The sequence below is a fragment of the Tachypleus tridentatus genome, chromosome 13 (genome assembly GCF_004210375.1).
Source record: "Tachypleus tridentatus isolate NWPU-2018 chromosome 13, ASM421037v1, whole genome shotgun sequence".
Classification (NCBI taxonomy): Eukaryota; Metazoa; Arthropoda; class Merostomata; order Xiphosura; family Limulidae; genus Tachypleus; species Tachypleus tridentatus.
This window is the reverse complement of record NC_134837.1, coordinates 208,726,464-208,863,023: the sequence shown is the minus strand read 5'-3', so window position 1 is coordinate 208,863,023 and position 136,560 is coordinate 208,726,464. Positions and strand designations below refer to the sequence as shown.

General features: G+C 34.6%; 4 protein-coding genes and 8 non-coding genes across 12 annotated transcripts; 3 read left to right on the top strand and 9 right to left on the bottom strand.

Annotated features, from left to right (window-relative positions):
- Positions 1-19,205: 19,205 nt before the first annotated feature.
- On the bottom strand, positions 19,206-21,371 carry AIMP1 (aaRS-interacting multifunctional protein 1). Its single transcript, XM_076477098.1, has one exon. It carries the CDS (start codon positions 21,179-21,181, stop codon positions 20,252-20,254), a length of 930 nt encoding a protein of 309 aa, XP_076333213.1. The 5' UTR covers positions 21,182-21,371; the 3' UTR covers positions 19,206-20,251.
- Positions 21,372-22,896: 1,525 nt separating this feature from the next.
- Positions 22,897-23,037, bottom strand: LOC143241147 (U4 spliceosomal RNA). Its single transcript, XR_013022211.1, has one exon. It is a non-coding gene; the product is annotated as a U4 spliceosomal RNA (small nuclear RNA).
- Positions 23,038-30,246: 7,209 nt separating this feature from the next.
- Positions 30,247-30,387, bottom strand: LOC143241146 (U4 spliceosomal RNA). Its single transcript, XR_013022210.1, has one exon. It is a non-coding gene; the product is annotated as a U4 spliceosomal RNA (small nuclear RNA).
- Positions 30,388-37,603: 7,216 nt separating this feature from the next.
- On the bottom strand, positions 37,604-37,744 carry LOC143241145 (U4 spliceosomal RNA). Its single transcript, XR_013022209.1, has one exon. It is a non-coding gene; the product is annotated as a U4 spliceosomal RNA (small nuclear RNA).
- Positions 37,745-44,972: 7,228 nt separating this feature from the next.
- LOC143241144 (U4 spliceosomal RNA) lies at positions 44,973-45,113 on the bottom strand. The gene has a single exon (XR_013022208.1). It is a non-coding gene; the product is annotated as a U4 spliceosomal RNA (small nuclear RNA).
- Positions 45,114-50,211: 5,098 nt separating this feature from the next.
- Positions 50,212-50,353, bottom strand: LOC143241158 (U4 spliceosomal RNA). Its single transcript, XR_013022222.1, has one exon. It is a non-coding gene; the product is annotated as a U4 spliceosomal RNA (small nuclear RNA).
- Positions 50,354-55,450: 5,097 nt separating this feature from the next.
- LOC143241143 (U4 spliceosomal RNA) lies at positions 55,451-55,591 on the bottom strand. Its single transcript, XR_013022207.1, has one exon. It is a non-coding gene; the product is annotated as a U4 spliceosomal RNA (small nuclear RNA).
- Positions 55,592-60,686: 5,095 nt separating this feature from the next.
- LOC143241141 (U4 spliceosomal RNA) lies at positions 60,687-60,827 on the bottom strand. Its single transcript, XR_013022206.1, has one exon. It is a non-coding gene; the product is annotated as a U4 spliceosomal RNA (small nuclear RNA).
- Positions 60,828-63,020: 2,193 nt separating this feature from the next.
- On the top strand, positions 63,021-64,058 carry LOC143238072 (large ribosomal subunit protein mL39-like). Its single transcript, XM_076478000.1, has 2 exons — positions 63,021-63,789; positions 63,930-64,058. The coding sequence occupies exons 1-2, from the start codon at positions 63,661-63,663 to the stop codon at positions 64,041-64,043; spliced, it is 243 nt and encodes an 80-aa protein (XP_076334115.1). The 5' UTR covers positions 63,021-63,660; the 3' UTR covers positions 64,044-64,058.
- A 1,864-nt stretch (positions 64,059-65,922) lies between these two features.
- Positions 65,923-68,928, top strand: LOC143238070 (large ribosomal subunit protein mL39-like). Its single transcript, XM_076477999.1, has 5 exons — positions 65,923-66,076; positions 66,414-66,561; positions 66,844-66,915; positions 67,622-67,669; positions 68,751-68,928. Exons 1-5 carry the CDS (start codon positions 65,988-65,990, stop codon positions 68,817-68,819), a joined length of 426 nt encoding a protein of 141 aa, XP_076334114.1. The 5' UTR covers positions 65,923-65,987; the 3' UTR covers positions 68,820-68,928.
- A 2,916-nt stretch (positions 68,929-71,844) lies between these two features.
- On the bottom strand, positions 71,845-128,420 carry LOC143236447 (cyclic nucleotide-gated channel beta-3-like). The gene is made up of 18 exons (XM_076474705.1): positions 127,894-128,420; positions 119,255-119,322; positions 107,549-107,693; positions 97,201-97,319; positions 95,486-95,665; positions 91,425-91,633; positions 90,560-90,610; positions 88,257-88,343; positions 87,084-87,148; positions 86,764-86,886; positions 85,840-85,981; positions 85,161-85,320; positions 84,245-84,342; positions 81,713-81,796; positions 78,867-78,985; positions 74,856-75,002; positions 74,581-74,710; positions 71,845-72,546 (listed from the first exon to the last, which is right to left on the bottom strand). The coding sequence occupies exons 1-18, from the start codon at positions 127,971-127,973 to the stop codon at positions 71,845-71,847; spliced, it is 2,709 nt and encodes a 902-aa protein (XP_076330820.1). The 5' UTR covers positions 127,974-128,420.
- Positions 99,528-99,668, top strand: LOC143241157 (U4 spliceosomal RNA). The gene has a single exon (XR_013022221.1). It is a non-coding gene; the product is annotated as a U4 spliceosomal RNA (small nuclear RNA).
- Positions 128,421-136,560: the final 8,140 nt, after the last annotated feature.

The following is a 136,560-nucleotide window of genomic DNA, read 5'->3' as shown; positions in this document are numbered from 1 at the left end:
AAGGTTATTCAGTAATAGAAATAGAAAAACCCACTACTATAGGTGAATAATATATGTATGTAGTGGTAACAGGCACCGACGAAAACCTTACATGTAAGCCTTTTAAGCCTGTATAAACAAAATTCAGTTTTCAGTGATGTCGAGAAAACCCACTTGTAGAGAAATATATATGCAAAAACGGCTCGTTTGGGTTGAGAAAATATTTTACATAGAAGAGCGAACAACGTTTCGACCTTCTTCGGTCATCGTCAGGTTCACAAAGAAAGAGGTAACTGACCGGGAGCTGACCACATGTTTGAAAGGGGTTGTGTAACTGAGTGTCGGAATGTAGAGGGCGGTGTTAGATGTTTGAATATATAATTTTATTTATTTTATTATATTAATACAGGTATAAAGGTGTTCCTTTGTATTGGTTTATTTTGGGCTTGAGTTGTTGTATAAGTAAGGCTTCTTTAATTTTGCGTTTGTTTATATACACAACATAACCATAGAAAACACTCAAATACTAAATAAAGAAACAAACATAAACAAACGCAAAATTAAAGATGCCTTACTTATACAACAACTCAAGCCCAAAATAAACCAATACAAAGGAACACCTTTATATCTATATTAAAAATAATATAATAAATAATTATAATAAAATAAATAATATAAAATTATACATTCAATCATCTAACACCGCCCTCTACATTCCGACACTCAGTTACACAACCCCTTTCAAACATGTGGTCAGCTTCCGGTCAGTTACCTCTTTCTTTGTGAACCTGACGATGACCGAAGAAGGTCGAAACGTTGTTCGCTCTTCTATGTAAAATATTTTTTCAACCCAAACGAGCCGTTTTTGCATATAAAATTCAGTTTTTATTGGTAATTTTTACACTAAACACAGTTTTTGTTGTTTTTTTTAATGAAGAGTAACAAATCGAAACGGTAGACGCTTTCTGGGATTTCTAGATAACACAAATGCTGTACCATTGAACAATGCTATGCCATAAACAAACGTCTTATGCTTGTAATAATAGTGATATATAGAATCTTTGTTTATGTTCATGTAACACGAACCAAAAAATTTATTAACTTTGAAGCTGTATATAACACAGATAGTGATCATTTTCGTGTATGGTGTGTTTTCAATCTCACTCTCACATACGAATAAATCCAAGTTGAAAAACTAAATTACTGTAAAGCAAACTAGAATGGATACAAATAATTACTAGACGAAAGTTTACTAAAACAGACACTTCGTAATACCGTGAATACATCAGAAGTAAAGACATTGAGGGCTTCGTCAAAGCAACACAACACGCTAAACCAAAATAATGCAAGTTGCGTGCTTTCTCGATATCAAGGAAGCACTCGACACTATGTAGCACAAAGGTAAAAGGTTCCGCATGTCACAAACTGAAAGGCCACACAGCATTATTCGCTGGCCATCTAACACTCTGGAGGACAGAAAATGTAATATTAATGATAGCGGAACCTTCTCGTACACATTTACTCCTAAAGCATGCGTCCCTCAAGGAGGGGTAGTTAACCCTAACCTATTCATCATGTATGGTAGCAACATGCTCCTGAAGGATCCGAATCGTGGATAATCTTTATAATTTGGCAATGATGATGTAGTCTGGTTCCACACAACCGTCAAGACCAACAACGAATCTACAAACACAAATAAACACTTATGTAGAATAGTGCTAATAATACGGCATCAAAAGAACTGTACCAGATCTAAATACCGGTAAAGATTGCCATGGAAGCTGATTGTAAGCAAGATAGAAGAGAAAGTAATTTGGCCAAAGTAACAAAACACTTTTATGTGTTATGAAATGTTTGTTTTACAAGAAGCGGAATGATGAAAGAAAAGGCAGGTGCAGGTGATTTGAACCACGTGTCAGCATATGAGTTATCAAGCGATACACGAAAATGAAATTCTTAAATATTTTCTCTTTGATTATTTACACAGTATCTCATCTTTAATAAGCTTTTCAACTGCATTCATTTTAACTTGTGTGTTTGTTGGTCTGTTATATTTTATCAGTACGAAGACAGGAAAGTTATGAATACTTGGCTGGATAAATCTGTCAACGTCATGACCTAGGGAGGTCAGTCCATATCAACCGTCTCTTCTACATATATATATATATGAAGATAGGAATGTCACGTGTACGAGTTCTGGCTAATTACATTCTTCATTGCCGCTTTTATTGGCAAGTTTAGTATTAAATAATGATCTGGCATGGTCTGTAGTTAGGGTGTTCGATTCGCAATCTGCGGGTTCGAATCCCTGTCTCACCAAACATGCTTGCCCTTTCAGTCGAGAGAGCGTTATATTGTGATGGTCAATCCAACTATTCGTCAGTAAAAGAGTAACTCAAGAGTTGGCGGTGGATTCTGTTGACTGGCTGCTTTTCCTCTAGTCTACCGTTACTAAATTAGGGACGGCTAGAGCAGATAGCCCTCGTGCAGCTTTGCGCGAAATTCAAAACAAACCAAGTATCAAACAGACGTAGATAGGGAATTGTAAAAGAAGGTATACATGATAGCTGTAGAGAACCGGAAGTAGCAACGGAAATCCGTAAATGTAAGCCTAACGTCACTATTGACAAAGACGAAGTTCTTGTTGTAGGTTATGCTTCAGTTACGTATCCTTACAGAAGGGCCTGATGTGGCCTAACATCATCACGATTCATCCACCTGGCAAAAACCTAAAAACAATGTCTTTCTTATCAGGGGTATACACTAAACCATTACATTAGAGCAGGTACATGTTGAACTCAAACAAAATGGAATTTCTCTCATTAAAATTGAAATAATTATTTCCGTTGGAACACAAACAAACACAGTAAACGTACGCGCCAACAAAACCCAGGATAATACGCTGATATCAGTCGATGAATTTAAAACACCTGCAGTAATCGTAAACTGGTGTTCCAGTTGCTGACATTACGGGCACGTAGCAGCTACTTGGAAATTTATCCCAGCGTGCGTGAGTTGTAGTGAAAACCATCACATTAAAAATGTGAAAAAAAGGTCAGTGAAATACCCCTATGTTGTATATGCCAGTAAACGGATTTGTGAAACTGCAAAACTTGTCCTAAATATCAAAACGTGAAACTAAGAACGTATAATATACTCGTGCATTGCGACATTCAACCTATTCGAACAAAATTACCAACTTAAAAACAAAACGAAATACAGTTTAAAAAAAACAACCAAAAGAAAACACTATTATTACCAACACCACTAGTGACCAACATTCACAACCTGAACCACACAGGCCACTCAAGTAAACACGGTACATTCACCAAATGAAAAACAAATAAAGAAACACAAAAAACAATCACACATTGTTGGTGTGAACGTGCTGTACAGACAACCATGAGAAAAACCTACACACTGGACCGCCGTTCCTAATTTAGCAGTGTAAGACTAGAGGGAAGACAGCTAGTCGTCACCAACTCTTGGGCTACTCTTTTACCAACGAATAGTGGGATTGACGGTCACATTATAACACCCCCACGACTGAAAGTGCGAGCACGTTTGGCGCGACGAGGATGCGAACCCGCGACCCTCGGATTAGGAGTTACACGCCTTAATCACCTGACCATGCCGGGCCCACTGGCTTGTAAACCAAAAAATATAACTTTAAATACACCTATCTCAGAAGCAGCCAAAACCACTTTCACAAAATGTGTCTATGATTATCAAAGTCCACTGAACCAAATGAATGGCATCGCATTATTATTATTACAAATAGCCAAGAAACACTTTATGCTAACAATTCCACACTAATACGAAAACTTATAAATCATCCAACTAAAGTTTAGACTGTGTATTTATAGGCTTTTTTATGTCAAATGCACGCTTAATGTGATAATCTGGTAAAAAGTCTATTAAAATTCCCAGTGAACTATAGATGAAGGGAAAATGTAAAGGCGACAGCACTAAATGTTTTTGCTACATTCATGAACTTTGACTCTCATAAGGGAAGTGTAATCAGTGCTAAAAATATCATTTGACAGTACTGTAATAAACAGTAAATGAGTGAGGAAGAGGTCTAAATAGCCCCTGACCCTTCCAGGCGCAGAACAGATTGACGTAGATACGAGTAGCACTTTAAACTCATGAAATACATGACATCTAAACAATACAAAACATCTAAACAATACATGACATCTAAACAATACAACACATCGAAACAATATATGACATGTAAACAATACATGACATCTAAACAATACATTACATCTAAACAATACAAGACATCTAAACAAAACATGACATCTAAACAATACATTACATCTAAACAATACATGACATCTAAACAATACGACATCTAAACAATACAAGACATCTAAACAATACATGACATCTAAACAATACAATACGTCTAAACGTTTTGGCAGTTATAGCTTTCTGACGTTTAGCCGCATCACACCAAAACATGCTCGCCCTCTCAGCCGTGGGGGCATTATAATGTTTTAGTCAATCCTACAATTTGTTGGTAAAAGAGTAGCCCAAGAGTAAGTGGTGGGTAGTGATGACTAGCTGCCTTCCCTGCAGTCTTAGATTGTTAAATTAGAGACGGCTAGAGCAGATAGCTCTTGTGTAGCTTTGCGCGAAATTCAAAACAAACAACCAAACCAATATCGCATATATTTCTACACACAGTATAACACCAGTTACATTGGAAACTAAACATCTGTATTACGGACTTACAAAAAATGTTAAGAGAATATTAATATCTTTTGTAATTTAGGGCTAAACGATAGCATGCCGACAAGTTGTTATCTGTCAAAATACGTAAATCTGTTGTTGTTTTTAACCTTATGCAAATAAAGTTATTGTACACATGAAAAGCTTATGATGGCATTTCTGTCTTTATGTAAGGTGTGCTCAAGTGCTGTTAGTCAAATGTATTTATGAAAGCATATTTTGTTAAATGGCTAAAATGACAAAATGGTGTAACCTGGCACGGCCAGGTGGTGAGGGCACTCGACTCATAATCTTAGGGTCGCGGGTTCGAATCCCCGTCATACTAAACATGCATGTCATTTCAGCCGTGGGAGCGTTATAATGTTACGGCCAATTCCACTATTTGTTGGTAAAAGGGTAGTCCAAGAGTTGGCGGTGGGTGGTGATGACTAGCTGCCTTCCCTCTAGTCTTACATTGCTAAATTAGGTACGGCTTGCGCAGATAGCATTCGTGTAGCTTAGCGCGAAATTCAAACAAACAACAAAATAATAAGTAAATTTAAAGTTTATTTGAAGAAAAACAAACAAACCACAAACTGCAACCACTATAAAAAGCACACTATTCAACCTTCGGCCATGGTTCTGCTATCAGTAAATAAAGACAGTGGGAATCTCATACACTCAAATTAATTATAATTTGCAGTGTTTTTTACTTGCTTTTGTAAATTTTCATATGGAAATTACACATATGTGTGTCATTTAATATACAGTGGTCTCTCGTAGAACGTCATATTATATATACCAAATTAAACAGATGACGCACTGTATATACGTTTTAAATGCATTTGAGTCGTTTAAGATACGAGAATCAAGTATCTTAAAATGCTTCTTAGTAACACTGGTAGAGAACACATGTTTCTTGTACTCTAATGCCTGGTGTTAACAGAACACATGTTTCTTATACTCTAATGCCTGGTGTTAACAGAACACATGTTTCTTGTACTCTAATGCCTGGTGTTAACAGAACACATGTTTCTTGTACTCTAATGCCTGGTGTTAACAGAACACATGTTTTTTGTACTCTAATGCCTGGTGTTAACAGAACACATGTTTCTTATACTCTAATGCCTGGTGTTAACAGAACACATGTTTCTTATACTCTAATGCCTGGTGTTAACAGAACACATGTTTCTTGTACTCTAATGCCTGGTGTTAACAGAACACATGTTTCTTGTACTCTAATGCCTGGTGTTAACAGAACACATGTTTCTTGTACTCTAATGCCTGGTGTTAACAGAACACATGTTTCTTATACTCTAATGCCTGGTGTTAACAGAACACATGTTTCTTGTACTCTAATGCCTGGTGTTAACAGAACACATGTTTCTTGTACTCTAATGCCTGGTGTTAACAGAACACATGTTTCTTATACTCTAATGCCTGGTGTTAACAGAACACATGTTTCTTATACTCTAATGCCTGGTGTTAACATATTTATTTGCAATTTGGCATTTAAAAGGTAACGTGGCTTTTTTCCTCAAAAACATTGAGTTGAATTTGATGTAATTAACCATGGTCAAAACCACAGTAATATGATATGAAATGTTGAACAGGAACCGAAGATTTTTGAAAGCGATAAGTTCTGTTTATCTCGCAGTAGAAACTGAGTTGCAGTATGTGTGTGTGTTTTCTTATAGCAAAGCCACATCGGGATATCTGCTCAGTCCACCGAGTTCCAGTAAGGTATATTTAAATATTCACAGAACAACGTTAACAACATGTATATATAGGAACCTAAACATTTAGTTCATTCAAATATTTAGAATAAAACGTAACAGGAAAAAAAAGTACATGTTGCACTATGTAAGTCTTTATTTTTAATTATTTGTTGTGGAAATTGTTTAATTTTATATCTTGAAAATTGAAATAATGTATTAATCATTGAAGTCATGATACACAAATTCACTTTAAGACTTCCACCTGTAAAGAGGAACACTTGGTTTGTGAATTTGAGATTTCGTGTAAAGCTACACGAGGGCTATCTGCGCTGGCTGTCCATAATTTTGTGGTGATAGACTTACGGGCAGGCAACTAGTCATCGCCACCTACCGCCAGCTCTAGTATTACTTTTTGACCAACAAATATTAGTATTGGCTGTCAAATTATAATGTCCCCACAGCTGAAAGTGTGAGCATGTTCGGCGATCGGGATTCAGTCCTCCAATCAGCAGATTGCGAATCGAGCACCCGAACCACCAGACCATACCAGGTCTGAAACTTAGAGTAATTGGACACGAGACCACATTTCTCTTGAACATTCGAAATACGTGAATCGTAAGTACGGATAACGTGATCGCACTTTATATAACTCATAAGTTAAGAGTATTACTGGAGAAAAAAATTAAAAACCCAGAATAATTATAAAATAGTCATTAAAAATATCATTGTTAGTTCTGGGTTTTCGTTTTGTTAAGTTGATCACAGTTATGCGTTACATTTATTTACAGTTATGATGGTATTTCAGTTACACGTTATTTTCTATACAATAGCTTAATTCTGGCCCCACTTAAGATAATCACAACTGGTTGTTCTTCTTTTTTCCCTTTCTTAAAAAGTTTCTCGATGTGGTTTTTCCTATAAGACAATGCGCAGTCTCTCTCTTCTTTAAAACTGCACTGGACTGGCCAGGCGATTAGGGTGCTTGATGTGTAATCCGAGGGTTGCGTGTTCGAACCCTTCAGCCGTGGAGGCGTAAAACGTATCGCCCAAGAGTGGTTGGTGATAGTTTTCACTGTTACATTAGGGACGACTAGCGCAAATAACTTTGGTGTAATTTTGCGCGAAATTCAAAACAAACAAACAAACAAGAAAAAAGGACAAATAAGAAGAGGTCAAATGAACACCTGACTCTTTAATGTCTTCAACAACCAAATCCCGACGCCGAGAGAGAGAAAAAAAGCACTCTGGACATTATCATGAGAGGACGCTGAGCTACATGTTTTATAGTGTACCAGTTTGTTAGTTTATTTTTGAATTTCGCGCAAAGCTACTCGAGGGCTATCTGCGCTAGCCGTCCCTAATTTAACAATGTAAGACTAGAGGAAAGGCAGCTAGTCGTCACCACCCACCGCCAACTTTTGGGACTCTTTTACCAACGAATAGTGGGATTAACCGTCACATTATAAAGTTCTCACGGCTGAAAGAGCAAGCATGTTTGATGCGACGGGGATTCGAACTCGCGAATTAAGAGTCGAATGTCTTAGCTACGCGGCCACGCCTGGCCTAGTGTACCAGTTATTGTTGTTTGTAATTAAGCTCAAAAATACACAAAGGGATGCTTGTGCTCTGCCCACCACAAGTATCGAAACCCAGTTTTCAGCGTTGTAAGTTCGCAGCTGTTATTAACGCTGTGCCACTGGGGAAAATAGTGTATTAGATAAATGTTAATCTCTAAATAACAACAACAAAAAGACAATCAGTGGGAAATAAGAAGCAGAAATTTTTTATTACATCAAAGACAGGAACTCATAAACATTTTTGTTAACGTTTGTTTGTTTTTTGAATTTCGCACAAAGCTACTCGAGGGCTATCTGTGCTAGCCGTCCCTAATTTAGTAGTGTAAGATTAGAGGGAAGGGAGGTAGTCATCACCACCCACCGCCAACTCTTGGGCTACTCTTTTACCAACGAATAGTGGGATTGACCGTCACATTATAACGCCCACACGGCTGAAAGGGCGAGCATGTTTGGCGCGATGGGGATGCGAACTCGCGACCCTCAGATTACGAGTCGCACGCCTTAACACGTTTGGCCATTTTTTGTTAACCCTGATAGTTACGAACTTTGTAGTGTTTAACAAGGCAACCTTCTCGTCCTGTACCTGTCGAGTGGCGCCCTCTAAACTAAGTATTATTTAAAAGTATTTCATTACCAGAGAATTAGGTCAAAAATAACAAAAATATTTTCTTCCTCTCTATTTATCGGTTTCAATTTATTTTGTTACAAGTCTGACCTACCCCTTTGAAAAAAAGGAATATGATTTTTTTCTGGTGTTATTAATCAAACATTAAATAATGATTTGATAATTTGACATACGTAGAAAATGTTGTGCTTGTATTGCATTTATGACAAAGTTATTAAGACTACTTCTAGCTGCCCCTAACTTTGAATTACTGAAGCTAAGAAGGAAGCCCGTCAATAGCACCATACTACTACTACTACTACTACCCACTTCAAGGGACTGGATGTTATTTACGCTGCACATCAGTGCAAGGAATATCAAGTGGTATCAACCAAAATCAAACCTATCTTTCCATTTCTGAAATATGCAGTTCTATAATACATCAAGGTCAGCTCACGCCCATAAAAGGGTTTCAAAAAATAATTCACGTAAAGTTGATTCTTCATAGTGGGAACAACATAAAATTGATGATTTTGTATGATTCTATCGGTTTTCACATGTAACTTAATAAACACAGAGAAATATTAGCAAGGTTATTACAGAGTTTGATATGGAGGTGAAAAAAATGGCACCAAACTGTTATTAGGACAGTGATTTTGATATAATGTGTTCAGTATCCGGTTTGGGCATTTTTTATATGCAACTTTCTTTTGTTTGTTTAAAATTAAGCACAAATCTACACAATGGGCTATCTGTGCCCAGCTCACCGCGAGTATCGAAATCCGGTTTTTAGCGTTGTAAGTCCGAAGACATGCGGATGTGTCACTGCAGCTTTCTTAACTAACCCTGTTTCATGTGGATATTTTTCAAGACTTGATACGCATGAGGAGAAGAGAGAAATACGAGAGTAGGAAAACGTAAAAATCAAATATCGACGAAACTGAACATAACTTTATTATGAAAATTTAGTTTTGGTCAATTAATTAAAAGGTACCCAGTCCTCCTTGATGACGTCACGATTATAGCGAATTGGGTAGATTTTGACGTAGGCTTACTTGTGTACGGTTTATATACTTACGTTGCCATTTCATTTCTTAAGTATTATGGTCGTTTATGTAAATTACTTCAGACTACTGTATTATCATACAGTGATATGAAAGTTACCTAACGAAGCTAGTGTTATCTAGTGGCCGTAAAACACAATTCATTTTTATTTTAAGCTTTATGAAATTATAATCACAAGTAAAATTCAGTCGAATTAAGATTTTCAGTTAAAAGTCTATTTACCAAGATAAACATTTAAGCTGCCACTTTAACGTATGCTCAGAGAAAGCTGTATTTTCTCGTTGATTGATAAAAAGTCTAGTGAGCAATGTGTGGTATTTTTGGCAGAATTAAAACCACTCGTCTTGATTGTCAGAATGATTTTCTAAAAACATCAGACGACGTTTCACATCAGCATATTCACTCAGTCTTCATAGAAAAGCAAAGTTTGGAATGCCCTTTCAATCAATGAGTTTTCAATAACACGATGAACCAAACTGTTGATAACTTAGAAAGTATGTAGTACCACTCTTTTTCAGTCTGGTGAGCAGAGTATAAATAGTTTTTTGCATAGCTTTGCGCTTAACTTCAAGCAAACAAACTCTTTTCAATCATCAGGTGTTTGACCTATTAATCAATCTAGTTTTTAATAGTCAAGCAACAACCATATAGTGTAGCGCATGTACAGTATTTCATGATACAATTCAAGGCTCAGATGGCAAGGGTCACAACATCCATTCAATCGGTAGTCTTTCACCTATCAGGCTGTTCTATTTTTTAATAACCAGATGGAAAGCCCACAATGTGTACATCACCAGATAGCCTGAAAAGTCACTTTCTTTCAGTAATCAAGTACTTAGCTTCATGATCATCTCAGTTTTTATTAATAAACACTAAATCCCATGCATATCAATCAGGAAGCCAATGTTGGAATTTAGTCTGCCAGTCAACACTAGTAATCACTTCCATTTCTAGCAACTCCTCATATGATTTCTTTAAGACTTCCAGATAAATATTTGTAGTTTCCTCTCCCTCGTTAGACAGTTTTGGATAACTAGAGCTTGTATCCTCATCTTGACTAGTTTCTTCTTCTTTAGATTCCTTGCCAAGCCAGTACATCACAGGCTTATCTGTGGCACACTTATCGACGTCCATCACACATCTTCTCATTCCTCACATCCATTATAGTTCATTCTTGTTGGAGCATCCAGTATGGACCAATTCAATTGAACTCAAGCTACTTTTATGCAGATGCACAGGCCACAACCACACCCACTCGCCACATTGGAGCATTTTTTCTTTCAGTGTTCAATTTTAACAATTATTTGGTTAATATGTGCCTTCAATCGTTGATCTCAGTCATTCTTCATATGTTCTTGTGATGGAAAACAATACATCACGACCACAGGGAATAATACTTCCCATCTGAATACGAACAAGTTCAGTGTACATTCACTCAGTCTATGTTCTGTTACTCTATGTACTATCATCACATATAAAAAGTGTTAATTCTTGTCAGTTCCGTCAGACTTAACAACTTTTGAAAGCAACTATTTAGTAGTTTGTATTACCCAATCTGTGGATCGACCAAACTGGATGTAATAAGCTGGACAATGAATCTTTATCACATTTAACATTTTACTCAACTCCCCAAATATCTGATCCACATCGATTTTTTCTGATGTCTCAAGTTATGCTTTCCACTCCTCAGCTAATACATCCATAACAGTTTCTTCTAACGTATCAACCAATGGCTAAATCTGGCAAATTCATAAAATACTCAATGGAAACGAGTACATATTTATAACCTATATCAGTCTATGAAAATGAACAAATGATATATAGGTAAATCTTCTGTTGCAATTTATATTGTCTTGCAATTTTTCCTCTGGGCAGTGCATACTCTATAATGCTTTCACAAAGACCAGAAGAGTCAATGTCAAATATTAACACCAGTGTGTGTTAACCTTTGTGTCCTTCAGTCTTTGTGTTGTGAAAACTGAAGTATTTTATTCCATAGAGGTCTGGGTACCATTAGTTGTAGCCCTGTCAGAATTCCTCAACGGTACAGCACATCTTGTACGTTTAAGTACTCAGACAGATGTCACAGGCCATGTGAATCCATGCTGTGCTCTTCTACTACCAGTGCCAATCAGGTTTAACCGCACTTGACCACAAGGAATACCCACACTTGTTCAGGATTCTTCAGTTGCTTGTCCCAGAACTCCTAAATCATTAATACTTCATTCATCCCCCCATACAGTACAACACTTTATGGTTTGAATTTACTGTGGCTGAAATTACCATGGTTTCAACTTCCATATGGTGTCCATAGTTTGGGACATTCCATGAATGGAAACAATTTCACCTTGTAGGAAGATAGTCTATCTGCCTTTTTTGTGTTGTGGGCCAGGTTAATGAACTATGACAAAGTCATATTTTTGTAACATCGTTACTCAATGAGCTATCGCCCCAAATTTGTAAAGTTTACTGACAACTTCAAAGTAAAGCATGCTCAATTCAAATAGTGAAATTCTTACCAGACAAGTAGTGATGATGGTGTTTCATTAAGACAGTCATAATAAGCAACTCGTTTTTATTTTCACATACTCTGCACTTAACAACATAAATATACAATTAACAAATGTGTATTTCACGTAGTACTTTGTCCTGCAACCAGTATACACTGCTCCGAATATGTTGACATTGGTGAGAAGATAAACTCATAGTCTTTGTCTGAAAAGGACAACACTGAAGCATCCACCAAAGCAATCTTTAGGGCTTGGAATCCTTAGTAATATTCCTTCCACCCAATGTGTACTTCTGCTTTCATGAGAATTGATAATGGTGCTGTTATCTTCGAGAAGTTGGCCATAGTTCATTAATAATATTATTCAATATCAAGGAAGTTGCAAACTTCTCACTCCAGCACTCCCATTACATCCTGTAGTTATCTCGGCTTGGAATATCGAGACTCCTTCTCTTTCCATAATGTGACTCATTATATATTTAAAAACGGCTGGTATGGGTAGAGAAAGACCAACACCAACATTATTTTTAAAGTACAATGTGATAACTACCACGACTTCTATATTGGAGAAACAAGTAGAAAAATGGAAACCAAATTCAAAGAATACAAAAAGTCACCTTCATACGTTTTCGAAAACTGAAAATCAAATAAACACAACATGACCATAGAAAACACTCAAATACTAAATAAAGAAACAAACGCAAAATTAAAAAAGCCTTACTTATACAACAACTCAAGCCCAAAATAAACCAATACAAAGGAACACCTTTATACCTATATTAATAAATATAATCCAACATTTAAACACGCCCTCTACATTCTTACACTCAATTACACAACCGCCTTCAAACATGTGGCCAGCTACCGGTCAATAACCCTCCCTTTCTTTGTGAACCTGACGATGACAGAAGAAGGTCGAAACATTGTTCGCTCCTCAACTAGTGCTTTCTCTGTCCATACCACCCGTTTTAAAATATATAATTATCTCTACAAGTGAGTTTTCTCGTCAGCACTGATTATAATGTGATTCAGTATTTTCACTTCCATTCACATATTAAAATGAGCAAACTTTTTCTGGTATCAGTTTCACACCTGGCTTTTGTATGTAGTGGATTATAATCTCTAGGTTCTCATACATTGACTAAATAGTGCAGCTAAACATCAGAAAATTCTCAACACAGATCAGGCATCTTTTTTAATGCAGTCCATTGAATGTAAGCTCTACCAGTTACTCGAAAGTAGTTGGTGAACCAGGCAGACAAATGGCATTACACAAAATTCTTATAAACACTACTTATGTTAAAAGCAGTTTTATTGTCTAGCTTTATTTGCTACTGCCTAGACTCTAGACAATACTGTATGTCATAGCATACAATCTTTCTTGTGCTCCAAGGAAGCCAATACAACATTTGCTTCATTGGGCATGCATTGTCTATGTTTATATGATACTGAGTCACTAATCTTCGACTCTTACAGTCATCTGGTCCCACAAATATACTGGCATATTCACTCAAGAAGTCAATGAGCTGCTTTCGCTGATTAGGTCTAGATTGTTAGTATGATCATCAACCAACACCTACATTTTGATTATAACTATTACAACATCCAGCCTGAGAGCCAAATGACCATATTTAAAAAACAACAGCTGGACTCCATCCATTGTTTGGTTGATCACTGCCCAAGTTAATGTTACCTACTCTTTGTTTGGGGGTGTAGAGGTCACGAAGCAGTATTTTTCATGCACAACACCAACACGTTTGTACAGATTATATCATGGAACATCACCTGTATACATGAAGGTATTTTAATGCCCTTCACTAAAGTATTTCACTGTTCTTTGGCTTGATCTAGATAGTACTGAATGACTTTCTCAAAGAATATTAGCTCACTTATTCTACAGGCAAAACGGACGGACAAATTTTGCAGTACATTCATCATATAAATGCAGATTCCTGATCCGAGATTGGATACAACTATCTTTGTTTTGTGGCTAACACTTTCTAGGCTGGGCTGGAGACTCACTTCTCCATTATCTTCTAATATATTGCTGTCTGTTCTCATTTTGAGGGCTTGAAAGATTGCAAGGTCCATCAGGATCCTTGCTGTTATTGTGTCTACTAGGAAATCAATGTGTTATCTTCGTACCCTTATCATCATACACCAAACCTCAAAAGGGCTAAGCTGACAGTTATACTCTTTGGTACAAGCTGTTCACTGTGCTCTCCTAAGCCAGAGGCCAAATCTGACTTGGGTTTCATCAGCAATTTGGAGCATTTAACAAAACTAGTAGTTTTTATCATTGATGAAGCTATTGTGCTCTGACTGCTGATGACAAAAGGTATTTTTTAAATAAGGATTTCTTCATGTGGTTGTCAATCTCACATGGCTCCAATTTATTACTTCAAACCTCAGTTATCTCTACTTCCTTTCCAATAACATTCTCAGGCGTAGAGTCTGCTTGAATGGTCTGGGTGCACCAGACACGCGCATATTTCCCTGAGTCAATAGTTAGTTGCATGCTGTATGATATCATGCACCTTTGCAGCACCAGTGAGGTCCTCTGCTCTAGACTCATCATACCTCTTTCTATCCTGGCCCGGCATGGCCAAGTGTGTTAAGACGTGCGACTCGTAATCTGAGGGTCGCGGGTTCGCATCCCGGTCGCGCCAAACATGCTCGCCCCTTTTAGCTGTGGGGGCGTTATAATGTGATGGTCAATCCCACTATTCGTTGGTAAAAGAGAAGCCCAAGAGTTGGCGGTGGGTGGTGATGACCAGCTGCCTTCCCTCTAGTCTTACACTGCTAAATTAGGGACGGCTAGCACAGATAGCCCTCGAGTAGCTTTGTGCGAAATTCCAAAACAAACAAACAAACTTTCTATCCAATAGTAAACTATCTTTTTTGGTCATGAGTGAACCTAAGGCCAGAAAATTGCATTTTTCTCTTAATAAGCATTTTCTTCAAACTTAACAAATTCAAAAATATAAAGCAATAATTAATATGCTATGATGGAATAGTACCGAAATTTCTCTTTCTTATCCACTTTTTGTATGTTCTAGTAAAAACTGATTTATCAACAAGTATAAGAAAGAAGGATATGCTAATAACTGCAGTCTCGTTCAGGAAACAAAGAGAATGATTCGGAATCCAACACACTTTCCTAATACATGTAAAGTAACGAGATTGGGCAAAGTTGGTAAAAATAAATGCTATCTCTATTATTTCACAAACATAAAGAAAATGCACCATGTGTACCCATGAAAAGACAGTACTTTCTATTAGGTTGTGCTTATTCCTACATATTTCTATCTCTCTCAGGAATTATCTCTATAAAAGTAAATACGATGATCTAGATACAAGGCTTTACCTGAGGATCTCATAGTAGAAACGAACTAAGAATGCGTAACTGAATTCAACAGGTAAACTAGATTTTTTTTCTGTAAACAACATAATTTCATAACCTCAGTTTTGTCATAGCATTGATCAACTGTTGCGTTTAGACAACGTCAACTCAGCCAGCAAAAGATATTATAGCGCTTATCCTTTCAATCCTTATTCTAAAAGTTACTGCAATATCCTTTTTGGCAGAATAGACATAATATACTACAGAAAACAAAGCAAGTAGAGTAAATCAAATTCAACTACTTTCTGTATCACGTGTTTAGGCTAAAACTGCATATAAACTGAATAAACGATTTTTCAAACATTCCTACAAAAAGTATTTATAAAACATATTATATGCTTGCACATACACTTCACCAGTTTCCTCCACCCCCAAAAAAGGAAAATTTATCTGGAACGTGAGCTCGTTATTAAAATGAATTCAGCCAAGTGATCTAACAAGTATACAGAAAACCTCTGAATTTGTACACACAAAAAAAAGCCTTTTGGCTTATTTCAACGACAAAGACAACAAAACAGGATAGGAAAAGGCAACAGTATTCCTATTTTAACCATTTACTTTGTCAAAATTATTTTTCTGGATTCCTACAGAGCTGTGAAAAAAAGAAAGAAAGGAATTTCCCGCGCTTTTCTTTGATTTTTTTCACCTTTGCCAATATTATTTTTTCCTAAAAACTTTCTAAAGCAAAGCTGACATTATTCTAAATATATTTTATTGAATTTGTAAGTTCAATACATGATTTCTCATCTATTAGGCTAAAAGCTAGTTTTGTATCCCAGTGGTCACAAGAAATACGTAAAATCAAAAAAATACTTAAGTTAGATTTTCGATGTTAGAGTACAAAATTTAGATACCAAGTGTCGCTTAAAAAATAAAACTGATATTGTTGAAGAATACATTTCGTGTTTAGAATGAAATAGGAAAAAGTGTTTATTTCGTGAAATTTCGCACAAAGATACTTGACAGCTATTTACGCTAGCTTTTCTAAATTTCAAGAACTAAACTAGAAGGAAAAGTTAGCTGGTGAACACCACACACCTTTAATTATTTAGCTTTTCCTTATAAACGAACAGTTGAATTGTTCATCACATTATAGCGCCTATGCGGCTGAAAGGGCATGGTCGCCGAGGGGATTCGAGTGCCCTAATCACAGGGGCCGATGAAAATTATTTTCAGTCATGTTGCCACTTCCAGTGGTAAGTCTGCGGATTTACAACGCTAGAAAACAGGTTTCGATACCCATGGTAGCCAGTGCACAGATAGCCCATTGTGTATCCATGTGCTTAACTTCAAATAAAAATACTGTAGCACTGGATTTATTCACACTGATCACCAGTACTTGATTATTCGTGACAATCAGATGTATTTAATAGAGATGCCAGCTATAAAATCACCAACAAATGAAGGAAGTAAAAATAATAATAATAATAAACGCAAAATATAGATGTAGTGTCAGTTATCATTCTGATGAATTGGTACAACACTATACAGCGTAGGTGTAGCATAGAGAACTTATAATTACTTCTTTATTTGGTCACCATATTTACAGGTGGTAAAAACGGTGCATAGTACAAAAAAATTCGATTTGTTGAAATATTGAAACTAAATTTATTCACGTAAGCACAACATTAGCAACTATATTTATGTACAGTTTAGTTACTATTTAGTAATTATTAATTCATATCCAAAAAAGCTACATATATGAAACACATCCTAACTACATATTTCTTGTCTGGTTCACCAAGGCTAGTCAAATTACTGCATTGCACACGCTGCACGAACGAACTGTCCATGAGATTTGACAACAGGAAAGTATTCTAACAGTTACCACATCTGGCCCAGGCCTGAAGAGTAGGGTTACTAATATTAATAATTTGAATAAATGGTTTATTTAAAATATAAATTTTGTTTTTAACATACTGTTAGTATAATATAGGTCTTTAATTTGTAACTCATCGTGCTGTAAAAGACAAGCTTTGATAACTGTAGTAATATATTTACTTGTGACAACTGTGTAGATGTATCTAAAGGCCTGCATCATGACACAATCAAACAACAATCATATAGTGTTAACCATAGAACATATTTGTGGTTGTTACAAGAGAATTCCTATCTCAGTTTGTAGATAGAACACATTGTAAGAAATTTTAATAAACCATTTCTTACCTGATTACGTACTTGATGCAGTAAAAGTGGTAGGTGTGATGTGATAAACAAAATGTACTGTTTGTAGTTTCTATTGCTTTGTTTGTTTGTTTAATTTCATTCAAAGCTAAACGAGGGCTATCTGCTCTAGCCGTGGAAGATTAGAGGTAAGGTAGGTAGTCAGCACCACGAACTCTTGGGCTACTCTTTTATCAATGAACAGTAGGATTGACATTCACATTATAATGATCCCACAGCTGAAAGGGTGAGTGTTTGGTGTGACAGAGTTTTGAAGCCGCGGCCCTTAGATTACCAGTCGAGCACCCTAACCACCTGATCATTTCTACTGCACCAAACAAAAGAAAATACAGAAATCCATTTTAATTAAAATAAAAATATTTACTGCTGTTTGAATATATGTTGGAATATTCTAGATATTTCCAAGTATATAGATTTTCTACTTTATCTTTCCTGATAATTTATGTGCAAATACAGTTCAAATAATGTAAACATACAAGAATACTGATTAAACCAAGGAATCACTGAATGTATTTTTTATCACCAAATTTCTTGGACATAATTTTTAAGTTTTTTTTTTATATGTTCACCATGTAGTATTGTATAACTCTTTCTAGTTGTCCTTCATTAACAAAAATACTTTAACAGATTTTATGTTGCTAATTACTTCAGGTGTACTTTTGAAAATTATAAATATTTGCTTTATCATATAAAAGTTATAAGGTCATTACTATAATGCACTATCTTTACACAACAGTGTCACACTTTTGGATAATTTTATACAAAAACACACACACACACAAACTGTGTGTAAGGAAGATACTGAAAACCTGGTTCTTATCATAATTGATTACTGATCATATTGTATGTTTTGTGCACACATTTCTAAATATATCTGATCACCACACAAGAAATTAAATACATATTTGTTAAATACCAGTATTCAGGCAAGTAGTTTTAAATTAATACTGTAAATCTTTTAAAGGATTTGTATCTTGTATTTATGGGAAAGCTACTAAGGATATTTACTACCATCCTTAATCAGTAGTTCATTAACAAAAATAATTCAACAGATTTTATGTTGCTAATTACTTCAGGTGTACTTTTGAAAATTATAAATATTTGCTTTATCATACAAAAATTATAAGGTCATTACTATACTGCACTATCTTTACACAACAGTGTCACACTTTTGGATAATTATATGCAAAAACACACTCAAAAATATATGTGTGTGCATATAAAGAACATACTAAAAATTTGGTTCTTATTATAAATGATTACTGATCATATCTTAGGTTGTGTGCACATGTTGTTAAATATATCTGATCAATAAACCATGTTGCACAAATTGGAAAATACTTCTGATTAATGTCTACTTAAGACAAGGTATTGTCAAAGGCCACAGAGATGACTCTTTACATCTTGCATCTGTCTCACAGTGAAATAATTATACTGAAATCAGTAATAATTATCAATACCACTTTTAATTGATTAAAAGATGTGATGTATACATTGATTTCACTTTTGCATTTATTCAAACTTTCTTAATGGTGGATTTTGTGTTACATTATAAATAATTGTTACATTTTCTTTTTGTGTTACATTATAAATATATTGTTACATTTTCTTTATTGTATAACAATTTTATCAAATCTTTACAAAACTTATCTAAACAAGTTATTGGTCAGCTTTGTGGCAGTAATAATGTGAACTAATTTTTTCATAATTTGTGATAAATGTGACTTCAACAAGCAACACATAACTGTATATTAGCTAGTTTATGACTTAATCTGACAGTAGCATTTGAAACCTCAGGAAGTTCTATGATTCCTCTTGTCATTTATTTTTACATTATAAACATGTTAATAAATTATTTTATAGCCAGCCAAGAAGTGTAATAACCATTTCAGTTATAAATACAAACATTGTACAATTATATGTATCAAAGAATTAAATATTAGTTTCATATCAATCTTCTATTTTCTGTTATTAATTTTTTAGTGAGAAAAAAATAAAATTAGGAATGGAAAACATTTTTCAAAATTCCATCTTATTCAATAGTTTTTGTGAGGTTGCTAAAATGAAATAATTTATCGTGGAAATGTATGAAGTGAAATTTTCAAAAAGAATTTTTACACTTTTATGAATCTAAATTTTCCAAAGTAAAGTTCACTTTATGGTTAGTATTACCTTTAGAAGAGCAAGTTTTTATTTCAAAAAACTTTGTATGTATTTTTTAAAGACTTCTAGGTAGAAGAAACACATGCAATTACACCATTATGTCAAACTATTTAAGTACACTTTAAAATAGCTTGCATACTATATATTAAACAAATTATTCATCAAAAGATACTATGATTAGTAGAATTAAGAACAAAACACATTTCAGACTCTTGTCATACAAATGACAAAAAAATACTGTAAAAGTATGTGCAAATGGTTTATTTACTTTATAGTAGTATTATAAATCAGCTCCAAATTTCCAAGCACTTGCTTTGGTACTTTTCATGTTTACTTGATCTGAACATTACACAAAGATGGTGCTGTGACAATGCCTTTTCCTTCAACCTTCCAAGGAATACCTTTATAAGTGGCTATTTTATCATCATTTGTTTTCAGATCAGGAGCCACTTGCTCAAATATTTTCTTTTTTGGATTAAGCTGGGAATCAGGTTGTCCAGAAAAGCCTTCACAGAATACACGATCACCAGGTTTGCATCCAGATGGAGGATCTAATATCTCAACTTTCTCAGGGGTGCTAGCACACATGACCATAGCCTCTGATATTACACCACGCATCTTGGCTGGCTTCAGGTTACACATTAAAACTGCCATTCTGTCTTGCATTTCTTCTATTGGAACAAATTTGACCAATCCAGAAACAACTGTTCGTGGTTTACCATCTCCTACATCTACTTTTACCACATACAGACCATCTGCATCAGGATGTCTTTCTGCTGAAATAATGTGTCCAACACGAAAGTCTAAACGACTGACATCAACAGGTTTTATGTCCTCTTGGTTTCCCTGCTGTTCAACCTTTTTGCTTTTTCCCTTGGACTCTATATTTTTCTTTACTTCTTTGAAATATCCTGGTTCTTGCTTAAGCTCAACCATCTTTTCTGGCTCCAACTGCACAGATTTTTCACCTGGCATTGCTACATCGTGAATAACCTGATCCGATGATACTATTGTTGATGATGGAACGCGAATCTGCTTCACACCATTTTTAATTTCAGCTTGAATAAGCTTTTCTTTCCACATTTCAACCTCTCTCTTCAATTGTTCATTCTCGAGTTTCAACCGAGATGTTATTTTTTCAGCATATTCACTTCCGAGCGTTTGCCTTATTTCCTTAATCTGTGTTCTCACAAATGTAATAAATTCTTCTGCTTGGGTCGCCCGTATGGCAAGGCGTTGAACTACACTTTCGGTTATCATGTTTACAAGTTTTATTACGAGAAACTTATTTGTTAATATTAACAATATATATATCGATGTATATTTAGTCGTTAAAAAGCTAAAAATACGGAAATTCAATGTCAACAATTTTTATAATCAAACCTTTACCACGTCTAACTATCCAACGACCACTCCACGAAAATTCCAGATAGAGAGTTATAAGCGCCATCTAGCAAAAATCAAAGTCAACCTATATTATCATTTAAAACATTAAAAAAATAGAAAAGCGCCATACTTAAATTATAAATAACAATTTATTTTTTATATAGAAGCTCTTTATTTTACCTAGGCAAAAAAAGAGATAGATATTAGGCATTTTAAAACAGAAACAGCTCTCTTGTTACTTTAAACTACCGTTGGAAAATCTAAACGCCACAAGAGAGAACTAGAATTTGGCCAATGTGAAAATAAGCACATAGTGACCATATTTGCGACAAATGTGTACCCACAGGTACATGTTTAGTGGCTTTAGTTGTTTGTATACCTTTCGACAGAGGTCTGCGGTTATTCCATTAAACTATTTCTTTATCAGAACAATTTATATTTCTTCCTCTCACACTTCAGAAGCAATATTAGTAAAAAAATCAAATAAAAATGTGGCGACGCTCACTGTAATGTATAAGTGCAATAGATATGAAATCTCATGTACATTATTTATTGACAAAATTATGCAAAATAAAATAAATAATAAAGTTTAAAAAATACACTTCAACTACTAGAAATTAATTACTTTTCTTGAAGAACTCTTTTATGTTTGTTCGTAAGATGTAATGCACAAAGCTACACAATGGGCTGCAACAGCAAAAGAAACCTTGTTTATATCGTCGTAAGTTCCCAACCAAACTACTGTGTCATTGGCAGAAGATACAAGTCACATGGGAAAAACTGTAAATGTTGAAATAGTATAGTGGAACAACAGAAATTTATCATGCATAAAGACAAAAATGATTCAAAACTAAATAAATTACCTTTCTTCACAATTACCTCTCTCACGTTGGATTAGTACTTCTTCTGACTTTTTCTTTCCTCTTTGAAGGCAGAAATATTTTACTAGCAAGGTTTTATAGGTAAAGTTATTTCCATACAAATATCAATGGGATAGTAAGAATATTTGTTTGTGTATACAATTTTCTAGTATCGCAACATGCGCTAATCGCTGTAGCACGTTAAAAGTTTACAGTAGAACTCTAATTTTCTGCACAGCATAAGTGATAGATTGTTCAGTTAAGATAAACATAAGTACCGTAAATTTCTTCTCAGCTCACACTTCATTCACTCTATAATGACGTCAGTAGTTTTGAATTTGCTCTGTTAAAGATTTTTCACTCGTTTCATACTAGTTCAAGCATCTACGAGAGACAGTTGCATTGTTATTTTTACGTTTTTCATTGCAAACGGCGAATATAACTTTTACTAATGCACTACGAGCATTCTATTTATGAAATAATCCTTTGAAAATCGTAGGCGATTTACAGACATTCGAAGTACTGTCCAGTTACAAGTTCTAAAACTGAAGCGTATATTTTGTTCTCTAACTGCTACTGGAACATTTACCCCTTTTCTATTATTTCAATAATGAACTTTTTAAAGTGGTCGAGTATAATGATCAATCTCCGTCTTCCGCTCTCATTGATGCGACTAGTACGAGTAATAGTAGAACGTTACACACTTTCTATTCTTATTTCACTTCGTAGCCTCAAACGAGGCCTGCAAAAATTGCCATAGCCGACGATATTTCACGTCGTCTTAGCGGGGTATTGGGAAAAGTTTTCAACTAGCAATAGTCGCGCCTCGGATTAACCTCACTGGCTACGACATCGCCTCTGCGCAAAGCTAATGCCAACTAAACTAAACTAACGTGGCAGGGGTTCAGTTTAGAGAGAGAGAAATCCGAAGAGTTCTCTCTCCAACTGGGGTGTTCAGGAACTTTGTAGTTCCTCTTCGTCCCCTTTCGTGGATTGTTATTAGGATTAAGTGGTGGTTTTTTTTTATTATTATTATTTTAATAAATTAATTATCGTTATTATTCTTGACTTTTTGGGTGGGGAATGTCTCACTAAATGGTCTTTTGGGTGGAGGCAAAGGCAGCAGTGGAAAGAAAGGCCGGGACCTGTCTCGAAAAGAAAAAGTTGGGTAGATGTGAACATGAATGTAATTCACTCAAGTTCAGATCAAATCAAACGGCCCGATTCTGGGTCTGGAAAAAAGGTTGCCTGGGCTGGGATCTAGAAATCCAATGCCTGAAGATTTTGATGTGGGGGGAAACGGGAGTACCCCGAGAAAACCCACTTTCACACGACAGGCGCCGAAAGTTTTGCCTGTCGTGTGCCCTGTACCTGAAAAAAAAAAAAGAAAGGAATTCATGTTAATAACATAGTTTTTATGTATTTAGACTCTTTGTTGAGTGGATTGTGATTCTTGAAATATGTTGTATGGTGATATGTATTTTGTTGGTGCACTTGATAATTTGTGTAGTGATGCCGTTAGTTTGTTTCTGTTTTCTGCTTTTCGATAATATTTCAGAGAAAGTTCTGTTATTCTATCTCTTATAGTTGGTAAATTACTAATTTGATGTAGATAATTTGTTGGTGTAAAGATGGTAAACTGAATGCGGATTTTAATATTTTGTTTTGTTGCACTTGGATTTTTTTGGAGTGTGTTGTTTGACATGTTGTATGTTACTTGACATCCGTACTCTATTAGTGGACGGATGTAAGCCTTATATATTTGTATAATGGTGTTCGGTGCGCATTTTGATTGTTTACCAGTTATAGTCTTTAGATATGAAATCCTTTTCTGATTGATGAGTGTATATTGTTTATGTGTTTTTTCATGTTAGTTTTGTGTCGAAAGTGACGCCAAGGAATGTGATGTTTTTGCTCATGTTAATGGTTGTGTTTCCAAGTGATAGTTTTATTTTTTCTAGATTTTTTCTTTGCTTCTTTAGTTTTCTATAGAAGGTGATTGCTTGTGTTTTTGTCGGATTTAACACGACCCTCCACTTGTTACTCCATGTTGAGACGTTGTTTAGTGATTCTTGTACGCGAGACATGGCCATTACTGGGTTTCTGGAGGTGCTCCAGATTGCGATGTAATCTGCGTATTGTGAATTGTGTGTGTATGTTAGATTTGGAAAAGGTATGTCACTGACGAAAATTATGTAAAGAAGTGGAGAGAGGACTGATCCTTGGGGCACTCCTGCCGTTATATTAAATAACTTGGATATGGTTTTATTGACTTTTACTTGTGCTGTTCTATTGGTTAAAAAATTTGAAATCCATTTGACTATCGTAGGATTTATTTGTAGGTGGTTTAGTTTGTATATGATGGCATTGTGCCAAACGCTGTCGAATGCTTTTTTGACATCTAGGAATACCCCGATGGTTACTTGATTGTTGTTGTAAGCTTTGTATATTGATTCGGTGAGTCGTGTGAGGTGATCTGTTGTTTGTCTATTTTTTCTGGAGGCATTTTGAGATTCTGGAAGGATGTTGTTTGATTCGCAAAAATGGAGGAGACGGTTGGAGATAATTCTCTCCATCAGTTTGCCAAGGCAGCTTAACAGACTGATGGGGCGGAAATTATCTGGATTTGTTCTGTTAGTTTGTTTCTTGGGGATCGTTGTTATGATGGCTTTTTTCCACGTGTCAGGGTAATACCCGGTCGCTAGTGAAATGTTCATGATGTTTGTGAGGTGTTGTAGTAGGAGAGTGGAACTTTTTTTGAGAATAATATTTGGTATTTCGTCATGTCCGGGATAAGTGTTCTTCAAGTTTTTGATATTAATCTTTAGTTCGGTTATGGTTATTTTTCTATTGATTGAATTTGAGTATGCTTCTAGTGTATCTGCGGGAAATCCTGGTCAGAATGAAGCTTGGTTTGCATTTATGTAGTTGATGACATGGTGTTGAGTGTCGAAATCTACTGAGTTTAAATCGCTAAAACCGATGCCAAATTAGCTTCACACTTTATATATAGTAAGACATCACGGTATACCACGTTGGTTTATGAATTAGTTTTTCTTAAATACGTTTACATTCTTTCTAGTGAATGAAACAGCATTCAAGTTGTTTGATTCAAATTTATTTATCTTCTAACACTTTTAAAGTGCTCTTGTACTTGCTTTCTGGTAAACTTCCTCTCACGCCTCTTTATACACTTTTGATGTTTTCATCATATAAAAAACTTTTGTGAGGATTTGTGCTTGGAAAACAAACCTGCCACCTATTGGCTCTATTGAGCATACGATCATGAGCCTAACAATTCTAATATTTTCTCTACCGTTTACTCCTTTTGGATAGATTAATAACTAGATAGATCAGGTCGTTTTCACCCTTTCTGTCGTAATAATGAAAAACGAAAACAGGGATCTCTTTCTCTCTCTCAATGTATATCGTTGTTTGGGTATATATGTGTGTATGCCCAGGAAGGATCAGGTGCACTTGACCTCTTCCTCCTTCCTTTTCCTTGTTGGTGTGAACTGCTTAGTATGTTAATAATTGTTACATGAGGGCCAGAGTAACCCACATTTACTCGGGCCCATTTCAGGGCAATGTCCATCTATTTTGCACCATCAGTTCCTTCACTAATGTCTAGCTCATAGGTGGCCTGTTTTATTTTGGTACTTAATTATTATTATTCTATATATATATTGTATTTTTATTTGTTTATTTCTTTTCTTTATTTTTTCAATTATTTTATTTTAATGATCTAATATATAAATTAATCGGGAAGAGGCGTTTAGGATTATCTTCCTCATACATGCAGTACCTGTCGAGTTCGCATAATAGTTCATTTTTGTTCTCCAATTTTTATCAAAATATGTTATTGTACTATGTAGGAAGCTATCTGCTATTGTTTGTGTGATTGAATATTTATGCATAAACTTTGAAGAGGTGGTTTTAGGTACTCTTTATGCTGTCGTAACTAGTGTATTTTGTAATTTTTCAATTGTTCTTTGCTTACGTTAATCCATGCTGGAGCTACATAGTCTGTTACATGTCTTATGTATGTTTTGTATATTTTGAGGATGTTTTCAGGTGTTTCTCCACTGTATTTATCAGTTAAACTTCTAGCATAGTTCGTTCTTCGCCAGATTTTAGTTTGTATATTATTTACATGGTTTGTCCATGTACGTTTAGAATCATACGTTAATCCTAGAAACTTTGGTGACGTAGAAATCTGGAGAAGTGCTCCATTAATGTAAATCTGTGGTTGTGCTTTCTGATGTTTCGTTCACTTTGAAAATATCACTTTGTTCAGTGTTTGCCGTGTTTATTTTGATCCTCTATTTTTGGCTGTATTCACATGTTCTGTTTAGGTGCGCTTGTATGTTTGTGGCTCTTATTGCTGGTGTGGGGGGCACTTTTCCAAAGTGCTACATCATCAGCGAACTGTGACGAGCATCCATGATTTGGATCTTTAAGTGGCATATTATTCACATGCATGATGAAGAGAATAGTACTAACCATCCCTCCTATAGGAACGCCACGCCGGCTTCTGGAGTGAAGAACTCCGAGAAAATTCCCTCTACATTGTCTGTTTCCCAAAACGTTGGAGAGCCGGCGAATAATTCCACGCGATAGTCCCATTTCATTCATACGGAACCGGAGACCATTGTGCCATACAGTGTCGAATGCCTTCTCGATGTCGAGGAAGCAAGCGACAATGCATTCTTTTGTTGTTGTTTTTTTTTAAATTAAAGCTATTTGTTATTGTTCCAGTTAACCTAACTAAATGATCTGTCGTTTGTCCAAATTTTCTCGATCCGTTTTGTTCCTCAGGTAATTTTGATGCTATCTCCAAAAATGTGGAGAGTCTATTACTTATTATTCGTTCAAGAATTTTGCCTACACAGCTGCTCAGGCTGATTGGTCGATAACTGTTTGGCTTATTGGCTGGATTAGCTTCTTACTATATTAGCTTGCTTCCAAGAAACTGGGACGTAGCCAGAGTAAAATGACAAATTAAAGAATGCTAATAGATGGTCAAATAATTTCGGAGTGCCTTTTTGATGAGAATTGTACGTATGCCGACATTTTCTGGTGATTTGTTTTTGAGTTCTTAACTGCTTGTTTGAGTTCTGTTGGTGTGATTTCTTTTGTTAAGTAGTAGATTATTTTAGCCTTTTGTGTTGTTGTTGTTAATATTGACTGGGAAATATAGTTTGTATAGTTCTTTGTTACACGATTGTTTAGAGCATTGTAAAATATTTGTTCATGTCTGAGTCGATATGTGTTTTGAAGGTGTTTTGCAGTTGTTGTCTGAAGGCTTCTGCTTTTTCTTTGTCGGTGTGCGCTGAGGCGTTATTATGTTCTAGTGTTGGGCACTTTCTTGTTGTGGCTTCGTTGGTGAGTCTTTTTTAGATGCGACGAAAACTTTCTAGGGTCTTGTTTTTCATTTAGTTGAGAGCAGAAGTTATCCCATTTTTCCTGTTTTCACAATTTAATTTCTGTTCTGATTTTATTTCTGACACTGTTTGTTTGTGTTTTTATTTCTTTACCTCTTGTTGCCATGAACTGTCTTGTTAATTGTCTTCGTTGTTTTATCAGTGTTATTTGTTGCACGTTTGGTTTCCATAAGTTATTTACAGTTTTATGTTGTTGCTTTGGTACAGTGTTCGTTGCTTGCTTTTAGTAAACACTTCGTGATTATTAGACTATAAGTATCAATTTCTGTTTTGTTGTTGGCTGTATGCTTAACATTATCCGGTAATATGTTGCCTAATTCTTTTGATATTCTTGTCAATTGGCTTTTCGTAGTCAAATTTGTCTTGTTATATCTTTATGGGGGACGAGATCGAAGACACACCATATTGGTAGATGATCACCGCCACCATCTTTTTCCACATTAAAATTTAATAACTTTTGTCTGATATTAAAGGAGGTGAGGCAGATGTGTAAGTTTTCACTTGCATTTGTAGCATACGTTGTATGCGTAGGTGTACTGTCGTTTATTAGGGCTATGTTATTTTCATCGATGAATTGTAATAGGTGTCTTCCATTTGTGTTGGTGAATTTCATCCAAAGTTCTTATTGTTTACCATTCAGATCACCTATTACAATTGTATTTTGTTTGTGGGAAAAGATGTTGTGGAACAGGTTTATGTCAATGCATTTGGTTGGCGAACAATAAATACTTGCTACTGTTATAATTGAATGGTTATCTAGCAGGTTATCAGCAGTTATATTTTCATCATTATTGCTGTTCATTTTAATTTCAATTACTGAAAGAATGTTTTATGTAATAACATAATTCCTCTGTTGGTATCTTGGTTGATTGTTTTATCTTTTCTAATTGCTGTATAATTCCATATTTTAAATCTATTGTTAGGCTAAATGAGGGTTTCACTTAGAATAATAATATCAGGGCTAGTATCTTTTATTACGTCTTCGATCTCGTGTTTTTTGGAAGCAAGTGCACCTTGGATGCTGATGCCTAAAAATCAGAAATAAGATCGAGCACACATTGATTTCAAGGACAACGGGACTTGGCGGCACACCTCTCGTGTGAACTGAGTAAAATTACGTTAATATAACCCCAGTACTGTTGTGTTCATTTCAGAAGATTGTGAACATGATAAGAGTAGACAAGATTGGATATACAGGTACATCATATGAAAAAAAAAAAGTCGATTTCTTTTCGCCGTTAGATGTATTTTTGAACTCTTGTTATTGGTTAAAGAAGATAAATTATACAAGTTTCGGACTTTTAGTATAGCTTTACGCTTGTTAAATTTCTAGCGAAAGCAGAAAGACTATGGATTTTTTCTTGTGTAAATGGTCACAACTGCTTGGCGTGGGTTTTAATAAAGTAAATTTAGCTACAACTAATGCCACATGACAAGTTTACAAGTTCATAGCTACACAATGGGTTAATCAGGCGTTGTCGACTGTAAAGAACGGACCAGTATCGTCGTCAACTTTTGTGGGGGTGGACAGATTGATTACTTTCGCCGTTACTTTGTGCACACCATACAAACAATAGAACACTTAGTGAAACACCTGTCGTTTTTGCAAAGATTACACCAATATTTCCCAGTAAAGCAAAACACAACGCACACACATAAAAATCGGAATGCAATCATGTAGAAAAGAAAACATGAGAAAGTCATCTGGTATCGTCCGGGCATTCGTAGAGTAGACTTCTTACCTGTTATTGTAAGGTCTCTGTAACCACACTTTTAATATTAATACAATAATCCCGACTGTACAGGTCACCACTCGCCCACTATATTCACTCGACATTGCTGCAGAAAACCAACCTATCCGTTGATATGGAAACAAAACATAATGTTCGTTTGTATTAGATTTGCACACGTGATAATAATATGCAAAATCAGTAGAGAAATTATAAAAACATTATTTCAGTTGAAACGATGATCAAAACTCCGAATACACTGAACGCTTCAATCAAGTATATCTAACCTATTTCCCACATAATTTATAGATAAACAGAATATTTGTTTGTGTATACAATTTTCTAGTATCGCAACATGCGCTAATCGCTGTAGCACGTTAAAAGTTTACAGTAGAACTCTAATTTTCTGCACAGCATAAGTGATAGATTGTTCAGTTAAGATAAACATAAGTACCGTAAATTTCTTCTCAGCTCACACTTCATTCACTCTATAATGACGTCAGTAGTTTTGAATTTGCTCTGTTAAAGATTTTTCACTCGTTTCATACTAGTTCAAGCATCTACGAGAGACAGTTGCATTGTTATTTTTACGTTTTTCGTTGCAAACGGCGAATATAACTTTTACTAATGCACTACGAGCATTCTATTTATGAAATAATCCTTTGAAAATCGTAGGCGATTTACAGACATTCGAAGTACTGTCCAGTTACAAGTTCTAAAACTGAAGCGTATATTTTGTTCTCTAACTGCTACTGGAACATTTACCCCTTTTCTATTATTTCAATAATGAACTTTTTAAAGTGGTCGAGTATAATGATCAATCTCCGTCTTCCGCTCTCATTGATGCGACTAGTACGAGTAATAGTAGAACGTTACACACTTTCTATTCTTATTTCACTTCGTAGCCTCAAACGAGGCCTGCAAAAATTGCCATAGCCGACGATATTTCACGTCGTCTTAGCGGGGTATTGGGAAAAGTTTTCAACTAGCAATAGTCGCGCCTCGGATTAACCTCACTGGCTACGACATCGCCTCTGCGCAAAGCTAATGCCAACTAAACTAAACTAACGTGGCAGGGGTTCAGTTTAGAGAGAGAGAAATCCGAAGAGTTCTCTCTCCAACTGGGGTGTTCAGGAACTTTGTAGTTCCTCTTCGTCCCCTTTCGTGGATTGTTATTAGGATTAAGTGGTGGTTTTTTTTTATTATTATTATTTTAATAAATTAATTATCGTTATTATTCTTGACTTTTTGGGTGGGGAATGTCTCACTAAATGGTCTTTTGGGTGGAGGCAAAGGCAGCAGTGGAAAGAAAGGCCGGGACCTGTCTCGAAAAGAAAAAGTTGGGTAGATGTGAACATGAATGTAATTCACTCAAGTTCAGATCAAATCAAACGGCCCGATTCTGGGTCTGGAAAAAAAGGTTGCCTGGGCTGGGATCTAGAAATCCAATGCCTGAAGATTTTGATGTGGGGGGAAACGGGAGTACCCCGAGAAAACCCACTTTCACACGACAGGCGCCGAAAGTTTTGCCTGTCGTGTGCCCTGTACCTGAAAAAAAAAAAAAAGGAATTCATGTTAATAACATAGTTTTTATGTATTTAGACTCTTTGTTGAGTGGATTGTGATTCTTGAAATATGTTGTATGGTGATATGTATTTTGTTGGTGCACTTGATAATTTGTGTAGTGATGCCGTTAGTTTGTTTCTGTTTTCTGCTTTTCGATAATATTTCAGAGAAAGTTCTGTTATTCTATCTCTTATAGTTGGTAAATTACTAATTTGATGTAGATAATTTGTTGGTGTAAAAGATGGTAAACTGAATGCGGATTTTAATATTTTGTTTTGTTGCACTTGGATTTTTTGGAGTGTGTTGTTTGACATGTTGTATGTTACTTGACATCCGTACTCTATTAGTGGACGGATGTAAGCCTTGTATATTTGTATAATGGTGTTCGGTGCGCATTTTGATTGTTTACCAGTTATAGTCTTTAGATATGAAATCCTTTTTCTGATTGATGAGTGTATATTGTTTATGTGTTTTTTTCATGTTAGTTTTGTGTCGAAAGTGACGCCAAGGAATGTGATGTTTTGCTCATGTTAATGGTTGTGTTTCCAAGTGATAGTTTTATTTTTCTAGATTTTTCTTTGCTTCTTTAGTTTTCTATAGAAGGTGATTGCTTGTGTTTTTGTCGGATTTAACACGACCCTCCACTTGTTACTCCATGTTGAGACGTTGTTTAGTGATTCTTGTACGCGAGACATGGCCATTACTGGGTTTCTGGAGGTGCTCCAGATTGCGATGTAATCTGCGTATTGTGAATTGTGTGTGTATGTTAGATTTGGAAAAGGTATGTCACTGACGAAAATTATGTAAAGAAGTGGAGAGAGGACTGATCCTTGGGGCACTCCTGCCGTTATATTAAATAACTTGGATATGGTTTTATTGACTTTTACTTGTGCTGTTCTATTGGTTAAAAAATTTGAAATCCATTTGACTATCGTAGGATTTATTTGTAGGTGGTTTAGTTTGTATATGATGGCATTGTGCCAAACGCTGTCGAATGCTTTTTTGACATCTAGGAATACCCCGATGGTTACTTGATTGTTGTTGTAAGCTTTGTATATTGATTCGGTGAGTCGTGTGAGGTGATCTGTTGTTTGTCTATTTTTCTGGAGGCATTTTGAGATTCTGGAAGGATGTTGTTTGATTCGCAAAATGGAGGAGACGGTTGAGATAATTCTCTCCATCAGTTTGCCAAGGCAGCTTAACAGACTGATGGGGCGGAAATTATCTGGATTTGTTCTGTTAGTTTGTTTCTTGGGGATCGTTGTTATGATGGCTTTTTTCCACGTGTCAGGGTAATACCCGGTCGCTAGTGAAATGTTCATGATGTTTGTGAGGTGTTGTAGTAGGAGAGTGGAACTTTTTTTGAGAATAATATTTGGTATTTCGTCATGTCCGGGATAAGTGTTCTTCAAGTTTTTGATATTAATCTTTAGTTCGGTTATGGTTATTTTTCTATTGATTGAATTTGAGTATGCTTCTAGTGTATCTGCGGGAAATCCTGGTCAGAATGAAGCTTGGTTTGCATTTATGTAGTTGATGACATGGTGTTGGTGTTGAGTGTCGAAATCTACTGAGTTTAAATCGCTAAAACCAATGCCAAATTAGCTTCACACTTTATATATAGTAAGACATCAAGGTATACCACGTTGGTTTATGAATTAGTTTTTCTTAAATACGTTTACATTCTTTCTAGTGAATGAAACAGCATTCAAGTTGTTTGATTCAAATTTATTTATCTTCTAACACTTTTAAAGTGCTCTTGTACTTGCTTTCTGGTAAACTTCCTCTCACGCCTCTTTATACACTTTTGATGTTTTCATCATATAAAAAACTTTTGTGAGGATTTGTGCTTGGAAAACAAACCTGCCACCTATTGGCTCTATTGAGCATACGATCATGAGCCTAACAATTCTAATATTTTCTCTACCGTTTACTCCTTTTGGATAGATTAATAACTAGATAGATCAGGTCGTTTTCACCCTTTCTGTCGTAATAATGAAAAAACGAAAACAGGGATCTCTTTCTCTCTCTCAATGTATATCGTTGTTTGGGTATATATGTGTGTATGCCCAGGAAGGATCAGGTGCACTTGACCTCTTCCTCCTTCCTTTTCCTTGTTGGTGTGAACTGCTTAGTATGTTAATAATTGTTACATGAGGGCCAGAGTAACCCACATTTACTCGGGCCCATTTCAGGGCAATGTCCATCTATTTTGCACCATCAGTTCCTTCACTAATGTCTAGCTCATAGGTGGCCTGTTTTTATTTTGGTACTTAATTATTATTATTCTATATATATATTGTATTTTTATTTGTTTATTTCTTTTCTTTATTTTTTCAATTATTTTATTTTAATGATCTAATATATAAATTAATCGGGAAGAGGCGTTTAGGATTATCTTCCTCATACATGCAGTACCTGTCGAGTTCGCATAATAGTTCATTTTTGTTCTCCAATTTTTATCAAAATATGTTATTGTACTATGTAGGAAGCTATCTGCTATTGTTTGTGTGATTGAATATTTATGCATAAACTTTGAAGAGGTGGTTTTAGGTACTCTTTATGCTGTCGTAACTAGTGTATTTTGTAATTTTTCAATTGTTCTTTGCTTACGTTAATCCATGCTGGAGCTACATAGTCTGTTACATGTCTTATGTATGTTTTGTATATTTTGAGGATGTTTTCAGGTGTTTCTCCACTGTATTTATCAGTTAAACTTCTAGCATAGTTCGTTCTTCGCCAGATTTTAGTTTGTATATTATTTACATGGTTTGTCCATGTACGTTTAGAATCATACGTTAATCCTAGAAACTTTGGTGACGTAGAAATCTGGAGAAGTGCTCCATTAATGTAAATCTGTGGTTGTGCTTTCTGATGTTTCGTTCACTTTGAAAATATCACTTTGTTCAGTGTTTGCCGTGTTTATTTTGATCCTCTATTTTTGGCTGTATTCACATGTTCTGTTTAGGTGCGCTTGTATGTTTGTGGCTCTTATTGCTGGTGTGGGGGGGCACTTTTCCAAAGTGCTACATCATCAGCGAACTGTGACGAGCATCCATGATTTGGATCTTTAAGTGGCATATTATTCACATGCATGATGAAGAGAATAGTACTAACCATCCCTCCTATAGGGACGCCACGCCGGCTTCTGGAGTGAAGAACTCCGAGAAAATTCCCTCTACATTGTCTGTTTCCCAAAACGTTGGAGAGCCGGCGAATAATTCCACGCGATAGTCCCATTTCATTCATACGGAACCGGAGACCATTGTGCCATACAGTGTCGAATGCCTTCTCGATGTCGAGGAAGCAAGCGACAATGCATTCTTTTGTTGTTGTTTTTTTTTTAAATTAAAGCTATTTGTTATTGTTCCAGTTAACCTAACTAAATGATCTGTCGTTTGTCCAAATTTTCTCGATCCGTTTTGTTCCTCAGGTAATTTTGATGCTATCTCCAAAAATGTGGAGAGTCTATTACTTATTATTCGTTCAAGAATTTTGCCTACACAGCTGCTCAGGCTGATTGGTCGATAACTGTTTGGCTTATTGGCTGGATTAGCTTCTTACTATATTAGCTTGCTTCCAAGAAACTGGGACGTAGCCAGAGTAAAATGACAAATTAAAGAATGCTAATAGATGGTCAAATAATTTCAGAGTGCCTTTTTTGATGAGAATTGTACGTATGCCGACATTTTCTGGTGATTTGTTTTTGAGTTCTTAACTGCTTGTTTGAGTTCTGTTGGTGTGATTTCTTTGTTAAGTAGTAGATTATTTTAGCCTTTTGTGTTGTTGTTGTTAATATTGACTGGGAAATATGGTTTGTATAGTTCTTTGTTACACGATTGTTTAGAGCATTGTAAAATATTTGTTCATGTCTGAGTCGATATGTGTTTTGAAGGTGTTTTGCAGTTGTTGTCTGAAGGCTTCTGCTTTTTCTTTGTCGGTGTGCGCTGAGGCGTTATTATGTTCTAGTGTTGGGCACTTTCTTGTTGTGGCTTCGTTGGTGAGTCTTTTTTAGATGCGACGAAAACTTTCTAGGGTCTTGTTTTTCATTTAGTTGAGAGCAGAAGTTATCCCATTTTTCCTGTTTTCACAATTTAATTTCTGTTCTGATTTTATTTCTGACACTGTTTGTTTGTGTTTTATTTCTTTACCTCTTGTTGCCATGAACTGTCTTGTTAATTGTCTTCGTTGTTTTATCAGTGTTATTTGTTGCACGTTTGGTTTCCATAAGTTATTTACAGTTTTATGTTGTTGCTTTGGTACAGTGTTCGTTGCTTGCTTTTAGTAAACACTTCGTGATTATTAGACTATAAGTATCAATTTCTGTTTTGTTGTTGGCTGTATGCTTAACATTATCCGGTAATATGTTGCCTAATTCTTTTTGATATTCTTGTCAATTGGCTTTTTCGTAGTCAAATTTGTCTTGTTATATCTTTATGGGGGACGAGATCGAAGACACACCATATTGGTAGATGATCACCGCCACCATCTTTTTCCACATTAAAATTTAATAACTTTTGTCTGATATTAAAGGAGGTGAGGCAGATGTGTAAGTTTTCACTTGCATTTGTAGCATACGTTGTATGCGTAGGTGTACTGTCGTTTATTAGGGCTATGTTATTTTCATCGATGAATTGTAATAGGTGTCTTCCATTTGTGTTGGTGAATTTCATCCAAAGTTCTTATTGTTTACCATTCAGATCACCTATTACAATTGTATTTTGTTTGTGGGAAAAGATGTTGTGGAACAGGTTTATGTCAATGCATTTGGTTGGCGAACAATAAATACTTGCTACTGTTATAATTGAATGGTTATCTAGCAGGTTATCAGCAGTTATATTTTCATCATTATTGCTGTTCATTTTAATTTCAATTACTGAAAGAATGTTTTTATGTAATAACATAATTCCTCTGTTGGTATCTTGGTTGATTGTTTTATCTTTTCTAATTGCTGTATAATTCCATATTTTAAATCTATTGTTAGGCTAAATGAGGGTTTCACTTAGAATAATAATATCAGGGCTAGTATCTTTTATTACGTCTTCGATCTCGTGTTTTTTGGAAGCAAGTGCACCTTGGATGCTGATGCCTAAAAATCAGAAATAAGATCGAGCACACATTGATTTCAAGGACAACGGGACTTGGCGGCACACCTCTCGTGTGAACTGAGTAAAATTACGTTAATATAACCCCAGTACTGTTGTGTTCATTTCAGAAGATTGTGAACATGATAAGAGTAGACAAGATTGGATATACAGGTACATCATATGAAAAAAAAAAGTCGATTTCTTTTCGCCGTTAGATGTATTTTTTGAACTCTTGTTATTGGTTAAAGAAGATAAATTATACAAGTTTCGGACTTTTAGTATAGCTTTACGCTTGTTAAATTTCTAGCGAAAGCAGAAAGACTATGGATTTTTTCTTGTGTAAATGGTCACAACTGCTTGGCGTGGGTTTTAATAAAGTAAATTTAGCTACAACTAATGCCACATGACAAGTTTACAAGTTCATAGCTACACAATGGGTTAATCAGGCGTTGTCGACTGTAAAGAACGGACCAGTATCGTCGTCAACTTTTGTGGGGGTGGACAGATTGATTACTTTCGCCGTTACTTTGTGCACACCATACAAACAATAGAACACTTAGTGAAACACCTGTCGTTTTTTGCAAAGATTACACCAATATTTCCCAGTAAAGCAAAACACAACGCACACACATAAAAATCGGAATGCAATCATGTAGAAAAGAAAACATGAGAAAGTCATCTGGTATCGTCCGGGCATTCGTAGAGTAGACTTCTTACCTGTTATTGTAAGGTCTCTGTAACCACACTTTTAATATTAATACAATAATCCCGACTGTACAGGTCACCACTCGCCCACTATATTCACTCGACATTGCTGCAGAAAACCAACCTATCCGTTGATATGGAAACAAAACATAATGTTCGTTTGTATTAGATTTGCACACGTGATAATAATATGCAAAATCAGTAGAGAAATTATAAAAACATTATTTCAGTTGAAACGATGATCAAAACTCCGAATACACTGAACGCTTCAATCAAGTATATCTAACCTATTTCCCACATAATTTATAGATAAACAGAATATTTGTTTGTGTATACAATTTTCTAGTATCGCAACATGCGCTAATCGCTGTAGCACGTTAAAAGTTTACAGTAGAACTCTAATTTTCTGCACAGCATAAGTGATAGATTGTTCAGTTAAGATAAACATAAGTACCGTAAATTTCTTCTCAGCTCACACTTCATTCACTCTATAATGACGTCAGTAGTTTTGAATTTGCTCTGTTAAAGATTTTTCACTCGTTTCATACTAGTTCAAGCATCTACGAGAGACAGTTGCATTGTTATTTTTACGTTTTCGTTGCAAACGGCGAATATAACTTTTACTAATGCACTACGAGCATTCTATTTATGAAATAATCCTTTGAAAATCGTAGGCGATTTACAGACATTCGAAGTACTGTCCAGTTACAAGTTCTAAAACTGAAGCGTATATTTTGTTCTCTAACTGCTACTGGAACATTTACCCCTTTTCTATTATTTCAATAATGAACTTTTTAAAGTGGTCGAGTATAATGATCAATCTCCGTCTTCCGCTCTCATTGATGCGACTAGTACGAGTAATAGTAGAACGTTACACACTTTCTATTCTTATTTCACTTCGTAGCCTCAAACGAGGCCTGCAAAAATTGCCATAGCCGACGATATTTCACGTCGTCTTAGCGGGGTATTGGGAAAAGTTTTCAACTAGCAATAGTCGCGCCTCGGATTAACCTCACTGGCTACGACATCGCCTCTGCGCAAAGCTAATGCCAACTAAACTAAACTAACGTGGCAGGGTTCAGTTTAGAGAGAGAGAAACTGAAGAGTTCTCTCTCCAACTGGGGTGTTCAGGAACTTTGTAGTTCCTCTTCGTCCCCTTTCGTGGATTGTTATTAGGATTAAGTGGTGGTTTTTTTTTTATTATTATTATTTTAATAAATTAATTATCGTTATTATTCTTGACTTTTTGGGTGGGGAATGTCTCACTAAATGGTCTTTTGGGTGGAGGCAAAGGCAGCAGTGGAAAGAAAGGCCGGGACCTGTCCCGAAAGGAAAAAGTTGGGTAGATGTGAACATGAATGTAATTCACTCAAGTTCAGATCAAATCAAACGGCCCGATTCTGGGTCTGGAAAAAAGGTTGCCTGGGCTGGGATCTAGAAATCCAATGCCTGAAGATTTTGATGTGGGGGGAAACGGGAGTACCCCTGAGAAAACCCACTTTCACACGACAGGCGCCGAAAGTTTTGCCTGTCGTGTGCCCTGTACCTGAAAAAAAAAAAAAAAAAAAAAAAAGGAATTCATGTTAATAACATAGTTTTTATGTATTTAGACTCTTTGTTGAGTGGATTGTGATTCTTGAAATATGTTGTATGGTGATATGTATTTTGTTGGTGCACTTGATAATTTGTGTAGTGATGCCGTTAGTTTGTTTCTGTTTTCTGCTTTTCGATAATATTTCAGAGAAAGTTCTGTTATTCTATCTCTTATAGTTGGTAAATTACTAATTTGATGTAGATAATTTGTTGGTGTAAAAGATGGTAAACTGAATGCGGATTTTAATATTTTGTTTTGTTGCACTTGGATTTTTTGGAGTGTGTTGTTTGACATGTTGTATGTTACTTGACATCCGTACTCTATTAGTGGACGGATGTAAGCCTTGTATATTTGTATAATGGTGTTCGGTGCGCATTTTGATTGTTTACCAGTTATAGTCTTTAGATATGAAATCCTTTTTCTGATTGATGAGTGTATATTGTTTATGTGTTTTTTTCATGTTAGTTTTGTGTCGAAAGTGACGCCAAGGAATGTGATGTTTTTGCTCATGTTAATGGTTGTGTTTCCAAGTGATAGTTTTATTTTTTCTAGATTTTTTCTTTGCTTCTTTAGTTTTCTATAGAAGGTGATTGCTTGTGGTTTTTGTCGGATTTAACACGACCCTCCACTTGTTACTCCATGTTGAGACGTTGTTTAGTGATTCTTGTACGCGAGACATGGCCATTACTGGGTTTCTGGAGGTGCTCCAGATTGCGATGTAATCTGCGTATTGTGAATTGTGTGTGTATGTTAGATTTGGAAAAGGTATGTCACTGACGAAAATTATGTAAAGAAGTGGAGAGAGGACTGATCCTTGGGGCACTCCTGCCGTTATATTAAATAACTTGGATATGGTTTTATTGACTTTTACTTGTGCTGTTCTATTGGTTAAAAAATTTGAAATCCATTTGACTATCGTAGGATTTATTTGTAGGTGGTTTAGTTTGTATATGATGGCATTGTGCCAAACGCTGTCGAATGCTTTTTTGACATCTAGGAATACCCCGATGGTTACTTGATTGTTGTTGTAAGCTTTGTATATTGATTCGGTGAGTCGTGTGAGGTGATCTGTTGTTTGTCTATTTTTTCTGGAGGCATTTTGAGATTCTGGAAGGATGTTGTTTGATTCGCAAAAATGGAGGAGACGGTTGGAGATAATTCTCTCCATCAGTTTGCCAAGGCAGCTTAACAGACTGATGGGGCGGAAATTATCTGGATTTGTTCTGTTAGTTTGTTTCTTGGGGATCGTTGTTATGATGGCTTTTTTTTCCACGTGTCAGGGTAATACCCGGTCGCTAGTGAAATGTTCATGATGTTTGTGAGGTGTTGTAGTAGGAGAGTGGAACTTTTTTTGAGAATAATATTTGGTATTTCGTCATGTCCGGGATAAGTGTTCTTCAAGTTTTTGATATTAATCTTTAGTTCGGTTATGGTTATTTTTCTATTGATTGAATTTGAGTATGCTTCTAGTGTATCTGCGGGAAATCCTGGTCAGAATGAAGCTTGGTTTGCATTTATGTAGTTGATGACATGGTGTTGGTGTTGAGTGTCGAAATCTACTGAGTTTAAATCGCTAAAACCAATGCCAAATTAGCTTCACACTTTATATATAGTAAGACATCAAGGTATACCACGTTGGTTTATGAATTAGTTTTTCTTAAATACGTTTACATTCTTTCTAGTGAATGAAACAGCATTCAAGTTGTTTGATTCAAATTTATTTATCTTCTAACACTTTTAAAGTGCTTTTGTACTTGCTTTCTGGTAAACTTCCTCTCACGCCTCTTTATACACTTTTGATGTTTTCATCATATAAAAAACTTTTTGTGAGGATTTGTGCTTGGAAAACAAACCTGCCACCTATTGGCTCTATTGAGCATACGATCATGAGCCTAACAATTCTAATATTTTCTCTACCGTTTACTCCTTTTGGATAGATTAATAACTAGATAGATCAGGTCGTTTTCACCCTTTCTGTCGTAATAATGAAAAAACGAAAACAGGGATCTCTTTCTCTCTCTCAATGTATATCGTTGTTTGGGTATATATGTGTGTATGCCCAGGAAGGATCAGGTGCACTTGACCTCTTCCTCCTTCCTTTTCCTTGTTGGTGTGAACTGCTTAGTATGTTAATAATTGTTACATGAGGGCCAGAGTAACCCACATTTACTCGGGCCCATTTCAGGGCAATGTCCATCTATTTTGCACCATCAGTTCCTTCACTAATGTCTAGCTCATAGGTGGCCTGTTTTTATTTTGGTACTTAATTATTATTATTCTATATATATATTGTATTTTTATTTGTTTATTTCTTTTCTTTATTTTTTCAATTATTTTATTTTAATGATCTAATATATAAATTAATCGGGAAGAGGCGTTTAGGATTATCTTCCTCATACATGCAGTACCTGTCGAGTTCGCATAATAGTTCATTTTTGTTCTCCAATTTTATCAAAATATGTTATTGTACTATGTAGGAAGCTATCTGCTATTGTTTGTGTGATTGAATATTTATGCATAAACTTTGAAGAGGTGGTTTTAGGTACTCTTTATGCTGTCGTAACTAGTGTATTTTGTAATTTTTCAATTGTTCTTTGCTTACGTTAATCCATGCTGGAGCTACATAGTCTGTTACATGTCTTATGTATGTTTTGTATATTTTGAGGATGTTTTCAGGTGTTTCTCCACTGTATTTACCAGTTAAACTTCTAGCATAGTTCGTTCTTCGCCAGATTTTAGTTTGTATATTATTTACATGGTTTGTCCATGTACGTTTAGAATCATACGTTAATCCTAGAAACTTTGGTGACGTAGAAATCTGGAGAAGTGCTCCATTAATGTAAATCTGTGGTTGTGCTTTCTGATGTTTCGTTCACTTTGAAAATATCACTTTGTTCAGTGTTTGCCGTGTTTATTTTGATCCTCTATTTTTGGCTGTATTCACATGTTCTGTTTAGGTGCGCTTGTATGTTTGTGGCTCTTATTGCTGGTGTGGGGCACTTTTCCAAAGTGCTACATCATCAGCGAACTGTGACGAGCATCCATGATTTGGATCTTTAAGTGGCATATTATTCACATGCATGATGAAGAGAATAGTACTAACCATCCCTCCTATAGGAACGCCACGCCGGCTTCTGGAGTGAAGAACTCGAGAAAATTCCCTCTACATTGTCTGTTTCCCAAAACGTTGGAGAGCCGGCGAATAATTCCACGCGATAGTCCCATTTCATTCATACGGAACCGGAGACCATTGTGCCATACAGTGTCGAATGCCTTCTCGATGTCGAGGAAGCAAGCGACAATGCATTCTTTTGTTGTTGTTTTTTTTTTAAATTAAAGCTATTTGTTATTGTTCCAGTTAACCTAACTAAATGATCTGTCGTTTGTCCAAATTTTCTCGATCCGTTTTGTTCCTCAGGTAATTTTGATGCTATCTCCAAAATGTGGAGAGTCTATTACTTATTATTCGTTCAAGAATTTTGCCTACACAGCTGCTCAGGCTGATTGGTCGATAACTGTTTGGCTTATTGGCTGGATTAGCTTCTTACTATATTAGCTTGCTTCCAAGAAACTGGGACGTAGCCAGAGTAAAATGACAAATTAAAGAATGCTAATAGATGGTCAAATAATTTCGGAGTGCCTTTTTTGATGAGAATTGTACGTATGCCGACATTTTCTGGTGATTTGTTTTTTGAGTTCTTAACTGCTTGTTTGAGTTCTGTTGGTGTGATTTCTTTTGTTAAGTAGTAGATTATTTTAGCCTTTTGTGTTGTTGTTGTTAATATTGACTGGGAAATATAGTTTGTATAGTTCTTTGTTACACGATTGTTTAGAGCATTGTAAAATATTTGTTCATGTCTGAGTCGATATGTGTTTTGAAGGTGTTTTGCAGTTGTTGTCTGAAGGCTTCTGCTTTTCTTTGTCGGTGTGCGCTGAGGCGTTATTATGTTCTAGTGTTGGGCACTTTCTTGTTGTGGCTTCGTTGGTGAGTCTTTTTAGATGCGACGAAAACTTTCTAGGGTCTTGTTTTTTCATTTAGTTGAGAGCAGAAGTTATCCCATTTTTCCTGTTTTCACAATTTAATTTCTGTTCTGATTTTATTTCTGACACTGTTTGTTTGTGTTTTTATTTCTTTACCTCTTGTTGCCATGAACTGTCTTGTTAATTGTCTTCGTTGTTTTATCAGTGTTATTTGTTGCACGTTTGGTTTCCATAAGTTATTTACAGTTTTATGTTGTTGCTTTGGTACAGTGTTCGTTGCTTGCTTTTAGTAAACACTTCGTGATTATTAGACTATAAGTATCAATTTCTGTTTTGTTGTTGGCTGTATGCTTAACATTATCCGGTAATATGTTGCCTAATTCTTTTTGATATTCTTGTCAATTGGCTTTTTCGTAGTCAAATTTGTCTTGTTATATCTTTATGGGGGACGAGATCGAAGACACACCATATTGGTAGATGATCACCGCCACCATCTTTTTCCACATTAAAATTTAATAACTTTTGTCTGATATTAAAGGAGGTGAGGCAGATGTGTAAGTTTTCACTTGCATTTGTAGCATACGTTGTATGCGTAGGTGTACTGTCGTTTATTAGGGCTATGTTATTTTCATCGATGAATTGTAATAGGTGTCTTCCATTTGTGTTGGTGAATTTCATCCAAAGTTCTTATTGTTTACCATTCAGATCACCTATTACAATTGTATTTTGTTTGTGGGAAAAGATGTTGTGGAACAGGTTTATGTCAATGCATTTGGTTGGCGAACAATAAATACTTGCTACTGTTATAATTGAATGGTTATCTAGCAGGTTATCAGCAGTTATATTTTCATCATTATTGCTGTTCATTTTAATTTCAATTACTGAAAGAATGTTTTTATGTAATAACATAATTCCTCTGTTGGTATCTTGGTTGATTGTTTTATCTTTTCTAATTGCTGTATAATTCCATATTTTAAATCTATTGTTAGGCTAAATGAGGGTTTCACTTAGAATAATAATATCAGGGCTAGTATCTTTTATTACGTCTTCGATCTCGTGTTTTTTGGAAGCAAGTGCACCTTGGATGCTGATGCCTAAAAATCAGAAATAAGATCGAGCACACATTGATTTCAAGGACAACGGGACTTGGCGGCACACCTCTCGTGTGAACTGAGTAAAATTACGTTAATATAACCCCAGTACTGTTGTGTTCATTTCAGAAGATTGTGAACATGATAAGAGTAGACAAGATTGGATATACAGGTACATCATATGAAAAAAAAAAGTCGATTCCTTTTCGCCGTTAGATGTATTTTTGAACTCTTGTTATCGGTTAAAGAAGATAAATTATACAAGTTTCGGACTTTTAGTATAGCTTTACGCTTGTTAAATTTCTAGCGAAAGCAGAAAGACTATGGATTTTTTCTTGTGTAAATGGTCACAACTGCTTGGCGTGGGTTTTAATAAAGTAAATTTAGCTACAACTAATGCCACATGACAAGTTTACAAGTTCATAGCTACACAATGGGTTAATCAGGCGTTGTCGACTGTAAAGAACGGACCAGTATCGTCGTCAACTTTTGTGGGGGTGGACAGATTGATTACTTTCGCCGTTACTTTGTGCACACCATACAAACAATAGAACACTTAGTGAAACACCTGTCGTTTTGCAAAGATTACACCAATATTTCCCAGTAAAGCAAAACACAACGCACACACATAAAAATCGGAATGCAATCATGTAGAAAAGAAAACATGAGAAAGTCATCTGGTATCGTCCGGGCATTCGTAGAGTAGACTTCTTACCTGTTATTGTAAGGTCTCTGTAACCACACTTTTAATATTAATACAATAATCCCGACTGTACAGGTCACCACTCGCCCACTATATTCACTCGACATTGCTGCAGAAAACCAACCTATCCGTTGATATGGAAACAAAACATAATGTTCGTTTGTATTAGATTTGCACACGTGATAATAATATGCAAAATCAGTAGAGAAATTATAAAAACATTATTTCAGTTGAAACGATGATCAAAACTCCGAATACACTGAACGCTTCAATCAAGTATATCTAACCTATTTCCCACATAATTTATAGATAAACAGAATATTTGTTTGTGTATACAATTTTCTAGTATCGCAACATGCGCTAATCGCTGTAGCACGTTAAAAGTTTACAGTAGAACTCTAATTTTCTGCACAGCATAAGTGATAGATTGTTCAGTTAAGATAAACATAAGTACCGTAAATTTCTTCTCAGCTCACACTTCATTCACTCTATAATGACGTCAGTAGTTTTGAATTTGCTCTGTTAAAGATTTTTCACTCGTTTCATACTAGTTCAAGCATCTACGAGAGACAGTTGCATTGTTATTTTACGTTTTTCGTTGCAAACGGCGAATATAACTTTTACTAATGCACTACGAGCATTCTATTTATGAAATAATCCTTTGAAAATCGTAGGCGATTTACAGACATTCGAAGTACTGTCCAGTTACAAGTTCTAAAACTGAAGCGTATATTTTGTTCTCTAACTGCTACTGGAACATTTACCCCTTTTCTATTATTTCAATAATGAACTTTTTAAAGTGGTCGAGTATAATGATCAATCTCCGTCTTCCGCTCTCATTGATGCGACTAGTACGAGTAATAGTAGAACGTTACACACTTTCTATTCTTATTTCACTTCGTAGCCTCAAACGAGGCCTGCAAAAATTGCCATAGCCGACGATATTTCACGTCGTCTTAGCGGGGTATTGGGAAAAGTTTTCAACTAGCAATAGTCGCGCCTCGGATTAACCTCACTGGCTACGACATCGCCTCTGCGCAAAGCTAATGCCAAATTAGCTTCACACTTTATATATAGTAAGACATCACGGTATACCACGTTGGTTTATGAATTAGTTTTTCTTAAATACGTTTACATTCTTTCTAGCGAATGAAACAGCATTCAAGTTGTTTGATTCAAATTTATTTATCTTCTAACACTTTTAAAGTGCTTTTGTACTTGCTTTCTGGTAAACTTCCTCTCACGCCTCTTTATACACTTTTGATGTTTTCATCATATAAAAAACTTTGTGAGGATTTGTGCTTGGAAAACAAACCTGCCACCTATTGGCTCTATTGAGCATACGATCATGAGCCTAACAATTCTAATATTTTCTCTACCGTTTACTCCTTTTGGATAGATTAATAACTAGATAGATCAGGTCGTTTTCACCCTTTCTGTCGTAATAATGAAAAACGAAAACAGGGATCTCTTTCTCTCTCTCAATGTATATCGTTGTTTGGGTATATATGTGTGTATGCCCAGGAAGGATCAGGTGCACTTGACCTCTTCCTCCTTCCTTTTCCTTGTTGGTGTGAACGGCTTAGTATGTTAATAATTGTTACATGAGGGCCAGAGTAACCCACATTTACTCGGGCCCATTTCAGGGCAATGTCCATCTATTTTGCACCATCAGTTCCTTCACTAATGTCTAGCTCATAGGTGGCCTGTTTTTATTTTGGTACTTAATTATTATTATTCTATATATATATTGTATTTTTATTTGTTTATTTCTTTTCTTTATTTTTTCAATTATTTTATTTTAATGATCTAATATATAAATTAATCGGGAAGAGGCGTTTAGGATTATCTTCCTCATACATGCAGTACCTGTCGAGTTCGCATAATAGTTCATTTTTGTTCTCCAATTTTTATCAAAATATGTTATTGTACTATGTAGGAAGCTATCTGCTATTGTTTGTGTGATTGAATATTTATGCATAAACTTTGAAGAGGTGGTTTTAGGTACTCTTTATGCTGTCGTAACTAGTGTATTTTGTAATTTTTCAATTGTTCTTTGCTTACGTTAATCCATGCTGGAGCTACATAGTCTGTTACATGTCTTATGTATGTTTTGTATATTTTGAGGATGTTTTCAGGTGTTTCTCCACTGTATTTACCAGTTAAACTTCTAGCATAGTTCGTTCTTCGCCAGATTTTAGTTTGTATATTATTTACATGGTTTGTCCATGTACGTTTAGAATCATACGTTAATCCTAGAAACTTTGGTGACGTAGAAATCTGGAGAAGTGCTCCATTAATGTAAATCTGTGGTTGTGCTTTCTGATGTTTCGTTCACTTTGAAAATATCACTTTGTTCAGTGTTTGCCGTGTTTATTTTGATCCTCTATTTTTGGCTGTATTCACATGTTCTGTTTAGGTGCGCTTGTATGTTTGTGGCTCTTATTGCTGGTGTGGGGGGCACTTTTCCAAAGTGCTACATCATCAGCGAACTGTGACGAGCATCCATGATTTGGATCTTTAAGTGGCATATTATTCACATGCATGATGAAGAGAATAGTACTAACCATCCCTCCTATAGGGACGCCACGCCGGCTTCTGGAGTGAAGAACTCCGAGAAAATTCCCTCTACATTGTCTGTTTCCCAAAACGTTGGAGAGCCGGCGAATAATTCCACGCGATAGTCCCATTTCATTCATACGGAACCGGAGACCATTGTGCCATACAGTGTCGAATGCCTTCTCGATGTCGAGGAAGCAAGCGACAATGCATTCTTTTTGTTGTTGTTTTTTTTTTAATTAAAGCTATTTGTTATTGTTCCAGTTAACCTAACTAAATGATCTGTCGTTTGTCCAAATTTTCTCGATCCGTTTTGTTCCTCAGGTAATTTTGATGCTATCTCCAAAATGTGGAGAGTCTATTACTTATTATTCGTTCAAGAATTTTGCCTACACAGCTGCTCAGGCTGATTGGTCGATAACTGTTTGGCTTATTGGCTGGATTAGCTTCTTACTATATTAGCTTGCTTCCAAGAAACTGGGACGTAGCCAGAGTAAAATGACAAATTAAAGAATGCTAATAGATGGTCAAATAATTTCGGAGTGCCTTTTGATGAGAATTGTACGTATGCCGACATTTTCTGGTGATTTGTTTTTGAGTTCTTAACTGCTTGTTTGAGTTCTGTTGGTGTGATTTCTTTTGTTAAGTAGTAGATTATTTTAGCCTTTTGTGTTGTTGTTGTTAATATTGACTGGGAAATATAGTTTGTATAGTTCTTTGTTACACGATTGTTTAGAGCATTGTAAAATATTTGTTCATGTCTGAGTCGATATGTGTTTTGAAGGTGTTTTGCAGTTGTTGTCTGAAGGCTTCTGCTTTTTCTTTGTCGGTGTGCGCTGAGGCGTTATTATGTTCTAGTGTTGGGCACTTTCTTGTTGTGGCTTCGTTGGTGAGTCTTTTAGATGCGACGAAAACTTTCTAGGGTCTTGTTTTTCATTTAGTTGAGAGCAGAAGTTATCCCATTTTTCCTGTTTTCACAATTTAATTTCTGTTCTGATTTTATTTCTGACACTGTTTGTTTGTGTTTTTATTTCTTTACCTCTTGTTGCCATGAACTGTCTTGTTAATTGTCTTCGTTGTTTTATCAGTGTTATTTGTTGCACGTTTGGTTTCCATAAGTTATTTACAGTTTTATGTTGTTGCTTTGGTACAGTGTTCGTTGCTTGCTTTTAGTAAACACTTCGTGATTATTAGACTATAAGTATCAATTTCTGTTTTGTTGTTGGCTGTATGCTTAACATTATCCGGTAATATGTTGCCTAATTCTTTTTTGATATTCTTGTCAATTGGCTTTTTCGTAGTCAAATTTGTCTTGTTATATCTTTATGGGGGACGAGATCGAAGACACACCATATTGGTAGATGATCACCGCCACCATCTTTTTTCCACATTAAAATTTAATAACTTTTGTCTGATATTAAAGGAGGTGAGGCAGATGTGTAAGTTTTCACTTGCATTTGTAGCATACGTTGTATGCGTAGGTGTACTGTCGTTTATTAGGGCTATGTTATTTTCATCGATGAATTGTAATAGGTGTCTTCCATTTGTGTTGGTGAATTTCATCCAAAGTTCTTATTGTTTACCATTCAGATCACCTATTACAATTGTATTTTGTTTGTGGGAAAAGATGTTGTGGAACAGGTTTATGTCAATGCATTTGGTTGGCGAACAATAAATACTTGCTACTGTTATAATTGAATGGTTATCTAGCAGGTTATCAGCAGTTATATTTTCATCATTATTGCTGTTCATTTTAATTTCAATTACTGAAAGAATGTTTTTATGTAATAACATAATTCCTCTGTTGGTATCTTGGTTGATTGTTTTATCTTTTCTAATTGCTGTATAATTCCATATTTTAAATCTATTGTTAGGCTAAATGAGGGTTTCACTTAGAATAATAATATCAGGGCTAGTATCTTTTATTACGTCTTCGATCTCGTGTTTTTTGGAAGCAAGTGCACCTTGGATGCTGATGCCTAAAAATCAGAAATAAGATCGAGCACACATTGATTTCAAGGACAACGGGACTTGGCGGCACACCTCTCGTGTGAACTGAGTAAAATTACGTTAATATAACCCCAGTACTGTTGTGTTCATTTCAGAAGATTGTGAACATGATAAGAGTAGACAAGATTGGATATACAGGTACATCATATGAAAAAAAAAAGTCGATTCCTTTTCGCCGTTAGATGTATTTTTGAACTCTTGTTATCGGTTAAAGAAGATAAATTATACAAGTTTCGGACTTTTAGTATAGCTTTACGCTTGTTAAATTTCTAGCGAAAGCAGAAAGACTATGGATTTTTTCTTGTGTAAATGGTCACAACTGCTTGGCGTGGGTTTTAATAAAGTAAATTTAGCTACAACTAATGCCACATGACAAGTTTACAAGTTCATAGCTACACAATGGGTTAATCAGGCGTTGTCGACTGTAAAGAACGGACCAGTATCGTCGTCAACTTTTGTGGGGGTGGACAGATTGATTACTTTCGCCGTTACTTTGTGCACACCATACAAACAATAGAACACTTAGTGAAACACCTGTCGTTTTGCAAAGATTACACCAATATTTCCCAGTAAAGCAAAACACAACGCACACACATAAAATCGGAATGCAATCATGTAGAAAAGAAAACATGAGAAAGTCATCTGGTATCGTCCGGGCATTCGTAGAGTAGACTTCTTACCTGTTATTGTAAGGTCTCTGTAACCACACTTTTAATATTAATACAATAATCCCGACTGTACAGGTCACCACTCGCCCACTATATTCACTCGACATTGCTGCAGAAAACCAACCTATCCGTTGATATGGAAACAAAACATAATGTTCGTTTGTATTAGATTTGCACACGTGATAATAATATGCAAAATCAGTAGAGAAATTATAAAAACATTATTTCAGTTGAAACGATGATCAAAACTCCGAATACACTGAACGCTTCAATCAAGTATATCTAACCTATTTCCCACATAATTTATAGATAAACAGAATATTTGTTTGTGTATACAATTTTCTAGTATCGCAACATGCGCTAATCGCTGTAGCACGTTAAAAGTTTACAGTAGAACTCTAATTTTCTGCACAGCATAAGTGATAGATTGTTCAGTTAAGATAAACATAAGTACCGTAAATTTCTTCTCAGCTCACACTTCATTCACTCTATAATGACGTCAGTAGTTTTGAATTTGCTCTGTTAAAGATTTTTCACTCGTTTCATACTAGTTCAAGCATCTACGAGAGACAGTTGCATTGTTATTTTTACGTTTTTTCGTTGCAAACGGCGAATATAACTTTTACTAATGCACTACGAGCATTCTATTTATGAAATAATCCTTTGAAAATCGTAGGCGATTTACAGACATTCGAAGTACTGTCCAGTTACAAGTTCTAAAACTGAAGCGTATATTTTGTTCTCTAACTGCTACTGGAACATTTACCCCTTTTCTATTATTTCAATAATGAACTTTTTAAAGTGGTCGAGTATAATGATCAATCTCCGTCTTCCGCTCTCATTGATGCGACTAGTACGAGTAATAGTAGAACGTTACACACTTTCTATTCTTATTTCACTTCGTAGCCTCAAACGAGGCCTGCAAAAAATTGCCATAGCCGACGATATTTCACGTCGTCTTAGCGGGGTATTGGGAAAAGTTTTCAACTAGCAATAGTCGCGCCTCGGATTAACCTCACTGGCTACGACATCGCCTCTGCGCAAAGCTAATGCCAAATTAGCTTCACACTTTATATATAGTAAGACATCACGGTATACCACGTTGGTTTATGAATTAGTTTTTCTTAAATACGTTTACATTCTTTCTAGCGAATGAAACAGCATTCAAGTTGTTTGATTCAAATTTATTTATCTTCTAACACTTTTAAAGTGCTTTTGTACTTGCTTTCTGGTAAACTTCCTCTCACGCCTCTTTATACACTTTTGATGTTTTCATCATATAAAAAACTTTGTGAGGATTTGTGCTTGGAAAACAAACCTGCCACCTATTGGCTCTATTGAGCATACGATCATGAGCCTAACAATTCTAATATTTTCTCTACCGTTTACTCCTTTTGGATAGATTAATAACTAGATAGATCAGGTCGTTTTCACCCTTTCTGTCGTAATAATGAAAAACGAAAACAGGGATCTCTTTCTCTCTCTCAATGTATATCGTTGTTTGGGTATATATGTGTGTATGCCCAGGAAGGATCAGGTGCACTTGACCTCTTCCTCCTTCCTTTTCCTTGTTGGTGTGAACGGCTTAGTATGTTAATAATTGTTACATGAGGGCCAGAGTAACCCACATTTACTCGGGCCCATTTCAGGGCAATGTCCATCTATTTTGCACCATCAGTTCCTTCACTAATGTCTAGCTCATAGGTGGCCTGTTTTTATTTTGGTACTTAATTATTATTATTCTATATATATATTGTATTTTTATTTGTTTATTTCTTTTCTTTATTTTTTCAATTATTTTATTTTAATGATCTAATATATAAATTAATCGGGAAGAGGCGTTTAGGATTATCTTCCTCATACATGCAGTACCTGTCGAGTTCGCATAATAGTTCATTTTTGTTCTCCAATTTTATCAAAATATGTTATTGTACTATGTAGGAAGCTATCTGCTATTGTTTGTGTGATTGAATATTTATGCATAAACTTTGAAGAGGTGGTTTTAGGTACTCTTTATGCTGTCGTAACTAGTGTATTTTGTAATTTTTCAATTGTTCTTTGCTTACGTTAATCCATGCTGGAGCTACATAGTCTGTTACATGTCTTATGTATGTTTTGTATATTTTGAGGATGTTTTCAGGTGTTTCTCCACTGTATTTACCAGTTAAACTTCTAGCATAGTTCGTTCTTCGCCAGATTTTAGTTTGTATATTATTTACATGGTTTGTCCATGTACGTTTAGAATCATACGTTAATCCTAGAAACTTTGGTGACGTAGAAATCTGGAGAAGTGCTCCATTAATGTAAATCTGTGGTTGTGCTTTCTGATGTTTCGTTCACTTTGAAAATATCACTTTGTTCAGTGTTTGCCGTGTTTATTTTGATCCTCTATTTTTGGCTGTATTCACATGTTCTGTTTAGGTGCGCTTGTATGTTTGTGGCTCTTATTGCTGGTGTGGGGGCACTTTTCCAAAGTGCTACATCATCAGCGAACTGTGACGAGCATCCATGATTTGGATCTTTAAGTGGCATATTATTCACATGCATGATGAAGAGAATAGTACTAACCATCCCTCCTATAGGGACGCCACGCCGGCTTCTGGAGTGAAGAACTCCGAGAAAATTCCCTCTACATTGTCTGTTTCCCAAAACGTTGGAGAGCCGGCGAATAATTCCACGCGATAGTCCCATTTCATTCATACGGAACCGGAGACCATTGTGCCATACAGTGTCGAATGCCTTCTCGATGTCGAGGAAGCAAGCGACAATGCATTCTTTTGTTGTTGTTTTTTTTTTAATTAAAGCTATTTGTTATTGTTCCAGTTAACCTAACTAAATGATCTGTCGTTTGTCCAAATTTTCTCGATCCGTTTTGTTCCTCAGGTAATTTTGATGCTATCTCCAAAATGTGGAGAGTCTATTACTTATTATTCGTTCAAGAATTTTGCCTACACAGCTGCTCAGGCTGATTGGTCGATAACTGTTTGGCTTATTGGCTGGATTAGCTTCTTACTATATTAGCTTGCTTCCAAGAAACTGGGACGTAGCCAGAGTAAAATGACAAATTAAAGAATGCTAATAGATGGTCAAATAATTTCGGAGTGCCTTTTGATGAGAATTGTACGTATGCCGACATTTTCTGGTGATTTGTTTTTGAGTTCTTAACTGCTTGTTTGAGTTCTGTTGGTGTGATTTCTTTTGTTAAGTAGTAGATTATTTTAGCCTTTTGTGTTGTTGTTGTTAATATTGACTGGGAAATATAGTTTGTATAGTTCTTTGTTACACGATTGTTTAGAGCATTGTAAAAATATTTGTTCATGTCTGAGTCGATATGTGTTTTGAAGGTGTTTTGCAGTTGTTGTCTGAAGGCTTCTGCTTTTTCTTTGTCGGTGTGCGCTGAGGCGTTATTATGTTCTAGTGTTGGGCACTTTCTTGTTGTGGCTTCGTTGGTGAGTCTTTTTAGATGCGACGAAAACTTTCTAGGGTCTTGTTTTTTCATTTAGTTGAGAGCAGAAGTTATCCCATTTTTCCTGTTTTCACAATTTAATTTCTGTTCTGATTTTATTTCTGACACTGTTTGTTTGTGTTTTTATTTCTTTACCTCTTGTTGCCATGAACTGTCTTGTTAATTGTCTTCGTTGTTTTATCAGTGTTATTTGTTGCACGTTTGGTTTCCATAAGTTATTTACAGTTTTATGTTGTTGCTTTGGTACAGTGTTCGTTGCTTGCTTTTAGTAAACACTTCGTGATTATTAGACTATAAGTATCAATTTCTGTTTTGTTGTTGGCTGTATGCTTAACATTATCCGGTAATATGTTGCCTAATTCTTTTTGATATTCTTGTCAATTGGCTTTTTCGTAGTCAAATTTGTCTTGTTATATCTTTATGGGGGACGAGATCGAAGACACACCATATTGGTAGATGATCACCGCCACCATCTTTTTCCACATTAAAATTTAATAACTTTTGTCTGATATTAAAGGAGGTGAGGCAGATGTGTAAGTTTTCACTTGCATTTGTAGCATACGTTGTATGCGTAGGTGTACTGTCGTTTATTAGGGCTATGTTATTTTCATCGATGAATTGTAATAGGTGTCTTCCATTTGTGTTGGTGAATTTCATCCAAAGTTCTTATTGTTTACCATTCAGATCACCTATTACAATTGTATTTTGTTTGTGGGAAAAGATGTTGTGGAACAGGTTTATGTCAATGCATTTGGTTGGCGAACAATAAATACTTGCTACTGTTATAATTGAATGGTTATCTAGCAGGTTATCAGCAGTTATATTTTCATCATTATTGCTGTTCATTTTAATTTCAATTACTGAAAGAATGTTTTTATGTAATAACATAATTCCTCTGTTGGTATCTTGGTTGATTGTTTTATCTTTTCTAATTGCTGTATAATTCCATATTTTAAATCTATTGTTAGGCTAAATGAGGGTTTCACTTAGAATAATAATATCAGGGCTAGTATCTTTTATTACGTCTTCGATCTCGTGTTTTTTTGGAAGCAAGTGCACCTTGGATGCTGATGCCTAAAATCAGAAATAAGATCGAGCACACATTGATTTCAAGGACAACGGGACTTGGCGGCACACCTCTCGTGTGAACTGAGTAAAATTACGTTAATATAACCCCAGTACTGTTGTGTTCATTTCAGAAGATTGTGAACATGATAAGAGTAGACAAGATTGGATATACAGGTACATCATATGAAAAAAAAAAGTCGATTCCTTTTCGCCGTTAGATGTATTTTTGAACTCTTGTTATCGGTTAAAGAAGATAAATTATACAAGTTTCGGACTTTTAGTATAGCTTTACGCTTGTTAAATTTCTAGCGAAAGCAGAAAGACTATGGATTTTTTCTTGTGTAAATGGTCACAACTGCTTGGCGTGGGTTTTAATAAAGTAAATTTAGCTACAACTAATGCCACATGACAAGTTTACAAGTTCATAGCTACACAATGGGTTAATCAGGCGTTGTCGACTGTAAAGAACGGACCAGTATCGTCGTCAACTTTTGTGGGGGGTGGACAGATTGATTACTTTCGCCGTTACTTTGTGCACACCATACAAACAATAGAACACTTAGTGAAACACCTGTCGTTTTTGCAAAGATTACACCAATATTTCCCAGTAAAGCAAAACACAACGCACACACATAAAAATCGGAATGCAATCATGTAGAAAAGAAAACATGAGAAAGTCATCTGGTATCGTCCGGGCATTCGTAGAGTAGACTTCTTACCTGTTATTGTAAGGTCTCTGTAACCACACTTTTAATATTAATACAATAATCCCGACTGTACAGGTCACCACTCGCCCACTATATTCACTCGACATTGCTGCAGAAAACCAACCTATCCGTTGATATGGAAACAAAACATAATGTTCGTTTGTATTAGATTTGCACACGTGATAATAATATGCAAAATCAGTAGAGAAATTATAAAAACATTATTTCAGTTGAAACGATGATCAAAACTCCGAATACACTGAACGCTTCAATCAAGTATATCTAACCTATTTCCCACATAATTTATAGATAAACAGAATATTTGTTTGTGTATACAATTTTCTAGTATCGCAACATGCGCTAATCGCTGTAGCACGTTAAAAGTTTACAGTAGAACTCTAATTTTCTGCACAGCATAAGTGATAGATTGTTCAGTTAAGATAAACATAAGTACCGTAAATTTCTTCTCAGCTCACACTTCATTCACTCTATAATGACGTCAGTAGTTTTGAATTTGCTCTGTTAAAGATTTTTCACTCGTTTCATACTAGTTCAAGCATCTACGAGAGACAGTTGCATTGTTATTTTTACGTTTTCGTTGCAAACGGCGAATATAACTTTTACTAATGCACTACGAGCATTCTATTTATGAAATAATCCTTTGAAAATCGTAGGCGATTTACAGACATTCGAAGTACTGTCCAGTTACAAGTTCTAAAACTGAAGCGTATATTTTGTTCTCTAACTGCTACTGGAACATTTACCCCTTTTCTATTATTTCAATAATGAACTTTTTAAAGTGGTCGAGTATAATGATCAATCTCCGTCTTCCGCTCTCATTGATGCGACTAGTACGAGTAATAGTAGAACGTTACACACTTTCTATTCTTATTTCACTTCGTAGCCTCAAACGAGGCCTGCAAAAATTGCCATAGCCGACGATATTTCACGTCGTCTTAGCGGGGTATTGGGAAAAGTTTTCAACTAGCAATAGTCGCGCCTCGGATTAACCTCACTGGCTACGACATCGCCTCTGCGCAAAGCTAATGCCAAATTAGCTTCACACTTTATATATAGTAAGACATCACGGTATACCACGTTGGTTTATGAATTAGTTTTTCTTAAATACGTTTACATTCTTTCTAGCGAATGAAACAGCATTCAAGTTGTTTGATTCAAATTTATTTATCTTCTAACACTTTTAAAGTGCTTTTGTACTTGCTTTCTGGTAAACTTCCTCTCACGCCTCTTTATACACTTTTGATGTTTTCATCATATAAAAAACTTTGTGAGGATTTGTGCTTGGAAAACAAACCTGCCACCTATTGGCTCTATTGAGCATACGATCATGAGCCTAACAATTCTAATATTTTCTCTACCGTTTACTCCTTTTGGATAGATTAATAACTAGATAGATCAGGTCGTTTTCACCCTTTCTGTCGTAATAATGAAAACGAAAACAGGGATCTCTTTCTCTCTCTCAATGTATATCGTTGTTTGGGTATATATGTGTATGCCCAGGAAGGATCAGGTGCACTTGACCTCTTCCTCCTTCCTTTTCCTTGTTGGTGTGAACGGCTTAGTATGTTAATAATTGTTACATGAGGGCCAGAGTAACCCACATTTACTCGGGCCCATTTCAGGGCAATGTCCATCTATTTTGCACCATCAGTTCCTTCACTAATGTCTAGCTCATAGGTGGCCTGTTTTTATTTTGGTACTTAATTATTATTATTCTATATATATATTGTATTTTTATTTGTTTATTTCTTTTCTTTATTTTTTCAATTATTTTATTTTAATGATCTAATATATAAATTAATCGGGAAGAGGCGTTTAGGATTATCTTCCTCATACATGCAGTACCTGTCGAGTTCGCATAATAGTTCATTTTGTTCTCCAATTTTATCAAAATATGTTATTGTACTATGTAGGAAGCTATCTGCTATTGTTTGTGTGATTGAATATTTATGCATAAACTTTGAAGAGGTGGTTTTAGGTACTCTTTATGCTGTCGTAACTAGTGTATTTTGTAATTTTTCAATTGTTCTTTGCTTACGTTAATCCATGCTGGAGCTACATAGTCTGTTACATGTCTTATGTATGTTTTGTATATTTTGAGGATGTTTTCAGGTGTTTCTCCACTGTATTTACCAGTTAAACTTCTAGCATAGTTCGTTCTTCGCCAGATTTTAGTTTGTATATTATTTACATGGTTTGTCCATGTACGTTTAGAATCATACGTTAATCCTAGAAACTTTGGTGACGTAGAAATCTGGAGAAGTGCTCCATTAATGTAAATCTGTGGTTGTGCTTTCTGATGTTTCGTTCACTTTGAAAATATCACTTTGTTCAGTGTTTGCCGTGTTTATTTTGATCCTCTATTTTTGGCTGTATTCACATGTTCTGTTTAGGTGCGCTTGTATGTTTGTGGCTCTTATTGCTGGTGTGGGGGCACTTTTCCAAAGTGCTACATCATCAGCGAACTGTGACGAGCATCCATGATTTGGATCTTTAAGTGGCATATTATTCACATGCATGATGAAGAGAATAGTACTAACCATCCCTCCTATAGGGACGCCACGCCGGCTTCTGGAGTGAAGAACTCCGAGAAAATTCCCTCTACATTGTCTGTTTCCCAAAACGTTGGAGAGCCGGCGAATAATTCCACGCGATAGTCCCATTTCATTCATACGGAACCGGAGACCATTGTGCCATACAGTGTCGAATGCCTTCTCGATGTCGAGGAAGCAAGCGACAATGCATTCTTTTGTTGTTGTTTTTTTTTTAATTAAAGCTATTTGTTATTGTTCCAGTTAACCTAACTAAATGATCTGTCGTTTGTCCAAATTTTCTCGATCCGTTTTGTTCCTCAGGTAATTTTGATGCTATCTCCAAAAATGTGGAGAGTCTATTACTTATTATTCGTTCAAGAATTTTGCCTACACAGCTGCTCAGGCTGATTGGTCGATAACTGTTTGGCTTATTGGCTGGATTAGCTTCTTACTATATTAGCTTGCTTCCAAGAAACTGGGACGTAGCCAGAGTAAAATGACAAATTAAAGAATGCTAATAGATGGTCAAATAATTTCGGAGTGCCTTTTGATGAGAATTGTACGTATGCCGACATTTTCTGGTGATTTGTTTTTGAGTTCTTAACTGCTTGTTTGAGTTCTGTTGGTGTGATTTCTTTGTTAAGTAGTAGATTATTTTAGCCTTTTGTGTTGTTGTTGTTAATATTGACTGGGAAATATAGTTTGTATAGTTCTTTGTTACACGATTGTTTAGAGCATTGTAAAATATTTGTTCATGTCTGAGTCGATATGTGTTTTGAAGGTGTTTTGCAGTTGTTGTCTGAAGGCTTCTGCTTTTTCTTTGTCGGTGTGCGCTGAGGCGTTATTATGTTCTAGTGTTGGGTACTTTCTTGTTGTGGCTTCGTTGGTGAGTCTTTTAGATGCGACGAAAACTTTCTAGGGTCTTGTTTTTCATTTAGTTGAGAGCAGAAGTTATCCCATTTTTCCTGTTTTCACAATTTAATTTCTGTTCTGATTTTATTTCTGACACTGTTTGTTTGTGTTTTTATTTCTTTACCTCTTGTTGCCATGAACTGTCTTGTTAATTGTCTTCGTTGTTTTATCAGTGTTATTTGTTGCACGTTTGGTTTCCATAAGTTATTTACAGTTTTATGTTGTTGCTTTGGTACAGTGTTCGTTGCTTGCTTTTAGTAAACACTTCGTGATTATTAGACTATAAGTATCAATTTCTGTTTTGTTGTTGGCTGTATGCTTAACATTATCCGGTAATATGTTGCCTAATTCTTTTTTGATATTCTTGTCAATTGGCTTTTTCGTAGTCAAATTTGTCTTGTTATATCTTTATGGGGGACGAGATCGAAGACACACCATATTGGTAGATGATCACCGCCACCATCTTTTTTCCACATTAAAATTTAATAACTTTTGTCTGATATTAAAGGAGGTGAGGCAGATGTGTAAGTTTTCACTTGCATTTGTAGCATACGTTGTATGCGTAGGTGTACTGTCGTTTATTAGGGCTATGTTATTTTCATCGATGAATTGTAATAGGTGTCTTCCATTTGTGTTGGTGAATTTCATCCAAAGTTCTTATTGTTTACCATTCAGATCACCTATTACAATTGTATTTTGTTTGTGGGAAAAGATGTTGTGGAACAGGTTTATGTCAATGCATTTGGTTGGCGAACAATAAATACTTGCTACTGTTATAATTGAATGGTTATCTAGCAGGTTATCAGCAGTTATATTTTCATCATTATTGCTGTTCATTTTAATTTCAATTACTGAAAGAATGTTTTTATGTAATAACATAATTCCTCTGTTGGTATCTTGGTTGATTGTTTTATCTTTTCTAATTGCTGTATAATTCCATATTTTAAATCTATTGTTAGGCTAAATGAGGGTTTCACTTAGAATAATAATATCAGGGCTAGTATCTTTTATTACGTCTTCGATCTCGTGTTTTTTTGGAAGCAAGTGCACCTTGGATGCTGATGCCTAAAATCAGAAATAAGATCGAGCACACATTGATTTCAAGGACAACGGGACTTGGCGGCACACCTCTCGTGTGAACTGAGTAAAATTACGTTAATATAACCCCAGTACTGTTGTGTTCATTTCAGAAGATTGTGAACATGATAAGAGTAGACAAGATTGGATATACAGGTACATCATATGAAAAAAAAAAAGTCGATTCCTTTTCGCCGTTAGATGTATTTTTGAACTCTTGTTATCGGTTAAAGAAGATAAATTATACAAGTTTCGGACTTTTAGTATAGCTTTACGCTTGTTAAATTTCTAGCGAAAGCAGAAAGACTATGGATTTTTTTCTTGTGTAAATGGTCACAACTGCTTGGCGTGGGTTTTAATAAAGTAAATTTAGCTACAACTAATGCCACATGACAAGTTTACAAGTTCATAGCTACACAATGGGTTAATCAGGCGTTGTCGACTGTAAAGAACGGACCAGTATCGTCGTCAACTTTTGTGGGGGTGGACAGATTGATTACTTTCGCCGTTACTTTGTGCACACCATACAAACAATAGAACACTTAGTGAAACACCTGTCGTTTTGCAAAGATTACACCAATATTTCCCAGTAAAGCAAAACACAACGCACACACATAAAAAATCGGAATGCAATCATGTAGAAAAGAAAACATGAGAAAGTCATCTGGTATCGTCCGGGCATTCGTAGAGTAGACTTCTTACCTGTTATTGTAAGGTCTCTGTAACCACACTTTTAATATTAATACAATAATCCCGACTGTACAGGTCACCACTCGCCCACTATATTCACTCGACATTGCTGCAGAAAACCAACCTATCCGTTGATATGGAAACAAAACATAATGTTCGTTTGTATTAGATTTGCACACGTGATAATAATATGCAAAATCAGTAGAGAAATTATAAAAACATTATTTCAGTTGAAACGATGATCAAAACTCCGAATACACTGAACGCTTCAATCAAGTATATCTAACCTATTTCCCACATAATTTATAGATAAACAGAATATTTGTTTGTGTATACAATTTTCTAGTATCGCAACATGCGCTAATCGCTGTAGCACGTTAAAAGTTTACAGTAGAACTCTAATTTTCTGCACAGCATAAGTGATAGATTGTTCAGTTAAGATAAACATAAGTACCGTAAATTTCTTCTCAGCTCACACTTCATTCACTCTATAATGACGTCAGTAGTTTTGAATTTGCTCTGTTAAAGATTTTTCACTCGTTTCATACTAGTTCAAGCATCTACGAGAGACAGTTGCATTGTTATTTTTACGTTTTTTCGTTGCAAACGGCGAATATAACTTTTACTAATGCACTACGAGCATTCTATTTATGAAATAATCCTTTGAAAATCGTAGGCGATTTACAGACATTCGAAGTACTGTCCAGTTACAAGTTCTAAAACTGAAGCGTATATTTTGTTCTCTAACTGCTACTGGAACATTTACCCCTTTTCTATTATTTCAATAATGAACTTTTTAAAGTGGTCGAGTATAATGATCAATCTCCGTCTTCCGCTCTCATTGATGCGACTAGTACGAGTAATAGTAGAACGTTACACACTTTCTATTCTTATTTCACTTCGTAGCCTCAAACGAGGCCTGCAAAAATTGCCATAGCCGACGATATTTCACGTCGTCTTAGCGGGGTATTGGGAAAAGTTTTCAACTAGCAATAGTCGCGCCTCGGATTAACCTCACTGGCTACGACATCGCCTCTGCGCAAAGCTAATGCCAAATTAGCTTCACACTTTATATATAGTAAGACATCACGGTATACCACGTTGGTTTATGAATTAGTTTTTCTTAAATACGTTTACATTCTTTCTAGCGAATGAAACAGCATTCAAGTTGTTTGATTCAAATTTATTTATCTTCTAACACTTTTAAAGTGCTTTTGTACTTGCTTTCTGGTAAACTTCCTCTCACGCCTCTTTATACACTTTTGATGTTTTCATCATATAAAAAACTTTTGTGAGGATTTGTGCTTGGAAAACAAACCTGCCACCTATTGGCTCTATTGAGCATACGATCATGAGCCTAACAATTCTAATATTTTCTCTACCGTTTACTCCTTTTGGATAGATTAATAACTAGATAGATCAGGTCGTTTTCACCCTTGCTGTCGTAATAATGAAAAACGAAAACAGGGATCTCTTTCTCTCTCTCAATGTATATCGTTGTTTGGGTATATATGTGTGTATGCCCAGGAAGGATCAGGTGCACTTGACCTCTTCCTCCTTCCTTTTCCTTGTTGGTGTGAACGGCTTAGTATGTTAATAATTGTTACATGAGGGCCAGAGTAACCCACATTTACTCGGGCCCATTTCAGGGCAATGTCCATCTATTTTGCACCATCAGTTCCTTCACTAATGTCTAGCTCATAGGTGGCCTGTTTTTATTTTGGTACTTAATTATTATTATTCTATATATATATATTGTATTTTTATTTGTTTATTTCTTTTCTTTATTTTTTCAATTATTTTATTTTAATGATCTAATATATAAATTAATCGGGAAGAGGCGTTTAGGATTATCTTCCTCATACATGCAGTACCTGTCGAGTTCGCATAATAGTTCATTTTTGTTCTCCAATTTTTATCAAAATATGTTATTGTACTATGTAGGAAGCTATCTGCTATTGTTTGTGTGATTGAATATTTATGCATAAACTTTGAAGAGGTGGTTTTAGGTACTCTTTATGCTGTCGTAACTAGTGTATTTTGTAATTTTTCAATTGTTCTTTGCTTACGTTAATCCATGCTGGAGCTACATAGTCTGTTACATGTCTTATGTATGTTTTGTATATTTTGAGGATGTTTTCAGGTGTTTCTCCACTGTATTTACCAGTTAACCTTCTAGCATAGTTCGTTCTTCGCCAGATTTTAGTTTGTATATTATTTACATGGTTTGTCCATGTACGTTTAGAATCATACGTTAATCCTAGAAACTTTGGTGACGTAGAAATCTGGAGAAGTGCTCCATTAATGTAAATCTGTGGTTGTGCTTTCTGATGTTTCGTTCACTTTGAAAATATCACTTTGTTCAGTGTTTGCCGTGTTTATTTTGATCCTCTATTTTTGGCTGTATTCACATGTTCTGTTTAGGTGCGCTTGTATGTTTTGTTTTAGGAAGCCACTGTTTATATAGATGCAGTATTTAATATATTTGGATTTTTAGAAAACACTTGTAAAGATGTCACATAAAAGGGTTGATAAGAAATAATGGCTTCTATAAGAGTGTTGTTTGAGTTCTGTTCTGTGATTTCTTTGTTAAGTAGCAGAGGGTTTTAGTTTGGTTGTTTAGTTAAACTGACTAATCAGTGTATGTCTTTGTTAACGATTGTTTAGAGCATGTAAAAAATTTGTTCATGTTGAGAAATATTGTTTAAGGTGCAGTTGTTGTCAACCTTCTTTTTCGTCGGTCAAGGCGTTAATGTTCTTTTGGTCACTGTTTGCTGGGTGAGTCAGATGCGACGAATTTAGAGGGCTTGTTTAAATGTAAAAGAAGTTATCCCAACCCTGATTTTACAATTTAAACTGGATTTTATTTCTGAACTGTTTGCTGTTTTTTACTTTTCCTTGGCCATGAAGTACTTAATCCTAATGTTATAGTCTTGGGTTTTGATGGCAGTGAGTTCATTGATTTTAAAAATGTGTTTTTACATGGTGAGTTGAATAAATGATATTTGATTGTTTTTTATAGTAAATGGAAAGTTATACATGTGAGATATCACAGTTTTAATGATCAACATTGGTTAGAATAATCTTAACAGTGTATGATAAAAGGAGAAGATAAATGCTCAGGTTGTTCCAAGTAGTGTGTTGTTGCTAGTGTACTATTGGATTTTACATTTTATTGACAAGAATATTGAACAGTCTAAAGAGGTTATAATTTTATTGTGTAGGTCACTGGTTAGATCACATTTGGAATATTGTTTTCAGTCTTGGGCTTCTTACCTTGGGAAAGATATCTGAATTATTGGAAGAGATTCAGAGAAGGATTACTAGGATGATTCCTGGGATGGAAAGAATGTAAAATGAGGACAGGTTCAAGTCTCTGAATTTGTTTTCTCTTGAAAAAATAAGAGTCAGAGGAAATTTGATGTGTTTAGGTTGATTAATATTTATTATTTTTCATATTTAATGGTGAGAACAGAATGAATAAGTGACTCAAATGTTTTGGGAGGGTAGGAGTCATCTTCAGCTAAGACCGTTTTATTATTCTTCTAATAGGTTAGATGACCTTTGAAATGGGTTGCCTTTAGAAATGGTGAAAACAGTAAATTTAAAGAAAGTATTGATAAATGTTTGAATGGTAAGGGCTGACTTTGAGATGCAATTTTTTAAACTAATAGTTAGTGAATGGGGAGGCCTAAGTGAACCAACAGGCTTAAGTGAACCAACAGGCACTTTGTTGTTCTCCAATGTTATTTTAAAATATGCAGCAGATTCATTTCACTTTACTGAAAACATTTTTCTCATGCAAATGTGTTTTTCAAAATATTTCTATTGTAGTTTTTGGCATCATTGAAATCCATTGCTCCTTGTAGATATCAGTGAAATGCTGACTCAACAATCTGTGCTGGCAGAGGTGAATGGAAAGCTATGGGACATGCACAGACCTTTAGAGGAAAATTGCACTCTTCGTTTTTTACATTTCAAAACTGAAGATCCTTTTCAAGTGAATAAGGTACCATTAAGAAATAAGTCAGTCAGTTCCATAATTTTTTCTTCTGGTAACCAACAAATCTATAGGTAATTTCTTTAGTTTCAAGCCCTGTATTGAACAGTATTAGGTTATAATTTTTTTACAATTTCTTTTTCATTTAGGCATTTTGGAGAAGCTGTAGTTTTTTACTTGGACTTGTGTTGGAAAAAGCACTTAGAGATGACTTTTATGTTGAACTTCACAGTTGGCCAAAACCTAATGGTAAAGTTCATTAATTTTGTTATGGATAAAAGTGAAAAATGGTCTTAATTAAAATATCTATCATGGCTAGTGGTGTTTAAGTTATTCACAAATACATATTTTTAAGTTTTGTGAGTTATCTATCACATTACATGTCCAGGATAATTCTTTATTCATGAGTGAGTAAAATTATTTCTCTTGCAAGTAAAATCCACTTTTGTAGTACTTTAAAGGCTGCTTAGCATACATTATGCTTCGGGTCATATATTATATACTGTTGATATAGATTAATTCCAGATTTTATTTTTTTACTTGAATCTGTTTATGAAGTATTTGTCATTCATTTTGCTGACAGGAACATAATCTGTAAGTGAAATCAAGTGTATAACCATATGACTATTTTTCAGTGTGATGTGTAAATCTCATTAGACTAAAATCTTCTTGCAATTTGTCAGTAATCTGAAAATGACAAAAATAAAATAATTAATTTTGTTTGATAGTGACTAAAACCTTATAATATTTTAGTTTTCTTTTTAAAGTTTAAGGTGGAACCCCATTTTTTTAAATTTAACTGAATTTATTATTTACATTTTGGTAACCAAAGTTATAAATTATATACATTAAAGCTAAAAATTAAAAATCAAAGCTATTATGATTATTTTTTGAAAGTTTACTAACAGCATTTTGCAGCAAACATCATGAGTCCAGTAGTTGTGAAAAGAACTCATATTTGGACCCAGGATTGTTTTTATATATATATATATATACATTTCACAGAGAGAATAGTTTTATAAAAATAGAAGGAATTATATTACTGATAGTTGATTCTGAAAATGACACAAGTAAACATGTAATAGGTTTTAAAACTTTCAATAAAAGTAGGTAGTGTTTATTGAAGAGTTACTTTCATGAAGGCCTGGCATGGCCAGGTGGTTGAGGCACTCAACTCATAATCCAAGGGTTCGGGGTTCAACTCTCTGTCACACCAAACATGCTCCCCTTTCAGTCATGGTGGTGTTATAATGTGATGGTTAATCTCACTATTCCTTTAAAAGAATAGCCCAAGAGTTGGCAGTGGTGTTGATGACCAGCTGTCTCTCCCTCTAGTCTTACACTGCTAAATTAGGGATCTGCTAAGCAGATAGCCCTCATGTAGCTTTGCACGAAATTCAAAAAACAAACAAACAATCTTCATGAAATATTTTATACAGTTTTAAGCTTTATATGAAAAACCATCAGTTTTGACCAACAAAAAAATTTGAACAATTTCTTCTTTCTTTTTTTTCTGCAGTGACGTTCGGTAGTTTTGTCTCGATGTAGACTTGAAGCTTAGCAACTGGGTTCGAAGCAGGTCAGATAACACATTGTTTTGTATCATTAAAACTTGTGCAACAAATAGTTGGTAAGGCTAAATAATAACAGCAAGAAAATAGAACAGTTTCATAAACAAGTTGAATACTTTAAACCTTACTTTATTTATAAAAAATTAAATATTTTAAAATGCAGAAAAAATGTGTGTGTGTGTGTAGGTATATACATACACAAGGTAATTTTGTTAAATGTTTTCATATAATTTGTCAAAGAACTACAGGGTGTTCGCAAAGTCACTGTGCACTTATATATTTATTAACAGACAAAACTGCACAGTGACTTTCTGAACACCCTGTATAATACAGTAATGTATTTTGTGTCTTCCTTTAAGAAAATAGAATGTAAAAGTTACTAAAGTACTAAGTTATCTAAAACCAAATATATTGATTCTTATATAATGAATATGTAATTTCTGGCTGAACTAGCAAAGTATTAAATATGAGTATATTAATTAAAGGACTAATAGTAGCAGTGAGGGGGATAAATCTTTTAGGTTGTGTGTGTGTGTGTGAATCATTTAAAAGTTTTGCACCTTGTTGCACAGTGTCTATTTATTGCAGTTGTTTTTGTTTGGTATTTCCCAGGATGAGCTAAACACATTGTCTTTGATGATAAGGAAACTGAGAGCAGAAAACCTCAAATTTGAATGGCTTAAAGTAGACCAGTCAGTGGCCTTGAAGATGTTTGAAGACAACAGGTTTGTAATGACATTTTTTTGTGTTGTTGATTTACACAGTAAACCTTCAACATAGAGGTTGAAGTGTCATTCCCAAATGGCTGGGTATGTTTGAGACTTCTTTGCATGTAAAGTTTACTGTAGCTTTAAATATTGAATGTAACCACTGGCAATAATTAGTGAAAGAAACATGTCGAATGGATAAATTTTTATATAACTTAACCATTAACATTTATTTATATTTAAAACCGTTCTTTTATTGGAATGACTGATTACTAAGCTCAGGTGATTATTTTATGTTGTAGTACCTATTAAAAATATTCTATTATAAATTTTTTGATGTTTGATATAACTTTAGGTATAAAACTGAACAGATTCCAACAATAGCTTCACGTTCATCTGTAAATAACTCTGTGACAGTGTATCGAGTACAAGACCACATTGATATTAGTGGGGGTCCTATGATTTCAAATACTAGTCAACTTGGGAAAATTCAAGTAACAGCTGTAAGTCCATAAGTTTTCCAATCCTTTTACAAAATCTCAAAAATTATAATATTTAGTTTTAATAAATTTAAATTTAATAAATTCTAGAATAAAAAAGAACTCAAACTTCATCATAAATAACAAATTTCTTGAAGAAAACAAATTAAGTTAGTTTTGTTTCACCCTGTAATTGCAAATTGTAAGTGATTAAGAGTTCTATATATTGTGTCAGAACTGTGATGAAAATATTAGCTGTCTTCATTTCCACTTTGATAAGGATCTTCTTTCTTTATCTAACTTTAGGCTCATCCTTTAGCAACAGAAGAAGGTATTTTGTATAGATTTCAGGGGGTGGCCTTGCCGTCACAGTTACCAGTAAGTTTTGTTTCTGCCCTACCATTTATTTATTTTTTGGAAGGAGGAGGAAGGGGAAAGTGTGGTGAAGACTTAGTTTTGTAAAATAGATGCTTTTATTTTTCCTTCAATAACTAATTTGCTTTGGTTTTCACTCTTTACAGAGTACATTACTGTATGTGTTTAGAATATACTGAATAATGCCTACTGCTGTATAATGAACTACCAATTATTTGCAAATATAGAGTTGTGTAAATTATTAAGGCTTATAAACATCTGAAACTTAGTTCATTAAAAATTACGATTAGAGATTATCGGTTTCTGTAAGCGGTAAAAACAGCCACAGCAGGAAAATTGTATTCTGTTATGTGCAAAGCATAAGTGGTAGAAGAGAAGGATGCAGGCAGATGACATAGAAGTGTGTATTGTTTACAAATTCAAGGCTGTTTTATAATCCAAGTATTTATATAGGCTATCACATATAATAACTTCACTTTAGATTTTTTCGGTTGTTGTCTGGGAAGTTTTGAAAGAGAAAATAAAGGGAAAGTAAATCTACTGAACCTGTTATTGGTATATTTACTAATGAAGGTAATTGTTTAGAATAATTTCATTTACATATAACTTACAATGCTTATATATTACTTTATCTATGAGGTAATTTTGTTGGAAAAAGAATACAATGTAACAAATACTATACCTTAATGTTTATTTTGTTGTTTTGCAGTTGAACTCTTTTGTATTTGACTTATTAGCTGACAGAGCAAGAAAACTGGTAAGCCTAAGATTTATTTCTAAATGAGTAACACAAGATAAGAACCAAAAAGTATCTCAAATTGTAGGTGTAGTCCTAGATATTGTCGTAATGGAGGTTTGTGACCCATTACTGCAAAAGAGAAAAAATTAAATGTTGTGCACTTTTGAGCCATCAGTTTGTTGCAAAAATGATATTTAAATTCCATTACACAAATAAAGTATTCCACGAGTTGTTGTTGTTGACTAGCAGCCTTTCCTCTGATTTATCTTTTCATAATTAAGTAGTTTTGAATGAAATGCAGCAAAGAATAACAGGTAAAACATTACCTTTAATATTCTCTTTAAAAGATGAAGTTATTTTGTGTTATTTATATATCGATAAATATTTCTTGTAATGAAACTATTTCAGTGGCTGTAGTTCTTTTATAATGGAGATTCACAAAACATTTCAAGTGGCATTAGTATCTTTATTGCAACATTACTTTAACATACAGAATCATAGGCCTAAACTGTCACCTGTTATATTTCCAGGTAACTAATTTAACAGGAAGTAAACAACCCTCATGTATTAAAGCTGGTGTATGAGAATTTTTTATTTCAAAGTAAGACAAAAATTCTAATGCAGACACAAATCTACAAGTCCACTTCAGTTAGGCCTAACAGTAGTTAAGCCTTTATTCAATGAACTACTCTGTACCTTGTGTATGCTTTCTACTGTAGTTCAGTTAGAGCTAAAGTAGAATCTTATTTGGTGTTTGATTGGTACTTTTTATTACAAATATTCACAAAAACATTACATAGTGCTTTTACCCATCTAGCCATGCAGTTGTTGGTTTTTAACTTTGCAACTCCAAATTCAGGGTTATATTAAAACAATAATTTCTTAGTTTCAAAATTGAATACAAATGTAGAAAACAATTTAACATTTATTTACCAGAAGCTGCTATTATAGACATTATTGATTTTGGTTACTTGTTTTTTTTTAAAGCTTTCTCTTGTCAAATAGTATGTAATATCCTTAAATTAGCTGACAGTTTATGTGCGGTTCTCAAGTTTAATGTAATATCTTTGTTTTACCACATGAAAAAATTCTGTAATAGAATACTTCATGGTTGCTTGGTGAACCAGTCGTGTTGGAGCAAGAAGTTAGGAAGAAGCAGCAAGAGTAAAGTGAATTAAGATATTTCGTTGTACAGTTAAAATTATCTCTCAGTAGTGTACAGTAACTTTGAAAAGTAAATGTAATAAATGAAATAAAAAATTTATTGTAATAATCTATTTCTTCCCTTTACTCAGCACTATATTAGGACTAATGTTTTTCAGAATGTGTTAATTTTTCACATTTTTAAACTTGTTCAAAACACCTCTGCATACATAGCTACTTTTTAGTTTTTCTTTTTATTGCAACAATTATGACACTAACCTCCATGCTGTAGTATTCAGTAGCCTTACTGTTTTATGTTATTTTCATTGAATTTCTTAGGTCCATAAAATATCAGATGTTGAATTTATTTCTCACAAGGTTAAATACCACAGTAGAATATACAGCAGACTACAAGTTTTGTTATAAATTTAACACAGTAGCTAGAAATTCATGATTTGATAATAAAATACCCACACATTTTCAGTTTTAACTTCCCAATTCTGTCACAAGATTTAAATTTTTCTGGCGTTTTTGCATAATCATGAACTTACAAAGAAAAATGTATATTTACTCTAAAACATGATAAAAGTGTTAAACATCTGGAGTGATCAAAGTATGTTTGAAAAAGTAACAACGAGGAGGGACCACAGATATCAAAACAGGAGTTTGCAATGGCCAGATTTACAACAAAACCAGACATGTGAGACTGTAGCCTGGTATTTCAAACAGATAAACAGATGTTTACAAAACTAATACTTAAACAGTATTGTAAAGATCAATACACTTTACTCGCTGCCTAACTGTTTGGTCCTTAAAATTGCAACCCACATACCATGTTTGCAAATGATAAAACTCGTAAGACATAATTGAAAATATTTCATATCGATTATAAAACATTTATCTATACCCACGTTGAGTAACTATTTTTTTTTAATAGGTTCGATGACAAGGTAAAGAGTAAATTTTCTTTTCTCAAAGATTTAAAAAAACAAATTATTACACAGTTAAGGATAATATTGAATTTGCTTTATTTCTGAAAGATTTTACATTTGACAGTTTTTTTTCTGGAAGTTTTGACATCACATTTCACTTAACAAAACGTGTGACCTTGTTTATAAAAGCGAACAAGTAAATATGTCACATGTTACTTTTCTACCACAGAGTTAAGTTTGTTTAATAATCAGATTAATGGAACTATGATAAAATCTAGTTTCCAGTTTGGCTAAATTAAGAGAACTATCTAGCTTTATACAAACCTCCAATTTATGAGATATGTTGACAATATCTTCCTAATCTTTAAAAAGCAGTTTCACATTGTCATTTTTGGATTATCTTAATCAGCAATGGGATGTATTAAATATATATATATGCTCTCAATGTTACATTTTTCAAAATGTTGAAACTGTGTAACTACAATAAAAAAGCAAAGTTCTTCATACTAGTACCAGTCCAGCAAATCAAACACCAATAAGTTCAATGTCTTTCATATATATTACACTTCTTCACACAAGCTGAACATGAACTAGTATGCCATTAGTAATCAGAAATTTAATAAAAATTATCTTTTCAGTTTAGAACAGCAACATTTCTCATTATCACATTTGTGTTTTCCAACTAATGTTCCATTTATTTCCATAAATCACAACTGGATAGTACTGTGTCTGAATTGTTACATTACTCACTTATGATTCATTTAGTGCATTCTAGTTAGTGCTATTCTTAAAAGTAACTAATAACAATATTTAACACATCAGAGCAAATCTCATGGTATTTTTTAGATAAAAATAACATGCTAACAGCCAGTTAGCAGTGCTTAATTTTTTGACATTATTCATTAAAAATATTTTGTAGTTAACTGAGTGTAGAACATATTAATGCACTTAAGACAGTAATTTATTCTTAGTTCTAGATTACCAAATAAACACAGTCCTTATTGTAAATATGAACGTAGACCACACTTACTGTTGGAAAATGTTGTTTATGAAATTTTAACATCTCCATCTCTACATACCTAAAAACAAGTTGATTTATGGTAGATCAGATCATACAGAACTACCATTATTACTGGTATTTGGTAATAATAGCAGGAGTTACCTATATGAACAGACCATATTCTTTCAATGCGCTTTTTTCGCTACATGTTGAAAAGCATTTATCTATTTAAACTGCATACAGTGTTTTAACTACCACAGAGGAATATGGAGATGCATAGGATAGTTAACTAGACCACAATAATTTGGTAGTTATTTTAATAGAAGTTTAGGAGCCTGTAGTTTTCAGCTAAGTGAGCCTGTAATCAAACTGTTCTTTCCTTTTTTGTTTTATTCTATTATTTACAGTTTATAGATTCATATATATATATATATATAGGGTTATTTTTACTCAATGTTAACTCTTTATATGCTAATGCAGTTGAGTGTAAATAATCAGACTTTTGGAGGGGGGGGGGATGATGCCCTTACCGTAACACTTTACTTTTTTTTCAAATTGAGATTTCTACTTAAATGGTAACAGCCGGCTATAGTTAAGTTTTGAACTTTCAACATAGTTTTTGTAAATTACCTAACAATATTTCATGTACAAGGGCTTTTGTGCACATCCTGAGAAATTGTGACCTTCCATACTTCTGATAAGATCATTTTAATAATAGAATCTATTGACTAGCACAAATATCTAACAAACAAATACAATTTTACCTTTCCTGAACTTTGACACAGCTTAACACTCAGTTTCGTCACTTGAAAAACTTGAACTCTGACTCAAAGAAATATCCAGTGGAATAAAACCTAGATTATTATAGCTTAGAAAGCTGTTTGTACTTAAGCTACTTGGAGAAAAACAAAAATCATCCTCTTGTACGTTGTACTGCTCAGAAACTGATGTGGCATTAGAACTGCTACATCTGTTATTAGGTGGTTCATCTACTGGTGTGACTGAGGATGTTATAAAGTTACCATGGGAACACACCTCTTCCCTCACCAATTTTTCTTCAGTCTTCAGATGTGAGTTTGCCTCCAACCGACCTGTTGGTATGTGAGGAAGTTCATTGTTTAAATCAGAACCGTAGGTGATTCTCCCATTGTAAGCAATTCATCCAATAAGACAACTGATGATTTTATTAGATTTTCATGGAAACACAGTCTTTCACACATCACTCTCTCTTCAGTGTCTAAGTTTTTCATCACTTGTGATGGAGAAGGTGATTTGTGAGGAAGTGTTGGTATCACTTCCTTAGTTGCTTCAGTTTCTAAGTGTTTCATCACTTGTGATGGAGAAGGTGATTTGTGAGGAAGTGTTGGTACCACTTCCTTAGTTGCTTCAGTTTCTAAGTGTTTCATCACTTGTGATGGAGTAGGTGATTTGTGAGGAAGTGTTGGTACCACTTCCTTAGTTGCTTCAGTTTCTAAGTGTTTCATCACTTGTGATGGAGTAGGTGATTTGTGAGGAAGTGTTGGTACTACTTCCTTAGTTGCTTCAGTTGCACTATTTTCTGATGTCTTGTTCAGAAAGTTCTCAGAAGATACTTTATCTTCTTTTTGATATAATAATGGCTTTTCAAAGTAAAGAAATTCATTCTGTTTTGTGTTCAAGGATGAATAACAAACTCCTTCCACGACAGCTCCACTCACGCTGCTTGCCCGAAGCCGGGGAGAGGGGACTAAATTATTTTGACTTCTTTCTCCAGTTAGTACTGGGGCAGAAGACCCTTTCTTTCTGAACAGCTGAGCACACATGGAATCTGGGGGAACCACCTGGATAGATGCACAACAGGAATTGACATAAGTAAGCAAGCAATACGTACTCTGAGACCAATGTATTATTCAGAAGACACATCGCAGAGTACGTGGTTACTAAACCCAGATAAACAACTTTTTAATAATAATAAAAATAATTAAGAGCAAAATACAAATTTCAATTGCTACCAACTCTTTCTGCAAATATTGTCAACAAATTATAAATAATATAAATTTATTTCTAAAATGATCATGTTTAGATCGATTTAGAATTTTTCTTCTGAATATTATTAGCTTTAACTCACCTGATATCCATAGACTGCTTATTAAAATGTGATTATATCAGTACACACTAGAATATAAAAACTGTATCCTCACTTATTCATAAGACATTACAAATTGTTCCTTATTATCTTTGAAACTTATCAGTATCTCTTAAAGTTAAGTTACAAGCAACCATGGTAAAAGATTTTACAAATCAAATTGTTACTCTTTATTATTATGTTTTGAGAAAGTATGGAAAAATGGTTTAATAGGATCTTTCTTGCTTCAGTTTATCATAACATTCAAAAAGCTAGATTTTAATGTATCATCTGTGGATGAGCTCATCAAAGTTTATTTGAAAACCACAATGAATCGGTAATGAAAAGTAGGAGTCAGTAATTGTACTGATATTAAGTACAAGCACAATGAAAACAGCATATGAGAAATTACTTTTGTATTTCACTCATTCTTGTGATGGTCAATTTATATTTCACTCATTCTTGTGATGGTCATTTTTTTATTTTTTTTCCACTGGAGAGAAAAACTACAACATTAGAAAGGTGAAGGACTTACAATAAGTTCAGAATACAATCATTCTCATATCAAAACTCAGCAAGTCCTTTTCTGTGATTTATGTCTTACGTGGAAATATTTCTCCTCATTCTGTTAAGACTGTGTGCGAATCTTTGGACTACAAATGGTGCCTCTGTCACACCAATGAAATCTTGTACATCATATGACCTGTTTCTGTGGTATCAAAACCACAATTTATAAAGTTTGACTTTTGGTCATACTCGATTTCAAGTGACAGTGAAGAGAGGTAAAATGCTGTAACACCTGGAGTAAGTTATTGATTATGTTTTCTTTTTGTGTCTTCCAATAAAAATTTCTGATAAGACTAAAAATATAAGACTGAGAAACTTTCCAAAAATAACTTCTGTAGCTAAGATTCCTCGGTTCTTGTTTTGTTATAGAAAAGAAAAAGAAAAAAATGCTATTTACAGCCTTCAGTTACTTTTAATTAAAGAAGGTTTATCCGATATAAACGAACTCCCACCTTTAAATAATAACGCAATTTCTACAGTTAGTCTGTTCTGAACACTTGGACAACATTGTTTTATTATCGTATTCTTTATTTTTTAATTCACTTTATTCTTTTATTCTGTATTTTAATTAATTTCATAAAATGTTTAAATTTATAAATTGTTGTACGTAATAATTTATCATGTTTAATATATCTTATTCAAGATGGAATATGAAATGATTAAATGTTTATTGCTGTACACATCTCAATTGTTTGTTGTTGCTGCTATCATTCTGTTGTTCATCTTTAAACTTCAACTCCTGTTGAATGAAGCTGTTGGTAAACGAGTAATGTTTTGGGTTACCCTGTACTTGTAATTCATTAATTTAAAGCCCACCAGAATTCATCATTATCTAAAGCAGTTCAGTATTTTTGGTGTTTATGAGAGTAATTTTTCTGTTTCATAATTTTATATTTCAACAATTAAAATCGACTGTTGTTCACCATAAACAGGTATTTGTTTTACATATTGTGTTTTTGTTTCATTTAAAGTAGATGTGAAACATAAAAGGACTTTCATTTTAGAACCAATGTAAAAATAGATGAACATATGATACAAGCCTGGAGTGGGATGAAATATGGTATAAACTTAGTCTTCTGTATTGAACATTTGTTATTGTATACAGCAATTTGTGTTGTTTGCTCTCTACTATTAAGACCTGTAATATAAAGAGATAACTAAGTCGAGGTATTGGATGTTTTACCTCTAGAACAGTTTTCAAGAGACGAGGTGTGGGTGTGAGAGAGGAATCCCTGATAATTGTTTCTGCTTCTATCTTCTTCCTGCTGCCACTAGCTGATTTCTCTCTGTCTTCATTCTGTTTAATTAATGTCCTGTAAGAAAACTTTTGAATGAATTACTTCACACTTTATAATAGCCATAGATATAATATGGTTTATGTTATTAACAAATGTTAAAATATTTTTTAACAATATAACACTATAAGCTTTATAAATAAAAATATATATTAGTTCTTACTGGGCTTTCTTCTTCAATATAGCTTGGGCATCTGGATAGTGTTCTAAAGCATCCCACAAATCTGCCTTTCCCAGAACAAACAAATTGGAAAAACCCTTAGAGAGCACATCTGCTGTTCTCCGATTACATCCTGGAATACCTAAAAGGCTACAACACAGTAGAATGATTAAATGTATATAAATGCATGGTTAATTAACTTTTGGAGTCACTTATTTCTACAATTTACAAGTAAAGAAAAAGCTTTTCAAAAAAAGGAGGTAAATCTAGGGTTGACTAATATCACATTAAAAACTATGCAAACAAGACGATAGGGATATTACATGTACATTATCTCTGCATAATAATACCAGCAGGAAGTAACATATAGCAATAAATATTTATAATCAGCCACAGCCGGGTTTATCCTATTTCTCTCTGTTAATGCAACTACATTGAGTGCCTGCGCTGTTATATAGTAATGATGTAAATGCCATCTTTGCTATCTTGATATTAGTCATTTCTACATTCACTTCCTGTTGTGAAAAGCTTTTCTTTACTTATTTGCTTGTTCTTAATACAGTATTTTAACAAACATACAAATACTATGTTTATAACCAAGTTCTAAATACAATGAGGTTTCAACTGTAATATTTATTGTTCATCTATTATCAGCTGGTAATTCCTGTTTTGTCAGGACATAAGCTCTTTAAAGAAATGCCAAATAATTATCTAAGAAAGCCATTTTCAAGGGGTGATGATAACATCGTTTATACTAGAAATATGATTTTTTAAAAAAGATTACAACTAGTGAATAGTACTTATAAAAGCATATACTTTACTTGAAACTAAGTCACTTTAGTGAAACTAGTTAACATCACTGTTTTGGTCACTCAGTTATCATGTAATATAAAAGAAGAACAATAAATTAAAATTATTTACTATAATATTGAAACACATCACCAGAACTTGTGACTCAGTCATTACAAAGGTATCGTTATAAAGGTAACACTGTATAGTATTGTAAAGTTCAATGACCTGTTGAGAATATATTTAAAAATCACTTTCTTGAACAATCCAAACCATCCCTACACAGGCAGTTTGCCACCTGCTTGATAATGGCTATCAAAGTTAATATCATTCACAAATTTATAACATCATTGATTAAGCCAGAAATGTTTTATAAGTACTTGAGAAAGACCCATTACTTGTATAAAATAGATAATAAATATGTTTCACAACAAAGACCCATTGCTTAAGTGTATATGAAGAATAATTAATGTTTACACTTCAGGCTGAAATTTTTCCCAGATGAAACAATAGCTTCATCAGAACTAAAATTATCCTGATGATAAATTGGAACAAAAGAATGGTCTTTATAAAGCTACATCAATAGAGGGTATAGAACATTGGCATCTCCAGCAAAGAAGCATATCACAATATATACACATTCAATAAACTTTTATAGTTTATGAATGGATTATTTTCTATCAATGCTAGCAAGGGAGTAATTATTGTAAGATATACACACAGGCTGTTAATAAGTAATTATTGTAAGATATACACACAGGCTGTTAATAAGTAATTATTGTAAGATATACACACAGGTTGTTAATAAGTAAATCAGTGGTGGTGCCAGGATATTTTCGTTGGGAAGGGGCTGAGGTCAACTGTGGAGGGGCTTCCCAAAATGCCATCAATATGAAGTATAGATGGTAAACTATGATAATGTAAATACCAAAGCACATTTCAGAAAGGTGTGCTATTTTGAACTGCAATTAGCTGGTTCAACTGGTGGACCTCCACTGCGAGGTCATCCTCTGCTACACCATAGTTTGCTGCTATTCCTAAGAGTGCTTGCTTGTCCAGAAATGTGGAGTGTTTGGGGTTCAATGCAATTGCACCCATCAGAACACTGCAGGCAACAGAGGAGAATCTTCTATTCAGCTCGTTGAGCATCCTGTCTATGATGGCATAGAAGGTGTGTCTTCTGGTATCTGGTGTTGATTCATTTCTTTGGCCAGTATTAGATGTGATTATGAATTTGTCCAGGTGTCTGGGGGCAGATCGCTGTCCACTTTGATGCACCGTCTCAGTCGCGTATTCCCACTTTCTTACATATATCCTCAGCAGACTCTTCCAAGTCTTTCCATGCTGCTTCAGTTCTCATTTCTGAGAGACCAGAGATGACAGCCCAATGACAATTTCAAAATTCATTCTAGAATTGTTTAGAAATATTATTTGGTCAGTTAACATGTTAGGTTATTATCTGATCATAAGTATAACATTAATTGGATTGTAAGTCATAATTTTAAGTGTATGCCACAATCATCAGTACAATTGTGGATGGCTGATACATAATGCAAAATGATCTCACAGAGGACACGACACTGGCTAAATGCTTCATAGTTTTGACCTATACACAATACACTTATACATGCATGCTATGTTTTACTTTTCAATAAAAGATAAATGAAATTAATGGGTAAATACCTGTGAAACCTTTGGTTTATCAAGTAAAATCCATGATGATCTGTTGTAACTTGAAATCAACGTGGTTGTCTAATCTTCGTCAAAGTTCAAGATAGAATGGCAATACAACGCCACGAGTTTCTGTGCTTTCAGTGCGTTGTTATGGGACATATGACACATACTTCCGTCTTAATGAAGATGTTGAGTTCTACAGATCTATGTCTCTTTGATGTTAATTGTTAAGTAACAACAACAATTGTGTTTTCCATATTTTATGAATATATGTAGGTAACGATATTTGGAGGCTAAGGGGGGACTGGCTCATTTTTTGGGGGGCTCAAGCCCCCCAAGCCTCCCCTTGGCATCACCACTGAAGTAAATAGATCTCAATTTTAAAAGAACACCATTTTTCGAATAAGCAAGTGTGAAAGAAAGGGCATATGATTACTAGTATCATAATAGTAGGTATACCTATTGCAATATTTAAAGTAGGAATACAGTTACATTGTACTTACAAGATCTTAAATCTGGGCACGTGTGATTGTCCTATTCTGTGTGAAGAACTTGGATGAGGGTATCTCTGGAAATTAGTTGTTTCAGATGCTTTTGGAGGAAACAATGAAGATTGGACCAAATATGTTCAGTCAGTTTCATATCTTGTGACAGGCCTAGCTCTGGGACACTGGTAATATTCCACATTCACACCATCCAGCAACTTACACTAGAACAGAAATGTTTGTGTTCTAGTATTGTTTACAGATAGTTCAGTGAAAGTTCTTGGGAGCACAGTTGCTAAACCAACTACATACACCTACTGTTGTGCAAATTTTGGTTATTTAGAAAAACATTTCTGTCCAAAATTAGGTATGTGTGATAACACATGAGATTTCACTGCTGTGGACATAAGTGTTGCCCAGAGTGGCATTTGTTTATCCAATTTTTCACTGTAGTCCCTGCTACAAAGATAACTTCTGATAGTACTGAAATACACTTGCACCTGTCCTGCAACAGTACTGGGTGTTTGATGTGGATTGTTCTTCACACAGTACAAAGAATCTGTTCTCTTGGTTTTTATGCCCATGTAGTTGAGAAACTCTTATTAACCCAGTGTGATTGGTACAACGTTATTATCCCATTCACTGTGGTCAAGAACCCCAATGGTACAGAAGCAACTCTACATGTTTACAATGCTAAATACCAACAGCAGATAGCTCAGTGTGGCTTTGATCCAAACACAAACAAACTTTAGACAATGGTATTGGCAAGTGACCTGTAATTCCTTGCCAACTTCGTCTTCCTAGCATCCAGTTATGAAACCTCACGGAAATATGGTTAATTCCTTGGATCCTTTTATTTTAGTGTATATTCTGTTGTTTTAACCAAGCAATATCTGTATTTTTTTATGTTAATCTCTACGTAACATTATGGAAATAGTAAGTTTTCATTTTCAAGGGTATTTATTTAATTATAGCCATGCTGCATATATTAGCTTAAAATCGATTAATACTACTTAGTGTTCTTAACTAGGCATAAGAATTAATAAACATAGTTTTAGACTCTTGCCTGATTTCACCGAAAACGCTGCCCTCCGATAAAGTAGCCAAGACTACATCTCCTTTCTCTCCTCCCATCACCTGTACCAGCCCCTTGTTCACAATGTACATTTCTTTTCCTAATTCTCCCTGATAAACAACATATTTATACACGATTATTTTGTACCATCCAAACAATACAGAAAAATGTATTTTGTAACACAACAATCAACTTTAAAATGAAAAAAATGTGAAAAATGATTTTCTTTACTTATTGGTATACTTATATTGTATGGTACAAAGATTCTTGGTATACTAGTGATACAAAAACGTATATCACAAATGTAAGTAACATAATTCTTGCAAATAAAAGGTGATTTTTGTGAAAAGAATAAAAATAGTTCTTTTCATCTTACAGTTTCCTGTTTCCTTGGAATTATCCTCTAGAACTTCCAAAATGAATATCAGATTCTTTTTAGAAGGACTTTTATCTGTTACTTTTTCTACACTAACACCAACTGCAGTGAATTTATCAGTTGTGCAGTAAAAGATGAGAAATCTGAAGTGATTTGAATATAAACATTATTCTTTAAATTGATAATTTGTTGCCAGATTTTCAATTTAAATATTTTTATTATTTCAACTGAATCTCTTTTGTTTTAATTTTACTGTTGGACTTTGTTTCATGGAAGTTGTTTACTACTCTGCAAAATGCAATAACTTGCAGCAAGGGAAATTTCAAGTTTAGATAACAATAAAAGTTGTTGCATTACGAGTTTACTGAAATATGTGAATAGTAGTGTACTTCAATAAAATTTCAATTGTAACTCTGTAACAGGTCACGCAATTTGCACTTTGACAAACCAGTACCACGAAGCATACCATTGATACAAATTTAAATTTGTTGACTGTTTAATATAATGGTTTACATAACAAACAAGATTCCAATACTTTTTCTTTCCAAGCACACCTTCATACTGTTTCACTTTTATAGTACAAGACTGATATCTATAACAGTATAGTTCCATATAACTCTTCACTTTCTATTATATCAGTTATCATCACATCTATGTATTTGAATTCTCTAACAGCCATACTCATATAAACTGGGTGTCCATTCTATACCAGCCATTCTCATTACCACAGAAATTCTTAGAAGTTCTCATTTCCACAGGGACTCTTAGTAATTCTATGTCATCTGTTCTAATTACTACAGCCACTCTTAGTAATTCTATGTCACCTGTTTTCATTACCAGAGGGACTCTTAGTAACTTCTATGTCATCTTTTCTCATTACCACAGGGACTCTTAGTAGTTCTATGTCATCTGTTCTTATTACTACAGGGACTCTTAGTAGTTCTATGTGACCTGTTCTAATTACTAAAGGAAGTTAGTTCTATGTCACCTTTTCTCTTTACTGCAGGGAGTTAGTTCTATGTCACCTGTTTTCATTACTAAAGGGAGTTAGTTCTATGTCACCTGTTCTCATTACTACAGGAGTTAGTTCTATGTCACCTGTTTTCATTACTACAGGGAGTTAGTTCTATGTCACCTGTTCTCATTTCCACAGGGACTCTTAGTAATTCTATGTCATCTGTTCTAATTACTACAGGGACTCTTAGTAGTTCTAAGTCACTTGTTCTGATTACGACAAGGACTCTTAGTAGTTCTAAGTCACTTGTTCTGATTACGACAAGGACTCTTACTAGTTCTATGTCATCTGTTCTACATTACTAACAGGGAGTTAGTTCTATGTCACCTGTTCTCATTACCACAGGGACTCTTAGTAGTTCTATGTCATCTGTTCTTCTTACTACAGGGACTCTTAGTTGTTCTATGTCATCTTTTCTCATTATTATAGGGAGTTAATTCTGTGTCACCTGTTTTCATTACTATAGGGACTCTTAGTAGTTCTATGTCATCTCTTCTTATTACTACAGGGACTCTTAGTAGTTCTATGTCATCTCTTCTCATTACTACAAGGACTCTTAGTAGTTCTATGTCATCTCTTCTCATTACTACAGGGACTCTTAGTAGTTCTATGTCATCTCTTCTCATTACTACAGGGACTCTTAGTAGTTCTATATCATCTCTTCTCATTGCTACAGGGACTCTTAGTAGTTCTGTGTCATCTGTTCTTCTTACTACAGGGACTCTTAGTTGTTCTATGTCATCTTTTCTCATTATTACAGGGAGTTAATTCTATGTCACCTGTTTTCATTACTAAAGGGTCACCTGTTAGTTTCCTATGTCACCTATTCTCATTACTAAATGGAGTTAGTTCTTGGTCACCTGTTCTCATTACTACAGGGAGTTAGTTTGATATCATGTTTTCATTACTACAACTAATTATTTGCATGTCATCTGTTCTCATTAGTTGTGTGTTATTGTCTGCTATGTGTGAGTTAACCTGCAAATGTGCTTCTGTGACATTATTTAACCAATGTTATCTTTTGTAATCTTTCTGTGGTATTTTGGTGTTTAATGGCACCAAGAAACATCATCTAGGATTACATACATTCTGATATATTTGCACATGCAGATGTATATATGAAACAATATCAGTAAATATATACTGACAATAATAAATATACCTTTGTAGAATGATTACCAAAGTTAATAAACAAATCTTGAATTAATAAAATTATCTACGGACATTACAGAAGGAATATTAAACTGTGAATATTTTAAAACTTCTAATAATTGTATTTTCTGAATGATATGTTGTGATAATTTTAGACCTCTTTTGTGAGATAAAATTTACCCAATAAGTGAAAAAAGAAAACTGGTATTTGGCTATTTTCACAATTTGTGTGAAGTACATAAAATCACTATTTATGCAGGAAGTTAACTATGAAGTCACAGCATAATTTCTCACCTTTCTACAAATGTTGTCTCCTGGAAGAAATAAAACTGGTTGTAATTTCAAAACTAGGTCTCTCAAAAGAGCTTTATCACAGTCCTGTCGGAAAACAACTTACAAAAATCAAAAACAAAACTACAGAAATGTACTATAGTTCAACATGTTTAAAGTTCCTACTGTGAGTAACTTTAGGACTAACATGAATGACACAAGCAAATCATCAATGAATTGTTTTAAATAAGGATAAGTTTCACAAAACATCATTTGTAAATGTTTTTATTTAACAGAGGTACTGAAATTAGTTCTTATAATTAATTGTAACAGCTACCAATGAAAAATGTAACTTCTTGTTTGGTCATTTTTAAACAGAAAATTACAATTTTTACTCAACTTAAGCTCAATATGCATAATATTTCTTGTATTAATGTCAGTCAGATTTCTTAAATATGAAGTTTATCCTACCTTTATTAACAAAGAAAATGTTTCTTTGATTATATGGTTTGTTTCACGACATGCAACATTACATTAAAATACTTCCATAAAGCTTCAAGCAAATCAAACAGTCTTCAAGTTGTTAATTAAGATAACATTATTCCACTTTTAACTCTGTACATGTAGAAAATCTCAGGTTTTAATCATGATTAAAGGAACTTATAGCTTTCGTTCCTCAAAGTTACTTCTCATGAAGGGCGATCAACCTTTGTTCCCAGACTTTTTCCTGATGAAGGAACATCCTCCTTCCTCAATAGAGCTTATTTATGAAGAAGGAAAATCAACCTTCAAAAAGCATCGAAGACTTTCTTAATTGTGGTTTAATTACATGCTTTACAAGGCATAGACTTTACAAATATATTACAGTATAATTATACAGAAAAAATGCAATATAATATTTGTCAAGTAAAAACCTTTAGAAATAACTTAGAATCTCCTTTTTTTATTTTTAGTTGGTCACAGAGGGAGCCATTCAAATGGGTAAAGATAAATTAATTGTAATTATACAGTTCAACATTGAAAAACTTTAAAATATCCATCTCAAAAAAATTCCTAAAACCAACAACAAAATAAATAAGTAAATAATATATTTATTTATTTTTTTACAATATTGAAATATAATTGGAAATATGGGAAAAAAGGGTATAAAAGGTAAAAAATATGGGAATGTGTGAAAAGAGTCCAATTACCTATGGATAGTTTATACAGTGATTGAATATCATCCAATTAATCAAACAATGCCACACCAGTTTAAAGCGTACAATAGTACAGTCAGTAATAGTATGCTCAGTAGTAACATTTATGACCTGAGATTGAAATATCACTTGAAAGAAAAGAATGTAGAAATTTAATGTTTCTGCTGATCAAGGTATATTCCATATAAAACATTGTAGCAAGAATGCCATATTTCAGTAACTGTATGCAAAACTCTAAAGAGCACAGAATGAAACAATCAAGGTAGAAAACCAAGATTCCAAATGTAATGGTAAATATTTCATGGCATGTTTGGTAAAAATCTTGCCAACAATGATGCAGTAAATACTGGTGTGAATATAACCTCCAGAACAGTTAGGCACTCATTAGCACAAAGTAGTCCCTGTAGACGTGTAGCTTCTCAAAAACTGCTGTTGTCGAAATAACAAAGCACAAATGTTGAAATGGGCCATATGCCTGGAGGTGGGTGTTCCTTATGGATGAATCCAAGGTTGAATTGTCAACGAACAATGACTATTCTGCCTCAGCCAAACAGGTGAACCGTAATGTAGTCCACATAAACCATCTAAAGTGAAGCTTGATGAGGTGCTGGTACAAGTTAGGGACTTGATCAACAATATTGGTGATCTATACTAAATTGATAACACCCTGACAGCTGGTAAGTATAGGCAGGTTCTTATCTGTCATAATTGCAAAACACCCACAACTATGGCTTAGCCTGCACAATCCTCCAATGTGAACATTCTTAAGGATGCAGAAGTTTCTATACAGAAACTGAGAAAGTCAAAAGGTGTTTAAACAACTTGAATAAATTGTGTAGGACAAAATATAGGGCTTTTAGTACAATGTTTCATGAACTGTATGAGACCATGAAAAAAAATGTTTAATACTAAGTAAAGAAAAGGTCTTTTTTTCATTAAAATTGCTTTTGTATTTTCTGTGATAAAGTCTTGTACCATTAATTAATTCATAATCTAGTTGCTATTACTTGTTTGTGATTCCTGTGTGTGGTTCCATAATTACTTCCAACACACACACAGAAATTTAATACATTTTAAGTATATCATGTGTGAAAAATACAGCTTTGAAGCACTGAAGAGCAAATGGTTTGAATAACCCACATGGACTCCTTCATATCTGATTTCTATAATGCTGTGCACCTCTATTTGACATGGGCTCCCGTACACTTCAGAGTTTGTGTGGGCACACCAGTAAATTGAAGATTAACCCCAGGTGGTGTTTGTGTGATGTAAAACTGTATATAAAAAAACATATAATATTTCCTCAAAACATTTGAGGAAGAAAAATAGTGGTTTTGTTAAAAAACATTAACTTGCTTACCTTAAAAAGTTGAACCTTAACTAAAGTATTGTAATGGACATTGATAGCCACATCTGTTTTCATCTTCATGGGTAAAGAATCCAAAATTTTGCTTTCATCTGAAATGGACAAAAGTTCATGCAATTCTTAATATGTACACAAACATGCACACACAAGCATACTTGCCCCAATAATTTGCATACATGCCTTTCTTTACATATGCCCCCCGCTAGTACAGCGGTATGTCTCCGGATTTACAACGCTAAAATCAGGGGTTCGATTCTCCTTCGGTAGGCTGAGCAGATAGCCCTTTGTGGCTTTGCTATAAGAAAAACACACACACATTCTTTACATAGATAAAATTATAAAATAATTGAACTCGTAACGTTTATTGCAGAGATAAAAAAAAACAGTGTCATTTTCATGTTCAAAATCGGGCTTGATGACCAGTTTGTTTCTGATGAGAGAAATAGTTTTTATGACCTTAAACAGCAAAAATATTAATACTTGGTGCCTGAAAAGATATTACAAATATTTTAGTTTTTAATAATGTTAAATTTCTCTTCAGCAAATATCTATATTAATAAAGTATCAAAACCATAATTTATATTAATTTTATACAGTTGGAAGAAATATCAAATCAGCAAAAGTATTCTTGGAAAACCTATTTTAAATATTTATGCAATTTAAATATCTTGGAATAAAGATAGTGATAAATTAAATTATATAGCTCACATTTAGGATTTATACTTCTACAAGTTAAAAGAAGAAACACAAATATTAAAGCAAAATCCATTTTCCTAATGATTAACCACCAAAACTTCAGAATTTTAAAACCATGAAAAATATTTAGGGTGGGAAATAAGAGATGAATTAATAAAGAGTTAAAACTATTACACCAATATTATATGGCAAAAGATGTTACACAGTAGCTTACGCAATGTTTTCTGTTGTTCCCATGTGTGATTTAACCACAGTCTAACCCTGTACTGAAGGTTCTCAGGTAGGTTTAAGTGTCTCATGTATCGAACCATTTGATCCATCACCTGATGATACTGAGTGGTGTTCTGTGTGGCTGTGGCAACAATATCCCGAATCTGGAACCATACAAAAATACTTCCTGGATTTTACATACACAAAAACTTCCCTAAAAAGATTTAGTCAAATACATGAAACTTATTTAAAAACTAGAAGTCCAAGTCCATTGTTCTGACTAGACAGTTTCAAACTTTTTTCACACACTCCTTAAAATACCTTAAACTTAAAACATTTTCACAATTTCTCTTCTAATAATGTCTGAAATTAACAATATTTTCCACACACCCCTCACAATATTGTGTCAAATAAACAATATTCTTCTCAGCTTTTTTATTCAATTAGCAAAATTATTTGAATGCAGAAGATCATGTTAACATGTTATGAATTTGTATTGGACCAACTGAAACCATTCTTTTCCTAGAAACTGTGTCCAATCTACTAAGAATAACACATCTGAAATTGGTCTGTCTATATAAATAAGTGAAACAAAAAATTTCCCTGCCTGACTCAATAGAAATATATTTTTGTCAGTGACTGGACACTAAACTTTAAAAATACTATAAAGTATAAAAATTTACCTGACCAATCAAGAAAGCAAATATAAAAACACCAGTAAGCCAACTGACTGTCATAAAGATGTATTCATATTCATTTTTAGGTTTTGGATTTTTTCCAATAGATGTCGCTGTTTTGGTAGCAAAATACATGCAACGGATATACCTGGAAACATGAAGTTATATTTTTGCAGTAGTTGATAATATCCTAATTAGTTCAATACATTCTAAGGCTTTTTTTTTTCTTTAATGGTACCACAATAACTGTAACATATATAGTTTGATAATTAATAAATACAAGATTCCCAGACTTTTTATGTCAGTGCAACTTTTTTTTTCCTGAAAAGTTGGAATATATCTGTAAAACACTGAACACCAAAAATGTACAGCATTAGTGAGTTCCCCTGGAAAGTCTTATTCCATGTCCCTTAGTGGAACATGTTATTATTTGTTATGATGGGCCTATCAACTTAGGCCTCATGCAATTACATTCTTTGAATTTCTCTAATGCTGCAATAAATTTACAGAATAGAAAAACCCAAATAAAGTACTAGTACTCCAGAACAGAACAGAATAAAAAGTCTTTCACTCTTATAATTGCAGTTCTAAAACATGTTTATTTATTCTACATTTTTTATAAATTCTTTTCTCATATATTTTCTTTCCTCAAATATTCTCTCAACTTGAAGTACTGTAAAACTTGAAAGTTGTAATGGTAAATGAAAGCAGCATGCTTACGTCCATTTTATAAATATTTTATCTTCTTCTCGTAAATTATTCAGTAATTCATCATCACCTTACGCTCTACAAAATTATCATTCTTATATAATTTTAAAGTAAAAAAGAAAAAAAACAAAAATCATGCATTAGACTATTCTCAAACCATTTAAATATCATAATGTTTAATTTTAAGAAGTTAGTTCTATCAACATGCTGTTGGTTACGTACGCATTTCCTTCCCCTTGAAACACCCAATCATTGGAACCAATTCCCTCCCACACAGACATGGCATAATAACCACAGGCATTCAGGTGAATGAGGTACATCATGTAGATTAATGTTCGTAAGATTCTGGAACAAAGACAAGCAAAAGTTTTAGTAATTGTTTTTTATATATATAGTAATAACTAAACAACACAAAATACTTCATGCAAACATTTGTATAACATACTGAAATAATCTTTAAATATTACAGCAGTTACTTCTGCTTCATTAGAAAGTAAAGGTTAAAAGGTTATTATGGAATACCAAAATGATTATCTATCTACCTGACAACATAGGGAGATTTAGCCATTGCATCCATTCTGTTGAAAAATTCCCAGAAAGTCTGAACCTGTATGAATTCATGAAAACAAAATATTGGCATACTTCTACATCTTTAGTTTTCAGCCAGTGGCCGATTTTTTTTTACTAAGGTATCTTCCTATTTTTTAGAATACGTATTGATTATAGTCTCTTCAAATATTTCTCAAATTTCTGGCATGCTCACTTGTGCATGTTTTATTTGTTGAATTTTCTACAAAGCTAGTCAGTGGCTATCTGCACTAGCTCTCCTTACTTTTGAAATGACAACCAAGACAGAATGCATCTAATCAACACCATTAATTCTTGAATTAATCTTTGCTAAACAGTTGTAGGATTTATCCTCATATTTAATGCCCTTAGAAATGAAAGGGCAAACACGTTTTGTGATCAGTTTTTAACTTAATTATTTATGTTCTTTAGAAATTGTCAGATACATTATCCATTACTTTCTCTTGTATCATAACTGTTTCAGTGCTGCAAATGCAAGTTTCTGATGTATCATTATGTATGAAGCAGAAATACTTCCAGTTACTCTTTACATAAGAATGAAAACTGAAGAAAAATAAAAATATAAAAATATTCTGTATTGTTAAGAAAAAGCTATCTATAGTACAGATTATATACACAAATCATGTATTACTTGTCGTTTGAGGCACTTAATGGGTAACCAACAGATCTTCTAAATCTGTAAAGCCTTCTGGTTAAAAGAAAAGGTTAAATGAATTTCCAACTATTTTAACCAATCAAAAATAATAAAGATTCTACTTTAATAAGATTTCTAATCAACCAGTTTAGGAGATTATTTAAATATAGAGACACTTGTAACAAATTTAGAACTTACAAAGAGGAACATAATCAGTGATGTTGAGAAAACCCACTTGTGGAGAATAATATATATGTAAAGAGGAACATGATGCAAATCAGAATTTTAGTCACAAACAGATTAATAAATATTTATGAAAAGATAATATTTTAACAAAGAAAAGGTGAATTAAAAATTTTATGTATATTGTAAAACCAACCATGTCAAAAAATTGTACCATTTAATATAAATATTAAAATTTGAAGACATGTATATACAAATAGCACAATTATATTTTTAATCTTATATTTAAAACTGTTAATTTTTATGTCACCTTCAACATTCTGGGAAATCGAAACAAAGCATTAAAACCATATACAAAATACAGCAAATCCAAGGGAAAAAGAGACAGCAGGTCCATCTGGAATAGAGAAATGATAATAGTCATTGTTATATATCATGCACTTCTTAAAGTTCTTCACTAATAATGCCAATAAACACAACTCAGATACCCAGCTTATACACTCCTTGAAGTTGTTCACTAATTATGTCAATAAACACAATTCAATTACCCATGTTACACACATCTCAAAGTTGTTCACTAATTATGCCAGTAAACACAATTCAATTACCCATCTCATACACGTCTTAAATTTTTTCACTTATTATGTTAATAAACATAATTAAGTAGCTAATACAATTTTCAATATTAAAAGTAACTTAAGGTTTACTAAACAATCTATAATAAAATTATGTTAGCCTGTGATAAGTTTATGCAATTGTAAAAAGGAACTTCCACACATAAAGTTAATACAAGTTTTCTATGTTATCTCTAACTCTCATTTTAGTTTAAAAGATAAGCACAATTATTAATTTAATCATAGTTATAAGTACAAATTCTCAGATTCAGTGAATTATGAAAACATCTATCAGATATCAATACTACATACCACACTTGGACATTGTTATGCAAAAGTGACTTAGCCCACAAAATCCCAAAAACAATTGAATACTTTATGGAGTAAATAAATGCTAGTCTTTCTTGTGAGGAATGATCTAAACCCAATCTCTTTAGACTGTTGCTAGAGATTGGAAAAGTTCTACCCTACACTCATATTATCATATTATACAAAACAGATCTTTGCATTTTAGATCATTTTTTGGAGAATAATTTTGAAAATGATAATAGTAATGTGTTGAATGTCCTGTAATTATGTCTGCCTCATCTTATTTGTTCACTTTTTTACTCTCAGTGTTCGAAAAAGCACTTTTTATCAACAATTATTACTATACTTTGGAATGTCCTTAATCCTAGCATGACATACTACTGATTTGGGTCTACCAACCAATACTTATCAGTGACTGATAAAAATCCCATGACACATTCCAGTTACCTGTAAGGTCGTAAATTACTATAAAAAAATAAAAAATAGGTTTGCCTTCTGCACAATAAATAGCACTTCACATTGTAAATGTTCAACATTATTTTTCACACATTCATGAGATAGAGAGTATGAATACAGGTGTCACTTCCAACAACTAGTACATACATTACCATAACTTGTATAGATATGAACCTTCAAGATAAGAACATTATTGATGATGCAGATGGCTTTGATGAAGAGCTGAATTTCTTTACTGAGAAGGACTAATCTTATTTCATTTACTACAAGCACTACAACAAAAAACACTAATGATTAGAATGAAAATATTCATTTCTGCAGTTAGTTTTTGTGAATAAATCTTCAAGAATGTATCAAAATTACAAGTTATTTATCATTATGCTCCTTGACATCTTTTAAAAAATAGCAGTAATGGGAAATTTATATTAAGGAAATTTGACCTAAGCCACCAATTGTCTTTTTTGAATAATAATGAATAGTTTGCTATTATGAAAGTTTTATATCCTAATAACAATAGTGACTTACATGGTTAAAGTTAGAATGTACATCTGGTACTCATAACCAATGTTTTAAAAGAAAGCAAAATGTTTTGGTGATTTGCTGAAATCTTTGATTTGTGGGTTAAGTCAGTTTTGCATAACAGTATTTATTTATAAGTTACTCAGATGTAAACAGTTTCTCCTGCCTATGTTAAGATCTTAACAATATCTTCAAAGAAATAACCCTTTGTTGAACTGTCAGAAAATGAAAATTAAAGTTCAGATAAAGTTTCTTCTTCTTACACTTAACTGACACATCAGTTGTTTTGCCTTCAAAATATTATGTACATACATAACTTACACTACTAAATTCACCCTTAGTTTTAAATCTACAAAGACCACACTCTATAAACAAGTTTTTTCTTAAATGCTGGTTATTTCTTTTATGAAAGTTCTACCTGCTGCAATTTTTTTACAGGCTCATAATTGGTCATTTTATCAAGATTTAGATAATTTACATAAAAATATGTAACATTTAAACAGAAGTGAAAACAAAAACAAAAGTAACTAAATAAATGGGTCAACAGAAGTTCTTCAGTCATAACACAATTAACTACTTATAAAACAAACTTACTGATTAAAAATCTAGTGATTTTTTGCTTTTTTACAATGAAAAAATAAAGAAGGCAACAACAAGTAGAAAAAATAATATGTTCGCAATAAAAAATGTTGATTTCATAACATCAAACACTCACCTTAAACATCGTTTTCTTAAAATAATTCTTTCGTGTAGCTGCTAAATCTTCCTACAAATAATAAATTAAACAAAATATCCAGTTAAGCCATCACATTCTAATTACTTTGAATTTTGAAATGGCAGAAGCATTCATACGTTTTAAATTTGAACTGAGGAATAAAAATATTCTAAACTGATAATTCAAACATATTTCATGTGAATTTATGCTCCTAAAAATCAAATTTCAAAATAACTGATTCTAGCTAACTTATTTATTATCTATTCTCTCTTTCAAGATATCTTCTTCATTACTCAGAGATACAACTGTGAAACGTAAATGGTTTAAACTTGCTTATCATCTGATAGTCTTATGTGCTTTCTAGACAGGAAAGTCAATTTTATCAACAGGATACATCAAAACAACACCTTTAAAACTGTCCATTGGTCCAAATTATTCTAATGAATACCAGTAATAAAAAAAAATAGGTTAGTAAGTTGGCTTTCAGTCCATATTCCTTCCCGAGTGTATGTATAAGACTAATGTATAAATGCCTTGTAACTTTTCATTATGAAATGAAGCAACTTATTAAGAACATGATATGTGAAACGTAAAATGATCTTACAAAATAAAATTTACTGCTGGACAAATTTATTGTTTTTAGTCAAATTCAAGTTACACAGACTTATCGACATAAATTTCTGTACAACCATCATTATATCTTGATTTTTCTAAATATATCTTTCTGGTTTTTTTTCATTGCTCAGATGTTAGATTATTACACTAAACTTTAATGTACGAGTTGCTACAGTAAGAACAATTTTCTTTATTTAAGCACTGCATATGAATGTATCAGATACTTTGTAAAAGACAAGTTAATACGCACCACCCAGAATCCCTCATGAAGATATCTCACACGAACTTTAAACACCACCATATCTATTATGTAGATAACATCACAGAAGTAGTCAAAACTCAAAAGATATGGGAGACTTTCTGGTGTTTGATATTGAAACACAGCTCGTAAGAAAATGGACCAAGTGTTGTACACAAAACATAAGGTGACAATCAATAACCAAGAGATGTAAATCTTACCTATAAAAAGTAGACATAAAAGCAGTTATGTTTCATTCACAATGTGAAGTAAAAAGACTATTTACAGTTTACAGACAACAAGAGACCATCTGACCCTTCAAAGCTACCATTTACACTTATTCTTGAGAAAAATAACAGTAATTTAAACCCATCTTTAATCGAAGGAAATAATTTCTTGAAGTACAGTCTTTTGAAAACTTAAAAAAACAATTTGATAAAATATTTATGAAGTTTTGTTAGTTTACATAATGATACATAAACTGATGTGTAGCATTCAGAATTTACTCAATTTGAAAGATAAAATTGCTAAGATAGTACCTCAATATAGATGCCTTAGATGTAATTGTAGATATGTAGGTTCTATTATTAAAACTTCAGAACAAGTTTGATAAAGCAGTTCTATTATCGATATTTTCAAAATCTCAGTTTCTGTAATTTAATGTTACATCATTGTCATTCATTTCACCTTGAGCCCTGAACTTATACAATTTATTCCTATTACTCCTCAAATTAGGATCCTAGTATCTGAGCTAATTATCAAACATACAATGTTTACTTTTAAGTCTGATGGAATTCTCATTAAAAAAACTTAAAAAACAAACATATAATATGTTCTAATTCCAAATTCATCCTTACCCTAGCTATTCTACCAATCCATTTATTAACAACTTTCAAAGCTCTCTCATCACTAAACATGTTTAGATTGAATAACTTTTAGTGAACATATTTAGAGCCTCCCAAAACATCCTACTACCTAACCTGCTTAAGTGGAACCCATTTCTAATGCATAATTCTCTCTTACCCTAAAAGCTATCCCACAGGTCCAACTAAGGCCACCTGTTGTTCTAAGCAGACTCTTTTATTTAAACCTTTATTCCTGCCACATAGTTCAGGGATCAAAATATTGCATTCCTGTATTTCTAAGGAATTTCATCTTTATAGTTGGCTTTCCCGATCAAAAATATATGGTCTATCCATATTCTTCCAGTTATGACTAATGAAAGTCAACATATTATGTAAATTAAATTAAAAAAAAGAAAAATGTACAAATAAATGAAACATTAAATATGGGAATGTAATCTTCCCAATAGTTTTCCCTCTAGTGAATGTAATTTTATTTCATTATTTCTATCCCTATAATATATTACTACACAGAGCTTAAGGAAACATTCACAAATCATTATGCATCAAAACAGGATGTTAGTTAGAGAAGTGGAAGACATAAAATAAGGAAGACCAGTTAATTAATTAATTCAAAGTATATAAATGTATATGAACAGAACAGACCACAATACGAGAACTGATAAATGTAAGAATAAAGAATGTTAAAGACCTGCCAACAGAGGTGATCTAGAACTTAGCAAAGGCTTATGAATAGAGCTGGAAGTCAGGAGTCATCCCAGAAGTCTGGACAGATGCTTTCATAAGTGCTGTGCCAAAGCCAGGAAAAGACTACAAAAGCCTCAAGGAATATCATATCATTGTGGTACGGAACTTTATTGGAAAGATCCCTGAGAGAGTTATTGCTTGCTATATCCCCAAACAGGTGCTCAGGAAACACCTGCTTCCTGATGGTCTTGAAGGATACAGACCTCAACGTGAAACTTGAATCAATGCTGCCAGCTTCATAGCAGAAATGTGATTTGGTTTTGAATGGAAGGAGAACACTCCAGCAGTTGCCCTTGATCTTGAAGATGCCTACAATAGGGTGCAACTTCCTCTCCTCACTGACAAGATGTTGCACTTGGGACTCCCAACTTTGTGGATTATTTAACCCATATAGGGTTATGCCAGCCCTCAGCTGGCACTGTGTCATAATGAAACTTGCTGAATGGAGGTCAGACTGGTCAACCATAAGCACTGGCCTCCCACAGGGTTCACCTCTGTCACCTGTCCTTTTTAACATTTACATCCTTGATCTAGCAAGGCTGGATAGACCTAACATCAGAATCAAACCTTTGCTGATGACATCTTGGTTCATACCAGTGGGACATCTACAGAAATTATCACAAGTAGGATTGAACCCAGGCCGGGCCACATAAGAGACTGGTGTAAAGATAATGGCATGTTAATTAATCCACAGAAGGACAAAACACCGTTTCTTACTCTCAACACATCAGATATTCCCATTCCAACTTTCGGAGGCACATAAATTACACAGGAGGGCTCATTGTGCTATCTAGACATTGTGTTTGACAGGCAACTGAACTTCTCCAAACATGTGGATGAGCTCATTGTCAGGGCCACAAAAGAAATGAATGCCATTCGTGCTGCAGCAGGCAGGCATGCTAGGAATATCACTTGAACATGCCCTTGTGCTTTCAGTGGTTGATTATGCACTGTCCCTGGCACAGCTCAGCAACAACAAACTTGGAAAGATGGAAAGGCTGCAGAACGCATGTCTCAGGATCATCACAGGTTGCACCAAACAACTCCAGTGCCAGTACTCCATCATCTCACTGGATTCCCAAGTACCAAGGACAGGCAAACATCACAAAGAGCCATACTGTTTGCCAAGGCTTAACAAAGTCCAAGGCATGGACTTCACATCCTTACAAGGAAGTACTCTTTCACTGCTGAACCATCCAACCAACAAAGATGTTCTCTATGCTACACAAGACTTGAAGTGGCACATCGGTCTCATCTAAAGAGAACATCATGGCTTGAAGTAGCTGCACTGGCTTGCAAGAAGATCTACAATTCATATTTCCTCCCAACCTACCTCCATGGCTTTGGTCTGCGAAGAAGAATGGCTGTGCCAACCTGCTGTGATTGTCAAGTTCAACAGAGATTATAGAGAGTTGCCTCAAAGTGCACCAGAAGCGGCATGTCAGGTGATGTTCCAGGAACTTGGCCAAAAGGTAAATCTCATCATTGCAACAGATGGCTCGTTCACACCAGAGATCATGAGAGCAGATTGGGGAGTTGCTGCATTTCTGGATGGCACACCCATAACTGAGAAGTCAGGAGCATGCATCCTGTACACAAGTAACGCCAGGATTGAGGCTGTCAAGCAAGCTCTTGGATGGCTTGTCTGAGAATCCCCTGATGTCACCACAGTTGTGTCTGCGACTCATGGCAGTGTTGCAGAAAATCAGAGTAGCTGACTACCTGATGGGTGGAGAGAAGCTGCACCTTATCTCCATGATAAATCTCCCACCTTTTGTATGTCCCAGGCCACGCTGGTGTAAAGTACAATGAGAAGACTGACCAACTTAAAGCAACAGAACCAACAGACCAGATATCACTCTTTCCTCGAGATATTTAATACTCTTGTGCCAGCAATCAACACGCCAGAGCATCAGAGTGTCTTTCGTACACTCAGAAGAGGGATATTGAATTCTCAGCCTCAAGGCCCCTTTTGGTATCTCTCGTGACACTCACAACAAAGGCTCGGACAGATGTCACAGAAATCAGCTAATTACCAGCAACATTAGCAGAAGTACACTCGACCTCCTATTAACCGGAAGGGTCAAGGCAGAGAGGATTTGTGACCAGCTGGACTCATCCTCCGGAATGCTCACTTGCCAACCCAAGCCCAAACAATGGATAGATAAGTTAAACAAGGAGTAATACAGATAAATAAATTACGAATAAAATTATTTGTTATTTAGGCAAATAACAGATAAATAAATAGTAGTTTAATCACAAAATCTGCATGATTAGAAAGACTAAACAACAAATAATAAAATATCGTTGAAAAATATTCTGATGAAACTGGAAGCAACCCTATGTACAAAGGATGACCAACTTTTACACGTGATATATTACAGTGTATTAATTTAAATAGGAGTCTCTGTAACATTTTTTTCTCTCTTAACAACACTGAAGTTTCAATAATCTTTATCTTACTTTGTGGATCCAAAACTCGTGGAAATGAAAAAATAAATTGCTTAAACATTCTGCAACACCAGATTCCTTTGTCTTCTTCCATCCAATCGTTAGCAGCAGATGGATCGTCATCTTGAATTAAAGATGCTAAACGTGGTCGATCGTGCTGTTTTTCATTTTCCACCTCATTAAGAGAAAGTGCTGTTCACAAAAGGCGAATAAACTTATGAAATTGTAAGTATCTTAATATATCATTAGTTGGAGTTGTACTTTAATATATTCATAGTATCCTCTTTTTATACATTGGCAAAATAGCGAGAGAACAGTTATTCATATGGCCACGATGAAAATTCTTACCTATATTTTATCTGTATATTCTAAAATATGTGTTATTCAGGGAAAGAAGTATCAAAATCACAAGGATTTAAACCCTCTTTTCAACACTTGAACAGCTAGTTAATGTCATGTCCAAAAAACTCCATTGTAAAAAATATACATGGAATATCCAAACATGTATTATTGTTATTACTGCTTTACACAAACTTTATTTCATGGAAATCACAAGAACTTAGTGACATTCGATATACTTTTTTGCTTATGTAGAAGTTCCACAAGTAAATCTAAAAGATATCACAAATGATTTACATATATTTAATTTCTGTGGTGCATATTTGTGCATAAGAGACATTTTAATAATAGAAATAAACAACCCCGTAACATCAATTTGTTGTTTATTTCATTGGACATTCTAGGTTTCACTTTACACCTTCCTCAGATACGTCCGCTAAAACACAAATCGTAAAATTTGGTATTATAAGGTAACTTATTTCTAGTATCACTAGCGACTTAACAATACAAACCAGTAATGGTATAAAGGATTTTTAATCATTTTTTTACTTCTTCATAGATCTTAGTTTGTTATCCTACTCGTTATACTTATAGGTGCCGAAATAAAAAAAAAAAAAAACAATAACTATATCCACACGTGCAAATTTATCACTATACAAGTTCACATGATCATAATAGTTGTACCTTATTACGTAATCATGTTTGAAAAAAATGTACAAGTAAATTCATATGCACGGCTCATTCACTTTTCAAACATAAAAATAAAATAAGTTACGTTTCATTGAGATGTAGGCCTAAGACAATAACACTGCAAGTAAATTATTTTGTTTCACTAGTAAAGGACACTTACGTGCGTCTGTATAATCACTAAGAACAAGTTTATCATATCCTCCACTCGGTTTCTATCGTTTACCACAATCATTGCAAATCGCACATCGATGATATAAACTGTACACGATTTCGTGACATTTGTAAACTATGTAGGACCCTTTACATAGTAGAGTGAAACTTTTCTCAAAAAGTTAATGTTATTTACCTTTAACTTCTGGAGAATATGTTAATATCGATAATATTGAGAAAACCTTTTTGCTGCTCACTGTCCATTCACTTATGATTGCACTTTGCTGAGTTACTTACAGTATTCATTATTTAATATTAGTGTAAAACAACACATCATAATATGGTATAATCAGGTTGAATGATGATTAAGATAATTGTTTATCATGTCTTCGAACGAAAACATATTAAACTCAGATTGAAAATTAAAAACTAATAAACAACTTTCAAAAAATTAAAAGTTATAATTTTATTAGTAACTCAACTAAATAGTTTTTCTTGTGTTACACACTCAAGTTAAATTTATATTTGATTTAATTTCTGATACTTACTTGGGGATGGTGTGGGTGTTTGAACAATTTTTTCCTTTACTCGGCGAGCTCTATCGGCGAATGCCTGCACCAACCGCTGGATGGCGTGATACACATTAGAAGCTTTCCCTGATTCAGACCTGAAACGAAGCCATTATGAAACGATTACCTTAACCATAAAAAAAAATAGATCTCCTCAATCGCCATGCAATGAGATGTCACATACACTAGAAAAGGAGCGTTTTCTATAATGATTTAATACTGCAACATAAAAACACATATCTAGCAATATTTGAATATGATTTTTATGCCTCAAGCTAACCTTTCTTTCAACCCAAAATATGTCTTTGTTATTATAATTTTGATGTAGACAGTATGATTCCGAACTTTCTGACAAAGCGATACAAATAATACAAGAACTATATGCACTTAGCTGTCCTTGATTTCGAAGTGATAGACTAGATTAGAGGGAAGGCAGTTAGCTAACAATACTCTTCGCTAACTATTGTCTAATCGTAAAGTGCTAAAAAAATTAAAATATTCTCAGTTATATCGGTATAAAATTTACCGAGATGAACCACAGTTAGATAATTGTGAAGCGAGGCAGAGATACTTCTAAAAACATCGATAATGTTAAATAATACAGCTCAATAAACAGTCATTACTTCCTTCGCGAGTAGGGCGATAAAACACCGAAATTTCTTAGTGCCCCGGTAGCCCTCTTTCTTGTATTTACATCCATTGATACACAATGACAATATGGAAATGTGAAAACAAAAATGGCATATGAACTGAAAAAGGCTATTTGTATTTATGTATAAAATATTTCTATGTGCCTATTGGTGGCTCTGCGATATTAAGGGGACTTTGTCGGCATATAATGCAAGTATTCAGGGTTGAATCTATACTGGGGGCACAGCGCAGAGAAATCATAGATTAGTTCGGCGCTTAAAAGTTTAAACCACAATATATATGACTACCGTGACAACAGCTAATTCATGTTTGACGACATTTCGAATTACTTTAGAGATTTTAAGGTACCTGAGAAATATTTGTAAATTTTCACTTGTAGATAACTAGATCAAAGCATGCATAGCTGAACATAAGTTAGACAGCTGTGGATCTTTACTTGATGTAAGTTTAAAGCTTTTGCTCTCGATGAATATGTGAAATTTCGGAAAAGTAAGATTCTGTAAAAGTCTGAAAATTGTATAATGCTTTCAACAGATAGCATGAGATAAAAATATATTTAATAACGAAACTTAGTCAAAATTCTTGTTTTACGTATCTGTATATCCAAATGTTTTTGCTCTGGAGACAAATTAGATGGTCATCTACTAGTGGCTAGCACACTTGACTCTCTGGATCAAACCCCATCATTGAAAGAACTTGTCCTTTCAGCCGCGAGGGCATGATAATGTTATGGTCAACTCCACTATTCGTTGGTAAAATAATAATTCAAACGTGGCAGCATTTACAAACTACATTCCATCTAGCTTATCAATTCAAAATTGGGGATGACTGTAGCAGACAACCTCCCCACACTCAGTACCCTCATGCAAAATACAACAAGCAAAAACATTTTCCTCGTGTAGCTTTGCGCGAAATTAAAAAAACAAAACAAGTTCCTATTAGCGATGCACTGCCAAATCCTGTATTATTTATCTCCACTATATGCCATCTTTTAACACTATTTTTAATTGTAAAGACAACTGGACAAAAATAAATAAATGACTTATTATCTAGCCAAAGATTGCAACGGAAATAGTACAAGCTTTGTTGGTGTAGGTTAAGATTACTCTTGAACATCGAATGTTTTGACTTGTTTATATATAAGCGCAAGCGCATTGCTGTCATGACTGTAATTTGGTAACAGAGCTTTTCCTCACTTCAAACACTCTTAATCAAGGCTGTAAATGTTTTTATTATTTTATCATTACGATTTTGTTCAAGTTGCATCATTGAAATAATATTTAGTTCAAATACACATATCTATCGGCCGCTTTGGACATTAAAATAAACAAATAAAAAAATATATATATATATACAACAAATATAATGTCAAAAGTGGCCGATAGAGGGACGGTGCGTTGTCTCAAGTACATTAATCGCTACATACTACATCATATTTGAAACATACACAAAGTTTTACAATATTTTCGAAATGTCAAGAGAAAGAATAACATGAGTTAAAACTATTATGCAACAAATATACCGCAATCAAGTGTGCATAGGCGCTTAGAAAATCAAAGATATATATTTAATATTTTCAAGAAAAATATGAAACACACCAATGCAGTAGTCTTAAATGTTCTACTACATATAGACTCTGGCGAGCTTCTACCGTCAGCTTTGCGCAGAGGCGATGTCGTAGCCAATGAGGTTAATCCGAGGCGCGACTATTGCTAGTTGAAAACTTTTCCCAATACCCCGCTAAGACGACGTGAAATATCGTCGGCTATGGCAATTTTTGCAGGCCTCGTTTGAGGCTACGTAATAAAACAAGAATAGATAATTTTTTAAATACATATATTTAATTTATGTAGGGGAAGGAAAATAACATTACAATTATATTTCACTTGCGTACTTGACTAATTCCTGTATAATTTGTCACGCAACAGCCTTAACCCTAGTACACACACTCAAAAAAATTACGTTGCCCACACTAGGGGTCATTTTTGACCCCCACGAAAAATATTAAAAAAAATTTATTTTCATATAAGCAAAGTATAAATTTGGACAAAATATTTATTCTATACAATTTATGCATACACTCTGGGTAACTTTATGGTCATTGCAAACCATTTTACTACATTTGATACACTTTGAAGAAGTTTTTTTCCTTGAATCACGTGCGCATATTTGACACCATTTTCTAACGTTCTCTTCAGCAACTTTTTGGAGGGATCACTTCATTTGTATCTTCTTCAGGCAGTAATTCATCAGTAAGCAACTTCAGAAATTCACGTCTTGCTCTTTTTTGGTACTTTGATGTGAATTCTGGATGGCGCTGGCGATAGAGAAGGTAAGCATTGTATGCGGCAGCATCAAGAATGTTATAAAATAGTGCCATTAGCCACCTTCTGGTCTTTCTTTTTGTGGAAAAGAATCTAACTATTCGGTCTAGTGTATCGACTCCTCCTTTGGTGGAGTTATAGTATGATATTATTTCAGGTTTTCCTGATTCATCATCCATTGAGGGCTCTCTATGCAACGTAGATAAGAATATTCTAGAATGCTCGAGAACATTTATAGAGTGTTCTAGAACACAAAATTTCATATCAATATATTATTTGATTGTTTACCAGAAATGTAATTGAGTTTTTTAAACGGGGGTCAAAAATGACCCCCAATGTGGAAAACGTGAATTTCGACATTAGACAAGGGGTGTAATACCCCATTTGCATAAAATACATGTTAAACGTATTAGTATAGTATGTTATTAGTATAGATTAAATTAGGTACATTTTTAGGCCCGAAAGTCACACCTTTGATATTTCTATAACAACTTAAACACAAGTGGGCTCATTTTTGACCCCCACCGTGTGTATGAGGGTTAAAAACATGTATATTTTCCCCAGAACCTTTTATGGGCTGTACGTGGTAAAACTTTTAATTAGTGATAAATGTCATTAGTAATGGACAATGTTCCAAAATCCTTTGAGATGCAATTTTTTTTAAATCAAGTCTACAATAAAAAAATATGGACTGTTTACAAATAATCAAAGCAGGCGAGCTTTCACGAAATCCTAAGAACGAAGCATTAGCGAAATGTGGTTGAGTTTATTGACCTAGAATTAGCCCACATACTTAACCATCTTTAGCTACAATTTTGTTAAGTAACAAAGTTAAACCCTTGTGTCTTACAACTTTTTTGGCCGGACATATTAAAACTTTTTTTAATTCAACTTTAGTTCTTATACTTATATCTCACATGATTATGACAGGTAAAACGTCATGAACATGGTTAAATAGGTGGAGGGTATTATTTAGTGACAGGTGGTGACGTTTTTTGTTGGTCACCTTATTATTCTTTGAAATGGAAAGCCAACAGTTATATTTTACTTCAATAGTGAAAATTATGACATTTGGAATTAAGAACGCTTTTCTCCATGTTTCGTATACTAAAGAGTGTTATCAACGTGTTTTAACCAGGTTTCTTGATGTGTGATTTACTTCCTAATAGATCTGCTAGAACAGACATGTACAAGTCACTAACCATAGGGGAATAGGAATCCCATCGTTATTACATTACTTTGCTTATAGAATTGGCCTTTGTAGGTAATATAAATGTTGCTTATGCAATATTCTGTTAGGTTGATAAAATCGACTGTTCTAGTTTCCTTAAACACAGAAGAGCCAGTTAAACGAAGGATAGAGAAAATTAATGTCGATAACCATCTAGTTTTAATTGGACGTTTTTACTTTATTCTAAATTCCAGAGAGTTTTTGAGAAACCGTTGTTTGTTTGACGAGGAGAATTTCATCTCTTAATTGAGAACTTAAAATATTAAAATACATTTAAGCCAAGATTAATGAGTTAGTGGGCGGTCCCTCATCTCAGACGCCATCGATGGTAGCTGCAAATATATTATATAGCCGATAGGTGGCACGGTAAGCGTGATTTACAGCATGTTGATTTTGACATACTTGGTATTAATTATACTTAAACATACACAAATATAAAACGAAGTTTACAGGAGAGGTGGAAGTCAAATTAAAACTACCATACAATAAATATACCGCAATACATCTATATTAAGTATGATGAAATATCTAAAAGTATTTTAAACATATTGTTGATCAAATAAATATATGACACAACAAAACGAGAATTTAAAATCCACTGTGTGTGAGTTTGCGGATTGTGTACTTCACGTGGATGGACAGATGGTAGTGACGAGAAATGATTCTACTTCCTTTTTTATCACTTTTGAACTTCAGCGGCGACGTAGACAGACGGGTACTTCAGCTCCAACTCGCTTGGCTTTTTATTTCCAGATCAGCCGTTTATAAGTGTTAAATGCTCAGCCATATATATGTCTATTATACATCATGTTCAATTTAGCTCGTAATTTCCACAGACAAGACTATATTATTTTCCAATCCTCGAGTGGGGCGAAGAAATAGTGCTCAATCTTCGAGCACTCCTAATGGTTAATTATTTGTAAGGTAATTAATTTTAACTGAAATACCAGCCAGTAGTTTAAGTAGCTTTAGTCAAAACCATAATAGATTATCTCGTTCTAGCCATAGAACCAGTAAGACTTATACTATTAGGCTTCTCTAGTAAGCCTTCCACCACCAGTTGTCATTCGACTTTTCTCCACAGGAAACTGCTGACACTTTATCCGTACGTATAAACCCCCAACTTAAAGTTATCCCTGGAAATCTAACCTGTCCGTTACTTGCCAGCCCTAGCCTAGTTACGGTATTTTTAAGGAACGTCTATCAATCGCTCTCGACTGACAAAATTCTCCTAATCGTAAAACTAACTACCCATTCTAAGGTTCATGCCACCCACCGTAAAACATCCAAAAAGTCAGGACTCCCATCTCATTTCGTCAAAATCGTAACAACTTCCCAACAGACTGCAGAATACATCTTTACACATGGCTGCTTTTTCGACTACTGTCATTTTAAAGCAGAACACCTAACTGCAACGAACTCAGACTCCCTCCCCACCACCTCCACACCTCTCTCAACCAACACCCACCACCAACAAACCGAAACAGCATAAATCACCAACTGAAACTTCAGGATAATTCAACACAAACATCAACACCAAGAAGAAATAAATCAACTCAAACCCTGCCGCCACCAGATAACCAAATCCGAACAGTTATTACCGTCAACAAATCTCTAAGCTACAACCTTTCCCGTCTCACAAAGCCAGACCCTTATATTGATATATATTATATTTACATGTACGACCAAACAGACTAGTCTCACCTACAGCCCTTCCTCATTTATTGCTCACCTGCCAGTCATCCAAAAGATCCAAACCAGAACAGACACCTTTATAGGTAACATCCGCCAACTGAAGAAGTCCACCTCACACTAAGTAATCTACAGCTTCACCTATCACTCCTTATATCTTCACATTACCGGGCACTTGTAATGGATTAGTGCCTTACCAGTGAAAGTGGGTTTCTTCGGGGTACTTTAATTTCTCCCTATAATAAACTGGTAAAAATGTAACATCAAATTATATCTGAGTGAAATTCATTTTTGTAATTTTTTGTTATATTTTTAATATTCATAATCAGAAGCCTTCTCACCTCAAAACAACATTAGAACACACACACACAAAGTTCATGAACTATAAGTGTGACCTTATCGTTTGGTTTCCTAGTAACGCACGAGTACATAAACAGATTCGAAAATAGTAGATGATTTTTAATGATTAAAATAGAATCTTTTCGTATAGTAAAAAGACATTTTAATAAGTTTGCAAACAACCTGATACCTGAAGGAGAGAGACGAATGTTCTGTCGAAATATATACAGTATATTTGCCCACAAAATAAATAACCTTATTTATGCTTATAAATCGATGTTTACCAAAAGTTATGATTACACTAGCATAATATACATCCATATTCAAAAACAATTCCAGTTACGAAGCCGTCGCCTTGTGATGGTTGGCGAGTCCTTTAAAAAATTTACTATTTACAGACATTTGTAAATCTTACACATTCCTAATACTAACTGAGCTATAAGGGGCCTCGAAAACAGAACAGTCTATTATATTTTATTAAACGATACAGAAAAATATCCGCAAGTGAAATCTATACCACAATTTTTATAAATAAATTTGTACGTTATAGGTATTTAAATAATGTATTTTCAAAGCGACGCGATGCTATATAAATTATCCACGCTTTATTATATCGTTGTAAAGACACAACGCCACAGACGCCCGAACACAGAACTTAAAACTCTCCACCAATAAATAACTATTCTTGTTACAGAGTTACGCCCTCTCGTAGGCCAAGTGATGAAAAATAAAAAATAAATAACAAAAGACAGAAGAGATGGGTAAATTTGTGAAGGATGTCTCGGTGACGTTCCTTCTCTTGGATGGTTTGGTTTAGCCATACGGTAGCAATGGTATCTGTCATGGTTGAGACATCTCTTGTGTTAGCCGAATGGTCTGAGTGTTATGGTCAGTGGCTGGAGCTAGACTCCGAGTTTGAGCCGACTGGTGAACGAATGAGTGGGTAACGCGTGAGGGCCTGAGTCTAGGGACGATCGTTTCAGGAAGCGGCTGCTGGTGATTGGTACTGAGAATAGGGTAGCAGAGTACCCCATGTTTTCAATGTGATTTTTCTGTTCTGAAGCGAAATAAATGTTCGGAGAAACTAAATCACAGCGTGATTTGAGACTCGCTACGAAATTTTTACAATCATCAATAACTGACACGTCTTCCCTGTTATTCTTGATTTGATTCGGTGGGTTGCATGGTGTTTTACACTGTTCGATTAATATTTTGATGTCTCATGTGTTTGTAGGGGGGTCAACCCCTCTTAAAACATAGTGAACAGGTAGCACGGGTCCGTAGGTACTTCGTGAAACCAATCTGGTAGAGGATCACACGTATTTTGAGGTGGTATTAAACAAGGGTTGAAGGAAAAATATACCTCATCTTAAGTCTTCTAGCCTTGGCGAGATCGATTTTCTACCAGGATTTCTATCGGCCGATGAAATCGATGACCTCGCATATACGTACATACTATGTATACATAGTATACATACGTGATAGTGTTTCACTAGTTCCGGGAAAGAGAGAACAGTTAACCAAGTCGAGTTGGTTTTCTAGGACCAGAAGAAAATATTTTTTAGTCACTATTACAGACTCCGAATTTTAAGTAAACCATGGTGGTATTACTTTTTCTTCAAATATATTAAAAGACGTTCTAATTAAGTGACCGTTCTTAACGACAGAATTATTGTAGTATGTACAGTGCATACAATTATTAACTTGCCTTTCTCATAATTATAAGAATCGATTCACATGTGTAGATTTACGAATATCTAGTAACGCAAATCACACCTGCGTTATCGGGTCTGTTTAATATTTACAGTTACGATCGATGAGGCCTAAGAAGAGAGACTGTTATAGTCCACTGGCAATTTCAATCCAGCTTCTTAGTATTTTAAATTTTAAATTAATCCAGTCTTAAATAAGTGTTATATTGTTTGTTAATGAACTGTAAACTGTTGTTCGCTACTGTTTCTTCATAAACCGTGACTTAAAAATCACCTTTGATTTCACTGCTTCTTTTGTGTACAGGGTCGTTTCAACTATTCGATAAAAGTCAATTCGGTCTCCACGGCACTTATTTTTATGGCAAGTTATTTATTTTTGCGGTAACATTCTACATGATTCTTTCGCTAATAGGCGTACTGTTTTTATTAATTTATTTATTAATATTTGAATAAAACTACGACGCATAGACTTAAGCAAGACTAAACACTCAGTGATCTAAAAGGACACACCAAACTTTAAGTTGTGGGGACGTTACGCCTATGACAGAAAGTTCCGTTAACTAAGTAAAGAGTTTGAGTGCTAAAACGTTTTTGATTTGATTCTAACTTTGATATTTTTGTCTTTACAAATACACCGTATGTTTATTTTATCGTTATAGAATAATAACAGATGGTAATCCTGCAACTTAGCTTTTTTGTTTTCTGAGTTCCAAAGCCTAACAATGGAACTGTTTTTACAGCGAACTATTCAAACATTCGAAATAAAATGTGTTTTGTTTTAAAATTATCACGAAAAATTACAAAAAGGATTATCTAAGCATAGCTAACCCTAATTTTGAACTGACAGACTAGAAGTAAGGCAGCTACTCAACAGCACCTGCCGCTAACATTTGTCTTACTGACCAGTAGGATTCGACTGGCACTCTTCTAAAGCCGACGGATACAGGTTTTGATACACGTAGTGGAGAGAGCACAGATAGCCTATAGGTTTGTGCTTAACTTTAAATAACCGTTATACTTATTGCTGTTTTAATATATATATAGGGAGAGAGTATACCGTTTCTTTTACTCTATGTACATTATGTCTAAAGTACTGTTATGTTAAAATTGTAAACCAAATAAGTACCAAACTAAATTTTTATCATTTCACAAACTAGTACTTTAACAAATAAAAACTTTGTTTGAGAGTTTTAACTAGAGACAATTTTCAGCCCGAATAACAAGCACTTCTGGTTCCGGTTCAAACATCCAAATCAAAATAATTTAAAACACCGAAGTAAGAATTTTAAAGGAAATTAAACCAGTTGAGATTAAAACCGAAAAGCTACATACGAACCAAACTTAGCGGTTTTGATCACGCTATTAATGTGTTAAGGTTTCTTTAAATCAAACATGAAACCACGAAGTTTGTTCTCCAATACTGTTTCCATATTTTAACCTGACAAGTTAACTGTACACTTACCATGTTTCCGTATTTTAACCTAACGAGTTCACTGTACACTTACCACGTTTCCATATTTTAACCTAACGAGTCCACTGTACACTTACCACGTTTCCATATTTTAACCTGACGAGTTCACTGTACACTTATCACGTTTCCGTGTTTTAACCTGACGAGTTCACTCTACACTTACCACGTTTCCGTATTTTAACCTGACGAGTTCACACTACACTTACCACGTTTCCGCATTTTAACCTGACGAGTTCACTCTACACTTACCACGTTTCCGTATTTTAACCTGACGAGTTTCCGTATTTTAACCACTCTACACTTACCACGTTTCCGTATTTTAACCTGACGAGTTCACTCTACACTTACCACGTTTCCGTATTTTAACCTGACGAGTTCACTCTACACTTACCACGTTTCCGTATTTTAACCTGACGAGTTCACTCTACACTTACCACGTTTCCGTATTTTAACCTGACGAGTTCACTCTACACTTACCACGTTTCCGTATTTTAACCTGACGAGTTCACTGTACACTTACCACGTTTCCATATTTTAACCTGACGAGTTCACTGTACACTTACCACGTTTCCGTATTTTAACCTAACAAGTTCACTCTACACTTACCACGTTTCCATATTTTAACCTGACGAGTTCACTGTACACTTACCACGTTTCCATATTTTAACCTGACGAGTTCACTCTACACTTACCACGTTTCCATATTTTAACCTGACGAGTTCACTGCACACTAACCACGTTTCCGTATTTTAACCTGACGAGTTCACTGTACACTTACTACGTTTCCATATTTTAACCTGACGAGTTCACTGTACACTAACGACGTTTCCATATTTTAACCTGACGAGTTCACTGTACACTTACGACGTTTCTATATCTTTACCTCACAAGTTCCCTCTACACTTACCATGATCCTTCTTCTCTAGGTAAGGATTTTTTCCAATGGGTAGGATTTTGCGCCGTAACTGACGTCTCTACTGTGATGGTAGGAACGACTTCCGTACGGTGCGACTGTACTGAGGTATTTCTATCCACCACAGACATGGGTAGTTCTAAAAAAATAACATTTTCAAACCTTAGCATAATAATAACAGCCTAAAATGTGTTTTCATTATTCAACAGACCCAGTATGGCCAAGCGTGATAAGGCGTGCGACTCGTAATCTGAGGGTCGCGGGTTCGCATCCTTGTCGCGCCAAACATGCTCGCCCTTTCAGTCGTGAGGGCGTTATAATGTGACGGTCAATCCCACTATTCGTTGGTAAAAGAGTAGCCCAAGAGTTGGCGGTGGGTGGTGATGACTAGCTGCCTTCCCTCTAGTCTTACACTGCTAAATTAGGGACGACTAGCACAGATCGCCCTCGAGTAGCTTTGTGCGAAATTCAAAAACAAACAAACAAACATTATTCAACAATATCTCAAGGCTGCTCGCAATGTCCGTGGAAAATATAAATTTCTAAATGATGTTTGATAATATGTATTTATTTATGTATCTTCAGGGCGGTTGGTATGGGTATTAAAACTTTAATTAAAATAAAGTACAGAACAACGTTTTGACTTTCCTAGGTCATCTTCACTGTTAACCTAAGAAGGTCGAAACGTTGTTTTGTACTTTATTTTAAAGTTTCAATACCCATACCAACCATCCTGAAAATACATTTTTACTTCAAGTAAGTTTTTCGTTATCACGTATATGTTTCTAAAACGTGATTATCGACAAGGGAAGTTTTTATGTTGAACAGATGGGTTTAAACTGTTTAGTTAAGATCTTATATGGAATGGAACAAAAACGATGGCAAACATTTATTTTATTCATACTTCAAATGTATTATTTCGCATTTCCAACCTTGATTATACGTACTGCACACATAGGTTGAACGATCATGTCAGATGTGTCTACGTTTTGAACTACTGATCAAAGAGAAGGTAGCCAATGAGTAACACCTGCTACCTCAAGGGCTGTGTACAGAATTGTCACGTTTATAACACACTTTCAGCTGAAAGTTCAGAATATATTCGGGATAGTCGGGGTGCAAAGCTAGGATTTTCCGATTTGCAGCTTGGCATGCTAATCACCAGGATATCCCAACCAATGATTAGCTCCAGTATAAACTGCGTTCCTAAGTTATAGTCACTTTTAAAGGGTAGTTTAGAAAACAAAAATTTAAATAATCACACTTGTAATCTAACTGACTCTCTTTCTAAACGATATCAACAAGTGTAAATCGACATGTAGAAAAGAGCTCTCTATTAAACGACATTATATTACAACAAGTCCCCATGGGGTGAAACTAGAGTGCGTCAATAAGTGATATTAAATTTATACCTTGAAAGAAAACAAGACTTGCGATACGTTCGAATTATGAGGTAAGTGTTATCATATCCATGTTAAGAAAATAAGACTGAAAAGCTTACTGACATAACACCAGCATTTGACATTAATACAAATGTCAGAAAATTGGTGTTGTTTTATCTCCGATTTCCTTCACCAATATCTACTCCGTTCTCTACATCATTAGCTTCACTCTTCCGTTCCTTGTGGTTGTCAGACACTTAAATGAAATCCTACTGTAATTTGCCTACAGTAAATAACATAACATTCTCCCCTAAACAACAACAAAATCTAAATACATACTTAACCGACCATTATGATTACAAGCTACTGGTGACCATAGAGTAAGTTTCCGATAACGTAACATTCAAGGTAAGCCGTCAGGTTGCTCTGTTTAATTATTTTATAAGTTTATTACACAGCCTTCTAGAAGACCACAGTAAAATATACTACCCTCTCTCTCTTAATGTGAATATATACTGTTAGTATACCGGGATTTATAACCTGTCATATAATAATTATATATGGATAACTTCTTGTAATAAAAAATATTGGCAGGTAATAAAACCACAGTTCTGAAGATTGTATGCTCAGTAATCACTGTTATGGTTTTTATGGTATGCAGCACGTGTATCATCGAAACTAGGAAGTAACAAGTTAGAAGTGAAAGACATCTAACTAACACTCTGGAGATCCAACATGGCCAGATGGTTAAGGCGCTCGATTCCCAATCTGAGGGTGTCGGGTTCGAATCCCCGTCGCACTGAACATACTCACCCCTTTCAGCCATGGGTGAGTTATAATATGACGGTCAATACCACTATTCGTTAGTAAAAGAGTAGCCCAAGAGTTGGCGGTGGGTGGAAATGACTAGCTGCCTTCCCTCTAGTCTTACACTGCTAAATTAGGTACGGCTAGCGCAGATAGCTTTGCGCAAATTTTCAAACAAACTAATACCGTTCCGCTATTTTATTTCTGTGTTATGCAGTGAAGCAATTTTTATCGTTACAGTTGTGATCAAGACGGTAGCTCACATAAATTTCGGGGTTCGATCTCTGTTGCTGGCAAAGTGCGGATAGCACGCTGCTGTGTGTGCACTTGAAAGCAAATAAAATTATCAAGAAGGAAAGTTTAATGTCTTATTGACTTCAGTGACGTTTGCAAAACGAGAGAAACAAAAACTTAAAACACGTGGTTGGCTTAGCACTTGCACACAAATTACCAGTTTTTATAGAAATTTGTTTGTTTTTGAATTTCGCTCAAAGCTATACGTAGGCTATCTGCGTTAGCCGTCCCTACTTTACCAGTGTAAGACTAGAGGGAAGGCAGCTAGTCATCACCACCCACTGCCAACTCTTGGGCTTCTCTTTTACCAAAGAACAGTGGAATTGATCATCACATTATAGTGTCCCCATGGCTGAAAAGGTGAGCATGTTTTGGTGTGACGGGGACACGAACCCGCAACCCTCAGATTAAGAGTCGAACGCCTTAACCACCTGGCCATTTTATAGATGTATATATGTAATTATTATAGAGTGAATTATACCTTATAGAAAAGCCACAACTAGGTTATGTTTTAGTTCTGCTAATTAATTACAGGAGGAGTTATAAACAAGAAACATTTGCAATAAACAGTTTAAGCAAAACACTTCTAGATAATATAAAAGATCATAAACATTAACTCTTTCTTAGTGGACAATAAATTAAACGTTTTGCACGATCAAAGTTACACGACAATCAGTTCGTTTTGATTTGAAACAGCTTCTACAAATTAAATTTATTCACAGAAACAATACTACAACTTTGTTACTATTTAAATGTTTATATATGGAAACACTCAGTGCAAGTGTTACAAAACTAATAGCACTCTTTACTGCTTTTTAACATCTATAACACGAGTTAACTAACGATTGGGCATAGTTAATCCAACTTTTTTTGTTTCAGTGCCGTACGTTCGGTAGATAACTCAGACCGAACAACACTGATATAATCATATAAACCATATATAAACATAAAGATAAATACATAAACTGCTCAAAAAATTAAGAAACAAGTACGTTATCTTATATAATTTATCACAGTGTTCCAAATGTGATAACATTTTTATTTTTTGAGGTAATTTGCCTCATTTCAATTCCGTCTATATCCATTTTTTAATGTGTGACGAACGGTAAAACATGGAGAAATTATTTTTTTTTTAAATGACCAATATCACAAAAACTGATATCTCATATGAAACAATACTTTAAACAGTTTACGTTCATTTATTCAAGAAATGTTTGAAACATTCGATATCTAGTGTCACCTCCACGGGCTGTGACACACTATTGACACCGATTTGGCACACTTCAAATCAGTTTATCGATGTTACCTTGGGGTATGGCAGCCCACTCCCCTACCAGGGCTTGTCGGAGTTCATGTACGTTTTGAGGAGGGTTCTGGCGTTCACTAACACGACAACATATCCCAACAATGTTCAATCGGATTTAAATATGGAGATCTGACGAGCCATTCAAAAGTCTCTATTCCTTTCTCGTCAAGGAAGTCCATACACAGTCTGGCGACGTGGACTCGCGCGTTAACCTGCATGAGAATGAACCCATCGCCGACAGCACCGGCAAAAGGTCTCACAATGGGTTCCAGAATTTCGTCTCTATATCGTCGTGCGTTCAGAGCACCCCTGTCAAGTATGAGTAAGTCCGTGCGACCACCCAACTATATGCTTGCTCAGACCATTACAGAACCTTCTTCATTAGTATCAACTTGCACAATGTTACAGGCAGAAATTCGCTCTCCTCAGCGTCTCCACACTCTCGCACGTCCATCATCACGAGACACAGTGAACCTGCTCTCGTCTGTCCACAGCACGGTGGTCCACTGATGAGCAAACTCCATGCTGAGTGCACGGTGACGCCTTCTCAGAATAATGCCTCTTGCAGGCCGTATGGCCCTTAGGCGTCCTTTGTGCAGACGATTGCGAACTGTTTGGGTCGACACACGGGTTCCAGTAGAATGCTGAAGGTCATTTCACAGTGACCGAGCAGTAGCTAATCTGTCACGCAGAACGGTAGTCACGAGACGCGGTCCTCTCTGGGTTTTGTGCAGCGATGACGGCCTTGAACTTGTCTCCTGCCATAAGAGTTCGTCTCCTGGTAGCGTTGCCAAAGTCGATTGATGACACACCGATGCGCTGTGCCACCCTCCTTTGGATCTGGCCATCCTCCAGCATCTGGACCGCCCTGGCCACCTCGTTCTCTGTCAGATGGCGCCTGACTGCTTGGGTACACAAGATGAAGGTACACACTGACAAAACGAGCCACAAAAGATCCATGTTGGAGTTTGTTTCGAGAAATGATGAGGAATGCATAGTTTCACGTAACAGCCTCATATGGGGTACCTTGAGTTATATTTTCCTTGAGTGAGGTGAGTTTCGTTTGAGTTGCTTCAAACTTCACTCAAGCTAAAAAAAAACACACTCGTAGACGAACGGATATGTTTTTCATACATAAATTTAGTTAGGACAAAAATATACTGAAATAGTACTCGTTCCTTTGGTTTTGTTGAGCAGTTTATATCCGACCTTTCCACAAATATTATTACACCCAACAATGCTAATGAGTTCCTTTACTTCATAATTGTATTTACTCATGCAAGACAATTAAAAAAAATGCATGACGAACAAGTGCGCTTGGTGGCTTCAGCCCGATATAATAAAGATTTTAAATATAAGACATTTTAGTTGATGTAAAAACTTCTTAAAATTTAAGTCACTTATAGAAGCCAGGTTTTACTGTTAACGAACAAGATAAACGAAATAAAAAAGTGATATAGTAATAACAACTGCTTAATGTGCATTGATTTTTAAAGGACAAGTTTTTCGATAATGAAAGTTTGAAAATAAATTTAGGAGCTTCTATACATTTCAGTTAAGCATAACCAACATTTTTTTCCTGCTTACCGAATGAACATTTTACGATTTTAAATTACTCTCTGAACAATAAAACGATAATGTAATCTTTTCCTCCCGTAACAAAGCACGACGAAAGATTGAAATATATGTACTACCTTAACGACACATTCAGAACTTACACACGGTCCTCCCTCATGGATCAACGAACGTCTTACCGATCCGAAAGCACTTTTCGAACATCAGCCGTTTCCAAGACAACGTAACGAGATAGATTTATTCTCCGCTTGTGGCGATTTGATGTGTGCTCAGAGAACGCTTTTCAACCGCCAGATATTATTGAACAACTAGCGACATCGCCTTATATAACGAACGTCTCCTAGTTGCAGTTCTCATGTCACTGTAACTGTGTTCTTTACCGACTTTTATCGCCCTCGAGAATAAGACAAACCATCTTGAATAAGACTAGCATTAAGGCCAAGGCTTACGTATCTAAAGAGTGTTATACTATAAGAAAACTTTATTATATGTTTGCAAGTGTCTGAGATTTTTATCTAATACTTAAAGTGCATTGATAAATCTGTATTATATTGAGCCTAAAACAGTTCTATTGGTGATATAAAAAACAGTTGATTTCGATTACACAAACAAAATTTGTGAATCTGTGTTATTCGTCTTTAAATTATAAGACAAAATAACGTAAAGAATACTGTACGTTTGAAAAAAGAAGCCTTATGTTAAAATAAAAGGTTTAAATCTTGGTTCAAGACAATAAGTTATTCTAATGATTGTTTTACGTACAGGATAAAATCGCTTAATTCTAAAACGAAAAAAATCGTTTAACTTTCTTCTTCTAATTACTGTTTTACATACAGGATAAAATCCCATCACTTAGTTTATCGATGACTCTTTTCCGTCTAGGCTAAAATCCATTAACTTTGTTCTTCTAATGATTGATTTGCCGTTTTAGGTTTACTTTAATGCCTATGCACATTTCTGTATAATTTTCTTTTTGCATGTGACATATATTCTTCACTGTCTATTGCGCAAGTTCCGCCTGTTCTCGAAACTTGTAGAAGATTCTTTTAAGTAACAACGAACAATATATATTTTACGAAAACGCCCTAGAATATTGTTGAAATGTCGAGAAACTCGCGTGATACGTATAAAAAGCAGCTGGCGACAGACAAAATAATCATTGGTTAGCTATAGTCTGTGTGCTATAGGCCTCGGAAGCTATAATTGTGATTAACGCTATTAATCGAAAAAACTACAGAATTTAACCATGAACTTTAGATTTTGAACAATACAAACTGTTCAACTTCAATGAATTACTTCGGGCGTTATTATTTCTACGATGACATTAAATATCTTCCTCAGTAAGAAGTGAACTTGTAAGCGGTGTGAGGCCAACCAAGAAACGACAGCTAGCTGGCTTAAGCGAGGTGCAACAATATCACATCAGAATTAATTTGCTCGTCATGGACCTCGACAGTCGATAAAATATTCAGTTCTAAAACGGATATAAGAGTCAGCATGTCTATAAGTTTGTAAAACTGTCATACATAAATCATTTATATATGTGTGTGTATATATTTATTTTATAGCAGAGTTACATCGGGGTATCTGCTGTGTCCACCGAGGGTAATCAACTGTGTGTGTTTTAATATAGCAAAGCCACATCGGGCTATCTGCTGAGTCTACCGAGGGGAATCAAACCTCTAATTTTAGCGTTGTAAATCCGTGGACTTAACCGCTGTACCAGCGGGGGACTATAAATCGTTTGTAATAACATTAGTAATAACCATTATTAAAAATTGTATTTTTTTTCTATATTAAAATATATTTGTGTTAAAAAAAGAGAATTATGTGTATTAATCTTGTTGGTAAATACCATGTATTTGATACATATTAATATTAAATTAATTTCTAAATTCAAATTTCAAGTTATTTGAAACAGTAACACGTAACGTACATAACATAATAACTCGGAGACTCGTTCGGGATAAATTATAATATGTAACATTTTATAATGTTTGTTTGTTTAGAATGAAGCACTAGGCTATATAATGTTCTGTCTTTGCTCTGCCCACCATGGATATCGAAACCCGGTTGTTAGCGGTGTGACTCCGCAGACACACCTCTGTGACACTGGCGGCTTTTTCTTTCTTTCTTTTTTTATAATGAATGCTTAATCAGATAACACAGGCACGTGAATTTAAACTTCATCAGTTGTTTTGATTGTAAAAGAATTCTCACTTCGATCAAATTATTTCGTTTACCACAATGAACATTTTTATTATTATGTTTGTTGACGAAAATAGACACAAACTGAGGAAAAGGAAAGAACAATGATGTGAAACGACAATATATTTTCATTCATCCTGACTTTTTGTGAAATCTACGTCTTTTATTCTCAAAACTAAGTCTCGTGGTCTTTCTTTACTGCGTTGCGTTATGAGGTTTTGTGAGAAATTTGTACTTGATGGAGAAAAACAGATATCATTTTCGTATTCAGAGTACAGGAAAAAAACGAAGAACATGCAAAAATTTCCAAACAATAAAACCATTGCAGGCTTGTGTAATTGTCGGCTATCTTGAAACCAACGTCAGAAACATGACGAATGTATAGAAATATTGAATAATAAGAAATACAAGCAATACGATGAATATATTGTACCATTTTCGAGAACAAATATATCTTCACAGGCTTATTTTGGGTGAGTAAATTTGTGTCGTATTTTGTGAACATCTTAAAAATGCAATTCAGCATGTACGACTCACACCTGTCACAAGTCACATGACACGTAAGAAAACCTTAATTCCTCTATATAATTGGATATTTAATCATTTAAAAGTTTGTGTTTAGCGATACACATCCATATCTAAACAATCACCTAAACCACTCCTACAACTATTTTACTGTGCTTTGAAGTTAGTTATTACAAAAACAAAAACAAAAAAACCTCCATATAAGCGACCTCAAAATAAAACAAGTCCAAAAAACCGTGACCTAGCATTAGATAACATAGTTAAAATATAGTCAAGTTGATACAGTGTAATGATTTAGTAATGTTATGGAAAGTATTCTTAAAGAACGTTTTGCTAGTTGTACTAAAAGCGTTCAGTTAGTTTAATTAAAGTATACAAAGTTTTGCTTCCAAATTGATTGTAACATAGAATATTCTGAAAGCACATTAAAAGTGATTGTTGTGAGAAACGTAGTCTCAGAGTCGGATTCTTTACTTTAACTGTAAATTCCTCGTGTTGGTGCTTGTGTGCTCCACTCGCCACTGCATTCCTCAATCATCTAAATAAAGTGTGGATTGGTGAAATTAGTCGAAACTCCATTGAAGCGACGTTTAAAACGTGAGTGCACTTCTGTTTATTATAAGTGGACTTGACAATGTTGCCTAATAAAAATATACATAAAAAGCCATTACCGAGTTAGATAGTTCTATTATCTATAGCTCGCATATTTGTTTGTTCGTTTGTTTTTTAATTCCGCACAAACCTATACGAGGGGTATCTGCGTTAGCCGCCCCCAATTTAGCAGTGTATAACTAGAGGGAAAGCAGCTAGTCATCACCACCCACTGTTGGGCTACTTTTTATCATCGAATAAAAGGATTGGCCGTCACATTATAACTCAACCACGGCTGTAAGGGCGAGCATGTTTGGTGTGACGAGAATTCGAACCCACGACCCTCAGATTACAAGTCGAGCGCTTTAACCATCTGGTCATGCCGGGCCAGCTCACGTGTCAAGCACGTAGTGTGACTACTGTACACCACTGAATTTGATGATGCATATCTTACCTTCTTCTACAAGACCAAAATTATATATACATGTATGTATATATAACGTAACCTGTAACTGCACTTAATGATACTGGATGACTACGAGACTGTTAAAAACAATTAAAATATTTCTACAAACTCAGATGTTAGTTCTCAGTTTCAATTTACTATCAGTGATACAAGATAAATAAACAACACGTTGAAGCAACAGATAATTCGTGCTTTCTATGCGAAAATAGTTTCAGAGCAACAAGAAAGCCAACAGTAAACTGCACCAACAACGAAACATCTGAAAGTAATATCAAAACACACTACTGGTAGTGAATGTGTCGTGCGACTAAAACAGCCTGCAGGACACAGTGTGTGTTATTTTTGACAGGAGTGATAGCGTTTTTTTTCACTTTCTGTATCTCAGACTGTGGTAATATAAACGATCACATATTTTCAGCGGATGTGTTCTACTAGACACTTACTTCACATGTAAAATTTCATGGCAATTCATCTAGAAATACACGAGATATAAAATAATCAATTTTAATTGAAGTTTTTCGCACCGAAAGTACGAAAACTTTGATAGAAAAACATACTTGGTTTCTTTTCAAATTTAGTACACAGGTAATCTTTAAAATCTACAATTATGTGTCAAATTTGATATAAGCCACATCTACAAAGGTATTCAACAAAATCTGCTTAAATTTGACGAAACCTTAGCGCATGCCTACACGAAATGTCACGTGAGCTATCGGTATGATATTTCACAACAGCTTCAACTACGAGTATAAGAAACCATCTATAGTTTTTGTCATTGATAATAAAGACGACTGTTTTACATCAATAAAACTATAAGGTGTAAGTTTATGTATGTACATAAATATTTACCAGGTCAAGCAAAGTAAATTAGCAGTTTCTAACTCAAATTTTCAAAAGAATCTTGCAGACCGACTGTTATTATTCATTGACAACTTTTATGCATAGCTCTGTTAAACTTTACGAAATTATTCTATTTAAAGAGCGTTTAGCGTAAGCAATTAACAGAAATACTGATGCTCGATTCGGCTGTACCAAATGAATGCGAGCGATGATAAGAAACTGTTAATCTAAATTCCATAGCGTTAGTATAAAGGAAGCCATTAGCACTGTTCTAGTGATTTTAATACTTTGGTTTTTCTCTAACGTATAGATCTGGATACGGTTGTAATCATAAAGCTAATGTTGGTTACTGTCGAGTGTAATTTTCTCACTGGCTGTGGTTTGTTAGTGTGTACTGACAAAAAGTTAATAAAAATACCTAAGTTATTTTGTTTTAATGCGGCCCTTAGTTGAACATAAAACGCAGCCTGGCTAAATTCTTATCAATGTTATAAGTGTAGCTTACCAGTTTGGCCGCCAGTTTGGACTTAATTCCTCTAAGTTGCACATTCAATCCCTTTTTTGGCCGCACTTTGTTTTTCTACACCTATGATTTTGATTAGATACACATATCGCTAACTGTTGTCAGTTTCACCAAACGGATAACTTTGACAGTTAGCGATGACATTATTACAATACTGTTGTACAAGTTTTTCATCTAGAAATGTGTAATGTCCTTCTCCAAGGTTTAGGAAAAAACTTTGAGCCATAGAAACAAACAAGACGAGCTAAGCTAGGGTTAGTGAATTAATTTATTAGAGTGAGTTATCTACGGAACAACAGAGTTACTAAACTAATCAATAATCAGTGTACTATTTCGTCAGTAATTGCCGTCCACTTCAGCAGTTGGTCAGTTGAGTACTGTGGATATCTAACCTATATATAAGTCAGCGACTAACAACAATAATAGGTTATAATTTTGTTGCTAAGCAACATAACAGCCATTATTGGAACGCAGTGTTACCAAAACGTGCTGGCTTTTCTATATATTAGAAATTGTTAATCTAACTTGTTTTTACTAATAATTATATTGTGAATACACTACAAACTCATTTTATGAATGATTTTAATTTTGTTTGGCTCGCAAATTAATTTGCTGACGTTTGACTACCTCGACTGTACTTTTCTACCTCTGTTTATTTCTCAAAATTTATTTATTTCAGTTAGTTACAAATAATAACGTTAGGGTGCACTATTTCCAGATCACAGTATTATTAACGTAATGGTAAATTAAAAATGTTCTGTTATTTTGGTTATTAAAAAAATACAACAATAATTGTTTAAATCAGTGTTTAACAAATTAAATGACCGTAGTTATACTTAAGAGATAAATTATATAATAAAAAACACAAATTTCTAGTTTTTATCAGTAACAATAAGAAATTGGCCTCGTTAACGCTACAACTGTAACCCGTTAAAGCTTAAACAATATTATATTACAATCGGTAATATATACCCACGTGTTATAACTCACTTTCAGTGAAAAAAAATTCTTCAGAGTTAGGCACATATCCAGTGTTAATAATCCCTGACGTTTTGTGAGTACGGATTCTTTTCTGCTTTTCCGGTAGAGGGCTCTGTATTTCCATTGCATGAGGAGATATGTTTTCAGGTACATTAGGTAAAGTGACGTAATTAATTTTAGAAGAAACAACACCTGGACTCACTTTTTGGTGAAGAGAAGAGACCTTTTCTTTCATGGCCATTCGATATTCGGGTCCCACTTTGCAGTAACCTAAACGATAAACATCATAAACTGTGTATCAACAGATGTGTTTGACTAATACAGAGAAAATACCATAATAATACAAATTTGTTGATGTGAAACATCTCTTCGCAACGTAGTTTTACTTTTTTTTCTAAACCGTAAGTTACGTAAAATTGAAATGTCTGCTTACATCAAATATCTGAAACTACTTGTATAAAATGACTCTTCAAAACAAATATTTGGTTAGAGCGCCCGATGCGTAATCTGCAGCTTCGATTCCCCGTCACACCGATAGCAATAATTTTTTCCCGTTAACACCCGAGTTGCACACCGTTAAAGTTAAATACGATTACTCTCATGGGGGCGTTATAATGTGGCAGTCAGTCCGACTATTCTTTTATAAAAAAAGATAGCCCAAGAGTTGGTGGTGAGTGGTATTGACAAGCTACCTTCCATCTAGTTTGTTCTTGCTAGATTACGGACGGCTTGTGCAGATAACCCTCGTGTAGCTTTGCGCAAAATTTAAACCAAACCAAAATAAATATTAACTTTCATCCAACAAACATCACAACTATACATATAACACTGATAAATTACAACAAACTTAGTATTACGTTGATAACAAAGGTTAACGCTTATCCAATAAAATTCGTAATAATACATACAACGTCAACGACTCTAAACAACGAACATGTTCATATAATACAGGGTAAACCGTATAAATAACGATGCCATATGGACATGCCATAAAACGAACGTGTATTCCAAATGTCATGTAAAACTGATAAGTAAAATTGGACAATAAATCTCACTTTGCTAATTCATGCTTGTTAAAAACTTGTATTTCCTAAGACTACCAGTAAGATGTGTTGTTTGGCATACTTCCGTGACACATATGTAACATATCTAAATGAAGCTACACAAACAAATACAAAACAGTTAACTGTATTTAATAAATTGCCTGGTAAGTTTGAGACCGTATGTTCATTGTAAGCTGTATTTAACAAACAAATTAACGGAAAAGTCCGTTTGTTTGTTTGATTTTTAATTTCGCGAAAAACTACACGAGGGCTATCTACGTTATCCGTCCCTAATTTAGCAGTGTAAGACTAGAGGGAAGGCAGCTAGTCATCACCTGTCGCCAGCTCTTGGGCTACTCTTTTACCAACTAATAGGGAGGTTGGCTCCCACGGCTGAAAGGGAGATCATGTTTGGTGTGACGGGTATTCGAACCAGCGACTCTCGGATTACAAGTCGGAAAAGTCTGACATTTGACTCTAAAGCATAAACTAAAACAAGTGCCAACCGAAATCCTTTAATATAATAGAACCGGTACCTATCTTGCTAACACACAAAAAGAGGTATTTTCCTCAACACTTGTGTGAACAAGCATCTCATACAGTGTCCCCAAATACCTGTTTTATTAAGATGTCCAAAAATAAATGTCGATTTTCAACTGCTTTAATCAAAATAACCACAGTTTGCTTCAACATACTTTTGCCAACGTGTAACGATGCTGTTTATGTCCCTGCTGTATAAATCAAGAGTTTCTATGGTCAATGAGCTCCCTGAAAGTTCTTCTGCAGCTGCCTGGTTTTGAAAGTGTTCAAAACGCTGTCAAAGTGCTTGAGAAAATGAAAATCTGTAAGGGAAAGGTCTGGGAAATAAGGTGGACGAGGCAGAACCTCGATTCCTAATTCTTTCAATTTTTGGAGCATCATCCTTGACAGGTCTCATAACACTGATTTTTGTTGATCTTCAGTCAGCTCATTCAGAACCTACTTATCTAACTTTTTATCTTTCCAATCACACTCAGGTGGTTGGTAATGCTTAATTTGCTGGTGCCTAGCTTTTATACAAGCTCACGTTCTGTTGTGTGAGGGTCTGCCTGTTTTCATTTGCTTCCTTCCACGACCTTCGTGGTCTTCAAGACTTTCACCTCCATGTCAAAACCTGTACGTTCAATAACAGATACATGGTTGAATCCTGGTTGATATTCCATGTAATTTTAGTGGTTTTTAGTCCAAGTTTGAAGTCACAGAGTAAAATCAGATAGAAGTCCTTCTTGTCCATGCTGCCTTGGGTGTTGCGAAACTTACTCTGAGTAGAAATGAAACAGCAGACGATTAAGACACCTTGTAAGTGACAAATGTTGGATTAAACCAACCAACCAACCAACCAATGTAAAGTTACTCAATATTCAGCTCCGAAATGTCATAATGAGAATTTCTATATTTATTTCTGGACAACCTAATATAGAGGGTTACTGTACAGCCAGGAAACATAACGGGGCAAATACTACCACCCTCACTCCATAATATATCCTAACCTTATATTTCACAGGTATCTGAAATAAATAAACTTTGCGAAATCAAGCTTGACCAACAAAGAGGCAAAACAGTACAGCCAAGACAGTCAAACATCGGTAAATTCATTTTGGAATCTATCAAACAAATTAAGACCATTCATAAAATGAATTCGTGGAGTATTCATAGAATAATAATTTGTAAAAATCAGTTAGACTAACAACTTCTAACATGTAGAAAAGTCAGTGTGTCGTGGTAACACTATCTCGCAACAATGCCATGTTGCTCGGTAACACAAGTATAACAGTATCTCCCAACAATGCCATGTTGCTCGGTAACACAAGTAAACAGTATCTCCCAACAATGCCATGTTGCTCGGTAACACAAGTAAACAGTATCTCCCAACAATGCCATGTTGCTCGGTAACACAAGTAAACAGTATCTCCCAACAATGCCATGTTGCTCGGTAACACAAGTAAACAGTATCGCCCAACAATGCCATGTTGCTCGGTAACACAAGTAAACAGTATCGCCCAACAATGCCATGTTGCTCGGTAACACAAGTATAACAGTATCTCCCAACAATGCCATGTTGCTCGGTAACACAAGTAAACAGTATCGCCCAACAATGCCATGTTGCTCGGTAACACAAGTATAACAGTATCTCCCAACAATGCCATGTTACTCGGTAACACAAGTATAACAGTATCTCCCAACAATGCCATGTTACTCGGTAACACAAGTATAACAGTATCTCCCAACAATGCCATGTTTCTCGGTAACACAAGTATAACAGTATCTCCCAACAATGCCATGTTACTCGGTAACACAAGTATAACAGTATCTCCCAACAATGCCATGTTACTCGGTAACACAAGTATAACAGTATCTCCCAACAATGCCATGTTGCTCGGTAACACAAGTATAACAGTATCTCCCAACAATGCCATGTTGCTCGGTAACACAAGTATAACAGTATCTCCCAACAATGCCATGTTGCTCGGTAACACAAGTATAACAGTATCTCCCAACAATGCCATGTTGCTCGGTAACACAAGTATAACAGTATCTCCCAACAATGCCATGTTGCTCGGTAACACAAGTATAACAGTATCTCCCAACAATGCCATGTTGCTCGGTAACACAAGTATAACTCAATATTATTGTTAGACTAGGTATTTAAAGAATAAAATCAAATGTATAGACAACAGATGTGGAAAATATTTGTTGATTTCTTAATTTAAAGACTCGGTTGATTAAAGAGGTTTGTTTTTTATTTCAAACGTTTTTAATATAACAAAAATAGTTTAATTCGTAACAATTTAAGTTTAAAACTGAATGGATATTTTTATTTTAATTACAAATGTTATGTACTTGGTTTTAAGCTTGGTAATATCATACTAGGTCTTTACTTCTGACTTATTATACCAACACATATTATACTTATAAGGTTTATTAAGACCCACCCCTCACGGCTCCCTTGCACTTCCACAATTAAAATCGTAATGGGCAGACAGTAATCAAACTACTCCATATAGACAAATACATTTTGTCTTTTTATTACACCTTCTATTTAGAGAAATCAAGAAAGACGTGACGTGACATACACTAGCTTTTACATAGGTTAGATAAACGAGTTCCAGCTTGTGTGTGTTTCTCTTATAGCAAAGCCATATCGGGCTATCTGCTGTGTACACCAAGGAGAACTGAACCCTTGATTTTAGCGTTGTAGATCCGAAGACTTACGCTGCTCCAACGGGGAACGTTCGATCTTCAAAACACAAAATCAAAGTTTTACAAGTCGGTCACAAAAACGGGCAATCATTTATAATACACCGTCCTTCAGAAATTAGTATTTTGAATTTGTTTGTTTTAGTGCAAAGACAAATTGGACTATCTGCTGTGTTCAACATAAGGATCTGAGCTCTGGGTTTTAGAATTACAAGTCTATACACTTACCGTTGTTCCACCGGAAGACATTTCAAATTTCAAAAAATAACTAATTTTTTCCCAGTGACACAGAAACAACTTTTTTTTTTTACATATTTACTTCTGGAAACTCATTGGTAAGATCAGCTCTATGGATTAAAATGCCAGAATTCGGAAACAGTGCAACATTTTGCTACAACAAAACAAACAAGAATTTCCCAAAGAATGCTAAAATCCACGGTTCGATTCCACGCACTGAAAAGAGTGCAAATAGTCCATTCTATAACTTTACATAAAAAAACAACAAAAGGTTTTTCAAAGAATTAAAGCAAAAATAATTAAAGAATGTAAACCTTACTCCAAGTCACTAGTTGGTCCCTGAGTTTTTAGTACCTAAAATTCACCGGTTCGAATGCCACCCGTTTCAATTTTTATTTGTACTTCTTCAAAGTAATAATTAATTACGAAATCTGTCGATTTGCGATTGTAACAAGGGCGTCAGTAGCACATTTTAGATGCTTGAAGACCCTAATTATTTTATTCATTTGCCCCTCAGTGGCACAGGGGCATGCATGTCTGTGGGCAGAGCACAGATAACCCATTGTGTAACTTTGTGCTCAATTCAGAACAAACATACTTTATTCACTCTTTCTCCCAGCCCCCACATTTCATAACGTGTTGTAATAAATTGATATCAAATATTAAAGTTTTGTGTTATTGACCCGAGCAGTTTATCGATTTTTGGAACTGTGTACGAGAGCTTTCACACTATTCAGTGACTGGCTTCATTTTCCACTCGATCTTCCGGATCATTAAGATTGTGTCTATATAAATTACCGTTCGGGACGTAATTCACATCTAAATGATTCTGCTAAAACCAAAAGAAGAAAGTAAACACAAAAGGCTTCTTGTAGCAACACTAAAGCCAGTAGACCTTTATGTGAACTTTCTCTTTCAGCTACGAATTTCCTGTTTCAGTTACAATCTCTGAGATGGGCTCAGCATATATCGCTCATTGTACTCAAACATAAATGATTTTTAGGCATAACCGTCTCAAAGGTAAAATGAACTGTTTAAGCACGGGATAATAATAGCAAAAGTCTTTTGTATTAGTCTCACGAAGGTGATCACTTAAGCCATTAAAACGTCATTACTTAGTCACGAGAACCCTTCAGATATAGTGACGTGTTCCGAGTAATTCCATAAATAAAAGCACGTTATTGGGAAATATTTATGATCTTTGCTATTGGTCTGTCGTGAAACTACCTAGCTACAATGACAGGTAACAATATATTAAGTACGCTTACATCTAGTTGCTGTAATTAGTTTCTCCTGTGCAATGTATGGAGGGTAAAAGAGTCAAAAAGCTGCCTTCGCCGAAATTCAAAAATACTTAATAATCTGGGATGGGTGGAGAGTGGGTATATTTAAACAAACTCTATGTGATTTTCACCAATTTAGTTATTAATTCCAATATGATTGTTAAAGTTACAGCGATCAGTAAAACACTGCATATTACTGATAAAGACGCAGTATTACTGTATATGGCCCGGCATGGCCAAGCGCGTAAGGCGCACGACTCGTAATCCGAGGGTCGCGGGTTCGCGCCCGCGTCGCGCTAAACATGCTCGCCCTCCCAGCCGTGGGGGCGTTATAATGTGACGGTCAATCCCACTATTCGTTGGTAAAAGAGTAGCCCAAGAGTTGGCGGTGGGTGGTGATGACTAGCTGCCTTCCCTCTAGTCTTACACTGCTAAATTAGGGACGGCTAGCACAGATAGCCCTCGAGTAGCTTTGTGCGAAATTTCAAAACAAACAAACAAACAATTACTGTATACAGCACTCGAAGGAAACAAAAATGAACAAATAAACAGTTTTGATTTACAGTGATATAAGTTTATATTTTCCATGTTGGTTTACAGCTTCCCTTGACTCTTGTTGTCTACTAAGGTGAAAAGTTTTCCATACACACTCACACAGGACAAATACAGAAATAATTATTCCACAGACCAAAGACTGTTCTACCGTCAAAATTCAAACAAAAACGTTAAAATAGGATACAATGTTGCACACTGCGAGAACTATTCTAACTAATACTTACAAGGCAAAGACACCAATTCATACCAGTTTGGACAAGTATCTGTATCACCCATTGAGGTTATGGCCATTGGCATATACAACTTTTAACCGAGTAAAATAATCAGTACATGTTTGTGATCACTCAACGTTTGGTTACCAAGAAGTCCATACAGAACACGGGAACCAGAATTTCAAATAAATAAATATAACATGACCTCAAATAATGAAATATATTCATATATGTATATAAAATTATATAGTTATGGAAGTGTAAAATTCCTAGATGTTACCGTTATGATACAAATTTGTACTCTTCCAGCTTTATGAAACAGAAGAAATCACATTAGACCTTGTATTTATTCTAATATTTTTTCTTAAATTACAAATTAATAACCAATGATTTTTCATCATCTTGTTGGTAATGAAAATAATCTTTTTTTTTTTTTTTTTTAACTGGAAGGATAATATTACGGGCTACTAGAATCCAGGACAATGTCTCACCCACATGATCACTGACTCTCGTTTTAAAACAAACTAACTGTTGACGTTGCATTCGTATTCATAAATACAGAGTTTCGCAAAAATCTGCACATTGTTGCAAAAATTTGGCATTACTTTGATAAAGTATACAATACATACTTTGTGAAAAATTATAAGACTTGAATGCGGTAATCAAATGAAGTCGACCACCAAAATTTTTCTAATTTTTATAAATATTCAAAAATGTTTGAAACGTTTCAAATGTGGGCAATAATTGCTCAGTTTTCTTTACATTGATTGAATCGTCATATATTTAGTTTGTTTGATTTGGGCCCTGCATGGCTAGGTGGATAAGGTACTCGACTCGTAATCAGAGGGTCGGAGGTTCGAATCCCAGTCACACCAAACATACTCACCCTTTCTACATTGGCATGTTGGAAAGAGCATCCTTATTGACTGAAGGCCCTCGTTTGTGTGGAAATGACTGGATCTTTCAGCAGGACAACGCTGCAATCCTCAATGCCCGCAGGACAAAGGACTTTTTTCATGGCGAATAACGTGATTTTTTTGGATCATCCAACGTGTTCGCCCGAACTGAACCCCATTGAAAATGTTTGGGGGTGGATGGCAAGGGAAGTCTATAGAAATAGACGTCAATTCCAAACAGTGCATAATCTTCGTAAAGCCATCTTCACCACTTGAAATAACATTCTAGCCAGCCTTCTGCAAACGCTTATATCGACCATGTCAAAGCGAATGTTTGCAGTTATTCGCAATGACTGCCGTGCAACTCACTACTGGGACCTCTTGTTGGGCATTTCCTACCCTGTTTAGTACTTCTCTTTGATATGGTTTTAAACTTTTGACAAGCTAGTATTTAGGCTAATTTCCTAGTGTTCACATTTTCCCTATTAAATGCTAAAAAAAGTTTTGTATTTTTATTTTCCCTTTTTTGACTTTCATCTTTTTTAAGCTCTACTCAAATAAGTAGTTGAGTCTAACAACGCAAAATGCATATTTTTTCTTTATGTTCATTGGCCTCAAGATTTTGGCCAGCAGTATACTTATTGTTCAGTGAGACTTTGTCCATATCCGTGACTTGGACATTGCATAACCTCCATTCGTAAGTAGACGCTGCGGTGAAAGGAAATAAAAGTTATAATCTTGGCTTGGAAAAAAAAATCACATTTTATTTAAATATCATAAATAATCTAAGTAATAAAACAAAAAAAATATTTTAAACTGATTGATATATTAACCTCAGAAAAAAGAGAATCTAACAATCTACCTTTCTGTTAAATACAGACACAGGAAAAAGGATACGATTTTATATAGAAGTGCTTGTAAATATGTATGTGTTCGTGTTTGTATTGTGACTTTTTTTCCTATATTCAACGCTACAGGTGTCATTACTTACGAACCCAAACGTTCACGATAGATAAAATTAATTACGTTAGCAAGAGGCACACAGACTGACTTGATCGAATCTTTAAACATTTGATAGTTCAGCCAGTAATAATAATATAAATTTTAACTAGAAAATATTCAACAGTGCAACCGGCGATACAAGAGCACAATCGAATTTTTAACCTAATTAGCTTTTAAGGCAAGAAACATAAAATTAAGCAGAATTATAAACAATTTAAGATATTTGCACAGTTAGAAAAAAAATGTATTTAGAGAATTTTTGTTAGTTTTGGTATTAGAAAAAACATTTAGAAATGTTTTTCTTAACAATTTTAGTATTTTAAAGAAAAATGTTTTTAGAGAATTTTCTCTACTAATTCTAATAGTGCTCCCTTACCTCTTATTTACACAAGTTTTACGTTTGGCAACTTCATTCAGTTGCCATAGCAACCTTTTGACAGTATGGTTTGCTAGCATGGACCGACCTTTGTTGAATCCACGAACACATACAAGTCTTTACAGAATAACAAATTTTCTTGAATTCACACAAACACACACACATACAAACATAACAGAACGTACTTTCTCTTTACTTGGAGGTTTCTTCTCTGGTTAATACATATTTAACTCAACTCTTTACATAAATGTTTATCCAATTTCTGACAGTCTTCTGCAAGCAATTGGGGTGATGTTCAGCACGAGCCACGCAACATTCGTATCGAGGGTGGACAGGGAAAAAAATCAATACTGTTGCTAAGGTAATGAATAGAATAAGGACCAGGCAAACCCTTTTCCGCTATCAGTGCGATTGATTACCTTCGGAGATACGTAACTATTTTTTATTATGAGAACGTTAGATATCAGTTTTCCTACATTAACTAACACCTGCTGACAGAACCTATCTCAAAATTCACCAAGCTGACGTTAATATTGTTCCTTTAGCACGCCCTCTCCTGAGTTAAATGTTAATCCACGATTAACCTCTACAATTATAATATTCTTTGTGGCATCTTTTATCAATTTTCAAAGTCACGAAAAATAAAATAAGGTGGTGCATATATAACCATTATATATTAATTAAACTAACGTAACACAGATAAATAGATAGATAGACAGAAGAACCGTAAAATGCTTGACGCTCTACGCACTTTTAGATAGTGTGATTAGTGTGAAACACGCGTCTTTTGTTCCAAAGAAACTGCGTAACTATTTTTAAAATCATGACTGAAAACTGAAACACTGACATAAAAAGCACGTAAATGCCACTATTTGTATATATTTTTCAGGGTTAGACTCCCATTAAATGTAGTAAATAGACTCTTAACACAAAAGTAAAATACCCAGATTTAAACCTTACACAGTGTAGATGGGGTTATAAAAATGGCGATTCCTGGAAATTAGTGAGTGAACGACATCCAATCTCCTGTGTCATTTTTAAGCGATCTAGAATAAGAAAATTGATTCCCTTATCTATAGTGGAAAGCTGGGCCTAAACAACATCCTTTCAAATTTCATGGAAACTTGTAGTGCTGAAATTAAACTGCTTACAACAAGTAGGTTTAAAATATATTAAAATACAACAACAAAATCACAGAAAATGATTAAGTAGTTATATTAGGAAAATAAAAACAATGAAAATTTAGTTTAATATCTGGCTGGGTAAGAGAATTTCCATGACGTAGTTACTTATAGTTTCGGTCCCCAATGGCACAGCGGTATGCCTGTGGACTCACAGTGCTAGAAACATGTGGTGGGCAGAGCACAGATACCTCATTGTGTAACTTTGTGCTTAATTCCAAATAATCAATATAAGTATTGGATTATAATTACCAGAAAACAAAACACACACATAACAAAACGAGGATTATATGATAATTTATGAACAACGAGTTTCAAGGACATATAATTTTGATATATTGTTACATACTTTCTATTAATATAAAAACCGTGACACATACAAAAAACGACAGAATCAATGACAAATGTATTCAAAGAACTAGACAACAAGAAGGGGCATTCAACAGCGATACCTCTGTCACCCATCTTAAAAAACATAAAAATCTGTTCGTATATCTGTCGTTATCAACAGATACATGTCATTTTTGGAAAGACAACAAGGAATAATACTTTGCACAAGTCCACCAAATATCTTCAAAATCTGACTGTTTTTGGCTGATATATAGAGCAAAAACGGTGTAAAAAATCAGTTCCCATGTTAACATAGATTTTCGTGACCTTGCTAAGACTTTGACCCTTCAAAACGTAATCAAGTCTAAACATGGATCATAGTCAAATTGTATATCAACTTTTGTCAAAATTCATTGTTCCTTAAGAAATATTGCTGACAAACATTATCTTTATCCACCTTGGATGGCAGAGGTAATAAATCCATAATATATTTGCTTTCTATCGTAATGTAAAACTACAAAAAAGCCAAACGCCAAAATAACGTTATGATTAATTCATGCTATTATAATTTTTTGTAAGATGTTTTTAAAATTTGTTGTTTTTAGAAGACTTAATATTTGTCGATCCTTATAACATTTTATTAAATACAAAAAAATCCTTTGTTTGTATAGTAGGTACTGTTGACCTTCTGTTTGTGCATGAATAGAGTGTGTCTGTACTTAAGTTTTTGGATTCATGGATCACAGCAGTGGCCTTGGATCTATTGATCCTTACTACCTCGTGATCCTGATCACGGGATGTTTGATGGATGCTTTGTCGACTTCTCGTTTGTCGTCTTGTTTATTTTCGTTCTCCCGTTATTCCACGGCATCGATCTTCTGTAGATCGATCTTCTGTAGCCAATGTCATCGACCGTCTTCTCTGGGCTTCCTTGATCTGGCTGATCGTCTCCTTTCCTCGGCACTTTTCTGAAACAACCACGATTTTAATCCAAATACCCACTGTGGAAAAATAAAAACACCCCAACCCTAATTAAAAAACAATGGAAAAACAACTAAAAATTCCACCGCAAGCGGGACGAATGGGTATATTAATATAATTGACCACCCCAGTTGGAAATGTTTACTTTACTCTAAATTACTGCCACGGGTTTTTTTTTTGTTTTTTTTAACGATGGGCTACATGTGCCGTGTCAGACATACCATGAACTTCGAAAACAGCTTCTTAGTGGTGTGACCCTCAGAGTTACTGCTGAGCTGTTTTGGGGATGTATACATAGGAAACATTTAGATTAACTGGAAAACTATAATGTGACCAAAGCTAGAGTGACCTGCTTTACTTGTTTAGTTAGTCCTAGCAAGTTACTCCCTGTACATTTATCACGCATCCAATCTCTCAGCAACAGTGACAGTAAATGTAATATATTTATGATTGGTTTAAAACTTTTACGTTTATTATTACAGCATAAATATGGAACATCAAAATATTGTTATCTCAGATTTCAATCCAGGGGCTTCTTGAAATGATTCATCAATTAAGAAATGTTTTAATGACCCCCATTTTCCAGTACTCGTCGCTTTCCCATGTAACGATTATTAAAACACACAAAACGCTTAAGACTTCAAGGAATAGTTTCAGAACATATCCCATAATGCCTCAAATGAACAATGCATCTGCGACTTTAAGGCAAATTATGAAATTCTTATTTTAATATAGTGTTACAAAAAGGAAAACCTTTATAGTAATACTAAATATAACGTATATATTTATGAATATAAATACCAAGAGTTTCATTATAATTGACATATTTACTAATAATTTCAGACGTTTCGGAATGAAGCTTACAAAGAACGACACAAATATATACGAAGTTTTCTTTAAAAACGTTACATGTTTACGAAATTTCTACAATTAACATTTCACGAAATTGAGATGCAAGAACCAAAAACAATAACAAGAGTTCAAACAGTTTGTTTGTTTGTTTTGAAATTTCGCACAAAGCTACTCGAGGGCTATCTGTGCTAGCCGTCCCTAATTTAGCAGTGTAAGACTAGAGGGAAGGCAGCTAGTCATCACCACCCACCGCCAACTCTTGGGCTACTCTTTTACCAACGAATAGTAGAATTGACCGTCGCATTATAACGCCCCCACGGCTGAAAGGGCGAGCATGTTTGGCGCGACCGGGATGCGAACCCGCGACCCTCAGATTGCGAGTCGCACGCCTTAACACGCTTGGCCATGCCGGGCCAGTTGAAACAGATAAAAACAACGAAAACTGTCACGCAAATCCCTATGTTTGACCCCATGACTACAGTACTTATCAATTTTAGTAGAGTCAGAATAGAAATTTATAGTTTAAGAAAATAATGTAGACATTATTTCTATCCTAGTTTGTTTAATTTTTAAGAGTCCCTGGTTGTAGGCTTGAAAGAATAGTCTTGTTTATGTACTTTTTAGACGCTCACTATTCCCCATTTTTTAAATAACAGTTTACTTATCTTTGTTAAGTTACATTTTTAATGTCGGTTTACGGAGAATAAAGTTTAATCTAATATGTGTATATCCGTTTGGTTGAATGTTACATGTTATTTAACAGTTAGTTGTTGCATTACTTGTTTTTTTTTCCATCCAACCGCTACATTGAACTCTTTGAAAATGTAGAACAAAGCATAACCTGGTGTACCAGTATGCAACTCTAAGAAACGAAGTTTAAAGTTGTTCTCAGAGGCCAGGTTTAAAGGGAAAGATTGTATAATAACATTTAATGACCAGTTTCCATCAACGTCACAGTGTAATGTAATTAAAACGAACAACAGCAAAAAAAAACCCAACAAAACAATCTCATCATAAAGGAATAATACTTCTTCTAAGATAATTACAACACTGATAATGCAATGTAAACAGACTCAGTAACACGCTTACCTTGTCAGGTGTGCATCGTACGTACATGTGTTCTTCCCCAGCCTACTGTGCACACTTGTTCGAAAAAGGCGACATCAATAACAGGTGTACAATACACAACAGCAACATTCTTAGCGTAAGTTGCCCAGTATTGGCAACATTTATAAGCGTTACCTTAATATAATATTATTAACGATATCAATAGCTATATAAAATAACGCTACATGCAGTGGTAAGTGATAATGAATATACACTGACGATTTCAGCCAAGTATATTAAAAAAAACAAAACCAGTAAAGAGAAATCACCACCGCCATTTGATTGGGAAAATCTACTCTGGTTATTGTTCGTTGTTAAAAAAATTGCTGAAATATAGTCGCGGAAATAAGACAGCAAACTCGAGTAACGGCGATTAGAGAAACAATACATAGCAGCAGAATCGAGATCTTTCTCGTGGTATTTTCCAATCAATGCGCTACAAAATGCAAAAGTTATACTTTGCAACTAACGCTTCCACTGGAAAACAATGTTGTTGTTTTTTTATTGTGGAACTTGGAAAATTTCATAGCACAATAAGATTAGTTTGGTTTTGAATTTCGCGCAAAGCTACTCGAGGGCTATCTGTGCTAGCCGTCCCTAATTTAGCAGTGTAAGACTAGAGGGAAGGCAGTTAGTCATCACCACGCACCGCCAACTCTTGAGCTACTCTTTTACCAACGAACAGTGGGATTGACAGTCACATTATAACGCCGCCACAGCTGAAAGGGCGAGCATGTTTGACGCGATTCTCAGATTACGAGTCGCACGCCTTAACACGCTTGGCCATGCCGGGCCCAATTTTTGGATCTTGAGTATGCTATTACAGGAATGGTAAAATCTCACTATTCTATCAGACAAAAGGCCGAGAGTTGGTGGTGGGCGCTGTTGATCAGCTGTATTCTCAATAGTCTGTTAATTCAAAATTAGGGGCGTTTAATCACAGCTAGTATTCTTCTAATTTTGTGCAAACTTCTGGAGAAAAAAAAAAGGTCAGCTACAGTATGCGAGGAAATCTGAAACTAACTTACGTAGCACACCTGGAGATGGTTGTCCGACTGAAACTGGCTTACGTAGCACACCTGGAGATGGTTGTCCGACTGAAACTGGCTTACGTAGCACACCTGGACACGGTTGCCCGACTGAAACTGGCTTACGTAGCACACCTGGAGATGGTTGTCTGACTGAAATGTTAAGCACCTAAATATTTTGAAACTAATCTTTCTATTTTCATATTTAACGTTGTATCATCAAATACGAATAACGCTAGTTACTTACTGGCTAACAATGCGTTCCTACAAAGGTCATTCTTTCCAAAATAACTTTCCTGTAATGCGTTGTTCATCAGAAATGGAATCCTCATTAAGTAACATGAGAACTAAGTGAAAGCGAAAGCTGTATCACTCACAGAATTCTTGTTCTTTCTTCTTGATTTAGGCATAAATCTTTTCTGTACATTGTTATACGGGAAATACTACATGAGGGCCCCTCTCACGGCAATGTCCATGTATAGGTTTCAGATTCATTCGAGTAGAGATATTACTTCTCATTGACAGTTCAATAATACCTTACACATTTAAAAGTGATAGGCTTAAATTAAGAATATTTACATATAAACCCTAAATACGTTTCTAATTTAATCTCAAACTAATGTAGGGTTTTGTATAAATAATTAGGTGGCCTGATTTTATTTCTTATATATATTCACTTGGGGGATGTGTTTAGGACAATAAACATTGTATATGCAGTATCCGTGTTAGTCGAATAATAAATTTTTATCCAATTTTTCTTCAAGTAATTTAGTGTGATATGTAGGATCATTTTTTTTATATAAGTTTGTTTCGAATTTCGCGAAAAGCTGCACGGTGGTCCTGACCACCTGGTCATACTCTCTCTTTAAGATCTTATAATCTACATAAGTTGTTGTTGTTTTATATATATATATATAAAGCTTACACTGTGAACAAAAAGTCACGAGACTATGTGTACTGGTTTTGAAAACGTTTTCCGGGAATACGTACGAGTTTTCTTAAAGCAAAGCCACAGACTATTTGCTGAGCCCATCGAGGAGAATCGAACCTCTGACTTTAGTATTTTATCATTTTATGATAAATCCATAGACTTGCCGCTGTACCAGCAAGAGACTACATGTATAATGAAACCCATAAAGACGTATAATAAAACTTAACTCTTTTTCAATCACGACATTTATTTTTAACACGAGCTGATTGGTGCAAATACTTCATTTCTATACAATTTCATATTGGAACATTGCATTGTTTACTATTTAAATAATTAAAAAGTAAACAGACTGTTGGAGAAAAACAAATATATGTAGGAGAGAAAAAACAAACTTCCTTTTTTTTTTTTTCGAATATTTTGATGAAGAATAAAACTTGTCGCGTCCCTCGTGTGTCGGACTATATATTCTTGGTTCGATCCCCATTATCGCAAAACGTGTAATGTTTTATTCTTCATATTTTATGATAGTAGGTGCGTTAAAAGAATGAGGGTCAAATTCAACGATTCTATCCGACAAGAGTACCTCGAGAATTGACGGTGGGTGGTTACTTCTTATCCTGTAGTTTTATCCCTTCTAAATTTGAAACGACTATCCTAGATAACTAGCTTTGCATTAATAACAAAAATTCTAAAGATATTCCGGTAAAATATTTTTTCTCTCAAGTTTTTGAATCTTGATACGGGCTGGTCGTTAGGGCATTTGGGTCCCAGAATGCGGGTCGTGATATCGAATCACGTCACCAAACACGCCTTACTTTTCAAATATGGAGGGCTATAGAAATGATGGTCAATTCCACTATTCATTGGTAAAGAGTATCAAAAGAGCTGGGGTGGGTAACGTTGACTAACATGTCTTCTCTATAGTCTCATTCCGAAATTAGAGACGGCTACCACAAATAACCCTCAACTGTGCGAAATTAAACAAAAAACAAATTCCTTTGTTTATTATTTCGTTAGTTCACTTACGCATACTCAACTACCTTTCGCCATCTATCATTGTTCACTAACAAATCAACAAAGTATCTTAATACTAGCAACAAATTACCTTTTAACGCCAAACATGCTATTTTTAACTGATCACCCAGAGTTTAACTCCACAGTATAAAATATTCGAATTGATTATAGTTTATTATTTAAACATTTTGAAGCTTTGTACTGTCAGTTACGATTTGTAACTTGGCGGAACGCTCCCGAAAAATGTGTAGTTTGCGAGATGTCATTCACTCAGCAACTGGCATTAAAATGTCAAAAAAAAAAGTTGATTGTTACAGAGGGTTTCGATATATTTTGTAGATTTGTTGGCAAGGAATTTTTATGTCTGTTGTAAACATTGGATTACACTAATTGTTCTTTACACGACAAACGTGTTGGTTTTACTTTGTTTATTTATGAAAAAAAAATTAAATTTTAAGTAGTACTTGTTTTAATCTTAAAATAGAAACCTGAGCCGTCGGAATTGTTTTGATAAATTACCCTTTTCAGATATGTTTCGTTTTAGTTAACTACATGTTTAATTATTAAGATAGAATGATTGCATTAATAACTTTGAACTAGTGACATCAACGACCAATTGTGTATAATATAACAATAGGTTCTTATGTTTCCGTTCCAAAAAAGAAATTTCTAGTGTGGGCAGTTTCTGTTCTATTATCTGTAGTCTATAATATGGTTTAAATAAAATAAATACACTAAGTTAGAATAATCATGATGGAAAGTTGTCCTAAATATCCAATTCATTTGGGTCTGGTTTTAGATCCAATGTAGAACCTGGGAGGTCTAGATGCATACTGTTCCAGCTTTTACTAAATAACCATTTTCAATTCTGCCCAAATCTACCACGTTTACTGTCATGTAATGTCGAAATGATAAACTATAGCGAAAACAGTCAATACCTGATTTTGGTATGTAATCCACTAGTAAATATATAATTTAACCATCACACATCCATACTTTGGATCCTCTGTGAGATTACATAACCTCATGATTGACAACGTGAACACATTCAGATGAGACTTAAATAAGAGACTCGTAGATTGTGAATAAGGTACAATAACCACCAAGCCATTTTATATTTACTGGAAGATAAACTCAGCTCAAGTTCTCAGAGGTCCCTGAGTATCCACAGTATGGATGTGTAATGGTTGAATTGTATATTCACAAGTGGATACATACCCAAGTCAGGTGTCCATACAGGTTT

Bases quoted from the DNA above. Each gene is read 5' to 3' on its own strand.
- AIMP1 (XM_076477098.1), bottom strand. From the start codon at position 21,181: ATGATAACCGAAAGTGTAGTTCAACGCCTTGCCATACGGGCGACCCAA.
- LOC143238072 (XM_076478000.1), top strand. From the start codon at position 63,661: ATGCTGACTCAACAATCTGTGCTGGCAGAGGTGAATGGAAAGCTATGG. The intron at 63,790-63,929 runs GTACCATTAAGA...TTTTTCATTTAG, and splicing joins ATCCTTTTCAAGTGAATAAG to GCATTTTGGAGAAGCTGTAG.
- LOC143238070 (XM_076477999.1), top strand. From the start codon at position 65,988: ATGATAAGGAAACTGAGAGCAGAAAACCTCAAATTTGAATGGCTTAAA. The intron at 66,562-66,843 runs GTAAGTCCATAA...ATCTAACTTTAG, and splicing joins GGAAAATTCAAGTAACAGCT to GCTCATCCTTTAGCAACAGA. The intron at 67,670-68,750 runs GTAAGCCTAAGA...ATTCTGTAATAG, and splicing joins CTGACAGAGCAAGAAAACTG to AATACTTCATGGTTGCTTGG.
- LOC143236447 (XM_076474705.1), bottom strand. From the start codon at position 127,973: ATGCTAGCAAACCATACTGTCAAAAGGTTGCTATGGCAACTGAATGAA. The intron at 97,320-107,548 runs GTAAGTGTAGAG...GCTTCGTTTCAG, and splicing joins CCTAGAGAAGAAGGATCATG to GTCTGAATCAGGGAAAGCTT. The intron at 75,003-78,866 runs GCAAGAGTCTAA...ACTGTGTTGTAG, and splicing joins AGCGTTTTCGGTGAAATCAG to CCTTTTAGGTATTCCAGGAT.